Source organism: Chaetodon trifascialis, chromosome 17, assembly GCF_039877785.1.
Source record: "Chaetodon trifascialis isolate fChaTrf1 chromosome 17, fChaTrf1.hap1, whole genome shotgun sequence".
NCBI lineage: Eukaryota > Metazoa > Chordata > Actinopteri > Chaetodontiformes > Chaetodontidae > Chaetodon > Chaetodon trifascialis.
In genome coordinates this window covers 5,197,189-5,318,893 of record NC_092072.1, presented here as the reverse complement: position 1 = coordinate 5,318,893, position 121,705 = coordinate 5,197,189, and the positions used below count along the sequence as shown (strand labels likewise).

The 121,705-nt window shown below is 43.9% G+C and overlaps 12 protein-coding genes across 18 annotated transcripts; 4 read left to right on the top strand and 8 right to left on the bottom strand.

Moving 5' to 3' along the window:
• Positions 1-41,654: 41,654 nt before the first annotated feature.
• On the top strand, positions 41,655-47,353 carry LOC139345574 (serine/threonine-protein kinase Sgk1). Its single transcript, XM_070984242.1, has 13 exons — positions 41,655-41,880; positions 42,400-42,475; positions 43,185-43,263; positions 43,350-43,390; positions 43,488-43,545; positions 43,639-43,722; positions 43,832-43,963; positions 44,048-44,160; positions 44,299-44,422; positions 44,511-44,606; positions 44,705-44,860; positions 44,963-45,052; positions 45,222-47,353. Exons 1-13 carry the CDS (start codon positions 41,811-41,813, stop codon positions 45,384-45,386), a joined length of 1,284 nt encoding a protein of 427 aa, XP_070840343.1. The 5' UTR covers positions 41,655-41,810; the 3' UTR covers positions 45,387-47,353.
• A 740-nt stretch (positions 47,354-48,093) lies between these two features.
• Positions 48,094-63,908, top strand: eya3 (EYA transcriptional coactivator and phosphatase 3). 3 transcript variants are annotated; one of them, XM_070985116.1, is made up of 19 exons: positions 48,094-48,211; positions 52,549-52,653; positions 53,066-53,115; positions 53,322-53,416; positions 53,494-53,574; positions 53,670-53,724; positions 54,620-54,729; positions 54,997-55,134; positions 55,334-55,419; positions 56,205-56,382; positions 56,562-56,728; positions 57,213-57,296; positions 57,381-57,470; positions 58,079-58,137; positions 58,266-58,426; positions 59,020-59,134; positions 59,368-59,489; positions 59,591-59,691; positions 60,045-63,908. In XM_070985116.1, exons 2-19 carry the CDS (start codon positions 52,597-52,599, stop codon positions 60,123-60,125), a joined length of 1,830 nt encoding a protein of 609 aa, XP_070841217.1. In that variant the 5' UTR covers positions 48,094-48,211; positions 52,549-52,596; the 3' UTR covers positions 60,126-63,908. The 3 variants fall into 3 exon arrangements, with proteins under 3 accessions (XP_070841217.1, XP_070841219.1, XP_070841218.1); XM_070985117.1 differs by having other exon boundaries at positions 48,136-48,211; positions 52,546-52,653; positions 60,045-63,907; XM_070985118.1 differs by lacking the exon at positions 54,997-55,134 and having other exon boundaries at positions 48,118-48,211; positions 60,045-63,907.
• A 334-nt stretch (positions 63,909-64,242) lies between these two features.
• LOC139346153 (XK-related protein 8-like) lies at positions 64,243-67,533 on the bottom strand. The gene is made up of 3 exons (XM_070985084.1): positions 67,153-67,533; positions 65,794-65,984; positions 64,243-65,219 (listed from the first exon to the last, which is right to left on the bottom strand). The coding sequence occupies exons 1-3, from the start codon at positions 67,446-67,448 to the stop codon at positions 64,423-64,425; spliced, it is 1,284 nt and encodes a 427-aa protein (XP_070841185.1). The 5' UTR covers positions 67,449-67,533; the 3' UTR covers positions 64,243-64,422.
• A 1,421-nt stretch (positions 67,534-68,954) lies between these two features.
• On the bottom strand, positions 68,955-71,266 carry LOC139346051 (XK-related protein 8-like). The gene is made up of 3 exons (XM_070984956.1): positions 70,687-71,266; positions 69,984-70,171; positions 68,955-69,784 (listed from the first exon to the last, which is right to left on the bottom strand). Exons 1-3 carry the CDS (start codon positions 71,010-71,012, stop codon positions 69,033-69,035), a joined length of 1,266 nt encoding a protein of 421 aa, XP_070841057.1. The 5' UTR covers positions 71,013-71,266; the 3' UTR covers positions 68,955-69,032.
• A 415-nt stretch (positions 71,267-71,681) lies between these two features.
• srsf4 (serine and arginine rich splicing factor 4) lies at positions 71,682-77,137 on the top strand. 2 transcript variants are annotated; one of them, XM_070984273.1, is made up of 6 exons: positions 71,682-71,901; positions 73,076-73,215; positions 74,729-74,835; positions 75,140-75,354; positions 75,601-75,678; positions 76,247-77,137. In XM_070984273.1, the coding sequence occupies exons 1-6, from the start codon at positions 71,795-71,797 to the stop codon at positions 76,722-76,724; spliced, it is 1,125 nt and encodes a 374-aa protein (XP_070840374.1). In that variant the 5' UTR covers positions 71,682-71,794; the 3' UTR covers positions 76,725-77,137. The 2 variants fall into 2 exon arrangements, with proteins under 2 accessions (XP_070840374.1, XP_070840375.1); XM_070984274.1 differs by lacking the exons at positions 71,682-71,901; positions 73,076-73,215 and adding an exon at positions 74,075-74,298.
• Positions 77,138-77,340: 203 nt separating this feature from the next.
• On the bottom strand, positions 77,341-82,839 carry msto1 (misato mitochondrial distribution and morphology regulator 1). 2 transcript variants are annotated; one of them, XM_070984271.1, is made up of 14 exons: positions 82,650-82,839; positions 81,438-81,567; positions 81,227-81,296; positions 80,945-81,020; positions 80,693-80,750; positions 80,444-80,597; positions 79,969-80,083; positions 79,660-79,794; positions 79,392-79,544; positions 78,885-79,016; positions 78,619-78,803; positions 78,424-78,528; positions 78,212-78,324; positions 77,341-78,116 (listed from the first exon to the last, which is right to left on the bottom strand). In XM_070984271.1, exons 1-14 carry the CDS (start codon positions 82,731-82,733, stop codon positions 77,857-77,859), a joined length of 1,770 nt encoding a protein of 589 aa, XP_070840372.1. In that variant the 5' UTR covers positions 82,734-82,839; the 3' UTR covers positions 77,341-77,856. The 2 variants fall into 2 exon arrangements, with proteins under 2 accessions (XP_070840372.1, XP_070840373.1); XM_070984272.1 differs by having other exon boundaries at positions 77,350-78,116; positions 80,444-80,594.
• Positions 82,840-83,879: 1,040 nt separating this feature from the next.
• apoea (apolipoprotein Ea) lies at positions 83,880-86,759 on the bottom strand. Its single transcript, XM_070984895.1, has 5 exons — positions 86,717-86,759; positions 85,935-86,085; positions 84,846-85,133; positions 84,063-84,285; positions 83,880-83,963 (listed from the first exon to the last, which is right to left on the bottom strand). Exons 1-5 carry the CDS (start codon positions 86,757-86,759, stop codon positions 83,880-83,882), a joined length of 789 nt encoding a protein of 262 aa, XP_070840996.1.
• A 2,418-nt stretch (positions 86,760-89,177) lies between these two features.
• On the bottom strand, positions 89,178-90,268 carry LOC139345989 (apolipoprotein A-IV-like). The gene is made up of 3 exons (XM_070984896.1): positions 90,229-90,268; positions 89,994-90,144; positions 89,178-89,757 (listed from the first exon to the last, which is right to left on the bottom strand). Exons 1-3 carry the CDS (start codon positions 90,266-90,268, stop codon positions 89,178-89,180), a joined length of 771 nt encoding a protein of 256 aa, XP_070840997.1.
• Positions 90,269-92,582: 2,314 nt separating this feature from the next.
• LOC139346179 (apolipoprotein A-IV-like) lies at positions 92,583-93,522 on the top strand. Its single transcript, XM_070985126.1, has 3 exons — positions 92,583-92,622; positions 92,722-92,872; positions 92,961-93,522. The coding sequence occupies exons 1-3, from the start codon at positions 92,583-92,585 to the stop codon at positions 93,520-93,522; spliced, it is 753 nt and encodes a 250-aa protein (XP_070841227.1).
• A 420-nt stretch (positions 93,523-93,942) lies between these two features.
• tomm40l (translocase of outer mitochondrial membrane 40 homolog, like) lies at positions 93,943-97,969 on the bottom strand. Its single transcript, XM_070984633.1, has 10 exons — positions 97,903-97,969; positions 96,563-96,780; positions 96,326-96,393; positions 96,143-96,235; positions 95,950-96,051; positions 95,757-95,862; positions 95,514-95,636; positions 95,346-95,422; positions 95,058-95,160; positions 93,943-94,678 (listed from the first exon to the last, which is right to left on the bottom strand). The coding sequence occupies exons 2-10, from the start codon at positions 96,777-96,779 to the stop codon at positions 94,539-94,541; spliced, it is 1,029 nt and encodes a 342-aa protein (XP_070840734.1). The 5' UTR covers position 96,780; positions 97,903-97,969; the 3' UTR covers positions 93,943-94,538.
• A 4,163-nt stretch (positions 97,970-102,132) lies between these two features.
• Positions 102,133-110,364, bottom strand: LOC139345569 (probable ATP-dependent RNA helicase ddx6). 2 transcript variants are annotated; one of them, XM_070984231.1, is made up of 13 exons: positions 110,194-110,364; positions 107,576-108,698; positions 107,382-107,486; positions 106,531-106,660; positions 106,139-106,285; positions 105,748-105,842; positions 105,515-105,637; positions 104,968-105,096; positions 104,700-104,816; positions 104,509-104,572; positions 104,320-104,421; positions 103,913-104,132; positions 102,133-103,822 (listed from the first exon to the last, which is right to left on the bottom strand). In XM_070984231.1, exons 2-12 carry the CDS (start codon positions 107,816-107,818, stop codon positions 103,918-103,920), a joined length of 1,470 nt encoding a protein of 489 aa, XP_070840332.1. In that variant the 5' UTR covers positions 107,819-108,698; positions 110,194-110,364; the 3' UTR covers positions 102,133-103,822; positions 103,913-103,917. The 2 variants fall into 2 exon arrangements, with proteins under 2 accessions (XP_070840332.1, XP_070840334.1); XM_070984233.1 differs by having other exon boundaries at positions 103,705-103,817.
• Positions 110,365-111,544: 1,180 nt separating this feature from the next.
• On the bottom strand, positions 111,545-119,181 carry lipea (lipase, hormone-sensitive a). Of its 2 annotated transcripts, XM_070984287.1 has the most exons (11): positions 119,115-119,181; positions 116,526-116,767; positions 115,777-116,061; positions 115,373-115,463; positions 115,137-115,282; positions 114,851-115,036; positions 114,243-114,395; positions 113,839-113,983; positions 113,411-113,638; positions 112,780-113,168; positions 111,545-112,495 (listed from the first exon to the last, which is right to left on the bottom strand). In XM_070984287.1, exons 1-11 carry the CDS (start codon positions 119,122-119,124, stop codon positions 112,229-112,231), a joined length of 2,142 nt encoding a protein of 713 aa, XP_070840388.1. In that variant the 5' UTR covers positions 119,125-119,181; the 3' UTR covers positions 111,545-112,228. The 2 variants fall into 2 exon arrangements, with proteins under 2 accessions (XP_070840388.1, XP_070840387.1); XM_070984286.1 differs by lacking the exon at positions 119,115-119,181 and having other exon boundaries at positions 116,526-116,903.
• Between the last annotated feature and the right edge of the window lie 2,524 nt (positions 119,182-121,705).

Genomic DNA, 121,705 nt, shown 5'->3' with positions numbered 1-121,705 from the left:
GAAAGAGAAAGTAATTAATACAGTGAATGCATCCAAAACAAATCACAGCAGATTCACAAATTAAATTTATTCAAATTAGTTTTAAGAAGGGACTGGGATAATTACAAATTAGTCTGACTCACTTCCTCATGCTGGAAGTTTCACAGTGATAGAAAGTGGAAAAACTAAAATTTTCACCTTTAGCATGTGGTCCAAAACAAGATATTAAAGGAAACTACTTTATTATCATTATAAATTATTATAATCACACCATTTAAAAAGCTCATTTTCCCATGTAGATTGATGACATGAAAGTTTGGCACATTACAACTGAATACTAAAGTAAAGGCCTGTCATTCAGAGGACATTTACTTAAAACATAGATTTTTTTTTACTACACTTATTGTGTTTTTAAGTTTTATGTAGCACCATTTTCCCAAGAATGAAACCATCAGCATGCTATTTACCAAATGAGTAGGGAACCGCTTTTAAGCCACCACAGAGCGTTGCTCTGTAGGAGGGCTTTTATAACCCAGCGGACAGCCGTTGCTGGTGGGTGTTGGCAGCTCTGGAGTGTCCACGAGGAGGACGCTCGTGGTGGATGACTCAGACTGCATTGCCAATACAACAATACAGGCCATAGAGCAGCAGACTTCTCCTTGGCCGTCTGTTGTGGCCTGCACCATCAGCAGACGTCCGTGATGAATCTCAGCTTTGTTTGCCTGCAGTGATGCCGACCACTCGCCCAGCTGACGTGGTCGTGACAATTCAAAAATGAAACTATGACATATGTTTGAGGCATAAACTGACCTCACATCTAACAGTTTCTGGAATAAAACCAAACTTCCTTCCTTCCTTCTATCTTCTACATGCAGACAATCTAAAAAGCACCCACAAAGACCACAATGTCATTAGCAAACTGTTTACTGGGGTAATAAATCAGATGAGAAGAAAGGCCATTTTCTCATAAGCTTACGTGTGATCAGTCGCCCCCTGCTGGCCATGAGAAAGAATACAGGTTGCAGGCACTTCAACCTCAGGCCAGCTCCGTCCACTGTTCATACAGTCTATGCTGTGGCCCTGTAATAAGGCTGTCCTGTGTGTCTTATTAGGAATAAATGTCTGGTAACAACTACAGGGTTTACTAAAGGGGGAGTTTGTGAATCTAAATCAAGCTGAATGACCAGAGAACACGGACTGCTGAATCAAACTCGTCTCAGACGTCAGATCGTCACCAAACAAGAGCTGTAATCTACCTAAAGGCCTTTGGCGAGCAGACAGAGCAGCGAACAGCTCTCCAAACGCCGTCACTGCCTGTTGATTTGTTTAAAGGTGACGCTCTGGGGATCACCACCAGCTGAGAGAGCGACACGTAACAACTCCAACCTAAGAGCCTTTTCTCAGAATCACTGTGAAGTCATGTAATATACCTTCACTCCAGCTGTTGAGTTCATATCCGCCTTTGGTTTAACTGCTGCAAAACATACATGCAGTGTACAGCAAGCGGGTTGCAGGGTTTGATTCTGTTTAAGATTTAAGTGAGTTATGCAAGCGGCGTTACACCACACTGGATCGGCATGTGAATAATGCCTTTGTGTTAATGTGTGCATGTGTCAGCTGACCAGCATCACCCACCTCCAGCAGATGCCACCTCGCCTGAGAGACCACTGTAGTCATCAATGAAACATTCAGACTATAAAATGCTAGAAAATAGCGGAAAAAAAAAAACAAAAAAACAACCGCAAGTTCCTAAACCCCAAGATGATGGCTTCAAATTTCTTTTCCAAGATCAAAAATATTCTTTTTTCATTATCGATTGACTTCAAACATACATAAAATCTGTGTTTTACATGTCATTAAATTATGTTTGAGTTCTGATCGATTAAGGGGGCTGATCTGTATCCATTAATCGAACAACCCTCAATCTCTGTCTCTACTTTGACTTTACTGAACCTAATGCTTGGTGGCAGGGCCCCTTCTGTTCAGGTCTGTGTGCTGGGGCACTTTCTCGTGGACCCACAGTTCAGTCTGATCCGGATGCTGCATCACTGACGGGAACACGAGGGGAGCTGAGGTGCAGCTGAGGCTCCAGCTCGCGGCCGCTCTTATGAAACCACGCAGCGATCTGAGGGGCTTTCTGAGGTCGCAGTTTGAGGATAATTGAGGTTTGATTCGGACTCTGGGGTTTAATGAGCACATAATCCTTTTCACCTGATCCCTGCCCGTCAAAATGAGGTGAAACACTTCATTCCACATGGTTGAGAAAAGGTGGCGAGGGGCCGTAACGTCAGTACGAGCCTCCCTTCTCCTTTCATCATTTACAGCAAATCAGCAGTGGACAGTAACTAAGTACGTTGAACAACTGGCACATTTTATCTCAGGACATTCATTCCCAGAACAAAGTGGTATCTGAGCGGCCTTCACCTCAGTCACTTAGTACATGTGCAGTAAGTAAGAGTATCTGTACATTTCCAGTAAAAAATGGTATAAAATATCTTTCAACTTACAGCTAAAAAAAAAGTTGGGACGCTAAAAAAAATACAATCAAAAACAAAATGTGATCATTTGCAAATGAATCTCTTTTATCCAATCATGTGCTCACAAAGTGAGCTTGTGAACGACTGAGCCTTTCCAGGATGCCCCTTTCAAACCCAATCACGATGCTATCACCTGTTACCAATCGACCTGTTTACCTGTGGAATGCTCCACGTCAACACCTTCTCGCTCTCAGGTCGTCACATATGGACGTTTGGTCAGTGGTCCCATGCTTCAAACTCTGGGAACCCCTCGAGCATCAGTTTCACACGTGCAGCCCTCTGCGGTCGAGCTTGCAGTAATAAACTCTTCTCACTCTTTGTGCTACATTAAGATAAGATAAGACTTTATTGATCCCACACAACAATGGCAGAGAAGAGTCAAGACAAAAAAGTGTGCAGGACACAGAATAAAAAAACAACCCTGCATATGTACATTATGTACAGATTATAAAAATCCTACTGACCAAAAAACACTATTGCCAATATTCTTATGAGATATAAACTAACATTAGAAGAGATCATTAAGGACTATCTTTGCAGCTCACAATGCAAAAGAACAAAGAGAGACGGATGTTTCAAATGCAGTACGAATGTTAAAAATCTGTGAAGCTACTGTGAGAATGTCAATGTCTGAAGTCTCATGGGCTTAAATTTCAAGTAGGATATAAACTGTAAGTGGGTGATTTCAACATACTGAAACATACTGAACATCTGACTTGCAGAAAAAAAACCTTGCTGAGTCAAATAAATATTAGATATTAGACGTTGGGCTGGGGAACATTCAGCCCTGGGAGCATAGATATAGTACACTCCCTTAAATATGCACTTAATGTCCACATCACGCTAAAAGAATGAGGCTAATGCTAACAGGCCCCGGGCAAAACGCCAGCATTCATACCAGCTGAAGAACAACATTGTCTTTGTATTGCAGTGTGGGGCTAATGGAGCTGAGAGGAGGAGGTGGAGACCAAAAACAGAGCCAAAGGAGACATTCGTCTGCACATTCATGATAACATTGCTCCATAACTGCTGCAGGAGTCCTTAAGGAACACTTCTTGGCTGCACATTAATTTGGGGGTTAAAGAGGTTTAAACTCTGACTTTTAAACAGCACATACGGACCCTTGGACTCGAGCGGAGTGCAGCCGCTTCATTTGCGTGTGTAGGTGTAATTCAGCAGATGGATCATACACTAAGAAGTTTTCCAGTGCGTGATTTTCCCACCGCGCAGACTGAGTCAGCCTCTTAGCGCTGCACAGCAGGATGTTCTCTCTCTGCGACTCTGACTCAGCTTCTCTGCCTTCTTTTTTTTTAATGTCTCCCACCCCTCCTCCTGTGTGCCAACCATATCGCCCCACCCGTGCCCTCTTCCACCAGTGTGTCTTTTACTCTCCATGGCACCATGGAAGACTTAAATCCAGGTTATTTTAGGAGATCAGATCCTTCTCTAAGAGCCTTATCACATGACACAGTGTCCCGGCTTCATGACTCTGCAGATACGCTCACCCGAGCTCACCTCCCAGCATCATATCTGTCCATTAGTTCAGGGAAATCCACATCATGAGTGAATAACATGCAACCTGCGTCCTTTTGTGGGCCTTCTTAGCGTAACATGTCCTGCACATGAGAGACTCTGTGTCCTGAGCTGCATTACTCAGCAGGGCGCCTCTGACCGGCTTCTGCATGCTGTGTTTGGATTTCACAACCCACAGCGCCGGGAAAAATGTTACTCATGAGTGTTTATGGCACGAGTGGATCGAAATGTTTTGTTCTTGAGCAAACAGCACATGGCGCACAAAAGGCATTTCCCAAGGCAACCCAATATCGTTAGTGATAAGGGTGTTTTTTATGATCAGCAGCAGAAGTTATATTGTGGACGATTCAAACATCTTTCGCAATAATGCAGCAGATTTCTTCCCCTGAAAGGAGGTGATGATTGCTTTGTTGTCACATTTTATTGTGATTCTGGTTTGCCCTGTGAAACACAGCCCATAAAAATACCAGGAACACTTCAAATATTTCCATCAAGGAGTGTCATGGCGTTTGGCTCTTTCCACTCGGTGAGCCAAACGAGACAAATAGGACGTCTTTGTTCTGTCACATGTCGCCTTTTTCCTGCTTTTCAGCTCGTGTGGAAACATCCCGCGGTCGCGACGGTTCTTCTGTCCGCGTGCAGTTGACACATTTAACCCGATCCATCTCGTGCTCTCACACTCAGGCTCAGCGGATGGAAAAACAGTCAGATACAGGCTGGAAAAAGAGCCTCTTCTCCCCTCAAACCGGATCTGTTTGACACGATCAGGATGTTATTTTATATCACTATCCAAAAACATGTTTAATATTATTACACTGATGGAAGAAGGCTCGATCAAACCTACTCAGTGATCCCTGTGAATTATACAGATTACACACATCAGGTTAAACTCTTAATCATATATAATGTTTTTTCTCCAGTGTTTATTTAAGCTGTGCTGGGGACAAATTAGCTGCTACGCTAACAACAGCACATTCACTGTTCCTTGAGGTCTTTATAATGTCAATGTTGACTCTTCTGGTCTATAAATGAACACACAGAAAATAAATTAAATGTCAGCCCGAATGGAAACGCACTTCTCTTTGACATTTTGATAACACGCACGATAAGACATTTCTGCCAGCTGTTGTTACTTCTTACATGAAAACTATCTTTATGTGGTATGATGCAGTACTACAGTACTCATCAAAGTATCTAAACGCCACCGCAGGTCCTTCATCCCAGCAGCTGTCAGACTTTTGCTTTGTGCCGCTGTGTTTGCTTTTTTAATGCTTGCTGGATGTAATGACTTACTTTCCCCAAAGTGGGATCAATAAAGCCTTATTTTATCTTAAAATTGACTCTACATTGATGAACTGCGACATTAAAATGCCCTGACATGTATTTGTTAGTGATAAAAACAGATAATATTCTAGAACAATGCACTTTGACAGGAGCCATTCTTCTTCTTTACTTTTCATACTTTAAGTACATGTTGTTGATAATACTTGTGTGCTTTTACTTAATTAAAGTGTTATATTCAGGAACTTTACTTGTAGTGGAGTGTTTTTAGACTAAGGTGTTTCTGCTTTTACCTAAGTTAAGATCCCGTGTTTGGCGTTTAGTCCCAGCTGGGTCACGTGACCCTCAGCAGTGCGGCGGTGGCGGCGGCCTGGCAGATGCTGCAGAGCCACACAGGAGCGGATCTGAGGCCTGATTTGATTGCGGCGGTGATTATCACTCAATCAGACAGGCTGTAATTGTGAAGTAGATGTGAGGAGGCAGACGGAGGCGGGGGGCTGAGCACGAGCAGCTTGACAGCAGGCCAGGTTAGAGGGTGGAGGTCCGGGACAGAACATGCTGATCCGCGGCTCATAATTGGTGGTTTGTTCCTCGGCCTACCTGTGGGTGTTGTTCAAACCGAGGAGCCGAGCTATCCGGAGTCTCATGGAGCCCATGCGGGAGCGTTTTTCTGATCTCCACGGGGCCTCCCCCGGGACAATCAATTAACGGTGGCTAATGGCAACAGAGATTTTTTTCCTTTGATGGATTTAATCCTTTTACGCACGTTTTAGGGACAGCTGTGAGGACGGAGGGTGGATGTTTTCACCAACAGCACTCCACATGTCTGAATGCATCACTGCCTTTATCAGATTATCTTACTTTCTCTGCTTAAAACGTGTCCTGAGTGCTTCACTTTACAGAAGCCGTGTCACGCTCTTACTGTAAACGAGCTGCTGAACTGTACAGTGCGCTGCAAGAAATATTACAAATATGCTCAGTCACAGCAGAAAACAGCACCCCACGTCGTCTGGAACAGCTGGAATCTGACCACTAAATGGTTCCATGTGGAGTCTGCAGTGGGAGCACTGGTTGTGGATGTAGAGGATTATATGATTGATAGATACGAAAAGCTCTGAGGTCTCATTCAGAACTATTAAAAACAAACTGCATGTCTGATAAAGGTACAGTAACACGATAGTTTCCTCAATGTTGGAGTCTCCCAGTATCCTGCAGGTTGTTTTGCTTCTTTGATTTGGTTTGTTGAGATTAAAAGTTGAACATATCAGAAAAGTGTCAGAATGATAAAGTCCTGGACTTATTTCCATCGTTTTCTCAGGTGTTCATAATAATTTTGTGAGTGTTTGAGACAGGGAGGACGAACAGATGTGCTAGTGCAACTAACCAAAGAGAGTTGAGTCGTTGATGTTGGAAACATAAGAAATGGAGACAGGAGTGCAGGGAAGAGTCCAGCTGTCATTGAAATGAAGTGATTTTGGCCTGAAATTTGTCTAAACGCTGAGTGACTGACTGACCTTCAGACTGGGGAACCACGATTCAGATTCACCACTTTCATCTCTGCTAATTGATTTTATGTCGTTTTCTCTGTGGTTGGATGGATAAAAGGCAGCATTTTAACCTGGAGGGACTTCATTTCTGTGACATTTTGTTAGCGGCCAGCTGATGAGTCGCTTCAGTCCTCTAATCGAACACCTCTGACCCCTCTGGAGACAGCGAGTCCATCGTGCTAACCCGCTCGCCGAAGCGCAGGTTATTCTTGACTTCTAGCCGGAGGGGACAAAGGCAGCATGAGACCGAGGCCAGGTGAGTGGCTCGTAACCATGGTAACAGGTTGGCAGGAGCTGACATTATGTGGTCTCCCTCCCACTGATACCTGCGTTCATGTGCAGCCCAGCAGCCCACTGCCACAAACACACACTTTAATGAACACAGGTGGATTTTTAGCCGCATCGCTGAAGGCTGCTGGATGTTTCATGAGGAGAGAAGTGACACGCTGGAAATAACCCCCCGAACTTCATTAGAACACTGAATTACTGAAGTCTGAACTAGTTAAGATTTAAAATATGATATAACAAACTCTCTGACTGGGAACGTCACAAGGTAAATTTAATATATGGTTTCATGTGATGTTGAGTGTTTGACCCCATTCCACTCATTGTATCGCCACATACTGTACATCAAACTGCTCTGGGTGGAATTTTCCACCGCAGACTCATCAGCTGACGGCAGCTGATCAATGCAACCATCACAAACTGGTCCTGTGGCAAGTTTCCACTCCATTACGGCTCTCATTGAGAAAAGAGGGGCCGGGCTGCAGGATCTGTCTCTAAGTCTATTATCTGCAGCCCAAATCCCACAGGATCCTCTGCCGGTCCGGGCTGGACTGCATCTGGTGCTTCATTCAAACAGCGAGAACAACAGGCAACACTAATCATCCAAGTTTGTTTTTCACCTTCTGGACTGAAGCTTTTGCCCATCTGCAGTTTATTTTTTGTATTTTTTGCCCCCCCCCAGTGGGCTCTGACCAAACACTCACCTCTATGTTGTCTGCGTGCAGCTGCTTTTGATCTGAAATTTTGAGCTTATTCAGCTGTTTGACTTCTTATAATTACACACAGATCATCTGCAAGCATCAGCTAAATGTTTAAATGGAAATGTAAAACACACTCTGCACTTTCTTTGCAAACTTTCATCCATGAAAGCCAGTTTCCTCTCTTGAAGCAAGTTTTACTCTGCAAGTCACAATAAGACTAATGATTATTGCCATTGTTTTTTATTTTTTTATTTTCAGTCTTGGTCAGTCCGCCGTGTTGGCTCAGCAACCACTGAGCGGACTGTCATGAAGCTTTGAACAGACGTTCATGATGCACAGAGGATGAATGACGCTGAGTTTGGTGCTTTGGTCCTTTTCCTCCAGCGCCACCACAAGTTTAACATTTGTGGTTTTGAGTGAGGGTCTCAATGAATAAACATTCCCCTCAACCTCAGCTGCATTTTGTGCGTAACGCTGATTCGCAAATGTTAGCATGCTAACACGCTAAACTAAGAAGGTGATCATGGTTAACATCATACTGCTTCACATCAGCACATTAGCATTGCCATTGGGAGCATGTTAGCATGCTTATGACATTAAATAAGAGATTATCAGAAAAACATGGGAAGGAAACAATGAGGAAGGCCCAGCATGAAAGGTGACGTCTTGAAACTGCACGTTCTGTCCGACCTATCCAAAATAAGGATACTTAATTTACTATGATATAAAACTGCAGCTCGGCTCCACGTTTGCCTGATACATTACTTAAAGGAGTGCTACAGCGAGTCACAAGAGGCAGATTTAAAAAAACAAAACACGAAAACACACAATGGACTCTTCAAACTGTTGACAGCTGAGAGATGAAATGTTTTTCATCTCACTGCAACAAACCAAGACTAAGCTGCGTGACCTTCTGCCACATTACGAGCAAAAAAACAGCAGAGAGCCCAGATTCGATAACAAAAACAAGGTGTTGTCTCTTAGTGAACTGTGTTCTGCGGGAGCTCGTCAGAAACGGAGGAGTAAGTCACGCACATAACACCAGATGTCTGAAGCCGTCCTGGGCGGCGAGCTGCTATAATTAGCCAGACACACTTGAGTCGGAGCCAAAAAGAGAGCATATCTGCAGGAGGCCACATCATCCACAGAGCTGCTGGGAAACACTTCGCTTGCTTTTGATGCCTCTGCAGGAAACACTAGCAGCATAAAAATACTGGCCGGGCCTCCGAGGCACCTTCACCCATTGTTCAGCACGCAAACGGGTCCTGAAGGCACCACCTAAGACAGCCCTGCTTTAAAAGATAACCCACAGGGTCGCTCTTTTTGCCTGCATTAAGCCTTTCTGTGCTGCAAAGAGATCGGCTTAAATTCAGTACAGACTGTCAGTTTGCTCAGGACAGTCAGTGCAAATCTGTGCTTTAATCTCTTAAACTTTGCTTTGCCTGAGTCTTTTTTTTTTTCTCCTGATTTCAGCTTGTTTGTGTCGGCGCTCCTCCAGCTGTTGAACATCTTGGTACAAACAGCTGATATGAACGTGTGGAGTGAGCCATCGTTTTCAAGAAGGTGATGGAGAAGTCCTTCACATTATTAGAGGCTGAGATCATTAGTGAGATACAACAAAGTGATTATTTCATAGAGTCAAACGTCTGATGCTCATTGGTTGGCAGAGGAAAATCAGTCGTCCTGTTGGTCAGTGGGTTTGAGGCACAGACTATGAAATTAACAGTTTGACCTTCTAGAAAATACCCTTGTTTGCTTTGTTGCTGAGTTAGAAGATGAACAGCTGAAGCTGCAGCCAGCAGCCGGTTAGCTTAGCATAGCACAGATAATGTAAACAGAGGCAAACAGCTAGCCTGGTTCTGTCCAGCGTGTAGGATCGATGATGGTTGATATGGAACATAATATCAATAAGTATGCTTTCATTAGTGTGTAATCACCTCCATCATCTCCAATCTGCTCTGCTTTAAATACGGAGCTACAACTCCACCGTGCAGCCACATCATGGCCACACAGCGAGCCTCGCTTCAGCCTGCACTCTTTGTTTGAGTGGGCTCGAGCTAATGCTTGTTCTTCTGTGCCTGCAGCCTCCTGAACTACCTGTCTCTCCTCTGGCCAAGCGACTCTGCTGCACACAAATTATTATAGTGTTAAGAAATTTCTCGCAGCACCGACTCCTAGCCTCAGCATCAACCAATTAGTTATTATTCGTCTTTTCTTTTTGTAATTTATTATGCTCTCTTTTCTTACACGAATACCTTTGAAGTGCTCTTGTTTGTGAAATGTGATGCATGCATAAGTTTGCCATGCCTTCATGAAATATCTGGAGGTCATTACTTTGTAAGAGAATCATAAAGAGTAGCTCTACGACCTCGAATCCGCCGTGTAAAACATAAAACAGAATGTGATACTTTGCTAATCCTTTTTGAAATTTACTCAGTTGAAAACAGCACAAAGACAACATACATAACATATGACCTCATCACCTTCATTGATTTTTGTAAATATCTGTTTATTCTGAATTTGATGCAGCAACACGTTTCAAATAATTTGGTATGCAATGTTTTAAATCAGGGTTGTACTTGTATGTATGCCACTGTACTTTGGTTTACTGAATAATGGTTTCTGTCTTTCAAAGCGTGCAGGAGAAGCTGGTAACCTAATGACAGATTTTCCGTTTTCCTGTACCTGTCAGGAACACTGGACATTATCCCAATGACACACACACACACAGCCTGATTCTAAACCTTCCTCCTGTCCACCCCCCTCTTCATCCACTCATTCATGAAGTCATACTAAGAGCACATAACGCCTGTTTAATCCCTCCATGCACGATTCTCATCAATCCCCTTCACGAATCCACACTTTGATATCTAAGCCTTGTGGTCAGAGGTTTTTTTTCTGAATGATGGTTTTGTATCAAGATTAGTGCACAGAATCATGCACAGAGGTTCAGCTAATCCCAATTACGCACACAGTAGATGCATAATCCAACCAACACCCACTACCAGCTGTTAAGACAGAAGCAGAATATCGGCCAGTCGGATTTTCCTCCACAGCGACATGACAACAGGAAAATGAATGAAAAGCATTTCCTTTTGATTTACCTTCTCTGAGCTGCTGTTTTAGTGTCTGGACCTTTTCACAGGCACAAAAGCTACTTGGAAATACTGAAGATTTGCTATTTTTCCTGCAAAAGGTTAAACCAAAACATAACCAATGATGCTACTGCTACTTATGTGTAGGACCAGTCAGCTCTCTGTTTATCTTCAGGCCCTTTCAGATGCTCCTCGTTACATAAATGTGATGGAAATACACATTGGTCTCATGTCTGAATAAGCCTCCAAGTCACTTTCACATAACATACTCTATGGCAATCCCAGCTGGACCGAGCAACAGCTCCAACATGGCACAAGTCTGAACTGCATGCAGTGAGATTACCGTAAAGGCTGCAGTAATCTGTAATTAACACTGTGCGAAGCACGGTTGAAGGTGGTGGGAGTGTCATTAGTTTTGCAGGTATTTGATCAAAAACCGAAGTGCTGGACAAGTAAAACTTGGGCCTGATGGTGGCACTAAATGAAAGGTCAGATTATCACCAAAGCTTTTCCAATTCATCCTGAGGGGGACAAGAACGTCTGCACCAAATCTCACCGTAAATCCATCCAACGGTTGTTGAGATTTTTCACTCAAAACCAACCTCACGGTGGCACTGGAGGGGCTCACTGAAGTCATTAAGATTCAGTCTGTACCAAAAATTATGGCATTCATCCAATCAGTGTTGAGATATTTTAGTCTGAACCAAAGTGGCAGACAGACACGATGGATCAACCGGCATTCCTTCCCTCTGTAGTCAGTTTTCATCCATAAAACCTGCACGAATCAATTACAGTAAGTGTTAAAAACACTCTTCTTCCTTTAAATCGTTACTTATCGCTGTTCTCCAGCAGCGCCTCCACTCCCTCTCACACACCACAAGCCAAAAATTCTCCTGAACAGTAAAGAACTGAACGGCTGCAACATGCTGCATCCAAAGGTCGACTCCCAAAGCTTTAAATAACATCGTGTAATGTGGTGTAATAAGCAAGGACATTTAGTTTTTCTTGTCCCACATTAAGCTGAAGGACACTGATTCTCCTGCTTGTTTCACAGGGCTGTTTTCCGTCGTCTTAGTGGTCCCATGGGTCTGCATTAGAGTAATTAAAGCAAATAAAGGTTACAGGCTGGGCGACTGTACAATAAATGCAGCATTATATAACTCACTCATCGGATATTAGCCTAATTCCGCTCATGTGGGCGCTCAGGAATGCAGTTGTTAAACGGTCCTCATGAGTGGAAACATGAGCGGAAAAATGTGTGTGTATACGTTAGATGTGTATGTAGATGCATACAGAGGAAAGAGGGATATAATCAGGTCAGGAATGCACACAGTGAAAGTGTAAACCTCTCTTGTGTCATATGATACGTGAGGAGCCGAGACGGTTCACGTCTGCAGCGGCGATCAGCCTCCCATGATCCAGCTCAGTGATCCTCAACTCTCATGACCCAACTGTTGAAAGGCATGTGGGTCTCGAGGGTCGCTCGCTCGTGTTTCAGGCCCAATGTTTCAGGAGAAACTTTTGTCTGGAGACATCACAGGGTGTGATGATTATCTACGAGTTCAAAGCCAGATCACAAAGCCAGAGCTGATAGACTCAATCCGTGTGTTTGCCCACAGGATAGACTGGTGTCATGCTGCGTTCAGGTCACACTGGAAGGACCGTAAATATGAGCAGCTGACAGGTAAAAAAAAAAAAAAAAAAGCATTCATGAAATCTTCCTGGTTATAACTGAGAGTTGGAGACATGAGAGATTTCTAAGAGAGAAAGCCCTTTTATTTGTCACACAACATGCTGCACACACACCATGCATGGGTGAAATTCTTCCTCCGCTTTTGACCCATCCTGATCGTCCTTCCTCTGCAGAAGACCAGGAGTGGTGGGCTGCCGGCCAACCGGTGCCCGGGGACCAAGTTTCCTTTTCATCACCATTGGTCAGGTGGTGATCTTCATGCATGTTTTTAGAGGGGGGTTTCATTTTATGGAGGATCCCCCAGGTGAGCACGGGGAGAACATGCAAACTCCACACAGAAAGGCCCCGTTCCTTGAGATAAGGGGCAGCAGGCACCGAAGGTATGGTGGAGGACACGCCCTCAGCGCCCCAGGTGGGAATCGAACCCGGGACCTTCTAGCTGTCAGGCGACACTCATGCCACTGTAACACCGTGTCAACATTTCTGAGAGCTTCGATGGAAAAATCCAATATTAACATTAATATAACTGATTCAGCTAATTAAAAATGATCTATACACTGTTTGCACGATTCAAAGAACAAATTGCATTTTGTTCCCTCATTAATGCAATTATTGAACATGATTGATCATCTTGCTGATTTGTTTTTTAAGGAAAGATGTCAAAAGGTTTCCGTTTCTATTTCCTGAATTGTGAGAATTTAATGCTGTATTTGCTAAATGTGATGGTGAACTAAAGAAATCTTTGGGTTTTGGATTGTTGTTGTGTTGTTGTAATGGATTCTGTCTGACTGTAACTGCAGAATAAAACATCATTTTTACTGTAACAGGAAGCTTTGGTTGCAATTTAAAGCATCTGAGGTCACCTTTGATATCACCTGATGACCGAAGCAAAAAAGGAAAGTCTTAACCAGGAAATAATCCTTCAATAAAACTTTACAGTCTGTGTCTTCTTCAGTGGGACATAATGTGCTACTGGGAGACGCACGTGTTCCCTGACAGTTATAAACTGTAAATGACGCCTTCATTGTCCTTTAAAATGTATTTAATTAGCTTGTTTGGGCATAAAAACTCTACCTCAAACTTAATATTAGTGATTCACAGCAGACATGAATCTACTCTAATTATTCCAGCTCGTCCCACTAAACCTTTCACACGTACTCACAGACTCAGCAATTATTTAATACGTTTACACTTTGAAGCTCAGCGTGCAGTGCAGGTGCCTGCAGCTCACTGTGATATTTCACACTGTTCCCTTCGCTGGATAATTTGTTGCCTGTAGACGCTGCGCTATGTTTGGAGTCTCCTTGAATATAGGACAGTTACATGAGCCTATCAACTCATCTTCCTCTTTTACTTTCACACACCCCGGCCTGCTCCACCCGGTTGTATCGGGCTGATATCAGGACATGCAGCAGCGATGTTTCATGGAGGTAAATCAAGTGAAAACAAGGTGTTGGTCTGCAGAGAGAAAGTCTCTGTAAGAGATGCAGGATGCCCTTTTATCCAAAAGTGAGCCTGCACGCAGCAAACTTCAAAGGCTGCGCAGCATCAGGCGCTGAGAGCAGAGGCCCACGCTGCAGCCTTTGATCGCTGATCTGGTTAAATGAAGCAGCTGCTTTCTGCAGAGCTACAACAAGAAGCCACTCGCGTCTCCACTTCTTTCCCTCGACGATAGAAGAGCTGCTGTTCAGGGTCAGGGGGGACGCTTGCTTTGAAAAGTATAACGGAGCTGTGAGAAGAGGAGTGAGTGTGTTAATGAGCCACATTTGCTCAGGACTCATACACTTCAAAGCCGTTTATCAAATGTCTCGTGATTTAAGGTCAGTCCACAGATTTAGCATTGCTGTGACACTGTTGGACTCATGATAGACATTTTAAAACAAGATCGATGCAGCAGAACCAGAAATTCATCTCTTTAATTCCATGCTTTCTTCTTCCTGGTTAGACTCCGATGCCTACGTTACCCACAATGCAACTCCACTGCCCAAAGTTTGGCAAGAGATTCAGGTGTGCTATGCTAGCAGCTGGTAATGTAGCGTCAAGTCTATAGCCTTGAGCAGAGAGCGGGCTCCAGAGGTCTGCTGAGCTCGAGTGACATCACTTGACTTGCACAAACCTCAGTCAGATCAAGGATCAATGAGTCAGGCAGACGAGACTAACATTCAACCAAACAACCCCCCAGCATGGCACCCCCCCATATCACCTACTCCTTGTACTGTCTTTGCACAGGATGTCCCAGCGTGGGTCGTGCTGCAGCTGGAGGAAGATTACTGAGGAGTCATTCATTCAGCTCAACGCCTGCAGATAAATTTAGATTGGCCCAGCAAATGGTTAAGAGGATTAGGCCCATGGCGTGATTTTGTTTCACTTGTAAAAGCAGCACAGCAAGTTGTCTGTCTTCTTTTTAACTGATGCATAAGGCGAGGACACACGTCCGTCAGCAGCGAAAAACATCCCTCACCACGTTTTCCCACGCGCTTTGCTTTGTCTGCCCGGCAGCATCGCAGCCCGCCGGGCACGGCACAACATCGACTTGGTTGTCAGCCGTTGCGTCAAAGTGGCAACACGGTGCTATTTTTAAATGGCATTGACAGGCCATGATCACTGTAAATGAGAGGGCGGAGGAATGCACGGTTAAATTAAGCATGACTTTTGTTAATCCCAGCATGGTGCCGCACACAATGACTTGACGTCAAAGAGGAGAACTTTGCTTTGGGACTCTTGACAGCAGCATTGTCTCCACATCTGTGCAAATCTATGCTTTCATGTCAGACCGGGAGGCAGTGACACAAATTAGATGCGCACAGAAACATCAGTGCACCATCTTGGCCTAAATAAAACCACTCATTCTACATTCGAGCAGGATGCAAACACAGAGTGCAGATTAACATCCTCTTGCAGATGCATCAATATTTTCAAGATGAAAACACTGTGACAAGCACTGCAGTGACCCACTTCCACCTGTGTCTATAAAACAAGACGAGAAGAAAGCTGCTCTCTGCAGGGAAGACACGGACTGGAAAATTCCTCCTTCAGTGGCCAAACAAACAGCGTGAGGCCCAGAAGACGCCTGCACAAACTTGGCATTGTTCGGAAGAATAACTGCCTTATCTCAGGAATCCCTGGGCTTTGGGGAGACAGACGGACTTGCAAAAGGACTTCTCGGCAGAAAAACAAAGGCATTCCTCTGAGAGAGGGAATGAGAGGATTTGAGAAAAGGGACAATTTGGTGGGACATGCAGCAAAAAGTGTGTGAATAATCAGTAAAAGACGTCTATAAACGTCACCTAACTGTCGGTTTTCCTGCAGGCTTGCGTGACCCAGTGCCCTCGGTAAATGTTTCACAAACAGTGAAGGACAAATGCAAAGCGGTTGTGTAATGCTGTTTGGAAGATGGCGCTATGATTAACCCCTCAACCTCCTGTCTTCACACAAAGCTGTTGACTTCATGCTCGACCTCCAGATGATCCGCAGAACACATCTCACGCCATTTTCTCAACAAAGTCGGTCAGTCGCTGGTTGTAACCCACATATTTCTGGCCTGTTTCCACTCACTGTGTTTATGGCGGCGATGCAGTAAAGCGCTTTAACTGCTTCACAAACATTAGAAACTTTGCAATTATAACACTGTCCTTTGACCCGTCGGTGTTCGATGCACGAGAGGCACGTGCGAGTTTTGTTCACTACAAAGAGAAATCTCCAGTTTAAGGAGGTCTTTGTATTTTTGCAAACAGCGCTGGAAACAGGTTGACATTATCTCATCACACTGCCACATTTTTCACTCAATCTCAGTCAGTTTAGTGAGGAGCAGATCTGGACTAACACTGGCTTACTGAAGCCAGTACAGATATTAACACCTTAAACTTGTTTTTCTAAGAGGGGGACATTTCACAGTAACAATACCTTATCAAAAACTGTACATTTTGGACGATAAACTGAATTTGTAGCAGAAAAACTACAAGAAAACACAAATATAACACAAAACAGAAACATGGTTGAGTTAAAAGTCTTAAAAGAAAAATATCACTCAAATATATGAAAAAAAATTGAGCTATTACAAACTTTCCTGAACTACAATAAGAAAGTAGTGCATGGTGTGGGCGTGCCTGTATTATGAACATGTCTTTTTGCAGTTCCTTGCTATTTTTCTCTTATATATACACGATGCCAATGTGTCTATGATAAGCTCAAATTGGCTGATAATGTATCAGTTGGGCTCTAGAGATAGACGGATAAATCGGACGATGTTAGCTTATCGCGGATGGTATCAGTGTACAGTGTTTTACTGACAAACTTTCCTGCTAAGATTTTAGTCAAGCTAGCCTTATTTTAGAGAGTGTTACAGACTGTACAACACACAACACCCTCTGTCCTCAGACATATTATTTATGTAAAGAAATAAGACACAAGAAAATCTTTAACAGAAGAAACAAGTGAGAAAACTTTGGAAGAAACGAGGAAGGACGCAGACAGAAGCAGCAGCCATGTCGCCAGTTGTTTGATGCCAGAAATCCTCAAATCACTTTCTGGCAGTTGAACACAACCTGGGCGGAAGCTGAGAGCTGAGGATGATGATTCCACCCATAAATCAAATCCCTCTCTAAGCTTCTTTATTGTTTCAAAGTGAAAATGTGTCATCAGGAAACACATTAGAAAAGGTGAAATTAGCTCCTGAGACTCTAAACCGCTCTCATGCTTTAACCCACACTGAGCCACCAGTGACCTCACAGGGGAATATTCATGACTTACTGGTAACAATTCACAGCGGACTGTAAACTATGTGCAGGGGATGTAGTGTTTGTTCAAGCAAGGCACACACAATAATCAGCCGTACATCAATAAGAGCGGCTACTGAAAGACGACCCAACACGTAGCAGGCTCTTAGCGCTGGGAATCATGTCAGAGGCTTTGGCCCTTGATATCGTACAGTACACAGATGATTCAATTACTCCGCTGGGACAGTTACATAAGAAGGAACATGAGCAGCAGAGGAGACGGGGCTGAAATACCAAGCAGTCCCTCCAGACCGGCTCTCTGCAGCCTTCACTTACAGGACAAATGAAACCCAAATGGGCAAAGATTTGATCAAGTAATTCTGCAGCATGTGCGATCTTTGGCTCTCTGCATCTGGAGAGCGTCAAAGTGGCACCAGCCGGGCCGCGAGCAGCAGACGGTCAGGGTATATAAAATAAAACGTGCTGTTTTTGGACACGGGGCCAAGATTGCACCGATAAAAATAAAGAAATGTCTGCAACTGATCTGAAGCTGACAGCCCAATCAGAGCCGTGCGACAGTTTATGAAGCAGCCTCATATTAAGATGCACATATTCAGCGTTGACTAGTTTCTTAGTATCTGTGATTTTCTGGTTTTGCTCCGTTCTCCACGTGGCTGCAAATCCCACAGAAACAGCATTTTGCTTTCCTGATTTTGCTGATTTGGTCCTTTTCCTTGATATTTGAGCTTCAACCAATGGTAAGCAGGCTTCTTAGTTACATGTCAAAACTATGTTTATTGCTGATGTCAAATCAAGAGTCTGCACAGGGTGTTTTATTGTGAAAATCTACTGCATTCTTTGTACCATTCCTGTTTCTGACTTCCTGTGTGGTTCGATCTGCTCTTCTGATCTGCAGATTGATGCGTTGTCAATAATCAGTAATTAGGAGGTAAAGCTCTCAGTTAACGGTCTTGTACTTACATCATACGGTCATACAGAATGAAGCATTAATGACACCTTTTAATGACTAATAAATAGCCAATATGCTACTAAAATGGATGCTAGCAGCGAACTAGTTAATGGTGAATTTGTTTACCTCAATATATCGTGTGACCCAGAGTCCCAGATATTTCCTGTTTTTCTCTACTTTTATGGCCCACAGTGCACTTTAAAGTGTCAGTTAGGACACGCTGATGGCCGAGGTCGGGTCCCGCTCGCAGGACGGGGGCTGGGTTGCGTAACGAGGACAAGAGATTGTATCTGACACAGAACGGCATCGCTGTAGTTGCCTCAGGACGATGTTCCCTCTTTCATAACACTTTTATGTGTTCTTAATCCTGCATCACTAAGCGTTCCTCCAACCGAGGCCGAGTTTTACCTCCCTCACACCTGCCCTCATCTCGCTCCAGTTGAGCCCCTCGCTCTGAATCTAGGTCTGACCACGACACGGCCGACTGAAACGCTGAAGAGTCCCAGTGGCTCTGCGCTGCCGTCCTGCAGCATGAAACCACGTCGCTCTCATTCTGAGTGAAAACCTTCAACTTTATCTAACTGAGCAAACAGGACACACCTTGGAGAGCGACTGCTGCCCAAACTTCACAAAGGCAGACATCAAGTGTTTCTCAAGATTGAACATTTTTGTGTTTTCCAAGATTTTTATTTTTTTTTTTTAGCTTTTTTCCAGCTGCGAGTGGCTCCTGCATTTCCATCAACAGCACACTTTGAAACATGAACACATACAGTAAAAACCTGCTGAGAATAAAGCAGTCTGTTCATCAGTAAGTCTGGTTCTGCTGGTTCTGGACTGCTGATGACATGGTGAAGGTTGTATTTGAGTAAATTTTACTGTGTGCACCTTTTGTCTAGCTCTGTTGAAAATACATATTCCTGAAAAAGCAGACTGGGTGTCATCTAACAGCAGCCAACCGGTCCCCTGACCACTGACATGTTGATCCAATCATATCCTAATTTACCCTCAAACCAAACTCATCTTTCACTGTATATCAACCAATGATTGGTTGGCAGCAGGCTACACTGAACTTCCTACTTTTATTCCTGATTAATATTTTATCGTTTTTATCATGATAAGTAAGCTTTGTACAGTTTGGCTCAGCGTTTTGAGGCGCAGACGTCTGGTAAACGTACGCTGATGGTTCTGTAAAACCAACCATGACAGAATAAAAGACCTGCTACTCTGTTCAAGCTTGTGCCGTCTGTTTGAGGGATGTTTTGGCCTCTCTGGCTCAGACGAATGACCAATCACTGTCTCCATCTCTCTCTTTCATACACTTATAAATCTTAACCATGACAGACCGTGGATTAGTGTCAGTGATTGACGATTGGTTACAAAAGGCAAGTTTATTTTCCTCGGCACTAAAAACCAGTTTAAAGCGAGCCTTCACCCCACAAAGACTGACCCTGTCTGTCCTGGTACATCACTGTCATGTCAGACCAACAGAGACACAAATGCTAAGCTCTTATCCATCATCTGTCCTGAGCCAGTGAACCACATCCCTCAGATGTCCGGGTTCAGCCAGACCGACAGCTGCTGACCGACTGAGGCCGGACGCCTTGGCCCGCCACCACAAACACACTTTCCTGCTCGTTTCCATGGTCGATGCACAGCTGGAAACATCGATGCAGGAGTTTTATTTGAGCAGGAACATCACAGGCTGTGATTTACATTCACTTAGAATAAGTACACAGTGTTGTGAATGGTTGGTTTGGTTTGGGAGGAGATAGCGCTGCCTGCTCATTGTGCCTAAAGAGGATGCAGGTGAGCAGGATTCATGTCACACAGGTGAGCCCAATTCAAAGCCTGGAAGTTACTGATCTGCAGCAGATCGTCCAATCAGAGACTGATCTCAGGCACTGTGTTTTTTGGATTTGTTTTGGTCACTTTGGGCTCATTATGAGCATTTTTCACCATTTTCTGACATTTACAACAATAAGAGCTGCAGTCCCAATTCAGATTATTCAACTGCATCATTCTGAAAGAGTCGTGTGTAAATCTGCAGGTAAAATCTGAAGGAAACATAATCTGCCTGACCCCGATGGCTTTGGTTTTCTTTTTATTATTTCAATTTCCCATCTGGCGTTTCATGACGTCTGTAAAAACAAAAACAAAAATCAATTCAAAACCAGCAACAAGCAGCAGAGACTTTAATCCCCTGTTAAAAAACGCCATTAAAAGACCCCCTGTGGGATTAAGAGTGATGCGCAGAAAGCACTGACGCTGTGATTTAAGAGTAAATCACAGTATTTAAGATTTCATCCATACAACCGTCCAAAGAGAACTCCAAACATAGAATCTGTTTATTCACTGTGTTCTGAAGCTGAATCTCTTTCTCTCTGACTGACCTTCATGTCACTCAGAGAAAGAAACCCACACCACTCTCTGTGGGTAAATTACATGCTGTCAACATCAGCCCACACCAGGTCTCTGAGCTGACGTCCAATTAGAGCGGCAGCAGGCGACTGACCTTCATGGGCGTTATCAAATTATTAGCTAACACAGTGTGCTTTGAAAATAAGATAATATGATGAAATGTGATTATAATAGAGTACATTCAAATGAACAAGTCAATTAGAGAGCGCAGATGCAAAACACAGAGTACTTGAGCTACTCAATTAACTGAAAATGAAGGACTTTCTCAATTATCCAATTAGTCGTTTTGTTCATGAAATGTCAGAAATTTTTGAAAAATGTGTCTTTAAATGTCTATCTGACCAGAAGTCCAAAACCCAAAGATATTCAAATTACTCTTCAACTATACGACAAAGAAAAGACTCTTGAAGCAGAGAGTGTTGAAACGATTAAAATGCAGCCTCTCTCATTTCAATGGAGTCAGTAAAACAGCATGGCGGCGGTGCCAACGCAGCATACAGCATCCCTCTGTAGACAAGTTTAACCTGCCTCCACAAACCATCGTGCAGTGTTTACTCAAACTAGACTCATTGGTCAGTTCATCAAACAATACCCCCCCCCCCCACGCAGCCCCCTGTCCTGGTTTCCCTGGTGGCAGAATTCACCCACTGATTGTTATGATTACCAAATCAATAATTTGTTGTAGGACCCAAGGGGCAGACAAAAAGCACAGAAACAAAAGGAGCCTACGAGAACCAACAAAACAAACACAAAATCAGCCCTAAAACAAACGTCAACTACACCGTGGCGAGCGGGCAGGAACAAAACGCACACTAAGACTAGGAAATCCAAAAGGAGAAGAACAACTATGGTACCAAGACAACGAAAAACTGAGACACGCTCACAGGCGGCTAGGAAACAACAAGAATACGGACATCGAGAGTCAAGGAATGGCTGGAAAGTCTAGCATGAAGCTGGAACAATCTGGCAGCGAGACAATGCCGCCGCGCTGCCTAAATGCAGGGAGAAATCAGTGGAAGAGATTTAAGATTTAAGATATACTTTATTAATCACAGCACACACATGCTACAGGGGGGAGTCTGCACACATTATTTTCTCCGCATTTGACCCATCCTGGTAAGTCCTTCCTCCGCGGCCGACCGGGAGCGGTGCCCGGGGACCCAGTTTTCTTTGCTGTCACCATTGGTCAGGTGGTGATCTTCTTGCATGTTTTTTTGTGGGGGTTTTTATGATTTATGTTTTATGCAAACTCCACACAGAAAGCCCCCCCTTAGAGGGCAGCAGGCACCCAAGGCATGGTGGAAGACACGCCCCCCAGCGCCCGCAGCGCCCCAGGCAGGAATCCATGACACAAACACAAAACCCACACACAGAAAAACAGTCTAACACTGATAACATTTGTCTGTTCTGCTCTGCCAGCAGCAGCTTTACGTCCAACATCCAAACATCTTCAATTAAGATATAAAACATGGAAAAAGCAGCAAATCCTCAGGTTTGAGAAGCTGGAGTCAGAAAATGAAAATTTAGCTAAACAAATGTTGGTTAATTTTCTGTCTAACACAAAATGTGTAAAATGTTAAGTCAACATTAAGATTGGCGGCTTCAAGGTCACATGAGACCAGCTGCCTGCTGTGCATATCAGGACATCGCTCTTCTTATCAGCGGTATGACTTCGCACTGTTCCCTCAGTCAAACTGCGGCAGCATTAACCCAGATACTGAAGTCTGGTGGAGAAAAAGCTCTCCTCTTATGCAACCCCATCATCTGAACGGGGCCGCATCGCCCGCAGTCTGATCCTCACAGTCAGAAAGGAATGAAAAGAATGACGGGACGAGAAGAAAATCACCGGAGGTTACGCGGAAGTAAAAGCCATCGCGCGTCCGAGGTTGAGGCCGCGGGCAGTCGTGCATCAACTCAACTGAAAGAAGCTAAAGAGCTTTGGTCTTTCACAAGGATTTGAGTTTCTCCGCTGCACTGGCCTTGAGGTTTATGTAAGAGAACGACTGGCAATCAAGCCGGGTGACGTCAGCGGCCTCTGGCAGATGAAGAGGGGCGAGAACAAAAAGCAATCAGCAGACAGAGTCCGGCTTAACGGGTTAAGATGGCTGAACCGCATCACCAATCTGTGTGGTCATATAACTACTTACTACATTTTTTTCATTTTTTTTATCATTTCCAGCTAGATTTTTTTGTCTCCACTTCCTAAGAAAATGTTACATCAGTCGATTATTCTCCTCTTATTTTGGCAAGTCCATGGTTAATTCACAGCTTTACATAATTCAATGAGTCAAATTTTGTGGGCTCCTTTCTCAACAACCAGCTGTTCATAGCATCAGCAAATTAAAAAGCCATTTCTCTGCACATACGGGGAGTTCTTGAACAAAACAAAAGGGTTATGTAAGCTCCTCCAACGACCGGAGCTGGAACTTTACTGAGCTCAGCAGCAGCGGCGACATTTCCGCCACTGACGCAGCGGATTCGCAGTTAATCAGAAATGCAGAGCAAAGTGTGCAGGAGGCGTTAAACTAAACTGATTAATGCTTTGGAAACAAGTTATTTATTAATGTGAGGACCGGAAGCAGAAGGCAGATTTTCCAGACGAATCAGCCAACAGAGGCCATCAGCCTGGCCCCCCCTCCCCTCCCACAGCAGTGTTTTGGACAGACACTCCATATTACAGCATTATTAATCTCTAGTTTACGTATCTCTGGGTTACATATCTGCCACAGCTGGCGGGTCCAGACCTGCTGGCAGAGTGCCCCCCCTCGGGTTGCACAACGTGGGTCTATCCATTCTGTGTTACTGTGTGCTCCTGGTGCTGTACTCACACTACTTCACCACATTTATTAAGATTTAAATTAAATTTAAATTAATTTCCAAACCTTTGGCTTCGGCTCTGACTCCTTAACACAACGATGTCAGGTCTGTTTCATGAGACGTTAGCTGGTGCACCAAAGACAAACATCCCCTCAACACTTGTCAGATGGTTTAATTTCAACTGTTTGATTAACTTTTTCCAATATTTCACAAAAAGTATGAACCACTGGCCTGAACTACTCAACTAGTTAAAAAGCACCTTGACTTGAATGTGCATCAGTGCTAACAAGCTAATGTCATATATAAAAAAGTACTTTCACTTCTGAATGCAGCTATTTTGATGTCTTATTAATCATTTGGGCCATTTTTCATGACAAAATGTCGCCTGTTCCAGGCTGTAAAATGTGAAGGTTTGCTGCTTTTTTCTGTCTGATACGACAATAAACTAAATGTCTTTTGGGTTTTGGACTGTTGGTTGGACCCATTAAGACATTCACAGATGTTACTTTGAGCTCTGAGAAACCATGATTGACATTTCTGGCTAGTTTCTGACATTCTGTACACAAAACCTAAAAACTGGGAGACTAATCGATCATCAGATCTGCGATTCACAAGCAGCAGCATCTTTGTCAGTTTATCTCCGCGATGTAAACGTCAGTAAAGCCACACAGCGTGACGTGAACGCCTCGTTATACGGATTTAAAATGGAAGGCAGCTTAAACCTCCGGTACAAAGGTGAGTCACACCAGGCTGAGCGCTGAGCAGCAGCTTCTGTCAGCCACAAAAGAGCTCGAGCCGTCAGGACTTTGATATTCAGGTTTTCAAAGAAAAGACAGAAAGAACTGAGAGCGCTTCAAAGAGCTCAAACAAGCTGCAGCAGATAAAACGATCGACCGATAAATCATTTTTAGAAGCTTGAAAGTGTTTGAGGCTCCTCGCACCGTCTGCACCCTCTGGATCGATCAACCAGCAATAAATCTGATTCTCTTCAACTGTCAGCAGGATTGCTGGAGTGCTGCAGCACAATGTGCATCAGTCAGACTTATTCATGAAAGAGTTATGTAAGAGTTACGGCCTTCCAAAGAAATTTCCATTTAAATAAAACCACCGCGTTTAAGCAAGTAAGCATCAGATTGGAAACACGGCACTAAAATGCGTCACTCCTCCAAATGTTTTCAGGAAGTTCAGTCGTTCTGGAAGTTTTGTTTAATGTGAACTTATTATTTTAACTTATTTTAGGGCTTAGCAGATGTTTTATATGTCTGTATCACATGCTTTCATTTGATTCAGAAGTTCAAGTGCGTATATTCTTTTTAGGCTTTTCCCCCGACAGTGGAAAGAGGTATTAGCATTTCGCAGACGGATCTGGTCAACGGGAAACTTTCCTGCTTTTATTCAAATGAATTTTGTGTGCCAGCCTCACACAAACAGCTGTGTGTGTGTGTTCCTGCAGTGAGTCACGCTCTGAATCTTCCTCGGCATCCGTTTTGCATACCGCGGCTGGTTCACCTGGTTTGTTTGCCGATACTTCATCCAGCAACTGCAGCCGCAAGTTTTTTTAACACTTATGTGTTTTCCGACATCACTTCCTTGAAAAGTCACGAATGCTTGGAACTCACTCGAAAGCTTCGTTTTGGCTTCTGAGCTTTTAAGAAACGCTCCTGCATGTTTTGTGACTTTCACCCAGGAGGCCTTGACGTCCTGTCATGAGATTGAAATGTTGATGGACGGCGAACAAAAGGCCTTTTCTTCATCTGCAGCCCTGTAGACCGCGTTAGCGGTGAAGAATGTGCGACGGCTCTGCGGATCAGAAATGTGAGCGCACATGCTGCCTTCGTAGCGCCGCACGAGACGAGCCGTGTGGTTTCACGTGCGCTCAGAAGACGAACTGTTTGTGTTAGGACAGGAGGAAGGAGGGAGGCCAACACACTGATACGGTCAGTGTCAGATCCAGGCCGCTGAGCAGTTTCCCCTCATGTATAATGAGCGAGTGCTTCACACTTTGACAGTTTTCATTTACACACTGCATTTTAGGGCAAAGACGTCTTCAGGAAATGAATGTAAGTGTCTGTAATGTCCCCAAAAGTGATGAAAACCTCATGTCCTTTACGCTGTGTTACATTATAAAACTGATCAGATACGCGTATTATTTATCAGTGTATTCGATTCTAAAGTATCTCTAGACCTGTCAGATAATGTCTTACAACACTCTGTCAGAGTTGGGACTTCACATTAATTCACCGTCTTTGATTAAACAGACACTGGCTCGCTCCACTTCTCTTGTATGCACTTTGAAAAGAACATGACTCACTCAGAAGCCCACATTTTTTAATTGTCGCTGCTCTCGAACATCCTTTCAAAAGCAAATTATGCACTTGTTTATGTAAGCCTTTTAAAATGTCAAGCACTCCCGAATCTTTGATCAGTTCACGCAGGCTCGGCTGCTTTTATCAGAGCACAAACAATATAAAGCAGAGCAGATTCAAGCTTCAGTCGGACGTTATTATACAACAGCAGGGCTGCTCTGATGGCAGATGTTATTTAAGATCAATGCCACCCTGTTTGCTACATAAAGCTGCAGCCAGCAGCCGGTTAGCATAGCTTAGCATAAAGGATGGAAAAAGCTATCTTATGGCCCCGCTGCAGTTATGATGCGTTGCCTTGTAAGAGCCACTGAAGCCTCTTTTTGGCCTTGATGTCAATTAGAAAATAATAGGTATAGTCCAAAGATAAATCTGAAGGGCTATTAGATGATTAAAGGTTTAATAAAGATAAAAAAAAGTATTTCTATTTCTATTTCTGCACAAATACATATTTTTATGTCTTATTCCTCCCCCCTTTTTTGCATAAAATACTGGATGCTTCTGTCTCTTTGGGCCTCTAAAGAGCCTTCATGTGAAGCAATAGAAGAAGGAAAAGCCACTCTTTGGTTGAACTGCTCAAAACTCTCCATACTAAGGCTGTAAAGCTGTGATGAGGAGTCACAACAGAGTTTCATTTCACAGGGTCACAAGCCAAAAAGCTTGAGAACCACCAGCCTATTGGACCAGACTATTACTGTTGATCATCCAGCACTGAATTCATTCAAAGCCAAGCCAAAAAGATCATTTGTTAGACTGATCAGCCTTCACAGCACTACATATTCAGAACTAACAGCTCCACCCTCTCAGGTTTAGCTCAGATCTTCTCACACACAACCAAATCCTCTCTGAGCAAAGGGTGGTGCTGCAGGACTTTCAGTCTCACTGAGTCCCGCCTTCTCCACGTGTCTCTGTATGAAATGTATGCATTTCATGTGTGTTTGAGTATTAAACTTGCATGCAGGGTCTGGCAGCCAAAAACAGGCGGTCCTCCCACGGCGGCTGCACCTGCAGGTCAGAGCCCGTCTCCCCCGCTGGCTTCTTTCTTTGGAGCCTCTCCTCCCTGGATGTTACGTAAGGAACTCCTCCACTGGACCAGAGAGAGGAGAGCAGTCAAAATACACCAGCTTCAAACCTTTTTCCACGAGCAATGAGTTAACAAAAAAAGGCATTAAACCCAAACCTTTACTTGCATCCTCTCACAGGCTTTGAGAAGTAATCAAAATATTTGCTGAATGATGGATTAATTATTAGAAGGATTATTAATAAATAGATTGTTTGATTGCTGTAAATCGTTTTCTAGAGGTCTGAATCATAACAGCCTCTGGGCTGCAAACATAGTTTTGTTTAATCGATAATTCAACTGACATAAAATCAACCTGCAGCATTGGATCATTTAAGTATTTTTTTTAATCAAAGACGTCAAAAAAGTTCACTGGTTTCAGCTTCTCATACATGAAGATTTACTGGGTTTTTTAGTTTTTCATGAAACCTTTCGGTTTATGACTAATGCTCACACAAAACATCAGACATTGTCAGCATGTCAGCCTGGGCTTTCCACGATTGCAATGGGTGTTTTCTGACACTTTAGGGACCAAATGATAAATCGATTGTCCAGTTTTATTTCTGCAAACGTCTTCTATGGCTGCAAATGACAATTTTTTTCATCGTTAATTTGCAGCTGTTTTGCTTAGAAAACTTGTTTTGTCCAATAAACAGTCTAAAACCAAAAGATCCTTAATTTACAATGACATAAAAGGGAGAAAAACATCAAATCTTCACACTGGAGAAACTGGAAAATAGAGATTTTGGCATTTTTTGCTGGAAAAATGACTCAATGTACTAATCTATAAATTGACCAGTGGTTTCAGCTCTGGGTGAAATAAAGAAACTCTGCTGTGGCTTGAAGTTTGTACTCCAGCAAGAAAAAAGGTCTAAAATTAGCAGTGGTTTTGGTGGTAGTATTGAAACTCTGGGATTGTGACACAGGTCTAATTCTGTAATAACAAGCCAAAGATTTTCCTGTGAGAGCAGTGAAAGTGGAAGTAAAGCAGATGTAGCAGCACGCCTGGCCGTGAGGGAAAATTAAAGGCTGAAGAAATAGTTTGCTCATTCAGCACTGTTACATAAAACACAGGACTGAGAAAAATAAAAAAAGTACTCTTTGGCTTCATTTCAGATATTTTTTTATTAGAAACCGACAAAATTAATCTGCAATTATTTTGAAGATCTGCTGCTTTTCTTTATCTTATATGATGATAAAATGACTATTTTGGGGTTTTGGTTGATTAAAACAAATAATCTGAGTCCATCTCCTTCAACTGTGGGAAACTGTAAAAGCCATTTTTCACTATTTTATGACATCTGATTCAAACTCAATTAACTGAAACAGAGAAAAACTGCAAATCATCCTTAAAGTTACATTATTTTTGGTTAGTAAATTATTGCATGTCTTCATTCGTTCTTTTAAAGATCATTGTTGGCCTCAAACTGAATTAAAGACCCGACAGAGCTCTGACGCAGGCAGCAGGAGCTCTGTTCAGTGTTCAGCCTCAGTCTTTCAAACATTTACGCTGTTGGTGTTACTTTAAACCATTAAACTGGCTCCGCTGTGTTTGAGCTCAGGACTGAAGCTTAGGACAAAGCAGAGCATGAGGAGCGTATGAAGAGGACAGAGGCGGTCAGAGACGTGAGCGGTGATGATAAAGAACAATTTCCCACATGCAGAGAGTGAAAACTGCAGACTGAAGTGTAGAAACGTCAGGAAACGAGGCCGATCGGCTTCAGATCGACCAGATTCACTGTGAAGGGCGAGTCATGCAGTCCACACCCATTTCCACACATATAGCGTTTATACACAAACTCTGACTGATGCATTCCTGCCACATGCCAGAGCACTTACCTCAACACACACACACATGCACACACACCCTCTAAACAATGGTGTTATTACCTGCTAAAGAGCTTCCAGTGATTTCAGTAACACTGAAACTGACATTTTGGATTGAAGCTGTTTCTATATTTATGTTTGTTGCTGATATTTGACATTTTCACACAGTAATCTATTTGGGGCTGCTTTTTCCTGATCAATCTATCAGTTTGTTTCTGGTTCAAGCTAAAGGAGCGAATCTAAAATTGCTTGGTTTATGCATTGAACTGTCCATTTTCAAAACATGCAATGAGACAAAGCAGAGAAAATCTGTCTTTTCTGTTTGATGAATGACTTAAATGATCAATAAATCACTGTCAATAGATTTCCTGCTCTGTTCTGTTGACTGAGCGGTGGATTAATCAACTAACCATTTCACGCGACATCAGTATTTGCCCACAGACGGGGTGGACAAGCTGCTGAAGGAGGATTTAATCATCATCCAAAAATAGGAAAATTAACTGCTTTTGGACACATCTGGGGCACAGAACTGATGAAGGCTCTTTGACGAGTGGTGAAGCATCTTTAAGACGTAGCTGAACAGATCCAGTGATTTTATACATCTATATATTCAGTACTTCTGGACACAGAATTTTCGCGCTAATTAGCAAATGTCAGCATGCTAACATAAATCAAGATGGTGAACATGGTAGACACTATACCTGCTAAACATGTTAGCATTGTAAATGTGAGCATATTAGGGTTATGGGTGATGCTACGCTGATGTTAGCATTTAGCTCAAATCACTGCTAGCATGGCTATAAGACTCTGTAAGACAGGAAATAAAGTAATCCTGCACATTCTGTGAAAAGCCTTTATCTACTCATTCGTAGCTTTAAGTATGTGACAGATACATTAGTTGCTCTCAACTCTCCCACACACACGCATTCACATCATTTCCAGTATCCCACCACTTCCCTGTAATCCTCCCCAGTAGCACGGCAGTTAGGTAAGACTCTGAGAGGTGTTGTGTAACTTTCCCAGCACAAAGCATTGGTGATAGACATTTAAACCAATCCTGCTCACTGGTCTGCAGCGCTGCACACATGCACACGTACATTCATACAGTTATAATGCATGATTGCACGCACGCACACACACGCGCAGCCCCTCTTATGCGCTTACACAATAAGCTATGGCAGTGGCAGATAACGAGCAGGTTATAAGTAAGGCTAACAGAAAGCGGTGACATTAATGATCTGACCTTTCAGTGTGATGCAATGTGTCTCATTATCATTTTTTACTGACCTGTTAAAAAAAAAAAAAAAGCAGAGGACTTCTGAGAATTACATCCAAGTGAGCGTGGATGAGTGGGCTATTTTTATACATTATATTTTCCATCCTGCTCTGTCCTTGGGGGTAGACTGGCCAGATGCCCTACTATAGTCCATGCAAAGTGTGGTGTCCTCATTACTGACAGAAACGAAGCTGTCACATTTCTAATCGTGCAGCGGCACAGTCGGCCTAAACTCTCCCTCCTCTGATCATTCAGTACATGGAGTGTAACTTCATGAAAGGTCCAAAGTGGGTCACTTTCTGCGCTTTAAGCCTGACGCCGCTTGTTTAAACTTAGACGACTACGTCCAGGTGATGTGCTCCATCAGACATACATTATAATTGGCTGTCAACACAAACTCAGGTCTTTGTATTCCAAAGGGAAACGTCTGACACGGAGCCGTTAAGTGATCGAGTGATTTGCGAATTGAGCTTATCTTGTCAGGCTCCTTTCAACGAGTATCTCTCAAGTGGCTGCGAGAGGCTGCTCAGCAGTGTTGACATGTGGAGGAAACATCGAGCATCTTGTGTCTGCTGGTAAATATGGCCTCTCCTTTCACTCTGGGAAATTACCAGCATGCGTTACATGCTTACATGCATACCAACTAAGTATAGATCGCCTACAATCACAACATAGAGTCTGACATACTTAATGCACCATTTCCTGGTACCTTAAAGAAGCAAGAAGTCTCCCTGAAGGGTCTCTGGTGCACAAGCTTATTACAAATTTTTCCAGACCGTTTCTGACTGCTTCATATTACTGGAAGATTATTGTAAACAAGGTGGTCAACATCTTCCAGCAGGTAACACAACTCATACTTTTGGTCAGACTTGAGCTAAATGCTAACTTTAGCATGCACCACTTTTTACTTTTTCAAATTCATTGATCTCAAGGCTTCATAATTTGTACCGTTCAGTCAGTTTTAAGTAGCTGTATTTGACATTTTTCAAAGCAGACATTTTGACTTGGAACCGTGGGAAAAGCATGTGCGACTAACAACATTATCGACAGTTAGTTTTCTGTTGAAGCGTCCCAGTAAGCCGTGACAGTGTGACAGTGAGCCAGCGTGCACAAGACCCTGAGACTGAAGCAGCTAAATGGAATTCAGCCATCGTTCATGTTGTTATGAACAGTTGTGCTTCACCCACAAATGTCCCCTGTGAAAAAGGCCTATTGGTAAATGAAACGACCGAAAACAACAAAAACGAAACACAAAAAGATTCACCAACAGTTTTCAGACGTCGTGCGTATCCTTTCTGTCCACGTCGAGTGTGACTCAACACTTCACCTTTAGTGTCACACGGTTCTTAAGACGACTAAAGCAGCCCGGCCTGTTTCTATTTATGTGGCAGTGGGTGATAAGCTCTTCCATGTCTAGAGAGCATTAAATGCACCCTCACCTACTGGGTGACCCTCAAACAGGGACTGACATCAGGTTTCTCTTTGACATCCCTGAAACTGAACAATTGTTTTCTACAGCTCTGCACAAAGACAGATCTGGCATTTTATCAGATTTTCATGGGAACCAGAGGGCCGAGCCGACACACACACACACACAAGCACACACCTGACAGGTCTTTCTCTTGCATGAGCTGCTGCTACTCAAGTTAAAGATAGCAACAGGTGAGCCGGCGCTGTTCTCAGAGTGACCTACTGTTCAGACAGAGTGATCTCAATCCCTCACCTCCTGTGGCCTCTTTGTTCCTGCTCACAGGTTATTTGTCCTTCGTCTCCCCAGACTTGACTCAGCGGTCACGACTTGGCTGAACAATGCTGAGGCAGGAGAGCGGTGGACAAACACAGGTGCAGGATGAGATGAGCGCATGTGATTCAGTACACCTGCTTTTGGAGGGAGAGTTGGGTTTTAGTGAATTTCACATTAGGGCTGCAGCAAATATTTATATTCAAAATAACGCGTTGATAAATCAATCTTTTTTTTTGGGCAGCTGATTATGTGTTCACTTTTGATATAAATGGAAAAGAGCAAATGCAAAAATCTTTATTTTCTTGTAAATCATGAATGAATTTAAGTGTTAGTTTAGCATTTTGGGACATTGCTGACATGAGCTAGATGAGAAGACTGATACAGCTCTCACATGTCCATTAAATATGAAGCTATAGCCAGCAGCCAGTTAGCTTAGCTTAGCATAAAGACTGGAAACAGCCGGTCTGGCTCTGTCGAATGATAGCAAAATCCATCTACTGGTTCCTCTAAAGCTCACTAGAGTTCGACCAATGAATCAGTCAAGACGATATCGGCTCATTGCTGATTTATCGCGATATATTGGCCCATAAATGACAAGAAATTGAAGCACAGAAATGTCACGCTATAGACTGTCCACTAGTCTATTTTCCAACTGTAAAAGTCCTGCTCATTATTGGGAACAAAAATAATTTTTTTCAGGCTAGCTGTTTCCCCGTTTCCAGTTTTTATGCTAAGCTAGGCTAACCATCTCCTGGCTCCAGCTCCATATTTAACAGATTAAAGATGGTATCAATATTCTCACCATCTGTCATTGTTTAAAACATCACACAGAGCGTAACTGGGGTCAAGTTAAGGTCAGCCAACCAACAGGAAAATCAGATTTCCGCGTTCTAACAGGAAAAATTCCATTTAACGAGCAAGACAGCAAACAATCACTTCGCTCATCTGCGTGTCAACGAGACTCCTCAACAGTGAAGGCGAAGACTGCAAACAGTCACATGTATGAATCGTCTGATTGGCATGTTTCTGTCTTAATCTCATGCTAACTCATCTTCCACTGCTCGCACTCTCGCCCTGATTTAAATCACATGCAAATCCATCCAGTCTATAGTGGTCTGCCACACGTTACCCCTGTGCCTCGGCCTCATCACGAAACACTCGGGCTGCTTTTCTATTGGAGCCAAAATCATCCCTGCAGCTCCGCTCAAGTCACATGATATCACACTGTATTTATTTTCCCTTTCCCTGAGAACTGTGTCGTGCGGTGTTGTTCAAGGCTGGAAAAATATGTTTGTTGGCGAACTTGTTTCATTTCAACACAGGGCTGCAGATATGAAATGACTCAGTGAAGGATTTAAAGAGGACGCGCGCTTCTCCTCCACCGTTCATTGGGATGAGTACGTATAAAAACTCTCCTTGACCTCTGGAGGTTTTGAAATTTAAATAATGCTCGTCAGCCGGCGGTGGGAGCACTTTGCGTTTGCTGTGAAGTTGGAGTTCAGCGGCAGGGCAGGAATCTGCGTCAGAGGCTTCTGAATCAGCACGACAAAGGCCCAATGAACGGGCTGTGACACGTCTCACATCGTAAATATGGATGGCAGCTCTCCAGTGATTAGGCTTTATCAGCAATGCAGATTCTTTTTAGCACAAACAATCATCATTATGTGCAGGAACTTTGAGGATTGAGGAAACTGAGGCTGATCTGAGTAGTTTTTCACCGCATAAATTCATACTTGTAAGTCTATTGGGGGGAGTCCAAGTCTCATGTCCTTGAGGGTATGTCCAAGTCTGTCTGCATGTTTTGAACATGCTCTGAGGCATTCTGGGAAGAATGTCTCTCAGGTGTCTGAATGCTGGCCACTAGAAGTAGTTTTTACATTTTACTTTAAAGTCCCTTTAATGCATAAGCCGAACACTTGCATGTTCAGTGTGTGTGACCATAAGAAGTCTGCCTCATGCTGTCTTTTTTCCTGCCTGTAGCAGCTCACAATTTAAGATTTGAATGTTTTTGCTGTCTCAAGTTACGTCTGCAGGGAGTTAAAAAACCTGCGCTGGCTTTGCTGGACTCAATGGGATTTGCATCTCCATTACGACAGGGCTGCCCGGCTTTCAGGTGCACCTTAAACTGGTGATGCACTGGTCTTAAGCTGATGGCACTCACAAGCAGCACCCTCTTTAGCACTGATTACTACTGCTATGGTTGTTGGCAGCCAGTCATCTTCATGGATTTTGAGGCTGTTGTTATGATTTTGTTTAGCATCTTCTGCTTGCTGCTTGAAAAACAGAGAGGATGATTGAAAGTGATGAAGTATCTGTTATGTCTGGCAATCATGTCGCTGATGATGACAAAGATGATTTGATGTCACTTGAGTCAGCTGGGTGAGCTCTTACCCGAGTCAAGAGATGGTCCATCTATGGCGCATTTAAACTGGTGATAGAAATGTAAATCAACACGGCATGGTTTGACCAAAGTGCCAATGGAAAAGCCGCATAAGACTCCATCTAGTTAATGCCAGGTGAAGCCTGTGTAAATGCAACCTGCACAGTGTCACCACAGTTCAAAGGTCGCCTAACTCCACCTCTTCCTGTTAGCTCGAGCAAGTCCCAGCAAAAGCTACAAAAAGCTGCCGTCTTCCCCTCACAAAAAGTGATTTAATAATAAATGACACCTGTACCTAGTAGGCACCGTGTTTGTTGACATGGCTGCCGAACTAATTTGCATAGTGAAAGCTGATCACAAAGCAGGCAGAATGGAGATAACGAGCACCCTTATTAATACCAGGCGTAAACACAAAAGCCCACAGATCAAATATCATTATCCAGATAATGTATCATGATGCAGATCTCATGTTAATACGGGTCTACAGCTGAGGTGCAAACTGATAATTAACCTTTAAACGGAGCGCTGAAGCTGATCTGGTGGAGCAATATCTTACTAAGACAGCAGATATTGATTTTTACCTTTATTTCTCAGTCATCTGGATGCACACTTTGCCTGTATAATTCATTCTGAGTTAAGCTCAACGTGATTAGTGTTGAATTCAAACTAAATACAAATCTCTTTTTCCTCAGCTAACTGAACACCGTGTGACTGCAGCTCACTTGTCCAGCCTCCAAACCAAAATCATAATTCAACTCAGCACCTCGCTGCGTGACAAATGGTCTAACTCATCAATGATGCTGCTGTTGCTTGTATTCCTCAGGTGGTTCCTGTGTCATGGAAACTGGTCTCTCCTCCCGGCGGGACTCCCACGCTCACGGGAGCCGTAACCAGACACCTGCTTTTGTTTTGTTCGATGCTCTCCAGGTAGATAAAAGAACAGATGAGGGTGGAGGCGGTGGGCTGATGGTGGTGGTGGGGGGGGGGGGGGGTGTATAGAGGAGGAGAGGCAGGTGCGTCACAGATCTTTGGTTTCAGCTATTTGCTCTCAACTGCAGGCAGGGCGATAAGAGGAAGAAACAGCAGAGGGAAGAGGGAAGTGCAGCGGGGAAAGTTATTTGCCTCTGAATCGAAGACTTTTCCGACCAGAGCTGCAGTGATAGCCGCTGAAAAGAGGACGGGGAAGGAGAGGGAGGCACATTTACAGGAGGGCTACATCTTTCTCAGGCACTCAATCACCTGGACGCTCTGCAGCAGACAGACGTTCATTCATCGGAGACCCGCTGGCCAAGAGCGAATATAATCAAACACTTAGGAGGACATGAAGACCGGCAAGAAATCCTTCATAGGTAGGCGCCCCTTTAATTCACTGTCTGTTATGAGAGTGTCTGGGGAGTAATGTGCAGCCTCTCAGCACCACAGCAGAGGAGGATGCACCTTGAGACGTGCAACTTTTCCTCTTTTGTGGGTTGACATTCATGTCTACATCTAACAGCTCAGTCATCTCAATATTGTGCCCTTTCTCATCTACTCAGTCATATGACTGTGACATTTTTATGACTGCTTGTTAACTACTCAATGCCTTCCTCCATTTTGCATTCCCTCTGCTTGCTTTGACGTCGCTTTTTGGCCACACAAGCAACCAGAAGCCAAATTCGAAGGCATCATCTGGCACTCCTCCCTCTGTTCTTGCATTGTCTGCTTAAATTTGTAATGTCAAACGCAGAGCCTCTCACCTCCTCTCCGCAGCTGCCTTGCTTTTCATCTCATTTGTCACACGAGAGGATAAAAGCGACTGCCAGGCCTTGACACTGTAACCAGGACTGAAACGATGGGATGATTTTGGCATTTAGCAGTAGCCCAGAAAAACAGTTCTGTTCCCACAAATACAGATGGAAAGAAAGGGCTAAGAGAAAAATGTGAAAGGCATATTTTCCCTTTTGTTAAAGCTCCTAAACATGAAAGGAAAAGTTTGACACATTTGGAAATACGATGATTCAGTTTCTTGCCAGAAAATTGATACCATACTGTACAACGAATATGATGCTAGCAGACAGGAAACTTAGCTTAGCATAAAGACTGAAAATAGGGGAAAACAGCTAGCCTAGCTATGTTCAAGGGTAACAAGCTTACATCTTGTTTGCATTCAGTCTGTTCAAATGCTAAAAATGACACAGGTTTGTCCTGGAGTCTCTGCTTTTTGACTGTCAGACTGACTTAAAGGATTGGACAAAACACGATGTACAGGTTGACTCCGGGCTAGCTACTTCCTCCTGTTTCCATTTTTTATGCTCAGCTGAGCTAACCAGCTGTGGGCTTTAGCTTCAAATTCCCCTCTACATGACACGTGTCGAAGGTGTCGATCTTCTCATCCAACTCTTGACGAGAAAGCAAATAAGCCTTTTGTATTTCCCAAAAGGTCAAGCCATTCGTCTTAGACCGTCCCCAAACCTGGACTGTATTTCTGTTTGTGTTTCAGGGTGTCAGCCATGGCCAGATGCATATTTGGCCTCCTCTCTGTAGCCTCACAAAGCCGGTCAATAAACTTAGCTTCACTCTTTGTGGTCTGGAGAAGCTCAGGAGGTATTTGTTTGGATTAGGGACATCGCGATTGTGTGTGGAGGGAAATTACTCTGGAGGCGACTGGATCATAGAACTGCTCTCCTTTGCATTTAACGGAATAAACGCACCACTCACTGAGCTCCCATTGTCTGTTTTCAAACTGGAAAAACAGGCTGGCTGCTTGGGAGATTTCTCTGAAAATATCCAGAGTGAAACCAGTTCCTGAATAAATTTCATCCACCAGGTCCTGGACGTAAAAGTCCACTAATTGGCACCCAGTTAAAATTCCCAGTTAAAACAAAGCTGCTCGTTGGTGTCATCGCCTGAATCACTTCACACGCATCGTTAATTGGTTTTGATTCCAGCCGCCACACTTGATTGATTTCCAGCAGATGTTTTCCAGACGAATATCTCATTGTGATATCTGACCTCATGCTGGATTTGCGGTGATATCATTGCTCAGCAGACCACAAACTGGAACAAATGAATGACTTGGTGGGGCAAATGTGTTCATTCTGTTGATGCTGGTTGAAGCGCTTCAATGGAGGCCAATACTCAGACAGGCTCATAGACCGGAGCTTAAATGTTTTTTCCACGTGTCATCTTTCATATGAACACAACGCAGGCCATGAACAGAGAAACGGGAACTGCATACAATAACAGAAGTCACCATTGTCCACTGATTCATAATGTTTGGCCGACATGGGAGGTGCAGTCAGTGAATGAGAGTCTGCTGCTCTGAATGAAAACGTCTTCTTTTACTGCTTCCTCTCTACGGAACTGTTATGGTTTCAGTAACGTACAGGAAACCTGCAGTATAGTCACATACAGCACCACAGCGACAGAGCAGAAATACGATGTTAGACTAGAGGTGATATCAGAGTGCATCAGGACAAAGCTCATCTCACTACAGCAGTAATAGCAAGCACATGAATTTAATTAATAGAGGCTTTGCGGTTCAAAACAGGCAGGATCATCCCTCTTGCTTGGCTCAAATCAAAGTAATGCATCATTTGTAATAATTTGGCAGCTGTAAGTGTCTGAGTCATTCTGTAAGAGAGCAAACGTTTCTTTCCTCTTCTTTATCTGATGAAGCAGGCGTATGAGCAGCCATTTAATCCCCGCAGGGAAAACAAAAAACATCTCATCTCCTGCTCGGGAATTCAGGAGGGAAACAAAGATGGTTGCAATTCTAACTCTGGTTTCATGAGCCAAAACCCGCTCCCACTCGCTGGGGCCTGAGGCTGCACTGCGACGCTGTCGTACTGGACCGCCACCTCCGGTCTGCATCTCTGCGGTTGTCTGCATGAGTAATGCTAAGTGCCAAGAGTATGTGAGAGAATGATGCAGGTGGCAGGCTCAAACTGAAAAGAGGAACTACGGAGAGATGTGATTTCTGCACAGATCTGTTCTCACTTGAGATCAGAGGCTGACGAAGCTGGCATGACTGTGTGGGTGTGAAACTCACAAGGCCGCGATCGCTCCTAAGAGCTGGTCAACAAGACCCAGAGTGTAATTAGAGATCCTCCATCCTCATTAGCCAACAGGCTTCCTGTCAGCCCTGCAGATGGTCACTGAGGACCTGTTTGGCTGTATGACTCATTCATCCACCTTCTGCTGGGTCCGACCCACTACACTGGAAGCAGGCAGCAAGGCGGAAAGAAGTCTGGTTTCTCGTGTACAATATAACCACAGCACTGGAGCCAAAGAGACAAATATATGTAGTGCAATCTTTGAAAAACCCAGGCGGTCGTTTAGCAGCAATTGTTCTGAAGAATCCTTAAAGACTTTTCTACGTGAACCAGATAAATATAGACTATGGACCAGTACACACTGATGGACATTTAATCAAGTATTGTACTGAAGAACAATTCTGACATACTTGTACTTTACTATTTCCATTTTATGCTACTTCACATTTGGATATTTGGATGAGTAAAATTGTTTCATGGAGCTTTGTAGTGACTTTCAGCTCATTATTTATCCATCTGGCCTTTACTTTACTGCTGAGTCACTCTCATCGCTCTCTCAGCGTCGTTTTCAGCCACAGCAGGAGGCTGTTTTCAGAGAAAACGCTCCAGGAATCCACTGTCCACTGCACTGCTCAGCACCAAACTACAGACTCACACAGTTAGCTGTGACCTGGTGAACATAGTGGAGCATTTATCAGATAAAGAGCCAGATATTTCCCTCAGGAGATGGTGGAGTCCAAAAACAGAGCTAACAGAGAGTGAATATTGGACTTATTTTCATCCAAATAACTCCGAATGAAAGATAATGTTGCTCTGTAACCGCTCTGCTAGCTGCCTTCATACACCACACTGCAAACAAAATGGAAATACTTTAAGAACAGTGGCATGTCTTGTTAAACAACCTTTTGTTTTTGCACAGATCGTCTGGTATTTACTTTTGCTGGGGTTAATTTTCAATGCGATTCACACACCAGCCTGCAGGCCCAGAAACAGCCGGTAGTCATGTGGCCCCACACTGAGCCTAGGGAGTTATGATGGACGGCACCCTGTGAGAGTTGGAAGGGCTTTTACTGGATGTGCTGGCAGGTGACTCACATGACTGCCTGTCAGCGAGTGGAAGCGCTGCCTGTCTGTTCAGCATCAATCACACGACCGGGCAGAGCGACGGAAAAACACGGCAGCTTTTGTGAGGGTGCTAAATAAAACCTGATTGATCTGGCACGAGAAAGACATTTACAGAGAGAAACTGAAAGAGATACTCTGTGCACATTCAGTGCATTTGTGGTGATGTATGTGAAACCTCTACGGAACAGATCTCCAGGAAAGGCTTGAAGCAGACTGACGTGGATGTTCATTATCTGTCGTTTTCTCAGGCAGAAAAATAGCATTTAGAAAAGGGGAAACACCAGTTTAAGCAGCTGCGTTTTGCTCTATAGCACCGACTTTATGTTCCATCACAACAGAAACGATGCAAATCGAAGACAGAAGTGACTTCACACACTGTTAGAGGGAACTGCCCGAGTCAGGTTTACCCTTCTACATGTTACAAGGGATGGAAACATGATACACTTGAATAATTCAGAGAAAGACAACACAAGGTGAGGAAAAAGTCCCACGCAAAGCCTGGGAGAGGTCTCGCTGTCATGCAATTGGATCTGGTATGTTTCTGTGTGTAAACAGAGCTAATGCTGAGCGGCGAGTGTTTGCTCAGGTATCCACGGTATGCCATGATACGCTGCTCGATGGCTGCACGCCAGCCAGTTTCTGTTTGAGCCCTACACCACAGATAAGCCACTTAGCTTCCTCTTTCACCATGACAAGAAGTACCGGCCCAGTGAAGTCTCACTTCCATTAAATTCTGCATGACTGTCACATGTCGACCTGGGGACAAAACCCAGGACTTCCCCACTGTCACAGCTCAGCTGAATGAATCTCTGGGGACTGATGCAGATGTTTTTAAGAACAGTGCTGGAACAAGTACCCAGATGCTTTACATAACTAGAAGTAGTACAGCTTGATTAACTGACTTACAGGCAAGCTAAGGTTAGCCAGCTAGCTGTACCTTAGCTACGCTGCATGGATTGGAGTCGGTTGCTTGTTAATGCTAGCTGATAATTTGCAAATGACAAGCTAGCCAAGACGTTGCTATGTAGCTAGTCCGCAATTTATCCAAGTCAGTAAGCTAATGTAACATACATTATCCAGCTAAAACCACACTATCACAACATATTTTGCCCATGATTATTAAAACATTTTGCTGTTGTTTGACCAAAAACCAAAGATACTCAGTTAAAATGGAGAAAAGCAGCAAACCCTCATATTTTAGAGGCTTTACTTTATTTTTCTTTACTTAAGTAGCTTTACATTACTTTACACCACTGTAACAGAAAGCTGCAGTTAGAAGAGAAACATTGTTGTCTCGTTTGTCATTGTTGTGTGCTGAAACACTTATAGACTGTTCTGAACTCTCATCCAAAAACCATAATTTCTCTGTGAGGGATCCAAGAACGCCTCATCAACAGACACTAAATAACCTCTGATTTAAAATCACTATCACCGACTGGAAAATTTACTATGCGGCTCACTCTCCTCCTTGGGCAGTATAGCTATCTGCATTATGGCACAGTTATGTAACTTACAGGGTTAGTGGACCACATCTATGACAGATGGACTGATCACTGATTCGGCTTAAAGCATGATGTCATGTGTAATTTCTCTGAATTTATGTAATTCTGCCTTGCAAAGTCACCTATATAACCTTGACCTCACCAGCCACGTAAAGCCACTAATTTTTAAGAATTAAAGCACATGGAGATTTGTGGAGATTGCACGGATTTAAAAAAGAGGACTGTCTATGCAGAACTTTGCTTTTCTCCTCATGCATTTTCACAGCCTTTAGCGTGCGGGTTACCACGATCAGGAACCGCAGCTGTTGCAGAAGCTGAAATGCAGCAATCGTGACATACATTTCTCCGCACCCTTTCAAAATAAAGTGACTGCAGGCTTGAGGGCAGCCAGCTCCAGCTGAGGTCTGCATGCAGTGGAGAAGCCAGAGACGGAGAATCAGCTCTGGTCCTGATTGCAGCTGTTTTCTCCAACTGACTTTAATCTCTTTGTGTGCACGGTGATTACAGTCAGTTGGTGCTTTTCATTGAAAGAAAATGATGAAGAGGAGGGGGGTGGAGGTGGTGGGGGAGCTGGCCTCCCTCCTCCACCTCCTCCTCCTCTGCGGTGAGCTCTCCTCGTCATCCCCCGCCTCCTACAGGCAGAATGTGGCTGCAGCGGAATCCCGTGACGTCACGGCCCCAGCAGTTGCCCTGGTTACGCGCATGACGAAAAGTGGGCGTCGCCTCCCAGCACCACGTGCTCCGTATATAAAAGCTGGCTGGCTCGCGCAGGGAGCAGCGGCACTTCGGAGCGGCGCGCGGTCGGCAGTTCTCGGCGCGTGTGATCTGGATACGAAGTGAGCGATCACTGACTGTTAGAGGATCAGAGAAGGACTGATATTTTCTTTTTATTGGCGTTTTTACACTGGATATTTGCCTCTCGCTCAACATGGCTGTGACCGAGGCTGGATGCGACCTCACGTACTGTAAAATGAGGGGAATTGTCGCCGTTCTCACCGGTGAGCGACAAAAACAATTATCACAATTCATGACTAAAGCTGCTCCTGCATTGATCAGTAAAACAAACTAAGCGTATTTATTGATATGTGCTGGTTAGTAGGCTAAACAACAGCTGCCAGAGATGAATTAAACCTAATCGCAAGGTGCTTTTTTTGCTCTACTTATATTGAAATATCGCATGTATCGCTTTCAATTAAGTGTAGCGCGAGAAATCTGCCAAATCATCTCAAAGCTGGTTATTTATGTTGTGGTAAGGATGGAAAATGCTTTGTTGGCCAGCACTGTTGGTATCTGAATGAGTGACCCAAGTGGTTGCATAACCCATAAGCCCGCAGCGTTAGAGGTCTGTGCACAACACGCAAATCGACCCTTTAACAACTCCAAAACAGCGAATTACAGCTGGAAAACATTTTCCCAAAATTTCTTCTCTGATAGAAGAGGTTTTTTTTATGCATCATCTGTGGTGAATACTGCGTGTGATGCTGATGTGAATTCTTCCCCCCACTCTCCATTTGCAGCTTTCATCAAGGAGAGAAAAATGGGGCTGAATGACTTCATCCAGAAGCTGGTGTCTACCCCACATATCTGCCAACAGTGAGTATACTCAACGAGGGATGAGTGTCGGATGGAAAACTGGCCTTTAAAAGTGGCACAGGGAGCATCACTGGGCATCAGTTACTTCCTGGCTCTAGTATTTATTTCTGATCACTGGCCCATTCATGATCAGTGTCCAATCCAATCAGCCACCTGAGTTTGGCAGGACATTCTGAGAACAGCATAATCTGCATCCAAGAAGGCAGAGCAAGAATAGTCCTTTCATGACGAGCCCGGTAACAACCTCGCCACTGCCTAATCACCAGCAAATCCTCTCTGTCCCCTAGACAAGGATAAACCGATAATTCAGTTATTACATGATATAGGACTTGTTCCATCACACGTCCTGACCTCCAGTTCAGGGCCTGGTCGAAAAATACCTGAACCCGTAAGGAAAGGGTGTGTGAGCTGGACCGCTGAGTCCTGCAGAGCCGCCTGAACCGTCTTGTCGTGGGTCAGCGGCTTAAGCTTTTCCTCAGACAGGTTAGGCTGTTACACCCTGATGAGCCTGTCCTAAACCTGACCTGTCTGGGTCATGCGTACCCCAGCAGGGATCATCCATTCAGCTTTCAGTCTCACAGACTGCTGTAGATTTCACCGTGCGACAAAATTCAAATGTAGTCGTTCATATCGAATCCTTAAATCTGAACAGAAAATAACAGCTGGTATCAAAATCCATCATGTAACCACCTCTATGTCCCCCCCCCAGTGTTGAAGTCAACAACTTCCTGAAGATTGATGAGAATCAAAATGAGGAGGTTGGAAATGACGAACTTCCTGAAAGTCCGGTAAGCAGAAACTGTTCACTCACCATGTGATTAACTTTCTTTCCAAGAAAAAATATTTATAAAATTCCCCCTTTCTTATCTTTCAGTTGTGCCTAAATTCACGAAGTTCGCTGGCTGAGGACACTCAGTAAGTAGCCTTACTTAAAATCCTCTTTATTTTTAATGTAGAGTACACCTGTCTCCTGTCAATAAGAATCCTAATCGTCTGTGTTTCTCCACATCAGGATCAAACCCTGTGATTTTGACTACCTCAAAATCATCGGCAAAGGCAGCTTTGGAAAGGTGAGTCTCTTTTATATAACTAACTTCTCTTATCTGCTCATATCTGTAACTGCTGCAACACCATCACTGATGCAAATATTTGCTCTCTTACAGGTTCTGCTGGCTCGACACAAGGAGTCCACCAAATACTATGCTGTCAAAGTGCTACAGAAGAAGATCATCATGAAGAAGAAAGAGGTAAACTCAGGATTAATCACCACACTGACGCCTGAATCCACATCTCTTTCATAATGTAAACTGTCGATGTGATGAATACAGCTTATATTAACATCTATGTTCCCTCCAGCAAAAGCATATCATGGCTGAGCGCAGCGTGCTGATGAAGAACATCAAGCATCCCTTCCTGGTGGGGCTGCACTACTCCTTCCAGACGACTGACAAGCTGTACTTCGTCCTTGACTACGTCAACGGCGGAGAGGTTAGTTCAAATCTCACAACGCCCAGAAATCAAGTCAGCAGAATCAAGTCAGCTGATGTTGACAGATGTTTATTTTCTCTCCAGCTGTTCTATCATCTCCAGAGAGAGAGGATCTTCCTGGAGCCCAGAGCCAGGTTCTACGCTGCTGAAATTGCAAGTGCGCTTGGCTACCTCCACTCCCTGCACATTGTGTACAGGTAATGAACGATCCTACAGTGCCCCCTAGTGGACATTTACTAACATGATTCGTGTTGAGCTGAGCTGAAAGAGCTTTGGAGTAACTTTGAAGCTTTGAGGCATTTTTCTAAAAGCTTTGTTCCTCTTCTTCTTTATAGGGACCTGAAGCCTGAGAACATCCTGTTAGACTCACAGGGCCACATTGTCCTCACAGACTTTGGCCTCTGCAAAGAAGGCCTTGAGGCCAACGGTACAACAACAACCTTCTGTGGAACGCCTGAGGTACAAAATAAATGAAAGGCTTTCACTAATTATCAATATAGAAAATAAACCAAGGACAAATTCTAACTTTACTCTTTCTTGTTCACAGTATTTGGCCCCTGAGGTTCTCCAGAAGCAGGCGTACGACCGCACAGTTGACTGGTGGTGTCTGGGGTCGGTGCTCTATGAGATGCTCTATGGACTTGTAAGTTAAACCTGAGACTTTATGCCTTTTGGTGCAAGTCTGCTGCTGGTTCATATATTAAATAAACTTAATTTCTTGTTGATCTTTCTGCTTTATAGCCGCCGTTCTACAGCCGCAACACCGCTGAGATGTACAACAACATCCTGCACAAGTCTCCTGTGCTCAAGCCCAACGTGTCAAACGCAGGGAGGGAACTGCTCGAGGGGCTCCTGCAGAAGGACCGCACCAAGAGGCTGGGAGTCAGGGACGACTTTGTAAGTGTGCACAGCTGACCCTGAAGCACATGTCACATAGATCACTGTAAGAGATCCGTGAAGCTATCAGTCTGCTGATCTACAATTTGTTTTTCCCTCCAGCTTGAACTCAAGTACCATTCCTTCTTCTCCCCCATCAACTGGGAGGACCTGATGGCCAAGAAGATCACACCTCCCTTCATCCCCTCAGTGGTAAGTTCAAACCAGCACTGCAATTGATGATTTTTCATTATCGAATAATCATTTTATTTATATTATGTCAGAAAATAGTGGAAAATGCCTTGAGCCCAATCTATTAGTGTCTTGCAATGGTTCCTGAGACTACATGTCTAATTCCCGTCCTTCCTGCTTGGCTTCACAGAGCGGTCCCACTGACCTCCGACACTTTGACCCCGAGTTCACCCATCTGCCTGTGTCCTCCTCGCTGTGCACTGACACCCCAACTGTGACCAGCAGCGTGAAGGAAGCGGCCGGAGCTTTTCCAGGCTTCTCTTACGGGCCTCCAGCTGATCACTCCTTTATGTGAACGCAACATCATCTGTCCTTCTGTCCAGGGAACTCACTAGAAACATGCTAAAAGTTCTGGATTAAGGGTCTTACTTTGACTGAGGGACCCCGCTGGAGCAGCCTGTATGGGGGACGTTATGCAGACTCAGAGGTTACGCAGAGGATCTAACTGACAAAATGGACATGAACACTGGGGGGCAGATCTTGAGGGATTTTGTGCATGAAAATTGTACAGATGGGGACTCTCATGTTACAACACCACTGGTCCTACTCTTCTGCCTCAACCACCCAAAATTATCATACGTGTGTGCCAAGTATGGATGCACTCTGTGGTCATAAAACATCGCTCTTGGAGGGCTCTGGACCTCACAGCCACTGGTGAAGTGACATGAAGAGAAGTGCCTGAGGTTCGAAAGGCAGTGTGGACGGCAGCAACAGCATTATCAAAAGAAAAAACAAAACCATTTCGCTTGTTTGGGCTTTGACCTGAGCGCCAGCTGTTGAGGGTGATGCCTTCATTACACGTCTACATATGGTTAAACTGTTTTTGTTTCAGTTGACAATGCGTTGTTATTTTCATGTAAATGCTCAATTGCACTTGAGGAAACAAGGGTCAAGAAAAGTGAAACGCTTTAAGCATCAGCAACTTTGCATTAGACAGCTGCATATCTTTCCACTGCTTATTTTCATACCTGTGGTTTGGACAAAGAGATGATGGCATTTCAATGTTGTACGCTAATAGAAATACTCGGACCAAACTGTTAACTATGGTATGCTTAACACAAAGACTTTTTGACCGGTTTGTCCTCAGAAACTGAAGATCAAAGTTTTACTGTACTGTGTAGAAGAAAGAAGTTACATATATTTTATTGCAAAACCAAAAGGTTTCATGATTTAATGACTACAAACATTGTTTCTTTACTTTAAAGAAAGTTCTGCATATATTATAAATGAGTTATAAATGTTTCCTAGTACATATATATATATATGTATGTATGTATGTGTATCTATGTGTGTATATATATATGTGTGTATATATATACACACACACACACACATATGATAAAACTCTATTTCCTCTATGGCAATATATTTTATTTTTGGTTTTTCCAACTTCTTTTCATTTACAGCCAGTGACTGTGTTAATCGACATCTGCTCTTTGCATACTTAATGACAGACTTCTCTTATTGATCAGGAGAGTGTGATAAGAGTTCAACCAGCAATAACAGGCCCACATCAACGATAGCACACACTGTATATCAACGTTCTTTCAAATTTAAGTGATTGCTGTTTTATTGCAAACACTCCGGACAAACTACAGAATCTGTGATGACAGATGTTTTTGTATTTATGCATCATGTAGAGAAGAACTGTGAATGTCTTGTGCCTGTCCAAGGCGGCCTGATCCATATATACTGTTTGTACATATCTCTTTTCCCTAAACCTCTTTGTCCCTTTTCTTGGTAATAGTCTGAATAAGAAAGTGCTTCATTAACTTTGAAGATAAACCACAAGGTGGAGCAGGCGCTGGCTTTCTCCGAGCAGTGTTTAGCCACCGGCTCACTGCATAATATGGGTTCTGGAAAGTGCAATAAAATCTTATTAACTCTGAAAGAATAATTATCATCTCTTTTAGCAGAAGTGTAAGTTGTATTTTATGATCTAATACGCATTAAGTTATTAAGAAAGGATTTTCACTCTCTCAGAGATTGTTCTTGACTTTGTTTTGCCCCATTCAGTCTCCATAATTTAGGCATTTGGTTTGCAGTGCATTTTCAAGCCTGCTGAAAAAAACGACAAGGCAACACACAGTTCTAGATAATTTTCTTCCATATTTGGAAGCATTATTTTTTTCTGTTTTGTATTTTTTATGTATATTTATTTTCATGCCACTGCTACTGTACAAAGAAGATAATTTACACGATCAACTGAAATATTGAACTGTAATCTGTGTCAGAAATGGCAAATAAATTCACTAAATTCAAGGCAAGTGTGATGGTTTTTGTTTGATGCTACTTTACATAATAATTACTGACAAATTTCGCATTTAATAATATAAGGCAATAATTACTGTCATTGACAACTAATCTGCTGCAAACTTCGCCAACTAATCAATGAATCACTCGGTCTTACAAAAATAATGAAAAATGACAAATGTTTTGTCCAACGAACAGTCCAAAACCAGAAGATATTCAGTTTATTGTCACGTAAGACAAAGAAAAGGAACAAATCCTTTAATAAGCTGGAACCAGAGAATTAGTCACTTATCAAAATAGTTGTTGATTCACTGTCAATGACTAACCGATTGATCAGCTCATTGTTTCATTGTTTTTTAGCAGTTGATCGTCTGTTTGGGATTAACCTTTTTTCTAACAGTTGAAAGTTTATCTACATTCATGTGACTTCTTGAAGAAACAATATTTCATTCAACAGTATTTTTGCAACTGAAAATGACAAATTTCAGTTATAGCCAGCTAGCTTAAAATTAGCCGAGCTAAGTAATGAACTACTATTTTCTACATCCTCTACGAGTTGTTGAGACCAGCACGCATTTGTAACACACCCTGAGACAGAGCTGACAACATGTCACAAGTGGCTTCATCTGTTCAAGTAACAAATGTTTGCAGTTTTGTCTCTCACCTGTGTTGATGGACCGCCACACCTGTCGTCCCCCGTCGCGCCAAAGAAAGGACCCCAGTGAATGAACGTTGTGCGCGTGCGCAGTAGGCACAGCATCGAAAACTTCCTGCAAAATAGTGCTCCCTAACAACAGACAAAGCTTGACAGTGTGGTTTCAATTGAAGACGCTTTAATTGAAGCGTTTCTCATCCACTTCTTCAATGGTAAGACTGGGTTTGACCGTTTCGCTGTGTACGAGATGTTTGTTTTGGGATTATCTTTGCAGTTGGGCGCAGCGGGAGTGAGATGCTTTCACACGATGCCATTTCAATACCCACTCCAATGGCTGCTGGTATCGACTAATTTCTGGAACGGAAAACTTTCATGCCCGGGCCAAACTAAGTAACTCAGTCGACTCAGTTTATTAATTACCATAAACTATGGGCAAGGTAGTTAGCATGAGTGCTAAGTTGACAACTGATGGCACGGTCAATTCTTAGGAAATGATGGTAAACTATGTAAATATACCGTTTCTGATTGCTAGCGTTGAGGAGCTAACACTCCTGTGTGAAAGCTTGCACGGTGGCGTCTAAAAGCTGGGATGTACGCTGTATTAGTGTCTGTTTGTCATAGTAGTTGTATTAGTTAATCTTAGCTTGTTACCTATATCATCTGTCTTGTGTCGATTGTGCAGATTATGTTTCAGTCGCTCTGTGTGCAAAGTAAAGCTAAAGGAGCTTCTGTTTCATAGGAAGGAGTCTGATATTAGACTTCACCTTCATAGCAAACTGTCCACGGCTGGGTTATTTGCTGGATTCAGCTAACGTTGTGGTAGTCGGCTAACGTTTGCAAATGAACTGGATAAAAACTGCCCGGATTTCCTCCAGAAGGTATTAATTTTCCATGAGCCTGATAAACAATATGGGAACATAGGTATTTGCATAGAGGCGTCAGAAGTAACTTCATGATCAGAAAACCCTGGCCAGGCAGTTTGGTCAGTCTATTACATGAAGTCAACGGTTGCATAACTAGTAAATAAAAGCATACAGCTTTTTCTGTCTGAACCAGAGATGTGTTTGTAATCTGCAGACGATGAGGGGGAATTTTATTCTTACTAGAAAGAAACTAACAAGGTTCCATTTGGATTTATGTGTCATCAGTACATCAGTCATATGAAGACCTGTATGTTAATGTTACAGCTTCCATATTTTCAACAAAGATGACCGTGCAAATTATTTGGGAGGTTTCCTGAAAAGAAAATGTATTTAGTCACTTAAAACAGACACAGTTATCAGTTGGTACTCTTGACTAAATGGTAGCATAACCTAGAGAGTGTTTTCAGTATGTTAGAAATTATAAAATGTGAGATTTTTCTGCAGGCAAGCAACCCTTTCAACCAGTATGAAGAGTAAAGTTAAGTGAGTTTTTACCTGGTTGAAATGGATCTCAGTCCGTATGTCTGAACAGCTCTTTGAGGGAAATGCATCTGAAAATCAGCAACTTCTTAGAAACTCAAGCTGTCACAGAATATCGTCTATTTCTCTTTCTGATCATAAATAACATTTCTTTGTAGACAACTTTTTAGAAAATTACACAATCCAAAAAATAAGGCTTTTTTGTAAAAGAAAAAAAGCCCATACAATCTCAATCTCAAGTCCAACACAACATTGGCCACTGCTCAGCTGATTTCTTCCCGATCTGTGCTGTTGATAGTCCACCCTCTGGGAAAAGACAGCAGCCGCTTGAAGCAGAGACTTTAGACTTTAGACTGCTTCTTTATTCATCCCAGTTTGGCAAATTATTTTGTTGCAGTAGCAATTAAACATACAGACAAACACAGAGTGTATACGACAATTGTTTAAAAAAGTAACAAAAAGTAACAACAAATATAAACAGCAATAATAATAGAAATATAACTAAGTAAAACTAAATATATAGTTATATAAAATGTATTATAATGTATCATACATATTCTATTAATATAATTAAAATACAGTTTAACTTAGTGTATAAACAAGTATTTACAGCAAAAAATTTGTGCAGTTTCACATGATAAATAAACCTTAAACAGATCAATAAATATAAACAGTAGACTGTATGTGCAATATTGCAGTATTACAGATAATCTGTAAAATATTGGAGATTGTGAGGTTGCTGGATTAACTGTTTAAGTTACTGTTGTATGGTGTGATGGCTCGTGGCAGGAACGATTTCTTGAAGCGGTCCTTGTGACAGCAGAGCTGGAGCAGTCTGTTGGAGAAGGAGATCCGCTGTCTGTCCACGAGGTGGCGAAGAGGATGTTCAGGGTTATCCATGATGGATAACAGTCTGTCCAGTGTCCTCCTCTCCACCACCTCCTCAAAAGTGTCTAGTTTGCAGGCAAAAATGGAGCCAGCCCTCCTGATCAGTTTGTTCAGACTGTTGGTGTCGCCGGCTCCGATGCTGCTCCCCCAGCACACTGCAGCGATGAGGACTGGTAGAAGATCTCACAATGAATGATCTGAAGCCTCCTCAGGAAATAGAGTCTGCTTCTCGCAAACAGCGTTGATGTTCGTTTTCCAGTTCAGTCTGTTGTCAAGGTGCACTCCGAGGTATTGAGGAGGATCCTGTATCAGGGCCGTGTTGTTCCTCAGCAGTGTGATCGAACCCGAGTGGTGTTGTGATGCTGGCGGAGAAGAGGTGACTGTGAGCGGCTCTGTCACCCGTGGCAACAGCCGCAGGGAGTCTGTCAAATGAACTGGGAGTCTCCAGTTTGATCAGTTAGCTACGAGCATTATCAAAAAGCAGCTGCTGCTCGAGTGCAGCTGAGAAAGAAGAAGAAGAAGAAACATACTTTATTAATCACAACACAACATGCACACGCCCTGCTTCTGTGAAATTATTCCTCCGCATTTGACCCATCCTGGTAAGTCCTTCCTCCGCGGCAGACCAAACCAGACCAGACCAGGAGCGGTGGGCTGCCGGTCGACAGCCGGGGACCCAGTTCCTTCTTGTCACCACTGGTCAGGTGGTGATCGTCTTGCATGTTTTTAGTGGGGGTTTTATGGAGGACACCCCAGCTGAACACGAGGAGAACATGCAAACTCCACACAGAAAGGTCCCTTTCCTCGAGATAAAGGGCAGCAGGCACCGTAGGCATGGTGGAGGACACACCCCTCAGTGCCCCAGGCGGGAATCGAACCCAGGACCTTCTAGCTGTGAGGCGACAGTGTTACCAGCATGCCACCCACTCTTTTTGTCATCTTTAACCCCTCCGTGCTCGTTTTTCACTGCAACATAGAAGTCCATCCTCTATGGAAACAGCACAATCACGGCTAGAAGTACACTCAGAAATGTCTTTCATGCAGTATAACACACTTGCAATGCCATAAATTATGGAAATGGAAAAATGCAAGTTAAATTTCTTAATTTATTTTACAAAAATGTGATCTATAGTGCATATCCAGTTTTACAACCTCTGCAAACCAGGCGCGCTCTGTATAAACAGCCTCTTCTCATCGCTGTGACTGTTGATCTCCAGCTAGTCATTCGAGGCTTCCTGGTTGTGCTCAGGAGTGCAGATTTTCATGTATTTTGCCAAAGCTGGTTTGTTCAAACTGTTTGTTCTTGGCAGAATGTTAAAAGAAACATGCAGAATAAAGTGATTTAGATGAAATGTCACTATTTTAAACTTGGATTTGGTTATTTTTCCTCACGGAAGCAGCCATCCCTCATGATCAGTTTAGGGCAGTGTGACATCTGAAAATGCTATCATGATTTCTTGAAAGAATGAAAACCTCCCTTTCAAACCCGCCGGCAGGTTGTGGCGTTCTGAGGCTTAAATTTTGTGATTTTATCGGTATGCAGGCTGCGCTTGAAACATCAAGTATTTTGCTTGAATTCTAATCAACACTTCAGCCAGTGGCCTTATTTTCCTTCAGATGCACTACTTTTCTGAGTTCACTTACATAAATCTTGCGTAAGATGACATTTATGTCGATGGCCCAGCCAATTCAGGTGGCATGCTTTTTGATTTGGAACGTGCACCATTGACAACTGCCTGACACATTCATGCGGTTTTGAATTTGCCGTCTGACCTATTTTCTCCTCCCGTGTCTGCATTATGTCAGATAACTGTTCCCTCTCTCCAGCCATGGGGAAAGGCCAGTTGAGCGAGCACTGGACAAAATGAGGTTAGATCTTATCACCTCTGGGCATCTATTGATTCGACAGCTTGCACCTAAAGCTTCTGGAGAATATGTTTTCATGGAATGAAGGTTAGGTCACATGTAAAGTGGCACGCTTCCTTAATCCCACAGTAAAAACAGGTGTGCTGGGACAGTGGGCAACGTCAGTGCCACACGTGCCTCACCTGCAGGTCTCGTGCTGGAGATTAGACCAGGGTGCCCCAATTCTTCCATCGCCGCCCACCTCCCTGCTGATCACCCCCGCGATGGCAGGAGATGGATGCATCGATGAGCGTTTATGGGGCAAGGGGAGGGGAGAGTCACGCATCGGAAAACTACATAAGGCCATTTATTCTGTGCCTATGTGTTTTTGCTCCTGTGGTTCCGTGAAGCAGGGTCCGGACACGCTTTCCAGGGGCAGAGAGTAGGCTGTGCGTGCAGACATGTCGGGTCGCTCGGCTGCAGAGATGGACGACTCGCAGGAGCTGCCTGAGCTGCCGGTGAGTCTACGCACAGCGACGCCAAAATCTAAAAGAAATGTTTTATTGTATCATGAGATTTCAGTATTTTATGTCTCTGATCTCACATTGAGGTTGTTGCTGCAGCTTCTCATTAAATTAAATGTTCCTTTCTAGCCAACCAAAGTTGGTGTTGGGTGTCAGTGGATTTTAAGGTGATGAACCAAATTCAGAAAACCTGCACAAAGTTGAATATGTGAGGTTCCCTATGCTGCCAAAAAATTGTTGCTGAGTAACTGATTGATGGACAGTTAGCAGATATCAAAGAGTTCACAGCTTTTGCTTCTCAAATGCATTAACATTGTGTTTTGTGACTGTTGGTCACTGTTTTCTAAGCTTTTGCAGAGAAAATAGTTCCAGTGAAACCGAAATGTCTTTTTGTTTGTGTCTGTAGACAAAGAAGGCCAAGCTTGAGATCGACGGCGGACTGGAGAAAGAGCCACGGTTAGTCTGATGTTTAGATCTGTTTCTGATCCCTTAAATCGTTGCTTTGTGCACATTCTGACAGAAAACCACTAAGAACAAAGGAGTTATTTGCTGTTTATTAATTTCTCTGCTGTGGTTTGTCAGAGTGTCATCTCAGCCTTGTTGCCAGATTTTGCTGGCAGCTGAAATCCTATAATTTCAATAAATTCTTTACGCTCCTCCAGTAATTTAGGTGACGACGGGAGTCCAGAGGCTGTGTTAGGTTCATCAGAGCAGGAAAGCTCTTATTCTGCCCTGTCCACAGCCCAGCTTGATTCAGGTAAACAGAAAATGTGAGACCACTCAGAAGATACAATAATAGAATTATAATATATAATAATTCAGGTTTGATTGCAGGTGATCAGGAGCCGTCGGACGCGGACAGAAGGGCAGCACCTCAAGCGTGCGGGGACTCCATGAACTCGTATGCACATTCTGGTATGAACAGAAACGCTCGCTCACTCCTAAACGATGCACAATAAAGGTCAGCTGCTGCTGAATGTCACACTGATGCCATGTTTTCCTTCTGACAGCCACAGACACAACAGCCACATCTGAATACACCCAGCAGGTTTATCAAGGAAGCAAGTGAGTACACTGAATAGGACAAATGTCGTTATCTCATCATCTGTCATGCTCTGTTGTTACAACCATTCGACTCGCATGCAAGTGAAATCCAGCCAAGTGTCACGAAGCATTTGCACCAGTGCAGCTGTAATCTATGTGTGCACAGAATTTCCTTTATTGGCCATGGTGTCTGCACAGAAACAGCACTTTACATTTCACACGACATTCAGAGCTCTGTAGGCAGCCAAGATGTTTAATAAACACACTCCTGCGGGATGAATATCGTTTCGTATTTTGAAACTGAAGAAGGCTTGGAAAGGTTGAAAGCATGAAATGTTATTAAAAAGGTTTTGCATGATTGAAACTAGCCATGAGAGTGTGAAAAATGTTGGAAAGTTTTGAAACTTGAGTTTCGAAAGGGCAAACTTTATTTTGAAACTTTAGTAGGTGTGTATCTGCACTCGTTCTTTCAGAGCTGAGCTTTCAACATCCGCATTTCGCAGATCTGCGCTCAGTTGCAGGACATCACATGACTTGCAAGCTCGTAACTGTGTGCGTATCTGTGAAGAGTGAGTGTTGTAAACTCAGATCTCAAAGAACAGTCTGCTACAAGATTAAAAAAAGGTTTCAACATTATGCCAACGTGTGTTCATCAGTTTTCATTTACCAGGTTTCAAATCTGGAAAACAAACAAATCCACCGAGAGAAACGTGATAATGTGAAAGTCTGAAAATGTGTTGGAGAAACCGTGTAAAAAGTGCTGCAGTTGTGGAGAAAGAAAACTCAAACACAAAGTGATGTCGGCAGAGATCAGATTTTTTTCCTCGCAGTAGATTTCTAGTTGTACTTGTTCGCCTGCATGCTTGCCCTGACGTGATGCAGTGGTTCTGATTCTCTCGCTCTCTCCGTCTTTCAGCCCGGCGGTGACGTCGTACACCAGTCAGGTGGCCTTTCCTCCTCTGGCCCAGTCCACCGTGTACTCAGCCTTCCCCCAGACGGGCCAGACCTACGGCCTCCCGCCCTTTGGTTAGTCCCCGCTCCTCCTCTGTCGGCCTATTCCAACCCTGTCTGCTCACTAAAAACCCGCCATCACACCTTCGTCACTTTGCTTTAGAGGCCTGACTGTGCTTTGGCGCTGTGGAATCGATTTTGCTTTTGACCTCTGCTCAAACACAAAGTCCACATCTCGACTGAAGGACCTGGTTTCTGAACTTTGCCCCATCTTCAGTGACCCCCCCCCTCCTCTCGCCACCTCTTTCATTCTCTGCTTCCATTGCTCTCTTTCATCTTCAGGTGCTATGTGGCCAGGCATTAAAACAGAGACAGGGCTGCCCGAGGCGCCCTCTGGTGGCCAGCCTGGGTTTCTCAGCTTCAGCACCGCATATACCTCAACCCAGCCAGGCCATCTGCACTACTCATACCCCAGCCAAGGCAAGCTGCAACCTCACGCTGTCTCACAAGATAACGCTGTCACACTCTCTGCAAATACGAGAAGCACTCAGAAATAAAGGAGATCTTTCAGTGGCACAGCTCTGTTTCCCTCTCCTGTTGTCAGTCACTTCAGATCCTGTGTAGAAACACCTTTTCTTTCCTCTGCCGCTGTTTCAGTCGAGCACTTTTCTGTCTCCAGGCTCAAGCTTCACAACGTCCAGCGTGTACTCCAGCATCCCCTCAGCTACGGCCGCCACCACGACCTCCTCCACGATGACCCACCAGGTCGGTGTTCCTCAGAGAGATGATGTGTGTTGTGTGTTTATTGCCATTCGTTCTGTTTAGCAGTGCAACATCAGAAAAGACATTTTGTTCAAAAAGAGTCTTTTTTTGGACCTCAAAGATTTGTCTTAAAAATGCTCAAAATAAGAAAATCAACACTCAGAAGTCAGGATGTGAATTTCAAACATGCAAACAAACAACTTGAATATGCCACAGGTATAAAAAGATAGTATAAGTAGTACTACGTGACAGCACATAATCAGTTCTGCATACTCTGGCAGGAGAGTGGTACAGATCCTGGCAGATACATGAACTGTTGTATATTTCTTGTAGGAAGTTACACAACTAAACACATTGATGGGTCAAATAATATTTGATAAACAATGCTTAAAGATCTTCAGTGTCACAGTGGTTCACAAGCTTTCTTTAGAACAGAAACACCCTTCAGATGTCTTTTCTTTGTTGGTCGTGGCACTCCGAGCCATGCCAGGTTCGTACATGCATGCATATCTGCAGGTGCTCTGTGGGTTTACTGACTTGATACAATTAAATACCTTGGTACTGATTTTTGATAATAATTTATCTCAAACTCAAAGACCCCTCCAACCGGTTGCAGGCTGTTTAATGGGCTGCAACTCAAGAATTAATATGCTAATTACAACAAAATTTCACACTTTCGTGTCATAAGATCAAATGATGAAAGTCTTGTCTGATCATTATTTCAGGCTGTGTCTCCGGAACAGATCTCACATTTGGTTGACCGCCATTTGTTTTTCAACTTTCTGCAGGAGTTTAGCAGCTACAGCTCTCTGGGACAGAGTCAGTTCTCTCAGTACTACGCTCTGCCTCCCAGCTACGTGCCTGCCGGGCTGCCCAGCAGCGACGACCACGGTGCCGGTGTGGGAGTGGCCGGATATTCAGCTGTGAAGTCGGAGGAGGCCGCCTCAGCTGGACTGCCTCCCAGAGGTAATCCCTGCACTTTGAGTTGTATTATTTCTATTAAACATTAGATTGGATTGGATTGATTTCTATCTATTCATTTGAATTGCTTGCAGTGCTGTTCTGCAGAATTCACAGCTCTTATGTACAGTGATTACAAATATATGCATTGTTCAGGTACTGATTTCAGTCTTTCTTGTACTAAGATGCGTCCCCACCAGAGAACCTCCCGGCAGGTGCCGCCCTTCCCACCAGCGTGGCTCTCCCCGCTGGAGCCAGAGATCAGGACGAGGTTGGACGCAGGAACTCTGTGGGCAAATCCAAAGGGAAGGGCAAGAAGTCTGATAGCCCGCCAACTGAGAGTGACCTGGAGGTAAATGTGTGATCAGCTGACCGACAGACTGCTCAGAGATCGCTCTTAATTAGTCTTGAACATTTGGAAAATGCTTAATTTATGATTTCAAGGTTCAGATTATGCTAGAATTTGAAGGTGTTTTCAACATAATCTGGATGAAACACCAGAAAACTTGTAATATTTAAAATATGTAGAATCAAAGCTAACATGAAGAGCTGGTAAAGTATATGTGGATCGCTGAGGGTATAAAAGAAACTGTAGAAACTGTAAACTTTATTTTTGGCGTTTGCATTTATAACAACAACTTGGATGTGCTGATGATTAAGGCTTTGAGAGTCTGGCAGTTTTTGGTTTGGGTGCCTTGAAAAGTGCTTGAATTTTAAGAAGCTGCATAAATTGGAATCAGAGTAGCAACATTTAGAGTTCAAGCCAGAGCTAAACCTGTGTGGTCCAGATTAATTCCCAGTGCAAAGCGTAACTTTATACCTCCCTGCTGTTCTAGCGCATTTTTCTGTGGGATCTGGATGAGACCATCATTATATTCCACTCGCTGCTCACCGGCTCCTACGCACAGAAGTTTGGCAAGGTTTGTGTGTGTGAACATGCGTGAAGTTTGAGCGTACAACATAAAATGTCAAAGTCTGACTCAGCTTTTCGTTAATATGTTCAGGACCCAGCTACAGTGCTGAACTTGGGCTTGCAGATGGAGGAGCTGATCTTTGAGCTCGCTGACACTCACCTTTTCTTCAATGACCTGGAGGTAGAGTGAGATGCGTTCAGCCTGGTGTCACGACAGAAACCACGAGTTTGTCTAGTCTGTGGTTTGACAGTTATTACTATATTCATTTCCTGACCTCTTGGCGAGCTGCCTGACTTCTGGAGAAATTCATGCCTGGTAGTCAGTTAGAAAAGGGTGGAGACACAATGGAGTCTCAAAACCAGGAAAACCACAACTGATCCAACTGACAGTAACCTGTGCTCCTTCCAGTCATTTAATCAGATGGCAGTTTAAGGCCTTGACTACACGTGTATGGATATGTTTTAAGACAAATATTTTCCCCCTCTGTTACAAAAAAAATTCTGTCCACACGACCTTCATCTTAGAAAATATCTTTACACGCAGGTGAAAATGATTCCAAATGCTCAAACTAGCATGTCGGGCCAGTAGGTGGCGATAAACATCAATGATGCGACAAATGGGAGCGTTCAGAGCGTGCGGCATAGAGGAAAACGATTATTTTCCAGAATTATCTGTGTATGTGTGGACAAGGCCAAGAGGCCGCAGCAGAGATCCATGATCTTCTCATTTAAACGACATGATTATACAATTTGTTAAAAAAAAGATGTTGACTTTTTGCTTTATTTAAGGAATGTGATCAAGTCCATGTTGAGGACGTCGCCTCTGACGACAACGGACAGGAACTGAGGTGCGTCACGTTATCCTGTAACAGGCATCGGCCTCTTCACACACTTCAACATCATGACCGCAAAGCAGATTTTTTTCCCGTCTTCTAAACAAATCAAGTGTTTGGTGGTTTTTTTTTTTCTACTTTAGTAACTACAACTTCTTGGCGGACGGCTTTAATGGTACCAGTGGTGGAGGGGCATCAGGAGCCACCACAGGGGTCCAGGGAGGGGTGGAGTGGATGCGGAAACTGGCCTTTCGCTACCGCCGGCTAAAAGAGATCTACAATAGCTATAAAGGGAATGTTGGAGGTGAGTTTGCATAAAGATTAAATGTGTCTTCAAGGCTGGAATGCAGCAGTGGCGCTTGGCGGCCTCCTTTAGTTTCAGTAAAGAGCGTTCAGACGTTCCTCTTTCACAGTGACTCTGGTGTGTTGTGCTTTGAAAGGCTTCTGTTTCTGAGTGCTTGTTTTCCAAAGACAAAAACCTTGCAGCACTTACATCCACGTGAATTCCTGTCGTGTTTGACGACGATAAAATTAGTTCCACGGACCAATATCCAAAGGCAAAACGAGGCAAGCACGCACATCTGAATCGTCCTAATTCACTCCGGCCTCAAACAGCCAGGCTACAGTTTCAGCCCAGCGGCCAAAATAAACAGAAGTGTTTGCATGCGTCTGCTACTTGTTGCCTTTAAATATCAGACTGTGAACACAATAAAAGGGGAGTGATGTTAGATTCACATGTTCTAACTGATACAATGTTCCAGGATTAGCTTATATTTCTGTTATTTGTTTTACACACTTTACAAACTCTTTGGAATCAGGGTTCTGTCTAAATCTTGTTGTGCACTCGCTGCACATCCGAAGTAAAGTTTCTGCATGAGTGCATGTTGTCTCTTTCAGGTCTGCTGAGTCCTATGAAGAGGGAGCTGCTTCTACGGCTGCAGTCCGAGATCGAGAACGTTACGGACGCGTGGCTCAGCACGGCGCTCAAGTCTCTGCTGCACATCCAGTCCAGGTCTGAGCAGAGGACGCTTATTGTTGCATGTTTAAGGTCATACTGTGCAGCGAGATTAGCCAAGTGTGAAACAGTGAGACAAAGATGGAGGCTTTATTTAACATTCATTCAACTCAAATCTCACAATTAAGGGTTTTTTTGTTTTACTCAGCTAAAACTGGTCAATGCAAGATAAACTGCTCATAACCTTTTTATGCATGTGTTCGTATGTGTTTGCGATGTTGCACCAACAGAGGGAAGTGTATGAATGTGCTGGTCACCACCACTCAGCTGGTTCCAGCTCTGGCCAAAGTGCTGCTCTACGGCCTGGGAGACGTCTTCCCCATCGAGAACATCTACAGTGCCACAAAGATCGGTACGTGTGCGATCGTATGAATCAGTTCTCCTCCACAGCGACAGACGGTGAAGTAAATAAAATGCGCTGAATGAAATGTCTTGTGGTTTCCTGTCACGCAGGGAAAGAGAGTTGCTTTGAGAGGATCGTCTCTCGCTTCGGGAAGAAGGTGACTTACGTGGTGATCGGTGACGGTCGAGATGAGGAGTTTGCAGCAAAACAGGTGAGCTTTAATGTTTTCATGCCTCTTCAACCCTCCCTTCGTTTGTGTGTTAGTCCGTATGCAAAGCTGCATTTGGCCTCATACTCGACTGCAGGCAAATACAAGTAGAGACGCTTTGAATGTAGCTTTGGATGCAAGTCGAGATGTGAGCGTAAACGCTAAAACGAGTTAAGCTTGGAGAGAAAAATGTGAATTTAAGAGCAGAGCCTGACACTGTTGACCAGTTGCTAAAGTTTAGCCTCCCAGCACGTGCACACTAAGTGCAATGGAACTTAGTCTGATTAAAAAGCTGTTGTCCGCTTTCCCACCACCTCCCGTTTGACCGCTTTGGTTGCGTCTGTCCCTCTGCGCAGCACAACATGCCTTTCTGGCGGATCTCCACTCACGGCGACCTCGTGTCCCTGCACCAAGCGCTGGAACTGGACTTCTTGTAAAGGGGGCGGCATCGAATGTCGCACGCTAAAGGGAAAATGTAGTCGTCGTCGTAGCCCTGTCGGTGTGCGGAGTGACATTGTGCGATTAAAATCACTCCACCGCCCCGACGACGCACACTCGCATATTAGAAACCCCTATCTGCCCTCACTGACGACGAAAGACTCACCGTGTGATGCGTGATGGTAATGTACTGAGGCGGACTTTGGGTCGGAGCTGACTGTGAGAAACAGACTGGATGCATCATTCGGCTGGATTAAGGTTCCTCACGCCCAGCACTCCCTCCTCTACGGCAGCTAACCTCACCACGGCTGAAACTGGCACTGATTTGGACACAGAAGGGAAGACATCTGCTTTTTTTTCCTCCTCTTTGGTCTTTGGCATATATCTCATTTTCAAAATCTAAAGCAAAAACAATCCTCCTGCTTTTTATTTTGTCTTTCTGGAACTGAACAACCAAAGGGCCTTTGTTTTTGTTCTTTCTTGTTGTTGTCGTTCTCTTTTGGGGTTGTTGTAGCTTTTTATTTAGACTCTATATAAGTGAAAGAATATTATCAATGTGCTTAAAAAAAATCTCTTTCTGGATTGTTTTTGCTCATTCAGAGACTTGAAAGCAACATTTTGCAAATCAGGTTACTCACAGTCATCAAGTATCAAGTAATCCCTTTCCTGTTTCTTTACTCGCCTCCCATGTAGCCATTCAACTATTTAACCTGAGGTACAAGACATGATAACAGATGTAACTTGGTCATGACTTTGACTTCCCCTCCTGATCTGACCACAGCACACCGTCAGTCAGCACTGTGTCGCAACAGTGTGCATGTGGTCCTTTTGACATGCAGCCGTCATGCGCTGAGAGTCAGAGGCTCTGCGTGACTCATGACATGAAAGGTAGCGAGCAGAGCGGGACAGAGTCGCACTTCACTTCCTGTTGTAGTCATAGTTGTATTAGAGCGTAACGTCACCGTCCAGTGAGCTGTGTCCCAAATCCATCCCGCACACTAATTCTGTCCAGCATGCACTTACATGCTAATTCTCATAGCATCCTGGTTTAGCAGTTAGTGTACAAAAAATAAACGTTTCATCACTCGACCGCTTTATACTAACAGGAAATGACACAATGACGTGTGAAAATCACTGCGAGGTAAACTTCACTAGCGGACAGATTCACAAACGGATAAACTTTTTTAATCTTAAACGTTTATTTTGGTTTTCTGGGATCTTTCTGGAGCTGCTTTCACCAAGCACACATCACTCAGTTTGCAGCCGCGAGTCAGCTCCTTGATTTCCTTTGTGCATTGCATTGTGGGAGAATAATGTCAGTTAAAAAATGGCGTCTGCGTTCTGTTTGTGTCACTTTCATAGTGTGAACACATTGTGGATTAAAAACCTGCTTACAGTTAGCATGAAGTGTGGATTTGGGACATGCCGCTCGTATTTCCAGATGTGGTGAATTTGAAGGACGAAGTGTTTCTTTATGGGCTGAGAAAAGGCTGCTGCTCCCTGAGCTCCATAAACCTCTAAAACAACACTTTATCAGAGAAATGTTTCAACACAAAGCTAAAAACGGCTGATTAACACCAGCGGCTGTTCAACTCTTAATATTTTCATAACTGCACATTCATCCATGTGGTTTCTTTTGCTGATTTTCTGGAAATTAGCTTTAAAATTTGGATGGAAACCCGACTACAGGCTCTGAGTCAGTGAACGTAACACTGACCGAGCTCTGCTCCACCTGCAGGATGTGGGTGGTGGTTGTGTTGCTCCTATGAGGGCTTGGCGGGGGGTGGGGGTCTTTGTCTTTCCGTCCATGCTCACACCTCTCATCCTGACTCAGCTAACACATTGTCAGGAGCATCATAGTTCATGAGGTTCCTCTTCTTTTAGGGAATTTCCGGACAGTTTTAGCATCCCGCCACAATATTCAGCAACAGTTTCAGTCTGTGGGACTTGAACTATGACAAAACCAGGGCAAAGAAAAGAACGCGCTAACCTGTAGAACTACATTTTATTCCTCTTATATGTAATTAGTTAAAACCAGACTGTAACTAACAGTTTCTGTCATTATTGATTAATCTGCTGAATATTTTTTGATCATCATTAGGCAATCGGTTTGAATGAGGAACAGTTTGCTGGTTCAGCTTCTCATATGAAATGATTTGCTGTTTTTCTTTGTCTTATAAGACTGGAAACTGGAAATCTTTTGATCAAAACAGGCATTTTGAAGATTTCTTTCTTTTTACATTTCATAGACCAAACAATTCAATCTAGTTAAAATACTCAAGTGACGTCTTTGAATTGCTTGTTATGTCCAATCAGGGGTCCAAAAACTACTATCAGAGGAATAAGAAAAACTGCAGATATTGACACCAAACAAGATTTTTTTTGGTTCCTTTTGCTTCAGAAAATGACTCATCTGATTGTCAGAATAGTCATACTGTAGACTAATCGATGAATCAACACCTCGTTAAGTGAAACCACAGAATTACTTCACTGCTCAGCCAAACCCGCTGAAGGCGTATCGGAGGGGACGTAAAACAGGACGATGACCGTGCAATACAGTTCTACTTTTCTCATTAACTGTATTTCAAGAGATTTTTCATTGCCCCCCCCCCAGTCTGTATGTATGAGATTACGACTGAACAATACTGAGCCTGAAGAAGATTTCCTATGTACACACATGCAGCTTGACCGTTAAGAATGTGTATTTTATTTGTCTGTGTGCCTCGCGTGACTGTGCATATTTATATTGTGCCTTTAACCGTCATCTGTATGCATAATCTCAAAGGGAAATGTGTAAGATTTTTGTTTGATACATTTATCACTGCGTTGTTCTATTATCCAAAGTGTTATCTTACTTTTTTAACTCGATACTTTATTTTTTTTTTTTAAATGCCGGTGAGACTTTTTTTTTCTGTTTCTAGACTTTTTTTTATTTGATTGTCTTGTCTGCACTGTATTCATCCATTTTTGGGGGGAAATGCTGGCATTGATTGCTCAGTGTTTAAAGGATTAAGATGGCTAACAGCTACTTTGCTATCAGATAATTCAGCTGTAGATGCATCGACTTGGAGTGACGATGCGTTCACGTTTTGCATACAATCACAGGCGCGCCTGCTCTGTATTAGACGTTTCCTTCCTTTCGGAAAGGACGTTGCATTTATTCTGTTGCTGTGAGACGCTTCGCATTGCTTAGAGACAATCAGTCTGTGACACGTAGTGTTTTAAGGCAGATCGGTTTACTGCATTTAAAAGGCGCTTTGAACAATGTGTGCTTTCCATCGTCTGGTGTGGTGAGTTCAAGAGCGCTGGGCTCTATCAGCCCGGACACACATCAGAGAAAACTGAGAGACCATTTGCAATCTTTGCGTTCTTTCCTGCGTGTTGAATGTGTTTTATTTCTTCGCTTCGTCTGCATGTCTGTTTAGAATTATTCCACGGCGGTCAGAAATGACCATGCAGCATTTAAGGGGCTTTATTCTTCCACACATCCTTTTTCTTTCTGATGCCAAATGCTGTTATTATTTTTAATGCTGCGTGTTTTGACTTTTCTGTGTATTTCATCTCATTGTCAAGGACCTGTGAGGCCGCGTAGGGTCGTGTAGAGAGCCTGAATGTGATCCTCTTAACTGAACACTATCATAATAATCAATGCTAATTTAATTCCAATAATCACTATTTTCCCCACAGTAGCTGTTTGTGACCTCGACACAGTCCTGTAAGGTTTTCCTGTGTACCTAAGACACTCAATACAGTGTAAATAAATTTAAAAAGGTTTCAGACTCAAGTTTCTTTTCATCATTTATTACTGTAAAAAAAGTTATATAATATTGAAGGTATATCAAGTATAAATATTTAAAAGAATTCTAATATATATATATATATATATATATATATATATATATATATATATATATATATATATATATATATATATATATATATATATATATATATATAGTATGTGCAGGAGGAACAATTACACGGACCACAAAGTTCTTCAATGAACATAAAGGTATTTCAGTACACATCTAGTATCATGTACTCATCCTTCAAAAGGAAAGCAGGTTCAATAATGACTGGCGGCTTTGCGTGCTTTGGTCCCCAGCAGCGGCAGACCGATAATACCGTGAGGAAAGTGTTTATGAGACTTGAACCTAAAACTGGTCTCTGGCGAGGTTACACCTGTGGTCAATGAGAGGTCACAGTCCTCATGATCCTCATTAATCAGGCTGCTGCACTGAGGCTGTGCATGACTCAGTCTGACCTCCACGTCTGGTGGATGTCAAGTGATGCCGGTCAGGAGTAGAAGTTCTCGGCCAGCTTCCTCATTCTCTTATTGCAGCGTTCGGCGTGGGGTGCTGGCGGGCTGTGCCAGCCGCGATCTACAACGTCTTCGCCTGCGCCCCCACTCCTGAGCTGAGGGCCACTGCATAAAGCTTCCTCGTCCATGTCATCCTCATTGTCCGTTCTCGTGGTCGGTCCCTGTCCAGTTAGAGGCCTTTCACCTGTGTCCCCTTTCAGCTCCTCTTTGGAAAGGTTTGGATGGAAGCACTTATAATAAATCATTTTGAAAAAGAGCCCAAGGATATAAACTGCAACAACGCTGATGGCAACGATTACAGCAGACAGGTGTGAAATTTCAAAGTAAGGCGGTTCAGTGCTCATCTGCCAGCACCACAAACCGCAGAGGAGGGAGATATCAGCCAGGATGTAGCCATGATAGAGCAGAGTCCTGTACCTCGTCCGCCCCTCCACCACATTGAACCAGTCGAAATACCAGATGAGGCCCACGGTGGCTCGGTAAAGCCATTCCCCACCGACGCTGTCCATTAAGGCGGTCTGGGATCGCCAGACGAAGAACAACAAAACCACCCAGGAGCAAAAGAAGTGGGCGAAGATGAAGCAGGGCAGCACGGAGGCGAACAGGGCGAGGGCGGCGAGGCGAGACGAGATGAGGAGCAGGTTCCAGAGAAAGTAGACCACCGAGGAGGTCAGCGGCTGCTGCTTCTTTTCGGGCAGGAAGGAGCGCAGGGCGCGGTGGTACATGGTGACACTGAAGGCGATGGCCGAGGCCGAGCCGACGGCCTTCAGCACTGAGGAGGAGAGAGAGAGAGAAGCCATTTAATGCATTTACAGAACTGTCTGAGCGCTTTGAGTCTACTTTCACTATGATGAAGTGTGCCACTCCACAGCTTCTGCAAACCACAGAGATTAGTAACTTACGTTGAGGAGGATGTTGCATCATTTCAAGGAATCAGGGTCAATCCGTTGTGACATAACAATCAGGTCATTTCGTTCCTTATTTCTGTGCTATTAGTGACCCGTCTGAGGGGACTTCTCCCACCTCTTATTACCCAGAAAACCTGTGATATTGTGTCTGCATAACAAACAGCTTTGAGATCCACAGCACTGAATTCACCTCCAGTGGGTTTTGTTGTAAATCTCAGAGATCTCAAAACTGGAAAAAATACATATAATACAATACCATGCTGTTCAAATACTACAGTACATTATAATAATATAACGCTGAAATACTTTTTATTACATTATGTCTTCAGGAGGTCATTTATGAACTCCAAAGTGTAAAATTTCAAATGATCCTATCAGGATCCAAGCTGGCCCTTTCATTATTCAATAGCTCTTGAGCCCTGTGGTAACATACTGCACCTGTCACGGGATCCAGCTGGCCCCGCTGTAGGATGATGGTGACCATGAGGACGAGCTGAGGGGAGCTCTCTGAAAACGTCTCTATGAGCCGCAGCATGCTGAGATCGTGGCTCAGGAACACGGCAAAGTCCGTGGGATCCGGCAGCCTTGAGAAGAAGCTGCGTAAAGAGATCTCCACGACGCCGGCGTGCCTGAGAGGAAACAGATGAGGGATCGAGAAAACGCAGTTAAAACGACTGTAACCACTGTAAGCTGATCAGTCACACAGGTGTCACACATGAAAACCAGCCCAGCACAGATGATCAGATTATCTACCTTAAAGGAGGAAACTGTGGTATGACTCATGTTTCTACCAACTTGAATCACTGTAGACACAAATATGCATCTATATTAACAAGACTCATATCATATGCATGCAGTGAAGGCGTTCCAGTGAATGAAGCTCAATATCAGCAGAACCAATCATCTTATGGGGGATTACAGGGCTTCAAATATGGAAACTGCTGCAAAGAAGCTGCAAACTGTAAAACTTCACACACATGTTCAAGCCGACATCAGCAGCAATTCAGTATCTCACGAAATGTAAAATATGGTCACAATCTGCCCTTCTGCTTCTGAGTTATGGCCAGAAAAGTGTTTTTAGAGAATGTTACGATGTCACAGTGAAGCTGATCTTTGACCTTTTGGACATAAAATACCACTACCTCATTTTATCCAATGAGACATCTGTGTGAAACTTATAATTTCACACATAATGAGTCATAATGAGTTCATGGATTCCTAAGTTAAGGCCAAAAACATGTTGCGTGTGGTCACTGTGACCTTTGACCAGTTCACCCTTCAGTCCAAGTGGACTTTTGTGCCAAATTTGAGGAAATCCCCTCCAAGTCTTCCTGACGCACTTCATGGACAGACAACCTAAAAACATAACAGCCATCGCCGGCGTGGAGGCATAACAAAATATCCTGTCAGCCACCATGGTCACAGGAAATGAAACCGATGATGTAATTCATAGAACAAGATGACTTAATGCTGTGTTTTCTTCTATTGTTTGCTATTAGTTTCAGATTCACTGCACGTCAAAACAATACACCACACACACACACACACACACACACACACACACACCACCCAAGGCTGGATGCAGGCCACAGTGCAGGATCATAGTGCCGCCCAGTTGTTATATTCACATTATTTTGCAATTCCCGTAAATGGATCTTCATGAGCAGGTGAGTGGAAATGAGGGTGGAGCGGCACATTTTTTAGTCGCCTGCATTCATTCCAGCTGTTTCCAGTACGGCAGAGGAAAAGACACTTTGAAAACACTATGATTATTAGAGTATTCAAGGCTCACACAACCTGATGTAGATTCCCAGCTGCAGCACATGGAGCACCAAGAGCTGGCCCCGGCTCAGCCATTTCTCAACCACCGTCTGCCTCTTGAAGCCCTCGTAGCTGTACCAGAGCCAGCTGAAGGCCTGGACGAGAACGGACGAGCCCAGGAGGAAGAGCAGCAAGACAGAGAGCCTCACGTAGGCCTTTTCCTGGTAGAAAGTCACAGCAGCCCATATGTCCAGCCCGATGTCGAGCAGCAAGAACAGCAGACCCATGCACATGAAGAGGAAATCCACCGGGGAGTACTTGAACACACCCATTCTGCTTGTCAGACTGAAACTCTCACATATCCCACTGAAATGCCTGCGACTGGTGCAGCGGCATACCTCAGGACAGAGCTGTTAACACATCCCCCGCTAACTTCAGAGAGTTTGAAAGACAACTGAAAGTAAGCAAAGAGCACAAGGTTCAGTATTCAAATGCTGTGTAACTCCTCCTACAAAGGGACCCTCCTTCAGGATGACTTGACATCTTAAAGGCGTACTGTAGCAAAATGATGACTGGCAGTTTACACACGTAACACACACAGTGAAGGCTGCCACTTTAACAATTAGGCTGTGTAGTATTTTCATTGTTTAATCAAGTAATGTCACTGTAAAAAATGTAAACAAATCAGACAGTTTATAGTCTGCGTCATCAGGTGTGTACGCGACAGAAACACACAAGTTAAAACAGATGATACAAGTTACCACTTTAATGATTGCACATGGCAAATGAGGTAAAAGATTAACAACCAGCAGCGACCTTGACTTTTGGTTTCAGCAGAACATGGCCAAGACGTGAATCCACAACGTTTTCATCAACATTCTGCAGAGATGAGCAGGAAGAGGTTTGGCATGTGAAAAGAAACATAAAACTAAACTTCAGAGAACTTCTAGGACGCCTGAAAAGACTTAAAGAAAGCATGCTGTCTGGAATAATAATGTAGCACTGTTTTATTCACCACACAGAGAGAACAGAGCTCCCATACTAAAGTAAACAGAGGCGTCTGACACAGGCTAAACAAACAGTGGATGAGCAAGCGAAAGGACCACAGGGGTTTGTACCTGCTTGACTCCTGAAGCTACAGTGACGACATCCGTTGTACCAACAAGTGTTTTACATATGAAGAATTAGCATTTGGCTTATTTTACACCATTAATAATAATTAGAACCAGCTCCACATCACACCTTGTAACAGCTTTAACACAGTAACAGAACACAGAAATGATAAAAGGAGAGCTTATGGTCAAATCTACATTCAAAGTCCTTCAGCAGGTCCCAGTAGCAGCAGCTGTAACAAAAACACCACATACACGTTCAGACAGCCCGTGTTTGCATGTACAAACCTCACAAATCAAAACTTCATCAGGATAATTGTTATTACTATTCAGTATGTTATCCATCCATCCATTTTCTATACCGCGTATCCCTGACAGTATTTCCTGACAGTTTGTATTTGGAAATACAAGGAAACATGACAGTGACAACAAACACATATGATCACGTAGCATGTACAGGAAAAAAAAGCTGTCTCCCACTCATGTAGATGGCACAATACAGTCTGCTTTGTAGAAAACGCAACAAATAAAACACTTAACTAACTCAACTAAAACTGCCCTATTTTCAAGTAGAATTGAGAAAAATGGAAATGTTCACACTATAAGGTGACATGAACTGTGAAGTGTCTTTTCAAAAATGTGCTATATTGCAATGAATGTACTGATGTGAAAATGACTTCATCCATACTGCCCACTATGTGGAGCATCAGGTGATGAATCACACAAACAGGTGACTGTTTGAGTCAATCATGGCAACAGAAGGTAACATTTATCAGTTGTACGAGGTTGACACAAAGTCAGACATCACAGGCGTGACGAGTCCGCTCTGTTTGTGCTATCAGTGCTCCTCATGACTCCTTGTCCGGAGTAAAAATGAGTGGCGTGGCAGGCCATCCGTTTGTTGAGAAGCTGGGACGACAGGGTACCGTCCTGGATGGAAAAGTCTCTGAAGGACACTTCTGCGTCGGGCAGATCGTCGGGCAGTCCTGGGTCCCTCACCGGGGGTCTCCACAGCTTGGGGTGGAAGCAGCAGTAGTAGACAGCTTTGAAGAGCAAACCCAGGAGGTAGGCGAAAGGTAGCGTGATGAGCAGAGCGAGGGCGTACGGCTCACTCTGGACAGGGTCCCTGTAACACCACCACGTCACCAGCAGGATTCCCATGTCAGTGGTGATGAGGGAATGGTAAATGATGCTCCTGCCTTGGGTCCGACCCTCTGCTACATTAAACCAGCTGAAATACCAAATGAGCCCCACGGTGGCCCGGTAGAGCCACTCCCCAGCAACGCTGTCCATGAAGTCTGTCCTCTGTCGCCAGGCCCACAACACAAAGACGAACCACAGCATCAGGAAGTGGGCGGCGATGTACCCGGGCAGGACAGAGGCGAAGAGGGCGAGGGCTGCCACACGGGGGGCGATTAGCAGCAGGTTCCACAGGAAGTAGATTAAAGAGGAACCCCAGCCCTGCTTGGCCTTGTCTGGGAGGAAGGAGCGCAGGGAGCGGTGGTAATCCACCACCATCCAGGCGATGGAAGTGGTCGATGCAGCGATGCTCACAACTGCGAACGCAGGAGTCAAAACATCAGTGTGGCAACCAAAAAGGAAGTGTACACAGCACACAATTGTGGTTTGCATTGAGTTAACATAACACCGATGGAGTGTGCTTTTACAATCTCAATTGTGCTTACTATAAAACACAATGGCCAGCTGTTTGCTTTTATTGTGTGGTGGAAGAAAGTCACATGAAAGAGAACTCACACTGAACGGTCCTGGCTTTGTTTGTGCGCAGCATGACATAGATCATCAGGATGAGCTGAGGAGCGCTCTCACAGAACGTCTCGATGAGCCGGAGCATGCTGAGGTCGTGTGTCAGGTAAACGGCATACTCGGACCCTTCCTGTTTCCTCCACCAAACCCTGAAGCCTTGACGTATGGCGGAGATGTGCCTGCATGCATGAATATGTCAGAGGATGGCTGTTACCTGACAAGAAGCAGTCTGTCATGATGCATTAAGTGTGTTAAACAGCACGGACTCACCCATATTTTGAGCTTTTCATACCTCATTAACTCATTATTTGTGCATTTTATGCATTCATTTCTCTTCTGAGAACCCGGATTAACTCGTTGCCACACCTGACACTTATGCTCATGGTCATAAATGTCTCACAGCTCCTGTCAGATGCTGTTGCCGACCTGCTTGACTGTACAACTCTGCACACATATCCAGTTTTTTTAATAAATATGCACAGAGAGAAAGACTCCTGCAGCATCAGGTTAGCCGTTGTGACCTGTTGAAACACTTTCCACATATTAAGAAATCATCATCAGTCAGGCTACCGTTAATACATCCAATTAGCTAATTAGCACTTAATAAACAATAAAGTGATTAGCTGCATGGTTTAAGTTTCATTATTTCAACGATACAACAGGTTTGATAACATTTACATAGTTTTTTGTCTACCTGCAAAGGAAGCCCAGCTGCAGCACATGTAACAGGCAGGAGAGCTTCACTTTGTCCCCGAAGAGCACGGTTCCTCCGCCGGTCTGCGCACTGAACCCCGGCAGCTCTCGGTCATACTTGAGCCAGAACCAGCTGAACATCTGGACCACGACAGACGACAGGACCATGAGGACGACCAGCACCCCGAACCAGAAAAAGTTCCCCCGGCTGTAAAACTCGACGGCAACCCACACGTCGGAGCCCCAGTCAACCAAGAAGGTGCACACTCCGATCACGGAGAAGACGAAATCGACCCAGGAGTACTTTGAAAAAGTCGCGCGCTCCATTACCGTTTCCGCCGTTAACTGACGCTGACCGACCGACCGACCTGTTGCTGGGAAGCTAACATTCGGCTAACGTCGTGTACCGTTATTTCCCCCTGAAAAGCGATTTAAAACTCTTCAACCCATTGAACAAAAAAGTTGCCGGCACTTTAACGCTTGAGCAACAGGTTGAACTCACTCCAAGAAGGAATATTAAAACTTTGTAGGTATATTTGTGGTAAAAATGGTGGCCTTAAAACAAATATAACCGCCACACAGGAGAGCAGCGGTGTGTTTGTAAAGATACTTGTGTGTGTCTTTGTTAGCCCCGCCCACCGCGGCTTATGGGGGAAGCGATGGAGCAGAAAATCCGGGACGGACAGGTTTTAACATTTAAAGACCACACTGCATACTCCACGTGGAACACTATTAATCGATTAACTGATCGATAAGGCATTTTTTTCATGAGCAATCCATCATTCAGTTTAAATAAATTTCAAAGCAGGATGCAAAGAAAAGTCACACATTGTGCAAAAATGCCAGTCGCTCATTCCAGCTTTCTGCTGTACTGCATTTAATGTAACTGTGGACCTGAAGCAGTCGATTGCCTGGAAATAATGGGACTACCCGAGAGACTAAACTCAGGGCGTAGAGCCATTAAAGGTTAAGACACTCCCCCTGTAGCCGCGGCCTATCGTATCAAAGGAGCGTGTGCATGTCTCCGTACATCCGCGCGCCTCCTCTGTCTGCTCTTCCGTCTGTTCTGGTCGGATCGCGCATTTCGGTAACGCACTCAAGTTGAAAAGATGTCGAGAGTGTACATCGGAAGGTTGAGCTACAGAGCCAGAGAAAAGGACGTGGAGAGGTTCTTCAAAGGCTACGGGAAAATACTCGAAGTCGACCTGAAAAATGGGTAACGTTGATGCTCTTTGTCGATTGTCGTTGGAGCTAACGTCTTCACAGGCCGCACTTGCAGTCTGGGCCTTGTTTGTTGCGGCGGCCACGGCCTGCTAATGCTAGCTTAGCAGGTATGCTTGAAATTTACAAATAAAAACCGTCGAAAGTAAGCTACGGCTAGGTCTGGTTTTTGCGTAAATGCTAGTTTTCTCGATACAGTACTAAAAGAAATACTAGCGTTGGTGTAAAGCTTGGGCTACATCGACCGTGCTTAGCTAAGTAACGTTAGCAAGCTAATGTTAGACGTGGCAATGTCAAAGGCGGCGGTGTGTACGATCAAACGGCTAGCTAAACAAGTGCAAATTCAGGCACATCCGTGGTGCAACCTTATATTGAATGTATTTTGTACTAGAAACGTGCACATCTATTTGTAAATGGGCGTTACGAAAAGAGTTTTAGGTTAGCGTTAGCATGGCCTTCCCGTGAAAACGGTCCACCGGTTAGCGTCTGCCTGTAATGTAACGTTAGAGGTAACCTCATGCTGGAGCTGGTCTGAATCACGCGTAGTTCCTGTAAATAGTTGTTAAAATTGCCGGTTGGCCTAACCATCTTCACCGTTAATCGTTTGGTTAAATAATTGTCAGAATTTGGGGGAAAAGGCCCAGTACCACTCTCAAGACCCTAGAAGGAACATTCAAGCATCATGTTTTGTCTGACTACCAACCCGAAACCAAAATATGCTCACGATGTGGGAGGCAAAGAGGAAATTATCAACATTTGAAACGCCACAGATCTTAGCTTGAAAATGCTTGTTTGAAACTGTACTGATACTCTCGTGGTATCATTATCAGTCTGGCAATATTAATATTATCCATTTTGCGTTAATTTTTCCCAACAGATTAATCTGCTTGGAAGGTTACATGTTTCCTCTTCCGAAGCCTCCCTTGTGAATGAGATCTGTACATTATTCAAGAATCACCTGTTCACATTTGAAACGGGGACACACTGCTTAAGAACACCTTTATTAGGCTATTTGCCAGGGCCAGCATTAGACCTTCCTGGCTGTTGTGTTGGTGCGTGTGCTGAAGGGGGTGTGTTTCACCAGTGACCTCTGCAGTATTCTTGATCATGCACATTATCACAATCCTTTGTTGTAACACTGCGTTAACATGTTCTCTTCTTTCATGAAGGTACGGGTTTGTTGAATTTGATGAGCCCCGCGACGCAGACGATGCTGTGTATGACTTGAACGGCAAGGAGCTGTGTGGCGAAAGGGTCATTGTGGAACACACCAAGGGACCCCGTCGTGATGGAGGCTATGGTGGAAGAAGTAAGTCTTCAGTAGAGTATTGTATTTATTTACCATGAATAATGTCATTGATGAGGGATTTTGTTTATTACAGGGAACAAAAAGGGGCAAAATTTAAGGTGTCCTTGGTGGCTGATGTGCATTTAATTTATATCCGCTATATCAGCTGAATTTCTGATGTGGGTAGTGACTGAGGGGTCTGGAACCAGGCCACACATATGGTCCCTTTATTGGTAATAAGACATGAGGTAAATTGTAGTTTTGGTCAGTATCGCCCAGTACCTGGTACCTGATCTCCGTTCCTGGTGTCTGAACAGAATCTGTCCTCCTGTCGGGATGTTAATGTGCACATCTTTAAATGAATTGTTCTCATTTGTTTTTGATTGTCCTTGAGCCACACACACTCATTCACCCTCCATGTTAATTTCATCAGGTTTTGCTATCCTGGTCTCAACAAGCCCCCCAAGTTTTCAATGGCCTGTTTACCATATGGGTGTGTCTCTCTTTCTTGATGGGGTTGTTTTCATATTGTCTTGCAAACCGGTCAGCAGTGTATGAGCACCGCTCACTACAGCACTTAACGGCTTTTTTACCAACTGAACAACAAGCGTGGGAGGAGATTTCCTTATCAGTGCATAATGTGATTAAATTTGTGTGCATCAGAGCCACCAATGACAAATCTATGGATTTCCATATGATGGATTGGAAGTGTTACATGTGAATCTGTGATGGGGAAATGGCTTACTGATGGAAAGGATATAAATGTCTGAATTTGAATATGTAAGATAACTATTTGTCAAGTATCTTGTAATCTATTGATGTCTTATTCCGTTTTTTATTTTATATAAAATGATTGTCGATTTAAAGGTAAAGATTTAACAAAGAACCTCAATGTTTTAATTGAAAGAGTCCTTTGCTGACTGCCTGCCCCTATTGCTGGCCATGGTGTCCCCCCTTTCCAAGAGTGTGGTTTGACCATTCTGGGCCCCTGGGCAGACCAAAAAAGGGAGCCATTGTGAATGAAGACCGCTTTTCCCATTAGGCCCAGGCCGGGTGGTGAGGATGCCATGGGGTTAGGAACAGATGTGGGTTCAGCTCTTATAGGTGCCTGAAAAAAAAGAACATGTTTTGTAACAGTGAAATGTTTTTAGATAGGATAGCTTAGAAACTTGCTTTAGTTCACCGTAAGTACTTCCTCGATCAGTTATGTTTTTGACTTTCTTTCTTATTTAGAAAATAGGCCTATTGAAATTTTTTTTACCAAAATTCATTAAGCTATCGTTTTGTTATATAGGTTTAGGTTTTTAAAAATTTCGATTTGTAGAAAGAAATAATTAGATTTTTTTTAAAGGATTTAATGATTTTTTTTTTCCTAAGTCTCTTTTCACCTTTGCTTTTCCCCTTCTTTGTTTCCCTTTCCCAAATGAATATTGACATATGTTTTTAGCATGTAGCTTGGAGTTTAGTGTAAATGCACCATCTCTGTTTCTTTATGGTCCTCATTTTATCTGCCTTTTCCTTGTTGCCTTTAAAGGTGGATATGGACGCTGGGGAAGAGACAGATATGGTCCACCGATAAGGACAGATTATCGGCTCATTGTTGAGAATCTTTCTAGCCGTTGCAGCTGGCAGGACTTGAAGGTATGTACAGTTTCTGTTTAGGTAATGCCCAGAGTCAATAGGTATTACACAAAAAATATCTGTGACTGGTTCTGACTGCTGATCTGCAGTCCAGTTCTTTAAATTTAGAAGTATATTATAAGAATTGTCACCAGTGTTACAAGATTGATGGATGTTGTATTTCCAATACAGTTTGAAGCAATAGGACGGTAGATGACTACAGTGCAGGCTGCACCTTTACCCCCCATATCTTAGATTTTTCTTCTGAGTATCTCAAATAAATCACCACTTTCAGTTTACAGTTTGTGTTTTCATTTCTCTAAAGGACTACATGAGGCAGGCGGGGGAGGTGACTTACGCCGACACCCACAAGGGCCGCAGGAATGAGGGAGTGATCGAGTTCAGGCTCTACTCTGACATGAAGAGGGCTCTGGAGAAGCTCGACGGCACAGAAGTGAACGGCAGAAAGATCCGCCTCATCGAGGACCGCCCTGGAGCCAAGCGCAAGCGCTCTTACTCTCGCAGCCGCAGTCGTTCCAGGTGAGACACGTCACTGTAATTATATACTCGTCCACCTGATTGCATGTTGATGTTTCTAAATATAGCAAGTGTGCATGAGGATGTTCAGCTGTGCATTACAGAATGATGGTTTTAAACAGTGATTCATATGCAGGAGTAAGGAGCATACAGAGAAGCTCGTCTAGCAACCAATAAAGCCTCTGAACATTCACCACAGCAGTTGGCCTGCAGGAGGTTTGACTGTTGCTAATTGCCTGTTTTCCTCAGGTCCCGCTCCAGGAGCCGCAGGTCTCGCAAGAGCCGCAGCCACAGTGAGAGCAGCAGTCGCAGCCGCTCCCACTCCAGGTGAGGAATCCCAGCTCTAACCACATGGTGTCTCCACAGTGAAATGAGCTGTCAGTAGACACTCAAAGCAAACTAACCTGAAACTGAAAAGATATACGTGCGTGTTTCCACGCAGATCGCAGAGACCAAAACATGTGTCCTGTCTCCTAAAAGCCACTGCACAGTAACACACAGGGCTTACCACCTTTAAGCCTCTCAGCTCACCTCTTAAAAACCACATAGAGATATTGGCATTCACTAAGCAGTAAGATGAGAGCCGATGTTTCTATAAATAAATGTTAACAAGGCCACAGAAGTGCACAGGTGCTTATGCTCGTACGCACGTAGCACACAGCCAGTGACGGCAAGTAGTAGCCTAATATTCACAGCTGCTGTTTTGCCTCAGCCTGTATTTTGTGACCGTGGACTAGGTTGATGGAAGCAGTTACATGGTCTTTAGTGTCTCTCTCTACCAGACAACTCCTGTATTTGAACTGCCTTGTAGTCATCATTTTTAACATTAATGAGAAAGTTGGGCACAGTAAGAACTTAAATGACACTAAGTTCTTCTATCTGGTTCTGTCCGCAGACCGGCTTCACGCTCCCGCAGCCGATCTCGCAGCAAGAAGAATAAGGGCAAGAACAAGAAGGAAGAAGAAGAGCGCAGCAACGGTGCTCAGAAGAACAAGGATCGCAGCAGGAGTCGCAGCCCCAAGAGCAAAAAGAGCAAGAAAGAAGGTAAGAAGGGCAAGAAGGAGGATTCCCGCTCCAGATCCCGCTCCAGGTCTCGCTCCCGATCAGGAATTAAGGATCGCTCCAGGAAATCTGGCTCAGCGGGCCACGAGCCGCCGAAGAGTGACGACGAAGGCGGCGAGCCCGAGAGGGGCTCTCGCTCCCGTTCACGCTCACCCACTGAATCCAAATTCAGAGCCAGGTCTAAATCAAAGTCCAAATCCTGCTCCCCCTCCCCCGCCAAAGCTCGCTCCCACTCCCGATCCGCCTCCCGTTCAGAGTCCCGCTCCAAATCCCGCTCCCAGTCTCGGTCTCGCTCCCGTTCCCGCTCTTAGTTCAGATTTTGGACTCTTTGTCATGCGCCCTCATCCCACCATCTTCCCTGTCCTCCATTTACATTCCCCAGACCCCAGAACACTACCCCCGCCTCCTGTTTTTTGATAAATAGCTGTAGAATACCAGGCACTCGACTCGATGTCCTTTATGCACATGCTACTCCGCTTCACTTGACTTTAAATTTTTTTTCTCCCCCCATTAGAAGTGTCTTGTACGGAGGTGTTTGTAAAATAACAGGGTGAAATCTCAGTTTTATAAGTTTAAATGATGGTATGTGTCTTAGCCTTTTTTAAATCAAACGTAGAAGCATACTGTTTAGTCAAAATGCCGGGTGGGAAAATGTTGTAACATCTGCTCACCTTTTGTGAAATCCTTCTCATTTTATTTCAAATTAAAAAATGCCTGTTCTACATTTCAGTGGGTTTGGTGGCTTTTTTTGTTTGTTTGTTTTTTATTGGCAACAGATTCAAGGTCAGTGAGGCGGGTACTGATTTAGCTTTTAACTACGTAAACTAATTATCTAATCGTAGGCAGATCATCGTCACATGTCTAAAACTGACTGCCAAAATTATTCCAGTTTTGCAAACCATAAAGCAAAAGCACAAAGCGCTTGTTGCTGTGTTTAAATTGTTTAATACAAAACTGACATTTAGGGTTTTCTGGCAGCTGCTCACTGTGGTGATGAGATCAGCTCTTTCCAGTATGATGAGAAAACGTTAAAGTGCACTTTGTCAAAATCTGTGCTACTCTTTCAAGTGAATTAATGGTCAGATGAAGCTGTGCCCAAAACAGAGGTGTGATAACTGCGTCTCTTTACGTAAATACAGTCATTTTATAGTGAACACTTGGTATAAAACACTTACAGATAAACAGTCATTTGCAGAAATGTAAGTACAGTCTGATGATGCTACATCCATCACCTTCCTCAATACTACACGTTCCTCTGGGGGTTTAATCTTCCCTCATCAGTGTCCTGCAGCTCAGTCTGCGTCTCCTTTCTCTGCTCTCTGGTCCTTCAAACTGAGGCTCAGCTCCTCTTCACCTCTCTGTGTGTGCGAGTGCATGCATGTTGGTAAACAGAGCAGACAGGCTGATGCCAGGTCAGCAGTCATCAGCCTAAGACAGCCACTGTCAGTCATCGTCATCCTCTTCTGAGGAAGAGCGCGTCACCCCGCCGCTGTCGTCACGGTAACACCGGGCCAGAAGGCGCAGCTGCTCCAGGGCCTCCTTGTAGTCGGATATTTCGGGGCCCTGGGAGAGGAAGCTGGGGGCCACGCGGCGGATGTCGAGAGCGCTGGTGGCACAGTGCAGCTCGGACAGCCACGGGCCGAGTGCAGGACCCGACTGGAGGGACGTCAGGACGGGCACAGAGGAGACAACAGGGGCCGGGGCTGCAGAGACAGACAGAATAGTTTATAAAACCATCGAAGCTACAAAAATGAGACCGGGAGAAAAAGGCAGATAGGAGTAAAGTAAAAGCACTCACTGCCAGGCGGGGGAGGCTGGCTCTGCAGGAAACCCTGAGCGCCGAGAGACTGACTGAATATCTGAGGGAAAGGAGGCGTCAGCTTACTGGGAGAAGACGCCAACTGCAGAGCGCTGCGAGAGAAGAGTTGGGTTAAAATATCTCATTTACTGTGAAGATAGGCAAGTGCGATGATTTGTCAGTTCACAGCATGTGACGGCGTGGGGACTCACAGAGGCGCTGTGGGATAGAAAGATCTGATGTAGGCGGCCAGGACGTCTTCACCACTGTGGAGGCTGTGCAGAGGAGTGGGTGGTTTGGTCCCTGGAGCCAGAGAGCTGATTGAGAGACCAAAACATGACAGATTTGTGTAAAAATACTAATCGTTTTACAAAGTATTGAGCTCTAATTTATTCCTATATTCTGACCTGATCAGTCTCTGGCCCTCAAAGCCTTTGAGTGACGCCCACTGGCCGTAGCATCGACCATCACCGGCTTCAGGGCAAGCTGATAGAGGTTTCCATGGCAACGCATCTGCGCAGGCACTCAGGGCATCAGGGAGAGAGCTGCCGTGCATCATGGGAAAGGGGACGGCACCATAAGCAGCCACCACCTAGAATTTACATTCACCGTAAGCTCAGAGTCTCCTCCACAGAGCATGTCAAACAGACGAGGAGGGCTAACCTGCACTCACCTTTCTCCCAGACACAGCCAGTGTGTCTGCCACCTGCCACATGGGGACGCTGTTGTTCCTCATCCTGTAAGACAAGGTGAGGGCATCCAGGGCCAAAGCCAGGACGGAGCTGCTGTGGTACCACAGCGAGGGCTGGCCCACAGGAAGGACAGTGACAGAGTCAGTCAGTGGAAGTTTACATTTATTCACACAAATAACTGCACCTCTGAGTCTTCAAATGTCCATCATGTCTAAAAATCCAAAAGAAAATTGATTCTGATGCAGTTTTAGAAGTCTTAACAGTGTGGTGCAGGCAGACAGTGTTACCCTTCTTTTTATTCCCATTCATTATCATCATGTTACTTGAATTTATGCATTTAATTTCAATCTAATTACAACAAAGTCAATTAAAATTTCAAAATAAGGCCATGAAAAGGTCTTGAGAGCATATACTTGATGCAGTGGAAGCTGCTGATCACCACATATTAGTCTAACGATAATACGGTGATAAAGGGAAAAAAAGCTCACATCATAAGTTAGGTAGGGGAACGCTGTGGGGGAGGAGGGTCGCCTGCCTAGTCCTCCACGCAGGGTCAACGGGCAGAAGAAGGAGCTGTTACTGGCCAGGTGGACTGTCCCTAATGTGCAGTTTAATTGGTGGTAGAGGTCCTTCACTGGAGTCTAGTGAACAGAAAGAAAACATACAGAAGTCCCTTTACAAAACGTCTGCTTTTACACAGAGCAATAAGATAAAAAAAAGCCACAGAGATACTGAGCAGACTGAGGTTTGACTCACTGAATTTGGGTGACTGACAGGTGCTAACCCCCAGGTTAGGATGCCTCTTCCACCGTAAGAGTCCTGCAGCATCTCTGTGACCTTTGACCCCAGGCCAACGAAGCCATCAGCCAGGTCACACAGAACCTGGAAACCCTGAGAGAGAGAGAGAGAGAGAGAGAGAGAGAGTGAGAGAGGAACAAAAGAAGAAAAGGAGATGTGTGAAGAGGCTGTTAGGAAACAAATTTTAACCCATCCACTGATAAACTGAAATGCTACATCTTTTCAATACAATGCAGCACAAAGTAATCATTTACTGTGATGACTTACCTGAAGATAATCACACTCCTCCACAAAGAAGTGCAGTTTGTCCTCCAGCTCCTCGAGCAACGAGCCCTGCAGGAGAGCCTCCCCCTGGCCAAAGGCCTCCAGACGGTGGGCCTCCCTGCACACCCACACATACACAAATGTAAAGTTGCTGATCCACACTTAACCCACTAAATCTAACACAAGAAAATCCACCATTTAAACGGCTTAAATAAGGAGAAACTTTTAAACAGCTGTGAAAGTCAAAGTAAAGCCCACAAAGAGAAGTCTGTGATTGAGGCACATATCTGCAGAACATCTGCCATCTACTGGAGAAAAGCAGGTACTGAGCTGTCTGTGCAGGAGGCGTTTGGAATAGTTTAATACTGACGTACTGTTTATCAATAACTCAAGCTTTACGTTTCTTTACCAGGAGAAAAACTATCATGAAATCAACTCCCAAAGCTTTCCCTCATTTTCTCCAGTTTGTGCACTTTACCCATCGTGGTTGTACTGGTGGATGACAGAGATGGTGCGAGGGTGCAGGTGGATCCTGAGGAAGTCAGACCACACCTTCACGCTGCCCTCCAGCCTGTAGGCCTTCTGGACTCGAGCCAGCTGGCTGTTCACAGTGTCCACCCTCACTGCACCTGCTGGTGGGAGAGTTTTCAGAGCGGTCGCTGCTGCGCTGGAGACAAAATCTTGTTTATCGTGCAGAGTTCAAAAGGTTTGCCGAGGTTTTTCTTACCCGAACACTGGGGCTGGGACCTGGAGTAAAAATCTGCTTCAGCCAAGATCTCCCCTTTCTGGAGACAAAAACAGCTGTGAGGACAAAGCACTTGACCTCCACAGAACAGAAAATATATAATCATACCAAAATCAAAACTCTCCACAGAGCAGTGAAAAGACAGATGTGACTCAGCATTATTACAAAACACTTGGCATCACCGTCTCAAGACAAGACTGATGGGAGATGCTGCGTTCCACCATAAAAACTCACGTCCAACTTGTCCAGATCTTCAAGGAAGGAGTTCATCGCTGGAGGACTTTCTTTGTGCATCATGAGGCTTCCCTCCCTGAGAGACGGAGCACATTTTAACATCACGACGACAAAGAATCCTCAAGTGCAAAGACTCTTCAATAAGAAAGAAAGGAATCCAATATGTCCGTCAATGCAGGACCATGTGAGGACTGTTGTTGTTGAACAGTACTTGATTATGCCAAATCATGTCTGTAAACACACAGGCAGCACTGTACACACACAGACTACTCTCTTACACACCATGTGACAGCAGAGGTGTCTTTGCCGGGGTCATACAGACGTCCCTCCTGCCGTAGAGTCCGAAGACTTCCTGTTATAAAGTGAGAGCAGAGCAGAGTGAACGCAGCACACATCCTGCGCGTGGTTACTGCATGACAATAAATGACAAATATAAACTCACTAATAAAGTCATTAAACCAGCACACAAAAAGCACGTCACAGGAGATGTTACCTTTGAGATCCATGGCGATGAGGCGAGGTGTGTGCGTGACCTGGCCGCCCAGAGTCTGTCCTTCGCGAAAGACGACATCGCTCTGGACGTCCCCTGGTGGCGTCTCCGGATCGTACGATAAAGCCGCATCCTGCAAATGAGAGAGTTATCATCAAATGTCAAATCTGAAGACAACTCTCAACTAGCAGACCAATAAGACTGATAAGCACCTGCATCACTCTGCTAATCCAACACATCATCAAACCTCCTTCAACATATCGAGCATGTTGTTTGTTTACAGCTTTGAGCTTTGGACAGAAGGGACAGTTCTATGTTTGCAATGTAAAGTTAAATCAAGGTATATTGTTTTCTGACAAATGTTTCACCACTGCGATGGTAACTGTGTCTTTACACGGTCATGTGGGCTGGATGCCCAATTTTATGCGCATTATAGAATAAACAACTTCTTTTGTACAACTACACCGTACACAGGAACCATCACAGTATATATTCATGTGCATCACCTGTACACCCTGTTCTTACCTGTCCATAACCAGATCTCATTAAGCATATACATCCACTGCATTACTGCACAACCCGTCTGCATCACAACTGTACACCAGCATACTTCAGGATATTACCTATATTGTTCCATTTTATTCCTTAAACATATATATTATTCCTATATTTACACTTCTGCATATTTAAGCTTCTTTTTCTTACTTTATTGTGTGATTTTCTTCTGTCCACATTGTTTGAAGGACAAGAATCTCGTTGCCAGCGACTGCTTCACTGTGACTGTGTCCATATGAGAGACCAGATCAACATCTCCATCATTTAAACAGTGGCTAATGTGCGTATGTATCTAAACCTACTTTAAGCTATCCTGTGAATGGATTCTAATGGACAATCTCACTAATTTATGTCTACGAAAAATGTGTTTGTCTCATCTCATTCAGACTGCTGACACGACACTTCATAATTAGCAGCTTTAGCATCATAAATCCTGGTGGCTAAAGCTATCTTTATGTTGTAGCTCCTGTGCGCTAACTTGCTTTTATAGCATGTCCTCGGTTTGTTAAAATGACCATAAAACGCACATTCATGGTGGTGCTATCATTAGCCATCACCACAGCTCAGGCAGAGACGGACTGAGGTCTCAAAAGTTTGACAACACACGCAAAGCTAACGCTAGCTAGCTAGCTTTACGCTACACGCTACGGCGTTCCTCACCTGCAAATTCCACCAGTGAGTCCCCACAAAGTTTGAATAATGTCCCAGCTGAAGAGTGATGACTTCTCTGCAGGGGTTACTCATCGTGACGGGATTCAACAGTCAAGATAAAATATGAAATTCTCGGCTTTGTACATGATGGACATGGTTTAGAGATGACAACACTGAACGGCGACAACCTAAATATGCCTCAGTAGATCGGCTTCTGTGATTGGCTTAAAAAGATTCACGAAGAAATGTGATTGGATGCGGAAATGACGTGTAGATAAAGTGTGGTTTCACCGTGCCGTAGCTTCACGTGCCGTCTCTGCAAGCTAGTCTCCTCAGTGTGAAAGATAAAGAAGTATGACAAAGTTTTCTAAAATGAAAATGAAAAAGGACGATTTCATGTGGATTTTCATGAGCAAATAGTTAATTGTGGTGCTATGACAATATTGTAAAAACGGTTTGTGGGTTTGTAAAACTGGAACGTATCAGGTCAAAACAATAAACTTTAAACCACAGATTGATTTATTGACATGACATCATTTACATGATTTGCGAATGGGAGTTGAACTCTGATGTGACAGCAGCCATTGAAATGTTCTTTCTATTGTTCTACTGAATTATATATTTCTATCTAATAAGCATGTGGCATAGTCAGCAATGATTTATGTCATTTAAGTAGCTCCTTGATTATTTCCTTAACTTTGTTTTGTTTTTGTAATATTTTCTGCTGCTTTTACTTTGAAATGATCACAGAGAAGTAAAGTCATATTCATATGACAGATGGTGATGATGATGATGATGATGATGATGATGATGATGATATGAACTAGCTGAGTTCATCCAAACGACAGCAGGCGGTTTCACACACACATCACAGTGTGTTTGAAATTATTCTAATTGCATCAGTTTTAGTTTGTAGAGAAATAAAACAATTTTCACATTCATCTCCAGAAGTGATGTTTTCAGATCTTCCAGCTGCTGCTTTGAATCTTTGACATGTGCAAACACTGGAGGCGGTTTAGACCAGAGGACTTTCAGACACCAGAATAAAGGAACATTTTGATTTTCTACAGATGTGAGCAGCTTGTTTTTATTGATTCAGAGACACATGCGGACAGTGGTGGACATTTGTGATAAAACACAGACTTCCCCTTTTAAATCTGAGTATCTTTACTCATTTCAGGAGGTTTGGATACAGAGAGTGAAGGATAAGCAGATAGTCCAGATGTTTGATTACAGGGTTTACATGTTGCCATTGAACATGGAGACAAAAGACTGAAACCAGTCCTTCGCCTCCTCCACCTTGTCCTCCATGATGGAGCGCATGTCTTCAATGCTGTTCTGCCACTTCTCCTTCATGTCCTCAGCCTTGGTCTGGAACCTCTCCCTCCAGTTCTCAGCGCTGGTCTGGAACCTCTCCTTCATGTCCTCAGCGGTGTTCTGGAACCTCTCCTTCATGTCGTCAGCGCTGGTCTCAATCTTGTCCTTCATGGTCTCCATCTGCGACCTCAGCAGATCCTGCAGGGTGGTGATCTTGGCCTGGGCGTTGTTGCGCACCTGAGCAAAATAAGGGTCGAAACGCGTCCTCATCTCCTCTATGTTGTCTGAAGTGCGGGCCTGAAGGTCCTCAAAGTAGTCTGCAACTTGTCTGAGAGAAGAGTAAAAACATCAACCACAATTTAAAGATATTTAGACAAAAATTAACTCCCCCTTAACTCATTAAAAATCCCCAAATAATAATATGTTTAACCAGGATCAGTACAGAGGACATGATTGTAGCCTCCTCGTAGTCGTAAGTCTGATATAAATTAAAATCTGTTCATGTTTTACTGTCTTACAACACTGAATCAAAGTAGAAAAAAACTGATTTACAGAAAAAAAAAAGAATGTCAAAGTGAAAGTAGATCTCTAAATTACCTAAATAAAAACTAAAGCTATAAAACAGTAAAACAGTGCATCAGACAATCAGAGACACAACGATAAAGTCTTTGATTCATTTCCATTCCAGCTTTTATCAAGATGGACACATTTATGGTCTGTAGTTAAGAAATGTTGTAAAACATTGACTGAAAAAGAGGAAAATTGAAACTTTTCTGATTTTTTTCTCAGATAAAACAATTTAAAGTTCTCATGAGTTCAGTTAGCAGAAGTCAGAGACACTGGCCCGAGTTTCCCATCATCCTCTCTGCTGCGGTGGCTTTCGCTCACCTCTTGATCTCCTGTGTGTCCTTGCTGAGGCGTTTCTTCATCTTGCGGGTGTAAGCGGAGATCCTCCCCCTGACGTCGTCGGCGTTCTGCTCCATCATGGTCTGCAGCTCCTCGCTGTACTTCACTATCTGCTCCCTGGCCTCGCTCATGTGCTCGCAAAGTTTGTTGGTCATCTTCTGCAGGTCTTTGGACAGACGCTCGGCGGCCTCCTGGGCGTAGGGGGCCAGCTTGGTGTACAGGTCGTCTTTGTACATGGCCAGCTCAGCCATGCTGTCCTGGATCAGGGTGCTGTCAGTGGGATGAGGAAGATGAGTTTGAGCATGTTTTTGGGTGTTTTTGTGAAGCATACAGGAGCCAAAGGTGGCAAGACTGAACATAAAGCTCTCATTCAAGATGATTTCCTTTAAAAACGTACAAATAAAGCTTTGTCAAGTCACAGACAAAGATCGATCTACAGGAGCAAGAATCAGAGGATCTGAACTGAAAGTCTGAGGGTGGCTGAGACTAAACCAACAGAAGTCCAAAATAAGACACCTGAAAAGTGGACTTGAGAGCAGGTCGCGCTGCAGGTGTCAATCAGCAGCCCTTTGCTCGCCTGTGCTGACAAACCTCCTCACACTCAGACTGTGTGTTGTGTAACCAAACGCATGTCTGACAGCATCATGTTGAAGCTCTTCAGCCCAACAGTCCGACAACAGAGCTTCAAGAAGCATGAGGATCATTTACTGACAGTGACAGTCGCAGCAAAATACTCCATCAGGAGTGAAAGTCCTGCAGGTATCATATCAGCAAAAGGGACCGAAAGTACCAAAAGTCAAAGTACTCCTTGTCAGTGTTTAATTATTATATACCATCAGTTATCAGTTTATTATGCACTTTAATCTTAATCTCCTCTGTCCTGCAATAAATGTGACCTAAGATTTTTTTATGGGTCTAAATGGCAAATAAACTGTGTACAGATGAATGAAAATGTGATAATCTCATGTGATTCAGCCTCACTTTTGGAGTTTAGACGATCCTTCACTGGACTAAAGGTGAAATGTCAGAGGTTTCCCTGACGTTAAATCGGTGTGACACACATGAACTCACTCCAGCTCTCTGCTGATCTGGGAGCTCCTCATGCGGCTCACCACTTCGTCCGCCTTCGAGTTCAGGTCAGTGAAATAATCCTGAAAGTTGTCGACGGTGACTTCCCAGCGGCTCTTCCACTCATCCTGAAACAGACTTCTCGCTTGGCAGCCTGTTTGGATGGAGACAAACATCCCAAACACTTACTTTTAAAGCTTTTACATGGGAAAAAAAACAGGGTGGAGGATGTTTGGATATCTGATGACAGATGAAACGCCGTCTCTGAACATAACAAGTGTCCTTTTATTCTCTTCAGCTCTGAAGGACAAGACACTTTGTAAAACCTGGGACCTGGGTATTTGGACCACATGGACACTGAGTGCCTGTATATTATTATTATTATTATTATTATTATTATTATTATTATTATTATTATTATTATTATTATTATTATTATTAGTGTGAGAGACCTGAGGATGCTGTACTTTCAAAATAAAAGCTCCCAAAGAAGCAGCAGGTTGGTGATCTTTGCCTGGACGGAAGCAGAAATCTCAAGGTGCTTCTTTCTTTCTTTCTTTCTTTCTTTCTTTCTTTCTTTCTTTCTTTCTTTCTTTCTTTCTTTCTTTCTTTCTTTCTTTCTTGCTGTTTTTGGCTGTTCTTCCTTTATACTTTTAAGTGTTAAGTGTTTATTCATTTTCTTCTCCCATACTTCTGTTATGCAGAATAAAAATTATTGTAGATTTTAAACAATAATTTAAAATTTCTATGTTTTTTGTGCCATTGAGAAGACGTTTTGAACTCACCTGAGAAGACAGCCAGCACAAGGATTACTGCAAAGACCTTCATGATGACCAGAAGTAAGGACACCTGGAGCATCAGATGACAAACCAGTTAAAACCATCTCAGCAGTGACAGACAGGTTTCAGTCACTCTAACAGTGAACTTACACATAGAAAAGCGCTTCACGTGTTGAACATTAATGAATCTTTTTCAGCTCAGATATATAACATTTAAGTCTGATCATGTTTGAATTGTTGACACATTTGTCTTCTTGAGTGATGAATGTGAGCTGTTATCCACTGCTTTAAAATCAAAGACGAACATAAACATTTCACATTATTTGACACAGTTACAAACAAATCCCTAACACAGCCATCACCAGGGAGCAATGAGCTGGTAAAGACTGATAGAAATGTTGTGACTTACCTCAACGATCCTGATCTGTGACGTCTGTGAGATCGACTGAGCTCCTCACTCACTATTTATACAGTTCAGGTGGCGTGGATGCGATCCAACAAATGTCTGGAAGATTGCTGACCTGCGTCCGAAGTTCCCAACATGAACTGCGTTGTTGTCACCTTTTATTGCTGTGTGTGTTGTTTTGGCTCCACGTCGCACACTGAAAGTACACATGCAAACACAGGGCGGTAATTAGGAACACCCAAAATATCTGATCAGAGTCTAGACGAGGTTAAAGCCTCTGATTGACGAGTGGAACAGTTTGATATCAGAAATAACAGTTCAGGACAGACCCCTGAATTAAACTGTCTTCTTTCTGCTCATGGGACTCTGAATTTCGCACTCCCTCTTCTGTCACAGCCACAGCGGCATTGATAGCGCGACAGCGAAAAGGCCAAAGGTCATTCTGTATCATATCACTGTCCGGTTGGTCAGGTTCATAGTCTGCTTTAACAACCGCTGCCTGCATTTATACGGCTTTTATAAGATGGGACACTTTCCAATTAACTGCATTCTGTACAGATCGGGGTAATCGGTGCACGGTATCAGTGTAGAAACTGTTCATAAAACCAGATCACTGCTGCTGCTGCTGCTGCTGCTGCTGATAAGAACATAAACAGACGTGCCCATAGAAGGAGATTTGTGGCAACATGTGCTTTCAGTGCATGAATATGCACAAGTTCAATGCTTTCTTACTCCCTCACTGGGTCACCGGGTCAAAAACAGACGTGAGATGATAAACAGGATATAAAAGCAGAATAAAAGCATATTTCTTCCTCACAAAATACTCTAATTTGACCTCTTCAGATCTCTAAAGGTCATTTAAATAATAAGAAAATTATTATTATGATTTTATTTCTGGTTTTATTATTTTTCGTGCAGCTGCAGCTATTTCAAGACTTTTTGGCAAGAGGAGGGGTCATCCTCATCCTCATCCTCATCCTCATCCTCATCCTCATCCACTCACACAACCCTGAGGAAGGCCACAAGCCAAAACACTTTGGTCTGACAATGAAGTCATTCTTTATGCTGCCAGTTTTTATGCTGCGAGCCAGAAAAAGACTCTTTGTTAACACAGGAGCATCAACATCAGGAAGACGTTATAGTGGGAAAATGATTATTATAATATACAATATTTTTCAAATTGGTTTTTAATACACGTGATTCTTGGAGATGCAGCTGTTCCAATTTTGGCTGCTGCTCTTTGTTTCTTGACCCTCTTTTTATTTTGCACAGACTTTCTGTGTTGGATGATTTGCTATCGACAGAATTAGTAAAGGTTCATTTGAAGGGGCGAGGAAAACCAAAAGCACACCAGAGTGCAGAAAGTCGTGATGCATTTATGATGAAACACTCCTTTTCTAGCATGGACGGCGCCTGCATGGCACTGCATTACGTCTTCCTCCCCATTGGGCAGTTTATCCTGTTTTATCTGCTGCAGAGGCAACTTTGCAGGAAGGACGTATCTTCACACCAGCACAAGTGGAGCAGAGCTGTGAAGTCAAACAAACTGACTCAGAAATGTCAGTTAAAGGCAGCAAAATCTATTTAAAGTTTGCTAACGTCAGCTACTATTAGCAGCCTGTAGCTGAGTCTATTGAATGGAGCAATTGTGTGTTTTTCTGCTTATGAATTCAACTTTTCATTTGTGAGGAAGAAGTTTCTTCTCTTTATTGTTGGGATTATCTGTCTGATGATAAAAAAGTGACATTCTTGGATTTATAGCTATTTTTCTAATTAGGTAAATCCTTCAAATACGAAAACAGTCACAACACAAAATACATTTAACATATTTATTGTTGTTTGTACAGATGCAAACTTCTGGTTGTAAACAGTAACACAACAGAGGAAATACTGACATCATTCAGAAGGACGCCTGTGAGAGCATCTTTCATCAACATAAACACATAGAAAATGAGGTATTGCACTTTTTATGAGTCCCATTAAAACCATCGTGATTCAACACGGATACCTGATGATGAGACATGACAGACAAATTCAAACTGAGTGTAGACATGAGTCTGTTTACTGGGTCATCTTAGTGAAAGACTCCCACAGAGCCGTCAGCTGCCTCTTCATGTTCTGGGCGTCAGCGTCCAGTTTGGCCCTCAGCTCCTCTCCGTATGGAGCCAGGTTCTGCTGGATCTCCTGGGTTTTCTGGGTCAGCTGGGTCTCAAAGCTCTGGGCCAGGGGGACCATGCTCCTCTGAAACTCCTCCAGGCTCTGATCCATCTTCTCCTTTATCTCCTCGGCGTAGGGAACCATCTGGGCCTGCAGCCTGTTCACGCTCTTATCCAGCTGCCCCTTCAGCTCCTGGCTCTTCTGCAGCAGGACGGCCTTCAGGGCCTCGGGGTCCATGGTGTTAGCGTAGGGAGCGGCATCCTTCTTCAGCCCCTCCACCTGCCTCTGGAGGTCAGCGACCAGCTCCTCGGCGTAAGGCTGCAGGTGGACCCCCGCGGTGGTCAGATCTTTCTCCAGGCGGGTCTTCAGCCGCTTGGCCTCCTGGGAAAACTTAGACATGAGGTCCTGGGTCAGAGGAGCCACCTGAGTGCGCAGAGTGTCGGTGAGCTTGGTGATGGCGTCGGTGCTCTCGGAGACGAGGATGCTGCCGAGACACAGACAGAAACACAGACCTGTTAAACTGTCGTTCTTTCTTCAGCTGAAACTTCCAGAAGAAAATCACAAAAACAAAAAGTCAGGAATTGAATGGAAATGTTCATTTTTAAAGGCCTCAGAGAACTTTCTCATTTAGCTTCTTAGTGTGAGTCACAGGGATCGTTTGGTGTTACAGAGAAAGACTTAAAGACTTGAAGTTTCAGGGGCTTTAAGAAGTCCTCTTACTTCACGTCCTTGCCCAGCTGGGACCGTCTGATCTGCTTCAGGGAGTCCTCGGCGGTCATGGTCACCTTGGCAACGTAGTCCCAGAACGCATCTTTCACCATGTCCACCTGCTGCTTGGGCTGGTTTTGCCACACAATGTTGGCATTGCAACCTGCTGAGAAAAGATGTGAAAGCATTTATTGTCACACGCTGAACACTGAACACTAACAACAACAAAATTCAAAAGCTTCCTCACCAGTAAAAACGGCGAGGGCGAGCACCACGAAGACCTTCATGACTGACACTGCAGCGGAAAAGGAACATGCACATTTAGCTCTTTGTGGTCATTCTTCATTTATCTCTCAGAACCTGTGCAGGGAAACCCTCCTCCTGGTGTCTTACCTGTGTGGACGTTCAGTCAGTGAGCTGTTGATCACAGTGTGTGTTCTGCAGTATATATAGGCAGCCGGTGGTCTGGAGGGAGCACAGGAGTAAAGTCCAAACGCAGAGTGCCGTGCTGTCACCGCTGCTTCCACATCACAGCAGCGTTAACGGTGAACTGTGAGGGGCGACGATAACCCCGTCTGATGAAACTCCACCTGCTTTACACCTTATCTCTTTGTGTCATTAGATCAGCTGTCAGGGCAAGATTTCTACCTATAAAGACGTGTTTGATTTTTATTTGATAATAGTTGTCATGTCTGTCTTTATGTGACACTTTCTAGATCTTTTATCAGTGTCTGTGTGTACAATGTATTCCTTACACTGTTGCATTGTGGGGAAAAAAAAGTCCTCACAATGTAAATTGTTACATTTTAGGATGAAGAGGGGGTATGGTTAGGGTAACCCTCCAGGAAATTAATGTAAGTCTATGTAATGTCCCATAAATTCTGTATATGCGACTGTGTGTGTGTGTGTGTGTGTGTGTGTGTGTGTGTATGTATGTATGTATGTATGTATGTATATATTATAATGGCGTTTGATAAAAAGTCACAAGGTTGACAAAGTTATTGCATTTCACCCTGAGGGGGACATCACCAAATTTCATGCCAGCGAAGCTTCAACACTCATAAACAGCAGCAGATAAGAGAATGAGGCTGTTGGTGTTTCACTCTGTTGTGACATGCAGTACAAATACTGCGTTGTTTCGGCTGACTGCTGTAACTGAAGAAGCACAGAGTAAACAAACACATGATTCACCTCAATGATCTTAACTTTCTGTGGACAGACGCGTGTTTATAGGTCAATGAGATGTGAGCAGGACTTTGATCCTGATGATCCATCTGACCTGCAGATTACCTTCGCAGAGGTATGTTGTGTTTCCTTATACAGCGATTCTCTCCTGATAGGATGGAGGAGCTAAAGTCTTCCTCTCAGGGGAAACTGCTGATAAGCATCCACATGTTTTCATATGACGCACACAAAGACCTTGAAACAAATTACAAGGAGAAGATCAATGCTGTTTTATGACAAGATGCACACAGGTCGATCTATCGTTTCAATGATAAATGATAACCTGTCTGCATGAGGCCTTCAAGGAACACTTTTTGTTTCCTTTATCATTTAAGAAAATGTTAATATTTTTCACACTTGAAGCTTCCAGAACTGCTATCATACTTTTCTGAACTTTAACCCACAAGTTCACACTAACACCACCCAAGCAACCTTTAAACGCATATTAACAACGTACTGCAGACGTCACTAACGTGTGGAGTCACGACATCAGTAGGATTTCTGTAGTTTTACTTCAAGCTGCAATGATGAATATTTTTAAATTGACGAAAGGTTAAATGAAGCTCCACAGAGCTTTTTAGCACCTTTCAGCTCATTGTTTTGGTTCTACAGCTCTCAAATTTACTGTTTTGTTCAGTCCCAGTGCTCTCATCAACCTCATTTATACCTGTCCAGCACCAAGAGACTGTTCAGACTGACATAGTTAGTGACTAGTTAGCATCTGGCAGCTAGAGAGCCAGATGTTTCCCTCGGGAGTTGGTGGAGACCAAAAATGGAGCTAAAAGGAGAGTGAATGTGACGTTCGTCTGGCGGCCTGAAACATGACTCCAGTGGGACGCTAACGCTGCTCCGTACCTGCTGGATGTGCCATTTTAGCCAAAAAGAAAAGTCTCTTAAATGCAGCTTTAAGGTATTATTTTCTGTATATTAATTTGTTATTTTCACATTAAAGTGAGCGCATTACTTCTTCAATCAAAGCCTTTGGAAACCCTTTTGCTCAGTCGTCACTGTCTTCCGTGAACCTGCTGCACATGATGCTCTCACAGGAGTATAAACCAAAGCGTAACCCGGTCAGACGCCGGAGAAAATGCATCACAAAAAGGCAATGACACTTGAATTATGACGTGGAGTGACAGCAGTGACAAGGACACGTCCAGCGGGGCAACCAGAGAAGGACTTTACACTTGAGGATGGCTATAAAACCTCTGAACGTCCACCTGAACCACACATCAGACACAGAACGAAGAGACGAGCTGCCTCTGAAAAGTAACACCTTTTATTATTAGAACTAAATCGCTTTCATCTTTCACAAATTTTACCCATTTTTTCTTTTAATTCTACATTTATTTTCTTTATCCAACAGAGTTGAATTCAATCATGAAGGTCCTCGTGGTTCTCGCGCTTGCTGTTTTCTCTGGTGAGTGAGTTTTTGCTGATGAAGGAAAGTTGGATTCATGTAAACCACAATCGCTGAATAAATGTTTGGTTTCCTCCAAATTTGCTGTTTTATCCACAGTTTGCAATGCCAACATGCTGTGGCAGGAGCCGCCCAAGAGCAGCCTGGATGTGGTGAAAGATGCTTTTTGGGACTACGTCGCTAAGGCGACACTCACTGCTGAGGACTCCCTGAAGCAGATCAGAGAGTCTGAGCTGGGACAGGAAGTGAAGTAAGAGTCATGTGACACACAAGCCTCATGACTTTAGAGATGAAACTGCATGTTTCAGTTTAATAACAGTTTTTTTTCTGTCTTTCAGTGCCAGGATCTCTCAGAGCGCCGACACAGTGAACCAGTACGTTGTTACTCCTCTGACGCAGGACTTCATGACTCAGTTCGCTCAGGAGGCCGAGCAGCTGAAGGCCCGTCTGGAGAAGGACATGACCGCCGTGAGCACTAACCTGCAGCCTTACGCCGAGGAGATGGTGGCGCATCTCCAGAAGCAGGTGGAGGAGCTGAAGAAGGAGGCGGCCCCCTACGCTGAGGCCATGGACCCCGAGGCCCTGAAGGCCGTCCTGCTGCAGAAGAGCCAGGAGCTGAAGGGGCAGCTGGATATGAGCGTGAACAAGCTGCAGGCCCAGATGGTTCCCTACGCCGAGGAGATAAAGGAGAAGATGGATCAGAGCCTGGAGGAGTTTCAGAGGAGCATGATCCCCCTGACCCAGAGCTTCGAGACCCAGCTGACCCAGAAAACCCAGGAGATCCAGCAGAACCTGGCTCCATACGGAGAGGAGCTGAGGGCCAAACTGGACGCTGACGCCCAGAACGTGAAGAGGCAGCTGACGGCTCTGTGGGAGTCTTTCACTAAGATGACCCAGTAAACATGACCCCAGATAGTTATTTTAACTTCAGCCAATGCGTATTTATTAAATAAATATCCACCTTTACACAATGTGTATTTTATTAAATAAAAATGTAACAAACAAGTTCAGTCTTTTGGTGTCTTAATCAGCATGAAAGACAGTTTTTCACACCTTTCAGTCCAGACTGTGGGAAGGATTAACAGCATGTTGCTGTGACTGGAAAAGTTTCTCATGTCTTCATATTGAGAGGGTTTTATTCCCCATCTAATTTTATTCTGAGTCTTTATGTGCATTTTATGTGAAGCACTTGGTGCGTGTATGTTGTCCTGAAGCACTTTGAGCTGAATTTGTTGTGAAAGATGCTACAAATAAAGTTTGTTTATTATGATTTATATAAACTCACACTCCAGCAGAGACAAAGGAAACGACCAAAGACATGTAGCTTTTGTAAGAAATGGTATTTATCAGTTTCCAAGAGGTATGTACAGTTCATATATACCGTTCCATATGTAACATAAAAAAGGCAACACAACAAGTGATGGACTGTGAACGTGACATGCAGTACAGTATACTCCTTCCTGACAGCTGCTCAACTTCTCTGTAACCAATAAATCACCTTTGAACAAGCAAATGACATTCATTCACTGCACATCAAGACAGATTTTACAGTAAAAAAAAACAAGAGTAAAATTCTAAACAGGAGCGACAGGCACTGAACTCAATGACAAAAACAGAGCTCTGCAATGTCTCGTCTGTTGGTTTGTGTCGAGAGTCCGCAGTCAAAGAATTCCTGACCGATCGCGTTATGAGTTAAACTTCTGATCAATCAGGTGGTTCATCTTACAGGATTAAATGCATTGGATTTACAATATTACCTCGTAGTCAGCACATTTGATGAAGCACAATCTGGGAAACCAATAACATGACAATGGCCGAATCGGGTGACAGATTGAGTTGATGGGACATGTACATGGCATGGTCTGTTCGTCCATAGTGAGTCTGTCCGTCTGCGGGTCGATAACCCGCCGCTCAGTCTAACCGATGGTGACGCCGAACCCGCACTGGAACTTGTTCTTGCGGTGGTTGAGGAAGGTGCAGAGGACCAGAGAGAGCGGCAGCGGCAGCAGCTTCTTTTCTAACGTCGCACCAACTATCCAGTTACTGTCTAGTGAACCTGAGAGAGGAGCAGGTAGAATATGAGATGGGTTTAAATGTAAAAAAGGACACGTGACACTTCATAAAAACTGATAAAAACATCAAATTTCTGCAGATATGTACGCCTGTGTGCTGTCCTGTTTATCATCTGTAAATGAGGGACCAGTACAACATTTTAGGAAATCTGCTTTTTTGCTTTACTGTGTGACAACTGTCTTGGCTGGATGCATAAACACAATCAGGCTCAAAATCACCTGCTGTTAAACACATCAACTTCACAGCTAACTTTTTCCATTTTCCTCTGCATTTTACATCTATAACATTCATATTTGCCAGGTTAAAACGTAAAGACTCACAGCTCCCTACGCAGGATTCACAGGGGTTTATACACAGCGTACCTTTAAACTGTAAATTGGCTTTAGGCACATCTAGCTGGTAGCCGAACGACACGCTGGTGTCTTGCATGCGGGAGCTCGCCTCAAACTCCACGCCGACCTGCAACTGTTCAGAGCAGCAGACAGTTAGACGCTGATGGATGCAGATATATGGAAAATTCAAAAAGCACAGCAAGACTCCACAAACATGAAAACACAGCAGGGAGCATTTACATTTCATCTAATTATTGGCTTCACTGCACCGTTTACATCCTATTCTAGTCGATTCTGACAAAAAGGCAACAAACTTACCTGCTCGTTGGCTTTGTGATAGTATGAAGCATGAGCGCCCGCCGAGCCGAGCGTCAACGTGGCGATGTAGTTGCTGCCTGTACAGAGGAAGTTTATTCAGTATTATTGCCTCATTGTGCACAGGCGAAGTGGATCCAGACGACGCGCTTACAATGACCTGAGTCTCACCTGTGTATCTGCCCACTAAAGACATCACTGTGCCTTCCTCTCCTGGCCTGCGGTGGTAAACCAGCTCCCCTCCCAGAGCCAGAGACGGCGTTATGGACTGGAGGTAGTGTGTGACAACAATGCCTGACAGGAGGACAACAAGAGGTGTTCAGGATCGTTTAAGGATAGAAAGTGATTTTAGTCTTTGGCTGACGAAACGGTCACATGACTGCAGACTGGATCCATGAATGACTGAAGACCTACCAGAGCCGAGGAGGACATCTGGGTTTCCAAGTGTTACTGTTGCAGTGAAATCTTCTCCCCTGATCTCAGCATCACCTTGCCAGTTCACAAACTTGTTCTGCTGTGTCTGAGGACATGACAGATACAAACATTATAACACAACTGACTGTTGTGGTGATACCAAAATATTTTCAGAGAAATGTGGGATCTTTACCTGGAAGGCCACTTTGGATCGTATTCTGCTGGTGATCTGGTGGATGATCTGGGCGTTAAGGCTGCCAGTGCTGTCCATGTCTCCCACCATGACGGGAAAAAACTGAGCAAAAAGAGCAAAGCATTTATAACGTGGTTCATCTATAAAGACAATAAGTCGTCTTACAGATGGGATTCGCTTTACTGCAGCGTACCTCAGCCGGACCCATCTGCTTTGCTCCAACGTATGTAGCACCAAACCTGTAGGAGGACTCTCCCATGGTGCTCAGCATCACAGTGTGATTGACCTTAAAGAGAGTTTGAAAGGACACAGTTAAAAATGCACCTTTGACACATCTGCAGCTCGCTCTCTTTGCTCTGATCCACAGCAGACTGACCTGGAAGTGGTTGCTCAGGCCCTTGTTGACAACAAGCCGGACGCCTTCCATCTGCATCGGGAAAACCTCTAAGAAGGTAAGACACAGGAAAGCACACCTTTAAAGTGCCTGTACCAAGGACATGTTCAGAGCTCCACAGATCACATTTCTACTTCTACCCACTCCTGTTTTATTAAACCTATATTCAAGAGTAACATTTCTTACATTCTTCAATCTTCCTCAATTGTCTCCACTTACCTTTGCACTTGCGATGGCACTCATCAAACGCACCCGGGTTCGGCAAAGGGTTTTCTGCCTCCTGCTGCTGTCCTGAGGCTGCATCGGTGGGGGATATAACTGAGGAAACCGGAGGCATCCCAAAGCCCGGCGGCACCGTCAACCCCGGGATGGCGGCGGCACCAGCAGAGGCTGGCGGTGGAGGGTTGGGGGAGCTGGCAGCCAAAGCACTGCCCATTCTGGCAGAGAGAAATTAAAGGATAAAGCAAGAGAGGATGAATGACTGACTGGGTTATAACCAAGACCAGCCAGACCATCAAAAGATGGAGAGATCTGCAAGAGGAGGAAGCAGAGGTAAAGATATCCCGTATGGGTCCAGCCACAAATATTCTGGATCCTACATTTCCCATGATGCAATGCTATGGTCTTTCAACAGAGCTCTCATGCTTGTTAAAACCCATGTGTTTCAGATTCTTCATGTCCAATCTGTAATGCAGACCTTCAGTTAAAAAGTAGAGTTATAAATGGTCTACAGTGCAGCATCCATGACACAGATGGGAGAGAAGAACCTGACAACTGCAGACAGCTGTATGCCTGCAGGGCTGACCACCTTAGGGTTAAACACTGCGCTCTGAGAGTAAAGCATTATATCCGTTAATTTATGGTTTAATTAGCCTGTATGACTGATTAAGGAGAAAAGCACTTCTATATTGTTAAAAGTAACGTCAGATATAACCAAACTGTTAGAAAAAAATTCTGTTGGTTGATTCCCATTTAACATATAAAACATATGCAACAAGAGCAACAAACCCTGATGACATCACCAGAGTCAAAACTTCGTCCAGAGCAACAGAAGATATAAAACAACTGGCTGATTAACGCTTACCTTGATGAGTAATCTGAGCTTCATGAGTTCAATGGCTGGAGTGCCCCTTTAACCTTTCACTCAGCTCAGGCTCATTCATCAAGTTACAGCAGCGGCACGTAAGAAACGCGTGCTAATATTAATAAACAATAATATTATGTAATGTAAATGAATAAGAAAACAGCCACCGCGAACTACTTTCTTTATTAGCTGTTGCTTTTTCATGCTTTGAATGAAACCTGCCTCATCTACAAGCCAGTATGAAAAGTTAGCTATGCTAGCTCGTTAGCCGTTTACTGCAGCGGTTACTGGCTGCTTGCTAGCTTGTTAAGCAGCTGACTGCCTTAAAACACACAGCTGCCGCTGGTGGAGGAAAAGAGAGACCATTTTGTCACATAGTAACAGCAGAAAAAACTAATACGGTGCTAACGTGGTGATAATATTTCCAGGAAAAGCTCTTGTTATTTAAAACACATATGTAACGTTAGCTACTCACGTTGTGATTTTCAGAGGACGATGCAGCCGGAAGTTGAATTCAGTGGCACCAAGGAAGAAGATGCGAATGCCGCTAAGGCCCGCCTATTTTCTCAAAACAGATTCTGATTGGATGATGACCGTGGCCGTTAAGAAGCGATTGGCAGAAACACCTGACAATCATTTATTGTACGCGAAGAATCGAAGGCGTGACTTTATGTCGATTACATCACGCCCACACTCAAACACTATTTGCTAATCGAGATGCAAGAGTTGCAGAGGGGCGGGATTTTATATCCTCGGGTTACCGATTGGAGGAGAGCTGATGGCGTCATCGGCAGGCAGCAGAGCGGGTGTAGTGAAATGTCATGAACAAGTAGCGTCAAGGTCAAACGGCAGCCTGAGGGTCCTGAGGCGAAGGCACAAAGCTCCCAAAAACACAGTTTATTGCATTTGAAGCTGACGCAGCAGCTCCGCTCAGGAGTCACAAACCTGAAGCCTCGTGTAAAAACTGTGCAGCTTTCACACTGAAACATGGCATACTCACAACATTTGAACAGTACAAACACACAAGTATGAAAGTGTGCAGCCAGGTCCTGCTCACCTGTCCTGAGCCCACCGACTCACCCCATCTTGGCTCCTCCTATAAATTCTGCACATAACTGTTCAGGAGCCCCACCTGTCACCTCCTGTCCAATCATGCTGCAGAGCAGGGACCGGTGTGGCAGGAGGCGAAAGGATGTGGAGGAGTGGAAGCCAACAATAGTCCCAAATGAAATAAGACACAGGTAGTAGACACAGAAGTAGATTGATCAATATCAATAATATGTATTTGGTACCTTTTTCTATGCATACTGATGACAGCTTCAGTACTACCCAGAAATCAACAGTAATCCCATGCTGGATATGACACAGCCCCAGGTCTTCTGTTTATCAATTAGTCACATTATTTATGCACAGCCATCATGTATGCACTGTAGTAAAATATGTTGAGGTTTTCAGGAACATGCCGACACAGGGCCACAAGAAAACATAACTCAGGGCTCAGCTGATCCTTTACATTAGCAGCTTTTTCCCCCAAAGTGACTTAAATTCATTCAACCTAAAGCAGAAGTGTGCATTCAGTGCTACTGTAGACTCTGATGCTACCAATTACTAAACAAATACACAATTAAATTACCTGGAGCTTGATAATCCAGCATTAAGATGACAAAAACATTGGACAGTGCCACATCCTCTTTGAATCATCTGACAATGTATAAAATACTGAAACAGTGAATAAAAAGAGACACCAGTCGGCATAAATTCAAGTTCAATTTATTGAATTTTAGAACCCCTGCATGTATTTCCACATTACAACAGTAGAGGACAGTAGAGTGATTAACACAAGTTGTTCAGATACTTTGTGCCTCTTCGTGTGTTTCGTAAGGAAAGAAAAGAAAAAAGCAACAAAGATGAACTATGAATGAAAAAACCATCCGATCGTCACTGAACGTTATTCTAATGGCACGGAAAGGAAATCATGGACAGTGAGGGAGGAAAATGAACAGACATCCCAAACTGGGAGTCTGCTTTGAGGTTATTACAAAATCCTGTAACTCACTGGAACCTGGGGCTGAAGATTGTTTTGGGAGAGGCCGGACCACCGAGGTACCAACGAGTGCAGAGAAGACCGAGCTGAAATAAAACTGACTGCAGGATAAACTGAATTTAAAGTACGAGGGATCGACTGAACCAACATTTGTGTGAGCCACTTTAGAGTCACTGTATTAACACTCCTTCCTATCGTCATATAGAGGAAACGCTGTGGCACCTTTTACCTCCAGCTACTTTGAAACGAACTAAAAAAATGAATTTGAGAGTCAATTTTCGAGGCTCGATGCCACTGTTTTCCATCCACGTTGCAGAGGAAATACTGCTGTAACTTCACCCTCAGCTGACTACGACAAATTCTGCTGAGGTCATCATTAAGTTTGGCTGAAATCACCTGACGCGCGGGTGAGTCTACGTTAGTGCAGCAAATTAAGAGATCCAATTCAGTTTAGCTACGCACGGTAGATATTAGGGGCAGTGCAGCCTTTAATGCTAGTTTTAAGTCAAGGTGATGACATTTTTTTTCCACTAATTTAGAATTTGCAGAATCCCCAAACTGTCATTTTGGACCCAAATCCTCACCCATTCCAATTATTATTATTTTTTTTTTTTACAGTCCCCACCCGCACCCCCCCACCCCCATCAGCACTCCTCACGGGTCAGAGTGCACACACAGACGAAGACGCCTCGACAGCAACAGAAGACACAAATCAGCCGAACCGCTCAACATTCATCACGAGCTCCTTTGTGAACACTGACGCACAGCTGAAAGAAAAACGGCTGAGCGATGCAGCTCCGCTCATCTGCTCTATTCATGCTGAACAAATGTCATTATTTTGACTGAGACTGTGATCACGATATGATTTGAGGAAATGATCATCTTTACGATTATTCCCATTTTCACTGACACACATTAAAACGATCAGCGTGTGTGTTTTTTCAGGGATCTGTACCAAACCAAGAGCTTAAGTCTGCAGAACACGATGCGTCGGACATGACCTCCTTCAATGACACACGCTGCCTTTAACAGTGAGCATCCTGTCATTAGAGAATTGCAGCTGGCACATTGTGATTTTAATTAAAATTTGACTGATTGTTCAGTCAAAGTTCTTTTGTATATAAAACTATTCCTGCAGAAGTGCTGAGCTCTCAAAACACCAACTTACAGCCGTTTCTAGCGACTGTTCTGAGATCTGCACAATGAATTTGGTGAGTAAAATGTGATCTCAAGTGACTAACAAGTGGCTGGAGCTACAAAGTTGTAATAAAAGGAAGTTCTTTAAGGGGTCGAGCGTTTTGGGAGCCAAAAATCTGGGATGACAATATTTATTTAATTCAGCTGTGAATGTTTGCGTGATCACAAAGGATGTCGTGGAATGACCGTCAGGGATGTGATCACAGACATAAAACAAGATAAAGAACAGAAAAGTGGAAATTTGTCATTAGAAATGAGATTAATGTCCACAAACTTGAACTGCCGGAAAAAGCAGGAGATGGAGAGAGAAAACAAAAATCACATCCCTGACAGCTGTTAACATCCACACCGATACTCCAGACGCCGTACGACGACAACACAAGACAAGTCTGCACGGGAAAAACAAACAAAACAAAACAAAGACGTACAGTTACGCTTACATGCAGCTTCAAACTTAACGGGGTTTTATTCTTACGCCGAATGATCTGTCGTCCACACGCGCGACCTATCGGTTACACGACAGACGAGCTGTTAATCCAGATGGCGTTTAGCCGAAGCTGCGTGTAAACGTAAGGATTTTTAAGAAAACGCAGCCTTTCACGGCTTCAAGCATACGTGTCATGCCCACACACACACCTTGTTCAAACAGCCACCTGTAACACACACACACACACACACACACACACACACACACACACACACACACACACACACACACACACACACACACACACACACACACACACACACACACACACACACACACACACACACACACACACACACACACACACACACACACACACACACACACACACACACACACACACACACACACACACACACACACACACACACACACACACACACACACGACATTCTCCTTTTTTGGTTTTGCTTCAATGCAAATCTATTTCAAGGAAAAAAAACTACATTTCCTCCTCCTCCGCCCATGAAGCAAAGTATTTTCTTTTTTTTGTATAATTGTAAACGACTAGTGTAAACAATGAATCATTTACAATTTCATTTCCTCCAAATGATTCACAACACCTCGTATTAAGATTGCCCTCGTGGAAACCGGATGGAGTTTCTGAAAACGAGTCGCAGCGCTCTGACCGAGCGTCGCGCCGACACGGGACACTTTCAGGATCACGGTGCTTCGACGCTTTCCAGAAACTCTCTCCAGTGTAACTTAACGCTCTCTCTGGCACTGAAAACAGGACGCAGGGAAGGTGTTCTGTGGACTTTTGAGGGGAAAAAAAAAACTTATAATCAAAGCTTTTGTCTTTGCTTTAAGTACCAGAGAGAAGGAACGATTGGAGATGCCCGCAGAGCATCTGATAAAACACTTGGCTTCTGCAAACCCACTCAAAATAAACCTCCAGAAGTTACCCAGTGCTAAAGCCTCGCAGTCCCCCCCCCACCCTTCAGACTGCTTTAAGCAACATCAAAAATAAATCTTAAAAACAAAAATACTCTTTTTTTTATGCCTTTTTTTTTTTTTTGCATTACTGACGCTCTGTAGGGGAGGACAAAAACAAAGAAGTCACAGCTGCCTGTTCAAAGATGCTACAATTTTTGCTTTCATACACAGAGCCCGCCCCTCACACCCCTCCCTGCTGCTGCAGAAAGAAAACGCCTCCTAATCGTAGTTCAATCAACGTGGTCCTTTAAAGACTGAGCAGGTTTCATCGCCCTGTGGTCCGTGAAAGCGGTTCGTAAAAGCGAAGCCTGGAGTTTCTAACGCTGCAGCAGCAGAAACAGAACCGACAACTGTCAAGTATGCTTAAGAGCTCGGCGTTCAACCACTGGGCTATGGAGAGTACACATTGGCAACGAATACATTCACCAACCTTAACTTTGTCATCACGGGGCTTAAAAAGAAGGTTTTGCTTTAGGACTTGCAAAAAAAAAAATGCTCCTGTAATTTCTTCCACAACAAACTGAATGTGAAGCAGTGAGGGGAAACAGGAAATGACAGAAAACTCAAACTATTGTTTTGCACCAAACGTCATTTGCTCCGTGGACCCATCGATACTCAGCGTCAGCTTTGCAAACGCGGCCGTCAGAGCTGCTCTGAACCCGTCTTTGATGCATCGGTCCTGCGCCGCCGCTGCGTGCAGGACAGGAAACCAGTTTTTCATCTGCCAGCTACAGCGGCTGACTGTTTACAGTATTCACCAGCCGGTGTGGTTTATTTACGTAAAATGACCTCCAGACAGCAGCCGTGTGCGGGAAAAGTCACCAGCGGCAGCCGTAACGTAACAGCGCGAGGCTGCTGTTGGTGTCCCGTGCCGTCTGAGCGGCCGCAGGCTAACATCCATGAATCAGTACGGGGGCTTGCGTCTTTAGCCGTCCTCTCGTGTTAACTCTGCTCATGTATTATTCATCGTGAAAGGGAAAAAACAGTCACGCAGTTATTTAAATAAAGCTGCCCTTTTTTATTGCAACGTTCACATTAAAAATAAACGTTCACATTCAGGATGTTTTTTTTTTTTGAAGGAGTTTGAGCCGTGTTTCAACGCGCCTCTCAGCAGGAGAGGGGGGGTGTGTGTGTGTGTGTGTGTCGTCTTTTCCCCTTGCATAATGGCTGTTTAAATAAAGTCGGGTTACCATTGAATTCATTTTATTTGTGCTCGTACTCTGCTGCGCGACAGGAGACAGCAGGCTATGAATGGATGAGTGCACATGGGAGTAAGTAAGGCACTTAAGTGACAACAACAGTGTAAGTGGACAGAACGATGGCTGGTGTAAGTGCACCACTGTAACATTGAAAAGAGACCAACCTTGCTGCTGGCAGTGAAAACAGCCTCCAAGGACGACGGGTTCAGAGCAGCTCTGATACTCATTTGTGCCGCTGTCTAACCGAGCTTAATTTTAGGAAAAATACGCTGAGCTCATACGCGGGATGCTCGGTCCATTCTGAGTTTGGTGCAAAACAACACAGCTGAACTTTCTCCAACTAATTAAAATAAAAGAATGAGGCAGCTCTCTTTGAGGAAAAGCTAAGGAAATGCTTAAAAAAGAAAAAAAAAAAAAACAGCCTTTACATCCATTGGACAGGCTCTGAGTGAGAAATGGGAAACTGAAGAGTTGCCTGAAGCCTGTGTGCAAGCGCTGATGTCTGTGCAAAAGCCTGGTGTGTCCAACTGTCCTGGAGGGAAGACAGAGCTCGGATTAGGAGGACGGGTCCCACGTTTTTTTAACGCAATAAAAGCCTGAATAGGATCTAAAAGCGTCTCACCTGTTCTAGGTGCTGTCCTGTTGGTGTCCCGGCTTCTCCTCGACCTCCTCCACGTCACAGTCGGCGTTGCTCGAGTGGTACTCGGCCACATAGAGGCTCTTGTCGATGCTGCCGGGAATGGGCTTGATGTCGGTCACCAGCTGGTCTTCGATGGCCTTCAGGTTGAATCGGTCCTCTGATGTGATCAGGTTGATGGCCAAGCCCAGGTGACCGAACCTCCCTGAGAGCGAGAGAGTGCGTTTAATATACAGATTCACCGCGGAATTAAAAGAAGCTACTGGTTGTTTATGCGCTTGTATGTTCAGATTTGTCATGATTTTACTTTGCATTTATCTTCTAAATCCTCTTTTCAAATCAGTTTCAATACAATGAATCAGTGCTCATTGATAAAGGAGGAAACACCGAACCTGATCTTCCAATACGATGGAGGTAAGTCTCAGCATTCTTGGGGAAGTCGAAGTTGATGACGACATTGACGGCCTGGATGTCGATACCTCTGGTGAAGAGATCTATTGGAGGGAAACAGAATTGAATTATAATCCGTCTTTCTGGGTACCATTAGACGGCCAGTTCTGAGACACACAGCAGAAACTCACCAGTGCAGACCAGGTTTCTGCACAGTCCGTTTCTGAAGTCATGGAAAACACGGTTTCTATATTCCTGGAAAACAAAAAAGACAAAGTGATACAAAAAGACACAACCAAAACATCTGAAGCAACAAACGTGACAGGAAACAGAGAGGGCGGATCATCAAGGCAGCGTTTCTCTCTAATGTGCCTCGACTCACCTGCATCATCTTTGCGTGGATGTAGAAACAGGAGTATCCCAGCTGAGTGATCTTCTTGGCCAAGAGCTCCACCCTCTGAGTGGAGTTACAGAAGATAATTGACTGGTTGATCTGAAGCTGTGACGCAGAGAGAGAGGGGGAGAAAAGTTACGGTCATGCGAGGGTTAAAAACGTTTCACGCCATCACATTATGGAAAGAAGTGCCTTTGTGTCCGCAAGGCTGGCAGTTTAAAATGCACGGGCGGTGAATGCAGCGTTAGTCAGTTACCCTGGAGAACAGTGTGTTGAGGCAGTGGACTTTCTGCCTCTCGGTGACGTAGGCGTAGTACTGAGTAATGCCCTTCAGAGTCAGCTCCTCCATCAGGTTTATCTCATAGGGTTTCTGAAGGTGCTTGGCCTGCAGCAAGGACACAGAATAAATAGTTTAGAGTGAGCAAATGAAAACTCAGCAGGCAGACAAACACACAGGCATGCAGGACGGCCCTTCATTAACTACTGAAGTGTTGTTTGGTCAGTTTTTGTTGTTTGACTCAATACTTGCTTTACTTAAGTGAAATCAAAGGTATTTACATGTGTAGTCCGCATGCTTCCATTCTACAGGACATTGTAGAAAAGGTTTACAGACCATCTAAACCTTTCTAAAGCAGAACCACGTTGGACGAACACAGGCCTGGAAGCGTATCCAACAGACTAACACAAACACAGATCTGGGTGCAGTGAGGGAACAGCTTGGTCTGCAGTGCGAGCCAACTGGTGCCAAGTGGCCTGGAGCCATCGGGCTGGCTGAGTGCTGCAGCAATTAGCCGACTGCTCACCATGAACTTCTGCACGCTGATGGGGAAGGTTGCAGAGTAGAGCAGAATCTGCCTGTTCTTGGCCAGGAAGCTGATGATATCCTCGATGAGCACCACAAAATCCTGAGACAGCAGCTTATCCGCCTGAGAGCAAACGGAGACAGTTTGACACGAAGCGGGCAGCGCTCCAACTGGAAAAACTAACTGATTTTAGCAGATTTCTTACTGCTTTCATTGGGTTTGTTCATGTTTACCTCATCCATCACCATCATCTGGACTCTATCCACCTTGGCCACTCCCTTCTTTATCAAGTCCAGGATCCTGCCAGGCGTGGCGATGACGACATGCACTGATGTGGAAAACAGGAGATAATTACAATCGCGCAGAATGTGAAGCACTGGAATAAGATCCTTACATTCATCTGTCCACTCTTACTAACATGTAAACTGTACCGAAAAAAACAAAAACGTAAGGAAACAACAAAAGCAGAAAGTAGAAAAGCTGACCTCCAAAACAAAAGACATTGCACATTGGATTTACTAATATCTGACAGTGATATCTGTCAGCACAGAGCACTTCATGTGCAGCGGACAGCAGCCTTTTCTGGACAAAACGCCATGAAGTGGTTCAGTGAGACACACTTACCGGTCTCGTCCAGGCGCATGATGTCATCTCGCAGGTTGGTGCCCCCGGTGGTGGCCATGATTTTGACGCCTCCCAGGTGTTTGCTGATCTGGATGGAGATCTGGCTCACCTGCAGTGCCAGCTCACGGGTGGGCACCATGACAAGTGCTAGGGTGTAAAAACGAACAGGTCACACATGGTGGACGGTAAAAGGTGAAAGATTTCACTGAGGCAAACTGAAGTGTAGAAATGAAAAAAAAAAAAAAAGGCAGCTTACAGACATGAGGAAAAAATATTAGGAGGGTAACTAAGGCTACTGAGGCGATAAGAGAGGAAATGTGAGGATGAAGGGACAGCAGTGGATGTTACAGGATGGAGGATGAGAGAGGACGGCTGTGTCAGCAGCATCTCACCCTGTATGTGGTCCTTTTTCAGGTCTATTCTCTCCAGCAGTGGGATGAGATAGGCTCCACTCTTTCCGGTTCCATTCTTGGCCCGAGCCAGAATATCCCGTCCAGACAGGGCGATGGGAATGCTCTCCTCCTGCAAAGACAGAGAAAATATCATCTGGTGTCTCATTCTGTGCCTACGCTGGAGAATCAGCCATAATCATAGTGCTGCAACAATTCTCTCATCTACAAAATGACTTTCGCTCCTCTACTACTGACACTGCATTGTATAATCTGACCTTCTCATTCAACAGACAAAAGGTTTGTGTTTTTAATGCTGACAAACAACTAAAAACACACTTATAATGAGCCAAAAACATGTCTATCTGCTGGCAAAACTCCTCAAGCCTGAAGCCACGGGGTTAAGGCACATGGCGTAAACTGCAACATTCGTGGTTTGATTCAACAAAAGGTTGTGATCTTTCAGTGACTCTGTAGGCAAAGGACAAGATTTTGGGATGAGAAGTGCTTTGGTTTCACTGCGTTTGAGGGGTCTTTGGTTGCACATGCATGTAAACAGTGTGCAGAGGACTAACAGGTGGAACATAGAACAAAATGCAATTTCAGAACCCATCGGCTGACGAAGATTCAGCTTTGCATATCGGTTGATAAGCTGAAATGTCCACTCTCACATGTCAAGTTGCTAATCAGACTGCAAACAATGACGGCCGCACAAACAAGGAAGCCTTGACCTGGATAGCTGTCCAGATATCCTCTGACTACAAACACTGAAATATTGGCCTTTGCCCCGAGAGGTGAAATCATCATCAGATGACAGCCAATCAGTTCTGAGGCTGTCGGTTGATGAAGCTCACCTGGATAGGGGATGGTTTCTCCCAACCCATCTCAAAGATGCCCATGAGGAGTTCTCTTTTGAGACAGTAATCTTCAAATTCATTCCCCTTAGTGGACGTCACATCCTGAGGAAGACACAGAGAGGTTAGGACGACAGTAGAAAACTAGTTATGAGCCAAAGAGAGAGAAGAGAAACTGATCAAGTCTGACTCACTGAGGTTTTGACCCTGTTGTCTTTGGGAGGGAGCTTTAGGCTCTTTTTCCAGTCATCTCCAAACTTGATGCCTCCTCCGTCCTGAGAGGCGCCGCCTGCTATCTGGGGTGCACCCAAAGCCTTTCCTTGAGTTGCAGGTGCTGGCTGGACTGGAGCTGGTTTGGTCTGTCCTCTGAGCTGCCCATTCTGCTTGTTCAGTCCCATGACGACTGGGCCGACGTTTTCTGTTCTGGCGGTAGCCATTTTTCCTGTTTTCCTTGCTTTTGTTTTTTTTCTTCAAAGTATTAGATTTTTGCCTCTTAGGTTTTTCTTTTTAAAAATTCTCTTCAAAAGTAAAAAAGTTTAATAAAGCATTAACAAACAATATTCTCTATTCTTTGTAAGTCCAAAGCTTTCACAACAGAAGTCAATTCGTCGTATTTACATATACACATGTACGTGCAGTTCGGTCCCCTTCAACAACAGAGTGACTGACGTACAAGAACATCAACAACAAAAGAAAAAAAAAAAAACAACAACAACACGGTTTTACACAAGAGCTCTTCAAAATGAAGAGAAATTTGCATTCATATGCATGAATATACTTGCCCACAATATAGAAAAATTATATGTGAACAAGTATCAAAGCGGTTCAAGTCCTGAAATAGAACAACTAAGGCAATCTGAACTTGGGGAACAGCTTCTTCAATATAATCTTAGTTCAACACTTAAACTTCTGTTTCTAAACTGAACAATGTTTCCCGTTTCCACTTTGAGTCCATAAGAGTTCCTCAATATCCCGGTACTTGAAAAACAAAGGATGTCCAACTTTGTACAAATCTTTCCCCAAAATCATATAGTCTATAATGCTCTCCGTTTAGTTCCACTGTGTGGATATCCGTTACTCCACGAGTGAGAAAAACTGGATCCTGAAATCACTAATCATACAAAGGGTTTTCTAGTCCAAAGCCAAAAAGCTTTCCACCCCTTTCGAGTCCTCAGTGTGCGTTTCCTTTCTCCTCCAGGTGTTCGACCCTCTCTCCCCGGACACCACAGGTCTTCCGGTTGGTGTGTGAAGTGTGTGAGCGTGGCTGTGATCAACCCGCTGCCTCCTCAAACTCAGCCAACTGCTCAAACTTGTCACCTGGGGAAAAAAAAAAAAAAAAAAAAATCCAACCAAAAGGCTTTAAAATTAACTGAACAGTTGACTGATCACCAGGGAATTGACTGATTTTGGACATCGTTTAATTAAAAAAAAAAAAAAATCAATCAAATAAAAATTTCACTTTTCTGTGTTAAATCAATAATTGAACACTGAGATCTTGGAGTTATTAAATCAGCCTTCAGAGTTGGAGCTATGTTAATTTCAATTTATATCCCCTTTGGTCAGTAAAACGACAGAAAATTGTGAAATTTACTACCTAAAACATTTTGATTTATGCTTCACATACAAAACCAACTCTCTTCAGTTTCTAATGACAAAGAAAACAGCAAATCCTTACAATTAAAAGATGGGACTGGGAGAAAACCTTCAACAATTGCCTGAATATCACAATAGTCTTCAGTTTCAACCCAAACATGTCAACTGCCTAATAATTTCAGCTCTATTCATAACCTTATCCCTACTGTTAATTATCTCGCAACCACCCCATTTAATCTCCCCTTTGGGGTCTTGACCACCAGTTAGGGAACCAGAAAAAAACCCCCAAACAGTTTCAATAAATCTTATTCATTTTTCTGCTAACTTGTGATGGTTGCGCGTTAAGCACTCATTATCAGACTTAAAAATCAAGCAATAATGAAAAAACTGGTAAGTTGAAGCTTTGATAAGAAACACTACCACGCTACACTCCACGGCAGTGAAGGGCTTTACTTGCTAACTAATTCGCTAAATGGTTTGGTTTAAAATTGCACAGGTGAACCTGGCAGGTGGCAAGATTAGCTAAGCCCAAACTGGCAAGATTTTAAAGACTGGCCCACAGAGAAGACTCGGCCTGACTGAATCAAATTTCAAAATTACGCTTTATATCGACAGTGGAAGACGGATGCTCAGATAATGCTAACTTTTTACGTTGCTTAATTTTAGCTATCTACAAACTACCGGCTTGTGCCTCGACCGTCCCATTGAGATGAACGTCAACATACTTTTTACCCCCGTTTCCCAAACATTTTCTCCAAAACGGGTATCTTTTAAAAATTACGGAATAATCGGTGTAGTCGTGGTAGGTTTTGCCCATCTTCCTCTGTAAATCAGTAACAGTAGTAGTAACAGTGTTACCTTAATGCTACGTGAGAAACAACATTAGCAGCGTCAGGCTACTGAATAAGCAGCTCAAAGCTAACTAACCGCTAAGCCGTTGAAACACTCGCAATTCGGAATTACAGTAAGCTTTTAATTACGATACACGATCGCATCTCTAAAGATTAGCAACGATAACATTACATGTTAGCAACCTTAACTTACGTTCTTCGGAATTTTATCGTTAACGCTACATGGTACAATTAGCAAGCTCGTTAGCCTCAAGGCTAATTTAACACAAATAACTCCACTCGCTAGCGTTAGCTACGTGCTAGCGAGCTCACAACAACTCGGATGTTTTTAACGGAAGCTAGACGGTTCCGTGTTACCGCAAACTTACCTTAGTTTCTCTGTTATTTGACAGGGATACTCAGTGTGCGGTTGATCAACTATTTTCTTTAGTATTCGCTTTAGTAACTGAATTTTGCTTGAAATAAATCGCCTCTATTGTGTTTCTTCTTCCTTTAAATCAACATGGTCGCCCTCTTCTTCGTCTTCTCTTCCTCGGTGTGTCTCTCTCTCTCTCCTCTTTATTACATGTGACACTGTGTGACGCCACTGCCACCTGCTGTCGAACCACGTTACTGCTGTGGCAGGAGCACCGATTATTTTGTACTGCCTATGGTACATTTAAAAAAAGTATTTTCATGACTATACTCTCAATTAAGAGGTTGAAACAGCGCCAGAATATGCTACTCCATGCAAAATCCATGTGTAATATTACATGAAAAGATGCATTTTGTCTCATGAAACTGAATTAACATGCTGAAATTCGTGAAGGCACACAATTAAAAAGGATGATATCAATATGACATGTTAACAGAGGAATATTGTATTATGTTTTGGACATTTCTGCCTGCGTATACCTGGCCAGAGCCCCTTCTATCCTCATCCCAGACTTACAAGAGCTCTGGGTGGCTCCCCATCCAGAAGCCAGGCACTGGGTGCCTGCAGGGGCACAGCCGCTGGGGAGGGCGATGGGCTGTCTCTAAGAACTTAATCAGCATGATGTCATTGATGATGGTGTAAAGGTTGGACTCCGGGTGGCGGTTAATGACAGCAGGAGCGATGTAGCTGATGTGGCGCTGACCCAGACGCAGTTCATTATGTTCACCGCTGAGAGACAGTGGTGCAAACAGAGAGAAATGGAAGAAAAGCACATGCAGGTGGTGAAAATGTATGTGCAGGAAGTCACCTTTGAGCAGACTTACCATTAGTGCCCACCGACACAAGAAAAGCAGTCCGCATGTCTGCAGACAGGAAGGGGTCTCGTTCAACTCTTCAAACTTTAAGCATGTTTTCTCAACCATGTGAACATCACTGTCACTGATTCTGAGGGGTGAAGAAGGAGCTGCGACAAGAGCAAACATTTGGTGCAGAGTTGTCACGAGGGATGGAAAATGTCAAGCTGTGTTAAATTACTCAAATTCAGAGATTGTTTTTCTAGTCAGGTTGCGGGTTGTGTTGCGACTTGGTTATTACGCAAGAATAACCTGCAATAAAGCATGTGTACAGTAATAACAGCACTCATCTTCCTGTGAATTCAACATGATATTTTTCCTTTTTTTAACAATGTTTCTACATAACACATGCTAAAATAACCACTATTTATGAACTGGCTGATTAAATAAATAAATCGTTTTCAAGAGGTATAACTTTTGGCTGCACAGAACAGATTAAGCACAAGCACTCCTTGTAGTTTTGATTTAATTCAGACTTTAAATAACAAATAATAATACTGAGAAATACTTAGAATTCATTTACAGTATTACAAGTTACTTTCACACCCACATACTGCTGGTCAGTACACTGTGAAGGCCTCCTCATCAATGTGCTGTAAACATGTGACAAACTGGCAAAACCAGGTTACACATTTAATCCAGATGTAATAAGAACACAGTGCATCTGGAATGTGTTTCCTGTACAAGTAAACCTTTAATCCTGGTCAGTTTTGTTCAAACATGAAGCAAAGACAGCAGCACTGTAAATTCAAGGCACGACAGCTCCCATTACTGACGCGTGTCAGGTAAGAAATCGCTGTGAGAGCTGGTTACGGTGGTGTTTCTGTCAGTTATATTCTCGATGATGAGCATTTGATCTGGATCTAGAACATGTCAATCTTTGTAGAAAAATAATTCCTTCCTTTTTTGTCCTCATTCAGGATCATTTTAGAGCTGGTTATAGAGAGTTTTTAGTGCCTCTATCGATCACTGCTGCCTACAGTAAAGCTTTGAAGTGCAGGGTCCCTTAGCTTCCTCCAGTCCACATAATTCTCACTTGTTTCCTTTTCTTAAATTTATTGCATCCCTCTCACCACATCATGTCAGATCTGTTTTTCCCAAAAGAACAAACCGGTCCCGAGAATGGCAGCTAAATCAGCCCGACGGATCGGTGCTCTGCTTAGTCTCTGCCAGCTTTGGCCTTTTGCAAAGGGCAGGTGTCGGGTTTTCTCCCTGAAAAATCTTCCTCATTTGCTCCACGCAGATTGCTGACGCGACCTCCGTCTCCTTGGCGAGCTGCGATAGGCTGAGGAAGCCGTGAGGCAGGTCCTCCACCACCGTCAGACTCACAGGTTGGCCCATGTCTCGCAGCTTCTTGGCAAACATCACCGAGTCATCCAGCAAGGCGTCCAGAGCTGAGGCCTGTGAGGAGACACGGAGCAATCAGGAAACAGCTGCCGCCCATATCCCAAATTTGTTCAGTGATTTAAAATCAGTTAGTGAAGCAAAAGGAGATGTCTGATTATGAGGTTAAAAATGTTATTTATTGCCTCAATAATTTCACTGTTTGTAAGACTTGTGACTAGAGCTGCATGAAGATGTTCTGCGGCTGTGCTTCTGCTGAAGTTACACACCAGGCTGAAAATAAATGAAGTTAAGTGGTTAAACTGAGTCTGGATGAGGACAAACTCTTCAGTTCCTCTTACCACGATGTGCACAGGTGGCAGGCCCTTCAGCAGGTTGTTAGGAGCCAGCAGAGGCGATACAAACGGGTTCCTGATAATGGGACAGGAAGTTGGGCGAATAAAAGCCAGGCACTCAGATCGCAGAGGCTCAAAGCCCTCTGGGTAATCCATGTCACTTCCGCAGTTTGGTGCAGGGGTGTGGGTGGGTGTCCTGCGAGGTTCGTTGCTCTGGGGCCTCTGAACTGATGACTGTGGGCGGGCTCCGCCTGAAGTCCGCATGGGGTCCAGAAAGGACTGGATCCAGTTGGAGGCCCCCTGGGTGAGATCGCTGAGCAGCACGGCGGTGTCTCTACCCAGAGAGCTCAGACCGCCGCTTCCCACTGCAGGCTGCACCGTCTGACAGTCTGCACCTGCCATGAGCAAGGGATGAAATACATGAGAGGAACAAACAAAAGATTCCCGAGAGACAAAATATTCATAATCGTGTACCAGCAAGTCTGTTATTGAATCACAATTAAGTGACAGCGTGGCACAAAGAAAGTCATCTCTCTGAGATTCTGTTTTCTGTTCCAGTGGCGCCGGAAAGTGCTCTTGTGTTTAACGGTGCGTGAAGCAGCACACGCCCACTGCTGTGCTTTGTACACTCACATACCTGCATAGGCGTTGAGGCACTTTGCCAAAACGCCTAGAGGCAGCAGCGGGTCGATGAGCGTGAGCAGGCGGGACGGCGAGGCGTCGGTGGTGAGCAAGGTGGCGGGGTAGGCGGCCATGATGCCGTCAGGGACTCGGATGCCGCTGGACATGGCTTTCATGGACACAGTGATGCAGAGGTTTCCTCCAGCGCTGTCACCTGCCAGACAAACCCGCTCTGCTGTGGAGCCTGACACACACACACACACACACACACACACACACACACACACACACACACACACACACACACACACACACACACACACACACACACACACACACACACACACACACGACACAAAATTCCCACACCGATAAACAAACATGTTTTCATCTGACTGGTTTGCTCTCGTCCTGTATTGTTCGAGTGCGGCGTCACACACGTACCCAGCAGGTGACAGTTGTTCAGAGCCCAGCAGTAGGCGTAGAAACATTCCTCCAGAGCTCTGGGAAAAGGTGCTTCAGGTGACAGAGAGTAGTCCACAGAGAGGACAGGTACGTTCAGCTCCTTCGACCAAATCCGAAGATAATTCTGATTCATTGGGAGGTGGACAGAAACAGAATAACTATGTGTGATATATGCAAACCATTTACAGCTGCTTACTTTCCTTGAATTTATTACACAACTGTTGATTTCACAGACACTTTGTAGGACTGAAAGATCTTGTGCTAAATATTATTATTACTATAATTATAATGGGATCAAGAGTATCAGTTTCAACCAGACAATAACCTTTGCAGACATCTACTACAGATCCAGATACAGCTAACACCTGCAGTCTGTAGGGTACCTCATGGGATTTGGAAGTCTGGGCCACGAAGCCCCCTCCATGGAAGTGGATGAGCAGCCAGGGGGAGCGAGGCTGCTTCTGTACCCAGGGGAGATGGGACACAGAGATGGGGGGGGGGTTGGTTCGAGAAAAAGACAGCAGCTCTTCGCTGTCCTGTAAAGTAAGCCGAGAGGTGATTAATAATTAACAAGGAAAGACACAAAGCAGCAACACATGCTTTTACTTTACACAATTGGGTCTAAAAGAGAATGACATGAAAAACATCTTCTCCTATCAGAGTTCACACATTTTCATCAAAATGTACTTTATGTCCCTTGTACATTGTTTCTGCATCCTGTTTTGTGTCTATTTTGTTTTGTGCTGTTGCACCTCGTGTAGTGTGAATGTCTGCTTCAGTCCCTCTGAATGTGAACTATTCAAACTTCCTGTTTTGTACCAGGGACCAGGAGAAACACAGCGTACTGTGCTGCATTCTATACAGTTGGATAACTCTTATCTTTATATCAAATTCCCCTAAGAAAGAGCTAAATTTTCATTTCTTTGTAATTTGTATCAGAAATACAACACTTCTCTCTTTGGTTGTTGGCTGTTTAAGTAAGGAGACAGACCTGTCCTTCTCGGAGCTCACAAGAGATGAGACGCATGTGGACTGGCCCGGGGCCCCAGTGGGCTATTGGAGGTGACACGGTGGCTGTTAGACTGGGGTCTGAGGCCAGCGGGAGGCGTAGAGTGACAGGAGGCAAAGTCAGGGTGAAATTCACGTGCACTGGGCTCGAGGCTATCCTGTTGAAGCCCTGCACAGAGGAGGACATGGCGAGGGGTTGAGCAGTTCAAACATTAAACACGACTTCAGCTGATTTGAGAGTCAGTGGGACAATGTGTGACCCTGCCTACTGTTATCAGGCCGGACTCTGTGAGGTTCCAGAAGGACTTCCAGAACTGCATGTCCAGGTTCTGTGTGATGCGCTCAAACTCAGCACCCCGCAACTCTGGATTGATGACGTACTTCCCTGATGTGAGGAGAGAGAGGGCTGCCATACCTGGAAGAGGATGGATGACTTTAAACACACCTGAAACGGCCACAAAACGGCCATCCAGCAGCACCAAAGAAGAGACCTGAAAAGACTCACCCAAGCCAGACTGCTGTTTGCCATACGTCTCTCCGTATGAGACCATGCTTATGACAACGGTCTGGAGGAAGGGACGCAGCGTTGGCGAGAACTGTGAACAGAAACAATGGACAGTCAATGAGAGGAGCTTTTGTTTGAATTAATCAAAACAGGTGACGCATATGTTTTCATCATGAGGCCAACTGACTATGAAGCTTCTCGAAAATACTAAACTGGTCATTTGCAGTCCGATGTTTGACTACATGTTGTTGCCAGATGAGAGGCGCTCAATGAGACATCAGACCAATCAACAGGCTTGTTTGACTGAAGTTACTTGAATCACATTTTTGGCTGATCCAACACACTAATAACTGGATGAAAATAAAAGCAACTGGTGTGAACTAAGTCTGTTTTGGTGGGCTGACCTGAAAGCCCAGACAGCGGCCGTAGAAACAGGCTTTGTGCATGGAGATGTACTCTTGCACGAACTTGCGGCTCAGCTCCCCGTCCTGCAGGGAGTACAGCTGGCCGTAGTCGTTGTCGTTGAGGAGCCGCTGGGCGAGGTGGAGCAGGGCGCGCAGCTGACACAGAGCGCTGCAGTACGCCTCCATCTCAGAGGCATTGTGCTCCGCCCTGAAGAAGGCACTGTTGTAATTTGAGGCAATGTAACGGCCCTTGTGAATGATGTGCAAAAGGCAGGATTGCAACACCTGAAAGAAAAACAGGGCAGCTTCCGATGAAAAAGCTGAGAGCCTGCATCGATCCGATTTTTGACAATAAGAAAAATACAGAATTTTTTGCATTTTTAGACATTAGCGTAAACAAAGCCAGTCAGGTGGTTGCATTTACATCGATCTGTATTTAACATTACGTGCTACCTTCAGTACTCGGACATGCTGATGATTAATCTCATCTAATATCTTTAACATTTTCTTGGATTTGGTTAGAATTTTCTTCATTTTCAGTCTTAATTTTTAAATTAATTACATTTCCTGTTTCTGACGTCTGGCTGCATGAAGACACAACAGAAAAAAACAAACAAACAATCTGGTGAGTCAACTTTCTGCCGTTACATAGACCAAATGATATGAACTGTGAATACACTTGTTTTTGTTTTGTTCAGTCTCACAAAAGGAAAAATAACAACACATCCAGTCAGCGGGGTCAGGCATACCTTGATCAGGGTGCGGTAGCCATTCCCAGGCGTTTGTGCGTCAAAGTCATAATGGTGGAAGATGGCGGTGAAGCCTCCGACCACAGGCTCCAGGGCTCGGCCGTGCTCCTGAATCTGTCTCAAACAAGTGACCAGTCGCTTGGCAACAGCGCCGTGCGGCAAATCAGAAGGCCCACTCATAATGGAAATGTTGTCCTCGCATACTGTCGCCAAGGCTGCAAACACAACCTCGTGATCCATATCTTTGGTTGGGAGAGAAATAGAGACAAGAGCAGGATCAGGGTTTTCTTCAACCTCCTTTATAGACAGCATCGGCCTCTGGAGCAACCGACGCAGCCGGCATGTGACGTGCACTGTACAGCTTGAAGAGGGTAAACACACAGATCTTAATGACCTCATCTCCTGCAAGAAAACTCATTGCTTGGGTGATTACACTCTTATCTGTTTGGTCAAGGGTTGCTGTGCCAGTGCAGCTCCAAATAAACACTATCACTCTCTTTCAGAGGCAGCGTTTCGCTCTATGAGGTCTTCCTCCGGCAAGTCATTGAAAACACAGAGACAAAGATAAGATAAAACGACTGCTCGTCATACTCAAACACGCACATCCAAAGTAAGATCGACCGCAAATATTGAAAACTTGTACATCAAGAGTCTGCTCTCTTTCCAGATACCTGAGAAAGACTTTGCAAGATCGTACCAGCATGCACATTAACAAACAGACAGCTACAGGTTCTAATGTGAAGCCTACAAAATATAAGATAAGGAGGAAAGAAAAATGTCCTGGTGGCTTTGCGACAGTTCAGCTGAAGGTGAGGCCTAGTGGACACAGCATGTGCAGTGTTACACAAATCGTCTGTCTTTCAATAAATCAACTGGGGTTATACGTCAGCTGATATTAGATCATTTAAAACATGCCAATGAGAAACAAGACACTTCAGCACAGAAAGCAACGCAAAGCAAAGACTATAGGTTTGGAGTGATAGAGAGGAAGTGTCATCATTGCGTAGTTTGTCCACTGGGACAGTTAATCATTCAAATGTCAAAATGTCCCAATCACAAAATATACTGGCCACAATTATTTCATAAACACATATTGTATTTCATTTGTTTACGGAAAAAATTGTAGAAAATGTAGTAACAGGCGAACTGGCAATATTGGATCTGTTTTTGCATTAGTGTGACAAAGTACACTGATTTGTCAGATACTGCATTTGCTGGATTAGCCAAAAACAGACATTTGATATTCTTAAATGTCAATTTTCTCGACTGATTTCCGAGAAAATGTGCTATGCCAGAATACATATCAATAACATCATGTAAAATTACACATATAATGAGAGAGGATTTAACTCATATTGTCCCGCGAGTGCTTCTTGGTGGAGACATACGAGGACATAAACTGAGCATGCAGTGTGCAGTTCACCAAATCATTATGTTAATGTACATGCAGGGTGGCTTTAAATTTTACAAACAGTGGAAAAGCTCTGTGTCAACAGCAGCTGTCAGTGTACACAGCCTGGAGCAGGAGGGGAAATCAGGACGCTGTCACAACGTTCATAAACACTGGAGGCTTTAACACAGTTTTGACACATGCTTGATTGTGATTTTCTATTTCTGCTCAGTACTCAGTGTCTCAATGGGCCCTTCAGGCTTCTGACAACAACAGTACGCCAGCCCGAGATGTTCTTTGAGCTATCTGCATCAGACATGGCATACACGTTCATCCCACTAGACCCCAGTGTGATCAACAACACCAGACACCAAAATATTCATTATTTGTTTCTTTGATTGTTCAGTTAGTCTTGTGTTGTTCTGTTTTTCCTTACTGTCACCCAGTGCGACAATGCTGCTCCCTGATGTGTTTTATCATTTGTGGACAACAATACTTGTTAGCAGGATTCATTTACTGATGGGTTTAGTGTAATAGCTGTACACAATCAACTTTGAATTTAGAACATCTGACCTAATGTTAAATTCAACGAGGGCTTTAAAATAGCCTGGTACCATTTTAATTAATTCAGTCCACGAGGTACAATTTTGTTTTCAGCTTCTGTTTTACATAACAGTACTTGAATCCTTTTGTTTCCCAGCTGAATGTCACCATTTACCAAAATAAAGAGCCTGGGCTGTCCTCCAGCTGCACTTTAAACCAAAACAGCTGATAAATGACGTAAAGCTGTCAACAGTCTCTCCTCTGTCACTGACGAGCGATATCACTTTACCGCACAGATATCAGATTCTTGTGCTTTTAAAACGCCTTCAACCGGCTTTGGGACATTTTTTCAGGCGATCTTCCGCTAGCTTGTCCGCAAACCTTGACGCGTGCTTCACTGTCACAATGTTAGCAGAACCCGCTGTCGTAGCTATCGAGCTGTCCTTCGCTACCGGTGACAACTTCGCCCGCAACACCAACAAGTTGGAGGACTTTAACTGCCGCTCGCGCTGTCACTTTCTGTTTCGAGTCACGTAAAAACGCTGAAATACAACGACATCATTTCTTATTCGTCACTGACGTACCACCCAACGACAATACGCCACAAAATGTGCCAAATGTGTTTTTAAATGTGTTTTAAAATTAGCCTCACTCACCGACCCGCATCCTCTTCCTCCTTTTGTAGTTTTCTCGGCTGTCCAGCCGGTTTCGGTCCCGCAGAATTCTGGGTAACGTCATGTGAGCAGAGCGCGCGGCGCCGCGCGTGCCCCTCAGCCTGTTAGCTTAATGATGCAACAGGTAGGCTAACGTACCGACAAACGCAGCGGGGTTACTGTGAATCAGGTGCAGATTTTGCTGATGAATTTAATGGTGAATTTTTGGAAAGAGGCCTCTTATTCATTGGGATGAGTAGGATTAAAGTTGGAGTGATTATCTGAGATTTTACTCCTGTTAAATTCAGTTATTTACTGTGTATGCAAAGTTTGTCATAGCCAGTCCGTTACAGGAGCTGGTATAGCATTAGCCTAACGTTATTTTAATATCTTCCTTTACATATTGCATGTTGTCGGCCGGAAACCAAACATAAGGAAGCGACATTTTGGCCAGAAAATAAAAAATTAGGAATGACAGAAATAATAATATTATGAGATTGTAGCCTATGTCATTGTTTTTAACCTTAACCTTGTTTTTAAGTCAAAATTAGGAGATACAAACCAATGCTATGAGATAGCTGATCAGATTTCAACATGTTTCATGTACATGGTTTCATGTATTGTTTCTAATAGCCTAAAAATAGTAATAATAAGCCTAATAATTTCCAGGAAACTATAGCCCCAACCATTTTCGTCGGGGTGGGTGTGTGTGGGTATGTGTGTGTGTGGTTGTGTGCGGGTGGGTGTGTGCATGACGTATGTCTGCAGGTGTGTTGGGAGGGGTAGTTGCTTTTATATTGCTATGTTATGTTTTCATCTTTTGTCAAGCACCTTGTGCTGCATTTTTATGTATGAAAGGTGCTATAGAAATAAAGTTTGATTGATTGATTGATTGATTGATTGAGCTGTCCCAAAGTGTTTTAAAAGACTCATTTTTCAATAGAATAAATGCATCTAAGTAAGTGAAAAGCTGCATGGACACATCTTACAATGTTAAGCCTGTAAAATAAAGTTGAAAGGGTCACTGCAGGTGTATTGGTTTGCCTGATGTGAGGGTAACGCTTTTTAAAATCTCCTTTATTTGTTCTTCTCTCTCCTAGAACAGCATCACAAGGGATGGGTTAAGGTTTTCCTCACAGCCATCAACAATATTAAAACAAGACGTCATGAATGAAGTGACGCTCAACATGGAGTTCAAGCTCCACAGGTAAGTGGCCAGTCTTTTCGTCTGATGTATAAAAAGTGTGTTTTTGAAGTGTTTTTGGAGTTTGTAACAGGTGTTAGATGATGTGTTGGGTGTGGTGGTGATGCTGTGAGTGGGCAGTATGGATGTCATCATGGTCCCTTTCTGTGTGTGACGCAGCACTGACGTGTTGATATGACACTGTGTTTAAGGTATTCTGCTTTTGTCGCTATTTGTATTGTGGACACTCACCTGTTCTTCAGTCCTAACTGACTGTGGGGGTTACATAAGTTCAAGAATATCAGATTGGTGCACATTATCAAAGGTCACCTCAGTGATCTTTTGTTGGCTCAACATGTCTGTGTTACTTACTTGAACTGTAAACCTAAACACGTCCTTCATCTGACTGATGTCCATGCAGGTTTCACTGCTTTTATTTAACACCCTCTCCTCTGCAATTTGACACCATAAACAGACTGTGAGACAGATGAACATGTGGTGACTTTTCCTAAACAGCTACATTCAGTAGTGGGAAAAATACAGTCGTATTTGTTGTGTCTTTCCCTGTTCTTCCACAGCTGTGCCATCTGTCCCGAATTTGTCCTCATTATATAATATTTTTCAAGATAGAAACTCCTTTCCAGCCTCAAAAATATGGCAGAAAACTCAGAACAACATTGATTTACTTGTGTGGAGTTTCTTAGCATGAATTTGTGTAATAAAAGAAAAACAAAAAAGCAGTCAATGGGCATTTCCTGACATTTATTAATAGATACAAGCCTAGCGAATCAAATGGGACAGTCCAACAATAAACACTGAAAACTTGGAAATGATCATGATCACAAGAACGAGGAAGATTCCTGTCAGGCTTTATTTTCTTTGTGTCTGACTCTCACTGATGTTTCTTCCTCTCCGTGACTCAGCGTCCTCCTCAGCAAACTTTCCTATCACAGTTTGTACTCACAATGATAACTTCTCATCGTCTGTGTTTAAATCTATAGAGTGGCATATTATACTATATGCAGTGTGGTGTCCAAGCTTTGCGTTGCACTGTGTGTTTCTACTGTGTACACACTCGCCCATGTGTTTTGCCCAAACAGTCCCAAACTGACAGATACTGTTTCAGCTCTTGTCACTGAGCTGACCGTACGGCCCTTGGACAATATGTGGTTTTGGGCAAAATGTCACCTGATACCTGTCTGATGGATTTTTCTGAAGTTTGGTGCAGATATTCATGAGGATCAATCCAAGTGAATTCAGTCATGTCCTGACTTTTCATCCAGTGCCAGCAGCAGACCAGAAACATCTTCTAGGTGGACTGAAATACCTGCAAAACTAATGACGTTCCCATCAGCCTCAGCTGAGTTTTGAGCTAATTAGCTAATGTGAGTATGCTAACGTGCTACAGTAA

Bases quoted from the DNA above. Each gene is read 5' to 3' on its own strand.
- LOC139345574 (XM_070984242.1), top strand. From the start codon at position 41,811: ATGGCTGTGACCGAGGCTGGATGCGACCTCACGTACTGTAAAATGAGG. The intron at 43,264-43,349 runs GTAAGCAGAAAC...CTTATCTTTCAG, and splicing joins ACGAACTTCCTGAAAGTCCG to TTGTGCCTAAATTCACGAAG. The intron at 44,607-44,704 runs GTAAGTTAAACC...TCTGCTTTATAG, and splicing joins ATGAGATGCTCTATGGACTT to CCGCCGTTCTACAGCCGCAA.
- LOC139346051 (XM_070984956.1), bottom strand. From the start codon at position 71,012: ATGGAGCGCGCGACTTTTTCAAAGTACTCCTGGGTCGATTTCGTCTTC. The intron at 70,172-70,686 runs GTAGACAAAAAA...TCATGCATGCAG, and splicing joins CAGCTGGGCTTCCTTTGCAG to GCACATCTCCGCCATACGTC. The intron at 69,785-69,983 runs GTGAGTTCTCTT...CTGCGTTCGCAG, and splicing joins CAAAGCCAGGACCGTTCAGT to TTGTGAGCATCGCTGCATCG.
- LOC139346153 (XM_070985084.1), bottom strand. From the start codon at position 67,448: ATGGGTGTGTTCAAGTACTCCCCGGTGGATTTCCTCTTCATGTGCATG. The intron at 65,985-67,152 runs GTTGTGTGAGCC...GTTTCCTCTCAG, and splicing joins CAGCTGGGAATCTACATCAG to GCACGCCGGCGTCGTGGAGA. The intron at 65,220-65,793 runs GTGCAGTATGTT...TCTCCTCCTCAG, and splicing joins CCAGCTGGATCCCGTGACAG to TGCTGAAGGCCGTCGGCTCG.
- srsf4 (XM_070984273.1), top strand. From the start codon at position 71,795: ATGTCGAGAGTGTACATCGGAAGGTTGAGCTACAGAGCCAGAGAAAAG. The intron at 73,216-74,728 runs GTAAGTCTTCAG...TTGCCTTTAAAG, and splicing joins TGGAGGCTATGGTGGAAGAA to GTGGATATGGACGCTGGGGA. The intron at 74,836-75,139 runs GTATGTACAGTT...ATTTCTCTAAAG, and splicing joins GCAGCTGGCAGGACTTGAAG to GACTACATGAGGCAGGCGGG.
- LOC139345569 (XM_070984231.1), bottom strand. From the start codon at position 107,818: ATGGCTACCGCCAGAACAGAAAACGTCGGCCCAGTCGTCATGGGACTG. The intron at 107,487-107,575 runs GTGAGTCAGACT...TGTCTTCCTCAG, and splicing joins ACAACAGGGTCAAAACCTCA to GATGTGACGTCCACTAAGGG. The intron at 105,638-105,747 runs GTAAACATGAAC...GTTTGCTCTCAG, and splicing joins AGATGATGGTGATGGATGAG to GCGGATAAGCTGCTGTCTCA.
- lipea (XM_070984286.1), bottom strand. From the start codon at position 116,837: ATGCTGTCTATAAAGGAGGTTGAAGAAAACCCTGATCCTGCTCTTGTC. The intron at 113,169-113,410 runs GTATGTGAGTGT...TGCTCATGGCAG, and splicing joins GTGCCTCAACGCCTATGCAG to GTGCAGACTGTCAGACGGTG. The intron at 112,496-112,779 runs GTAAGAGGAACT...GTCTCCTCACAG, and splicing joins TGCCACCTGTGCACATCGTG to GCCTCAGCTCTGGACGCCTT.
- msto1 (XM_070984271.1), bottom strand. From the start codon at position 82,733: ATGAGTAACCCCTGCAGAGAAGTCATCACTCTTCAGCTGGGACATTAT. The intron at 81,021-81,226 runs GTGTGTAAGAGA...TCCGTCTCTCAG, and splicing joins GACACCTCTGCTGTCACATG to GGAGGGAAGCCTCATGATGC. The intron at 79,795-79,968 runs GTAAGTCATCAC...TCTCTCTCTCAG, and splicing joins AGGAGTGTGATTATCTTCAG to GGTTTCCAGGTTCTGTGTGA.
- LOC139345989 (XM_070984896.1), bottom strand. From the start codon at position 90,268: ATGAAGGTCTTCGTGGTGCTCGCCCTCGCCGTTTTTACTG. The intron at 90,145-90,228 runs GTGAGGAAGCTT...TTTTCTCAGCAG, and splicing joins CGCCCTCGCCGTTTTTACTG to GTTGCAATGCCAACATTGTG. The intron at 89,758-89,993 runs GTAAGAGGACTT...GTGTCTCGGCAG, and splicing joins CAGCTGGGCAAGGACGTGAA to CATCCTCGTCTCCGAGAGCA.
- eya3 (XM_070985116.1), top strand. From the start codon at position 52,597: ATGTCGGGTCGCTCGGCTGCAGAGATGGACGACTCGCAGGAGCTGCCT. The intron at 56,383-56,561 runs GTAATCCCTGCA...TCTTGTACTAAG, and splicing joins AGCTGGACTGCCTCCCAGAG to ATGCGTCCCCACCAGAGAAC. The intron at 56,729-57,212 runs GTAAATGTGTGA...CTGCTGTTCTAG, and splicing joins CAACTGAGAGTGACCTGGAG to CGCATTTTTCTGTGGGATCT.
- tomm40l (XM_070984633.1), bottom strand. From the start codon at position 96,779: ATGGGCAGTGCTTTGGCTGCCAGCTCCCCCAACCCTCCACCGCCAGCC. The intron at 96,236-96,325 runs GTCAGTCTGCTG...ACTCTCTTTAAG, and splicing joins GCCTGAGCAACCACTTCCAG to GTCAATCACACTGTGATGCT. The intron at 94,679-95,057 runs GTACGCTGTGTA...CTCCTCTCTCAG, and splicing joins AGCCAATTTACAGTTTAAAG to GTTCACTAGACAGTAACTGG.
- apoea (XM_070984895.1), bottom strand. From the start codon at position 86,759: ATGAAGGTCTTTGCAGTAATCCTTGTGCTGGCTGTCTTCTCAG. The intron at 86,086-86,716 runs GTGAGTTCAAAA...CCATCCAAACAG, and splicing joins TGTGCTGGCTGTCTTCTCAG to GCTGCCAAGCGAGAAGTCTG. The intron at 84,286-84,845 runs GTGAGCGAAAGC...CTCTTCTCTCAG, and splicing joins GACACACAGGAGATCAAGAG to ACAAGTTGCAGACTACTTTG.
- LOC139346179 (XM_070985126.1), top strand. From the start codon at position 92,583: ATGAAGGTCCTCGTGGTTCTCGCGCTTGCTGTTTTCTCTG. The intron at 92,623-92,721 runs GTGAGTGAGTTT...TTTTATCCACAG, and splicing joins CGCGCTTGCTGTTTTCTCTG to TTTGCAATGCCAACATGCTG. The intron at 92,873-92,960 runs GTAAGAGTCATG...TCTGTCTTTCAG, and splicing joins GAGCTGGGACAGGAAGTGAA to TGCCAGGATCTCTCAGAGCG.